At 40.7% G+C, this 144,179-nt stretch overlaps 3 protein-coding genes and 1 pseudogene across 3 annotated transcripts in view; 2 read left to right on the forward strand and 2 right to left on the reverse strand.

Annotated features, from left to right (window-relative positions):
• Positions 1 to 22,108: 22,108 nt before the first annotated feature.
• Epdr1 (ependymin related 1) lies at positions 22,109 to 52,727 on the reverse strand. The gene is made up of 3 exons (XM_041645687.1): positions 52,220 to 52,727; positions 24,888 to 25,096; positions 22,109 to 23,796 (listed from the first exon to the last, which is right to left on the reverse strand). Exons 1-3 carry the CDS (start codon positions 52,495 to 52,497, stop codon positions 23,600 to 23,602), a joined length of 684 nt encoding a protein of 227 aa, XP_041501621.1. The 5' UTR covers positions 52,498 to 52,727; the 3' UTR covers positions 22,109 to 23,599.
• Positions 52,728 to 56,162: 3,435 nt separating this feature from the next.
• Sfrp4 (secreted frizzled related protein 4) lies at positions 56,163 to 67,007 on the forward strand. The gene is made up of 6 exons (XM_041645686.1): positions 56,163 to 56,976; positions 58,172 to 58,252; positions 58,338 to 58,403; positions 60,300 to 60,498; positions 63,370 to 63,433; positions 65,524 to 67,007. The coding sequence occupies exons 1-6, from the start codon at positions 56,532 to 56,534 to the stop codon at positions 65,713 to 65,715; spliced, it is 1,047 nt and encodes a 348-aa protein (XP_041501620.1). The 5' UTR covers positions 56,163 to 56,531; the 3' UTR covers positions 65,716 to 67,007.
• A 30,631-nt stretch (positions 67,008 to 97,638) lies between these two features.
• The window catches only part of Nme8 (NME/NM23 family member 8), a 48,730-nt gene continuing 2,189 nt past the window's right edge, over positions 97,639 to 144,179 (reverse strand). The window contains exons 4-15 of the mRNA XM_041645714.1: positions 143,797 to 143,868; positions 140,691 to 140,807; positions 140,012 to 140,078; positions 139,402 to 139,475; positions 136,201 to 136,293; positions 134,078 to 134,277; positions 132,578 to 132,753; positions 104,769 to 104,913; positions 103,944 to 104,051; positions 103,059 to 103,210; positions 98,825 to 98,969; positions 97,639 to 97,864 (exon numbers count right to left, since the gene is read on the reverse strand). Coding sequence (XP_041501648.1) covers positions 97,639 to 97,864; positions 98,825 to 98,969; positions 103,059 to 103,210; positions 103,944 to 104,051; positions 104,769 to 104,913; positions 132,578 to 132,753; positions 134,078 to 134,277; positions 136,201 to 136,293; positions 139,402 to 139,475; positions 140,012 to 140,078; positions 140,691 to 140,807; positions 143,797 to 143,868 — 1,575 coding nt within the window. The remainder of the gene's footprint in view (positions 97,865 to 98,824; positions 98,970 to 103,058; positions 103,211 to 103,943; positions 104,052 to 104,768; positions 104,914 to 132,577; positions 132,754 to 134,077; positions 134,278 to 136,200; positions 136,294 to 139,401; positions 139,476 to 140,011; positions 140,079 to 140,690; positions 140,808 to 143,796; positions 143,869 to 144,179) is intronic.
• On the forward strand, positions 106,363 to 107,430 carry LOC121443955 (annotated as a pseudogene).

A 144,179-nucleotide genomic window follows, 5' to 3' on the forward strand; every position in this document is an offset into this window, starting at 1 on the left:
TCCCAGCCTCCCATTTCCCTCCCCATCCTCCCACCCTTCTCCCCCTCCCCCCACTCCTCTCCCCCTCCCTCTCCAGCCCAAAGAGCAGTCAGGGTTCCCTGCCCTGTGGTAAGTCCTAGGTCCTCCCCGCTCTGTCCATTTCTAGGAAGGTGAACATCCAAACTGGCTAGGCTCCCACAAAGCCAGCACATTACGTAGGTTCAAAACCCCGTGCCATTGTCCTTGGGTTCTCATCAGCCCTCATTGTTCGCCATGCTCAGAGAGTCCAGTTTTATGCCATGTTTTTTCAGTCACAGTCCAGCTGGCCTTGGTGAGCTCCCAATAGATCAGCTCCACTGTCTCAGTGGGTGGGTGCTCCCCTCGTGGTCCCGACTTCTTTGCTCATGTTCTCCCTCCTTCTGCTCCTCATTGGGACCTTGGGAGCTCAGTCCAGTGCTCCAGTGTGGGTCTCTGTCTCTGTCTCCATCCATCACCAGATGAAGGTTCTATGATGATATGCAAGATATTCGTCAGTATTGCTCTAGGATAGGGTCATTTCAGGATCCCTATCCTCAGCTGCAGAAGGAACTAACTGGGGACCTCGGCTTGGGCATCTGGGAGCCACTCTAGGTTCAAGTCTCTTGCCAACCCTAAGGTGGCTCCCTTAACTAAGAATTGTGCTTCCGTGCTCCCCTGTCCAACCTTCCTTTATCCCAATCCTCCTTTTTCCCCAAGTTCCCCCCATTCTCCCCTTCTCCCTTTTCTCTCCCCATCTCCCCTTACCCCCATCCCACCCCAAACCCAAGATCTCAATTTTCTCCCCGGCAATTTTGTCTACTTACCATAGCCAAGAGGACAACTATATGCTTTTCCTTTGGTTCACCTTCTTACTTAGCTTCTTTGGGATCACCAAATGTAGACTCCGTGACCCCTGTTTATGGCTAGAAACCAATTACGAGTGAGTACATCCCATATTCATCTTTTTGGGTCTGGGTTACCACACTCAGGATAGTGTTTTCTATTTCCATCCATTTGCATACAAAATTTGAGAAGTCATTGTTTTTTACCGCAGCATAGTACTCGAATGTGTAGATATTCCACACTTTCTTCATCCATTCTTCCATTGAAGGGCATCTAGGTTGTTTCCAGGTTCTGGCTATTACAAATAATACTGCTATGAACATAGTTGAACAAATGCTCTTGTCATATGATAGGGCATCTCTTGGGTATATTCCCAAGCGTGGTATTGCTGGGTCCAGGGGTAAGTTGATCCCGAATTTTCTGAGAAACCGAAACACCGATTTCCAATGTGGTTGCTCAAGATTGCATTCCCACCAGCAATGGATGAGGGTTCCCCTTCCTCCACAGCCTCTCCAGCAAAGGCTATCATTGGAGTTTTTTATTTTAGCCATTCTGACAGGTGTAAGATGATATCTCAAAGTTGTTTTGATTTGCATTTCCCTGATTGCTAAGGAGGTTGAGCATGACCTTAAGTGTCTTTTGGCCATTTGAACTTCCTCTGCTGAGAATTCTCTGTTCAGTTCAGTGCCCCATTTTTTAATTGGGTTTAATTAGCATTTTAAAGTCTAGTTTCCTGAGTTCTCTATATATTTTGGAGATCAGACCTTTGTCTGTTGCAGGGTTGGTGAAGATCTTCTCCCAGTCAGTAGGTTGCCTTTTTGTCTTGGTGACAGTGTCCTTTGCTTTACAGAAGCTTCTCAGTTTTAGTAGGTCCCATTTATTCAATGCTGCCCTTAAAGTCTGTGCTGTTGGGGTTACACATAGGAAGCGATCTCCAGTGCCCATCTCCTGTAGGGTACTTCCCACTTTCTCTTCTATCAGGTTCAATGTGTTCTGACAGATAGTGAGGTCTTTAATCCATTTGGACTTGAGTTTTGTGCATGGTGATAGATATGGGTCTATTTTCATTCTTCTACAGGTTGACATCCAGTTATGCCAGCACCATTTTTTCAAGATGCTTTCTTTCTTCCATTGTATACTTTTGGCTCCTTTATCAAAAATGAGGTGTTCATAGGTTTGTGGGTTAAAATCTGGGTCTTCTATGCGATTCCATTGGTCGACTTCTCTGTTTTTATGCCAGTACCAAGCTGTTTTCATCACTGTAGCTCTGTAATAGAGTTTGAAGTCAGGGATGGTAATGCCTCCAGACAATCCTTTATTGTATAGGATTGTTTTGGCTATCCTGGGTTTTTTGTTTTTCCATATAAAGTTGATTATTGTCCTCTCAAGATCTGTGAAGAATTTTGATGGGACCCTGATGGGGATTGCATTGAATCTATAAATAGCCTTTGGTAGAATTGCCATTTTTACTATGTTGATCCTCCCAAACCAAGAGCAAGGGAGGTCCTTCCATTTTCTGGTATACTCCTCAGTTTCTTTCTTCAATGCCTTAAAGTTCTTGTCAAATAGATCTTTCACTTCCTTGGTTAGAGTTACCCCAAGATATTTTATGCTGTTTGTGGCGATCATGAAAGGTGAAGCTTCTCTGATTTCCCTCTCTGCTTCCATATCCTTTGTGTATAAGAGGGCAACTGATTTTTTGGAGTTGATCTTGTATCCTGCCACATTACTAAAGGTGTTTATCAGCTGTAAAAGTTCTTTGGTGGAGTTTTGGGGGTCGCTTATGTACACTATCATATCATCTGCAAATAACGAAAGTTTCACTTATTCCTTTCCAATTCCAATCCCCTTGATCCCATTATGTTGTCTTATTGCTATTGCTAGAACTTCAAGTACTATATTGAAGAGGTATGGGGAGAGTGGACAGCCTTGTCGTGTTCCTGAGTTTAGTGGGATGGCTTTGAGTTTCTCTCCATTTAATTTAATGTTAGCTGTCGGCTTGCTGTATATAGCTTTTATTATATTTAGGTATGACCCTTGTATCCCTAATCTCTCCAATACTTTTATCATAAAGGGGTGTTGAATTTTGTCAAATGCTTTTTCAGCATCTAATGAAATGATCATATGGTTTTTTTCTTTCAGTTGATTTATATGATGGATTACATTGATAGATTTTCGTATGTTGAACCAGCCCTGCATCTCTGGGATGAAGCCTACTTGATCATAATCGATAATTTTCCTAATGTGATCGTGGATTCGGTTTGCCAGTATTTTGTTGAGGATTTTTGCATCGATGTTCATGAGTGAGATTGGTCTATAATTTTCTTTCTTGGTTGAGTCTTTGTGCGGTTTTGGTATCAGAGTAACTGTAGCTTCATAAAAGGAATTTGGCAATGCCTCTTCTGTTTCTATATTGTGAAATACATTAAGGAGTATAGGTATTAGGTCTTCTTGGAAGTTCTGGTAGAATTCTGCATTGAAACCATCTGGTCCTGGGCTTTTTTTGGTAGGGAGGTTTTTGATAACCTCTTCTAATTCTTCGCGACTAACAGGTTTATTTAGATTGTTCACCTGGTCCTGGTTTAACTTTGGTATATGGTATTTATCTAAAAAAGTGTCCATTTCCTTTACATTTTCCAGTTTTGTGGCATATAGGCTTTTGTAATAAGATCTGATGATTCTCTGAATTTCCTCTGTGTCTGTGGTTATGTCCCCCTTTTCATTTCTGATCTTATTAATTTGAAAATTCTCTCTCTGCCATTTGATTAGTTTGGATAGTGGTTTGTCAATCTTGTTGATTTTCTCCAGGAACCAGCTTTTTGTTTCATTGATTCTTTGAATTGTTTTTTGTGTTTCTATTTTGTTGATTTCAGCCCTCAGTTTGATTATTTCCAGTCTTCTACTCCTCCTAGGTGAGTCTGCTTCTTTTTTTTCTAGAGCTTTCAGGTGGGCTGTTAAGTCTCCAATGTGAGCTTTCTCTGTTTTCTTTAAGTGGGCACTTAGTGCTATGAACTTTCCTCTTAGGACTCCTTTCATAGTGTCCCATAAGTTTAAGCATGTTGTTTCTTTATTTTCATTGAATTCCAGGAAGACTTTAATTTCTTTCTTAATTTCTTCCTTAATCCAGGTATGGTTCAGTAGTTGACTGTTCAGTTTCCATGAATTAGTAGGCTTTCTGAGGGTAGCATTGTTGTTGAATTCTAACTTTAATCCGTGGTGATCTGATAAGACACAGGTGGTTACTAATATTTTTTTGTAACTGTGGATGTTTGCTTTGTTACCGACTATGTGGTCAATTTTTGAGAAGGTTCCATGAGCTGCAGAGAAGAAGGTATATTCTTTCCTATTTGGGTGGAATAATCTATAGATGTCTGTTAAGTCCATTTGATTCATTACCTCCATTAATTCCCTTATTTCTCTGTTAGGTTTCTGTCTGATTGACCTGTCCATTGGTGAGAGAGGAGTGTTGAAGTCTGCTACTATTAGTGTGTGCGGTTTGATGGCTGCCTTGAGTTTTAGCAATGTTTCTTTTATGTACGTGGGTGCTTTTATATTAGGGGCATAGATGTTCAGGATTGAGACTTCATCCTGCTGAACTGTTCCTGTTATGAGTATAAAATGCCCCTCTCCATCTCTTCTGATTGATTTAAGTTTGAAGTTAACTTTGTTAGAAATTAGTATGGCCACACCTGCTTGTTTCTTAGGTCCATTTGCTTGATAAGCCTTTTCCCAGCCCTTTACTCTGAGTAGGTGCCTGTCTTTGTGGTTGAGGTGTGTTTCTTGTAAACAGCAGAATATTGGATCCTGTTTTCGTATCCAATCTCTTAGGCTGTGCCTTTTAATAGATGAGTTGAGTCCATTGACATTAAGTGATATTAATGACCAGTGGTTGTTAACTCCGGTCATTTTTTTAGTCGTAGAGTTTGTGTGTTTCCCTTCTTTGATTTGTGTTGGTGAAGGGTCTCTAGATATCTGAGTTATTGTGGTCATTGTTGGACTCCTTGGTTAGTGATTTTCCTTCTATTACTTTCTGTAAGGCTGGATTTGTGGCTGCGTATTGTTTAAATTTGTTTCTATCCTGGAAAATTTTATTTTCTCCATTTATAGTGAACGAAAGCTTGGCTGGGTATAGTAATCTGGGCTTGCATCCATGGTCTCTTAGTTTCTGAAGTACATCTATCCAGGACCTTCTGGCTTTCATGGTTTCCATGGAGAAGTCAGGTGTAAGTCTGATAGGTTTACCTTTATAAGTAATTTGGCCTTTTTCCTTTGCAGCTCTTAATATTCTTTCCTTATTCTGTATGCTTTGTGTTTTGATAATTATATGGCAAGGGGATGTTCTTTTTTGATCCAGCCTATTCGGTGTTCTGTATGCTTCTTGAACCTTCATAAGTATATCTTTCTTTAGGTTGGGAAAGTTTTCTTCTATAATTTTATTAAATATATTTTCTGGACCATTGAGCTGCACTTCTTCTCCTTCTTCTACTCCTATTATTCTTAGGTTTGGTCTTTTTGTTGTGTCCCATATTTCCTGAATATTTTGTGATGAGAGTTTGTTGCACTTGCTGTTTTCTTTGATCAGAGTGCTTATTTTCTCTATGGTATCTTCAGAATCTGAGTTTCTTTCTTCTAACTCTTGTATTCTGTTGGTTATGCTTGTTTCTGTAGACTCTGTTTGTTTACTTAAATTTTCCATGTCCAGCCCGCCCTTTGTTTGTGTTTTCTTCTTTGCCTCCATTTCAATTTTCAAGTCTTGCACCGTTTCCATTATCTGTTTGATTGTTTTTCCTTGGTTTTCTAGGGTATCATTCACTGATTTATTCAATTCTTCAAACTTTCTGTTATATTTCTCATCCATTTCTATAAGGGCGTTTTTTACATGCTGTTTAAGGGCGTCGATCACTTTCATGAAGTCAATCTTTTCTACTTCTTCTTGATTAAGGTGTTCATGTCCTCCCGTTGTGAGGTCGCTGGTTTCTGGTGGGTTCATGTTGCTTTTCAGCTTGTTGGGCGAATTCTTGCCTTGGCGTCTACCCATCTCTTCTTCCAAATGCTCCCTTATGGATCTTCTTTACCTGATCAGGTCTCCTTGCCTACCCAATGCTGGCTCTCCCCAATGTTGTCTCTCCCCAAAGCTAGGTCTCCCCAACGCTGGGTCTCCTGGTGCCGAGAGATCAGGCCTCCATGCCCAAAGCTTGGTCTCCTGGCGCCGAGAGATCAAGCCTCCGTGCTGGTGGGCAGGTCGCAAACAAAGCGCCTACCCTGCTTGGTGCAGGCAGGCCATAGAAACAAAGAGACTCCCGCCCGCTTGGGTGCCCCGAGGATTTGGAACCAGTGCCCAGACAGGCTGGGCTGGGTGATGTTATGTGCAGAAAGAGGGTGGTGGGGCAAAGTGGGGAGGGTTCTGGATGGAAGTTGGGTGGGCTAGGAAGAAAGAGGAGGTATGCAGGGAGTGGAGGCCCTGCAGAGAGCTCAAGAAGGATAGGGCCCCTTTTTTTTTCAAAATGATCCCTGAACTTATAAAATTTTTCCCCCAACCTCCCAATCCCTAAGTGATGTCCCTAAACCCAAGCGTAAACTTTACTGGGAGAGGGGACATCATCCTCTAGAATTACTTCCAGCTGTCATGGGGGCTACGTTCTTTCTGGGGGATTCTGTGAAAGTAAAATGATGGTTAAATTTCAAGATCAATGTCTTTTAAAATTGCAAATAGTCTCTGAGTATTTTGTGGAGGTCTGGCCAGAATGTTGTACAAGATGTGCACCATTTCAGCTAACCAAATTGGGATCGTCTTGTGCAGCTGGCATGAAAAACAGGTCTTGTAGTAGCGCTATCAGTATCATGACGTCATATAAACCAGGTAGAGTTGTTGTTGTGGGGCCCCATCTTCTTCCTGGAAACTTCAAATGTCACTTCAGGAAAAACTCATTGTTCATTGTGAAAAACTTAAACATTAATCATATAGACATATATAGACATACACACACACACACACACACACACATATATATATTCAATGAAAGGCATGATAGATATATTCAGTGAAAAGTATGATAGATATGAAGAAAAGCAAAGATGTTTTCTAAACTCATATTTCTTTCTGTCCCATATCATGGCTCTTGACATGAGACAGAAACTCCAGAAACTCTGGGTTTTTCTCTTACTAACAGGCTTGGAATTGGAGAGGAACTGAGTTAGAGTCCAACTTCAAAACCACCTCTACATATTTATAAAGAAATGTTTAATAAGACATATATATATATATATATATAAATTAATACTTACAAAATGTGTCCATCCATCAGTAATTAAATATTCAGGGTCCCTTAATTTCTTTGAAGATGAGTATCTTCCGGTGGAGATAAGAAAAGAACCCTGCCTCCAACCTATCTGTATTTCTTACCATCAGTATGCTCGCCATCCTAATGAAAGAATTGTTATTTATCTTTTCCAAGTGGCTTCTCTTCTTCAAACTGAACCTTTATTAATTTTGACGGTATCCACAATTTTTCCTCACCTGTGGAGATAAGAGCAAAACCCCTTCCCCAACGTAGCACATCTCCTGGCTTCCATTGTGAGGTCAGCACATCCTTGAAATAAACTGGTTGATTTAGTTCAGTAGACTTTTCCATTATCCAATGTTGTTCTGCAGCCGTTGTTCCCTTCTCATTAGTGTTGAGAAAATTCAAGGTTAACAAAGCATTATGTAACCTATTTCTGGGGGTGTTTTCCACCCCTTTCTGTTTGTTCAACATAACCTTTATAGTTCGATTTGATCTTTCTATAACTGCTTGACCTGTAGGATTGTATGGTATACCTGTAACATGCTTGATATTGTAATAATCAAAAAACCATTTCATTTTCCTAGAAACATAAGCAGGACCATTATCCGTCTTTATTTGTGTAGGTATACCCATGATAGCCATGACTTCTAATAAATGAGTGATTACTGAATCAGCTTTTTCTGAACTTAAAGCAGTTGCCCACTGAAAGCCTGAATAAGTGTCAATGGTGTGATGAACATATTTTAATTTGCCAAATTCTGCAAAGTGGAACACATCCATCTGCCAGATTTCATTCCTTTGGGTGCCCTTTGGATTAGCCCCTGCAGGCAGTGGCATTTGGTTATAGAAAGAGCAAATAGGGCATTTCTTTACAATCTCCTTAGCTTGTTGCCATGTAATTGAAAACTCTTTCTTCAAACCTTTGCTATTAACATGATGTTTTTTTATGAAATTCAGAGGCTTGTAGCACAATACCAATCAATAATTGATCAATTTCTGCATTACCTTGTGCTAGAGGACCTGGCAGACCCGTATGGGGTCGGATGTGTGTTATGTACATAGGGCAAATCCTGTTCCTGATCAAATCTTGAACCTGGAGAAACAATGAGGTTAGTTCTGTATCATCAGGTATAAATTCAGCAGTTTCAATATGTAAAATAACTCTTTCTGCGTATTGTGAATCAGTGACTATATTAATAGGTTCTTTAAAAGCCCTTAGCACCGTAAGAATGGCATATAATTCCGCCTTCTGGACAGAATTATAAGGACTTTGTTCCACCTTACCCAAGTCTTCTGATTTGTAACCTGCCTTCCCTGATTTATTGGCATCAGTATAGAATGTACGGGCTCCAGTTATTGGAGCATCACGGACAATTCGAGGAAGAATCTAAGAAGTTCTCTTTATGAAGTTAAGCCTCTTGCGTTTTGGATAGTTGTTATTAATATCTCCCAAAAAATTAGCACAAGCTCTTTGCCATGGTTCATTATCTTCCCATAATTTCTTTAGTTCATCAGCAGTGAAAGGCACTATAATTTCTGCTGGGTCTATGCCTGCTAGTTGACGAAGTCTCAGCTTGCCTTTTATAATTAACTCAGAGACTTTTTCCACATAAGTTTTCAGTTTCTTACTTGGTGTATGTGGTAAAAAGATCCATTCCAAAATAATATCATCTTTCTGCATTAAAATTCCTGTAGGAGAAATTTTTGATGGTAGTATGACAGGAATACAATTGAGCTCTGGATTCACCCTGTCCACATGTGCCTGTTGTAATTTTTCCTCAATCATTGTCAGTTCCTTTTCTGCTTCAGCTGTTAATTCTCTGGGACTGTTTAAATCTTTATCACCATCCAAGGTTTTGTTCAAATGAATTATTAGATCAGGTGTTATTCCAATACCTGGTCGTAGACTGGAAATGTCTCCTAACAGTCTTTGAAAGTCATTAAGAGTCCGTAGGCGATCTCTCCTAATTTGTGCTTTTTGTGTCTTAATTTTTTGCAAACCTATTTTATAACCTAAATAATTAACAGAATCTCCCTTCTGAATCTTTTCAGGAGCGATTTGCAATCCCCATTTAGGTAAAAGTATCTTTATTTCATCAAACAGTCTGTTCAAGGTATCCATGTTTGAATCTGATAACAAAATGTCATCCATGTAATGGTATACTATAGATTTGGGAAATTTTTTTTGCGTATTATTTGCAATGGTTGGTTCACAAAATATTGGCACAGGGAGGGGCTATTTAACATACCCTGGGGGAGGACGGTCCAGTGGTACCTCCTCGAAGGTTGAGAATTGTTATAAGTAGACACTGTGAAGGCAAATTTTTCTCTATCTTCTTTTTGCAAAGGTATAGTGAAAAAACAATCCTTTAAATCAATAACTATGAGAGGCCATCCTTTTGGTAATAAAGAGGGCAAAGGAATTCCAGATTGCAGAGGGCCCATAGGTTGAATAACCTTGTTGATGGCCCTGAGATCTGTCACCATTCTCCATTTACCTGATTCTTTCTTAACCACAAATACAGGAGAATTCCAAGGGCTGGTAGATTCTTCTATATGTCCAGCATCTAATTGTTCTTGTACCAGCTGTTCTAAAGCCTGTAATTTTTCCTCAGCTAAAGGTCATTGCTTTGTCCATTCTTCTACATAAACCTGAAGGCTGAGTCCTCCTATTCCTGTTATTTCTATAAGATGCGTTATTATTATTATCATTTCTGAAAGATGCATTATTATTATTATTTCTGAAAATCCATTGTCTACAATTCCTTTTTATATGACCCATTTTGCCACAATTAAAACATTTGGTATTCTGGTGTCTCCTTTTACCATTGGAAATTGCTTCTTCTACCCATGCTTCAGGGCCATAATCAAATGTATCAACATTGAGTGTATGCAAGACCCATTTTTCCAAGGGCACTGATATGAGCTTTAAAGGGCCCAAAATCCTTTTGCATTCCACATTTGCATTTTAAAAAGCCAAAGACTCAATCATTATACGCCTTGCTTCTGGGTCAGATATCCCTATTTGTACAGCCTTAGTTAATCTTTGTAAAAAGTCACTAAAGGGTTCTCTCTGACCCTGTTTAACTGTGACAAATGATTCCATTCTCTGTCCTGGGTCTTGTACCCTGTCCCAAGCCCTTAAGGCTGCTGTAGTACACATGGAGTGTGTGTTTTCATCCAAATTAGCTTGTTCCTGAGGGTCGGAAAAGAGTCCTTCACCTAGAATTTGATCTAGGGAAATGTCAATTCCCTTCGCTTTTTCCTGCTGTTCTAAGAGTCTAGCCTCTTGCCTGAATAAGCATTTCCATTTCAATTGTGGTCCACTCTCAAGTACCGCAGAGCTCAGCTGGAGCCAGTCCGAGGGGGTTGCTCTGTTTGTCGTGGCCCAAGTTCTTAGCATCTCTTTAACAAAAGAGGCTTGCATCCCAAAAGTCATGACAGCCTGTTTTATTTCCTTGAGATCATTCATACGGACAGGCTCCCATGTATCCTCCTTGATGACCCTAGGGTTTTTGGAACCAATCACCTTCTCTGTTGTTATTACTGGAAAGGCAGGTTGAGCTGTAGGTAGAGCTTTGTGGAAATTGTCCCAGAGAGATTTACCCACAGATGTAGTTAAAATTTGCCTTTCTACCCTTTGCTCTTCTTCATCAGAATTTAGAAATTCCTCAATCTTTTCAATTCTATTCACCATTGCCTTCTGCAATGTCTGAATCTCCTGTCCAGAATTATGTTCCAAAGCCTTCATTGAGGATTCTAAAGTATGAAGTTTGTCCGTTAGAGATAACATCTCATCTTTGGACATAATTTTTATGACATAAACCGTGCCTTCTTGTATTGACAATCTTTCCGTCAATCTGTCATAAGCTTTAGACAAAATGCGATTGTCACATTCAGCAGTTTTGATTCTCTCAGTTAATGTTTCATTTCCTACAGAAAGGGACTGAAGCTTATGATCCAAATCAGCTGTTCCCTCTTCCATAGTAATGAATTTCTCCTTAATATCAGCCACTAATGTTTCAGCTCCTACAGAAACGGACTGCAGCTTATGATCCAAATCAGCTGTTCCTTCTTCCATAGTAATGAATTTCTCCTTAACATCAGCCTGGAGAACTTCAAACTGATTCTTGAGAAGATTGTTGTCATTCTCAATTGTTTTTAAGCATTCAATCTCTGCCTTAAGAATCCTGGATTCATCTCGTAAAGACTTTACCATATTTCTATTATCAAACCATTTAGTGCCAATGAAAACTATGAATCCCAGAAGGATCCATAGATGTGGGGTGGTAGACACCTCTTGTAAAATCTCCCACATGGTACAATTAAAAAAACTGTTAAATTCTTGAACAGTAACATGCTCAGACATTTTATTTATAAAAGAAAAATATTTTACCTGCAATGATCGGTTCCTGCCAGTGGTGGTCTCTGTGTTTTTGGAGCCTGTCCTAGAACTAGCTCTTGTAGACCAGGCTGGCCTCAAACTCACAGAGATCCGCCTGCCTCTGCCTCCCAAGTGCTGGTATCAAAGGCGTGTGCCACCACCGCCCCGCCAAGTCACTTTGTATCAGACCAGATCTGCTGCTGTGGCAGCTTTTGTTGCAAAACCTCAGGTACTTGAGTTTCTGCTAATTCAGGCAGTGGGGTTCCACTTCAAACTTAGCCAAGGCAGGCAGGGAGGGGTTAATTGCTCTGGCCAGCAGGCAGGGCAGAATGGGCCTGTGTGGCCGAGTGTGTCTGGGACTCGGCACTGGGGCCCGAATGATGAACTAAAAAACAGAACCCAGGAGGGTGCTGTGTTAGCTAGAGGGTTACCCGCTTGAGTCGGGGGCAAAATAGCCCGACGTTGGATGCCAAAATGTAATGGCGTAAACGAATGCAGACAGATTGTAAAAATATATATACAGCTTTAATGACGAAATAGACTTACAGAACCACCGTTCCCACGGAGACCAGGAAAGCAGAAGGGACGGCTGGGAGCATGATCACCAAATTTATAGGCAAACATTAGCCCGAGGCGAACACGCCCTCCAAGGGGCGGGACTTATCCCTACAAGTGGGGTTTCTGGGTTCAGCTGGTGCCTCATGCATAGACCTGGTGTCTGACCAACCCATCCCAGAGATCAAGCAGAGTCTCCTTCAGGATGGCTGATTCCATATCACTCCAGGTTCCGGTGGATTCTCCAAATCAATATCTAAGACTTTCTGGAACATTTGAAAGGATAGAAAATAGAAAAGGAAAATTGACTTTGATCTTGTCTAATGAATTATTGCTATTCTTTTTTTTTTTTTTTAGTTTCAGGAGATCCTTTTTTTTTTCTACACAAATTGAGATTAAAAAAAAAATACCCCTGTCATCAGGCTGAGTGTGAGGGTGCCGTAGTTAGGGTTACTATTGCTATGGTGAAATATCATGAACAAAGCAATTTGAGGAGAAAGGGGTTTATTTCATCTTACATTTCTACATTACAGTTCATCTTCAAAAAAAAATCAGTACAGGAACTCAAACAGGGCAGGAACCTGGAAGCATGCTACTTCCTGGCTTGTTCCTTGTGGCTTACTTACTCATCCTGCTTTCTTATGGAATCCAGGTCCACCAGCCCAGGGATTGAATCACCCAGGGATTGATTCTCCTCATCAATTACTAATTAAGAAAATATTCTACAGCTGCTTCTTATGGGAGAATTTTCTCAATTGAGGTTCCCTCCTTTCAGATGACTCTAGCTCATGTCAAGTCGACAAAACACGAGCCAGCACCAAGGGCAAAATAAACCACAACTATATGTAAAATGTAGCGCTACAGTCAGGATTTGCCACCATGATGGATTCTTTCTTCCTCTCTCATTTTCTGGTACCTTCTTCCTTCTTTATTTTAATTCTACACAGCTACACAGAAATCAGAAAATCAGACCTACCACGGCCTTCAAGGAAGTTATATTTTCAGAGCTCAGGTCGACCTTACCACAGTGGCCTTCAGATACACTAAATTTCTGACTTCTTCCTACAGTATCTCAGGAAGGGTGATGCCTGCTGCCCACAAGGACGTAAGCCTGAGTCAGGGTCCCTTGGGGAAGATGAGTGGAAACCTCATAAAACAAACTCAAAGCATGTGTTTTACATAATAGTGGCAATCACAAGGCCAGACAGCCAGCTGTTTCCACAGTTGTCTGGACCTTTACCCCACCATTGTTCAAGACCTTTCACAGATGACTCATTCTCCCTCTCCTCTATAGAAAATCTGTGTCAATCACCAAGATGATATGGATTTGCAACAACCTCTTCAACAGTCTGGGAGGTTCATGTAGATCATGTGACCAAAGCCATGTATAATTTATTTTACAAGCAAACAGAAAAGGCAGCCACAGCGCAAGGGTAAGGGTGGTAGCTGAAACCACACAGAAAGATGAGTGTGAAAACGGCAATAGATTGGAAATCTGAAAAGAAAATCACTTAAAGAGAGAACAGAAAGCAGCAGGAAAAGAGAAAATGGCATTAAAAGAGTGGAGGCAGTGGAACAGGAATGAGGGGAAAGAAGTGACGTCAACAGGGGTGAGATAGAGAAGACTCCCGGGATTTCCATTTCTCCAACCCTAAGATTAAATCTGCCATGGTGCCAAGTGGCTTGCAGCCTCACCTCACACTGGTTTGTGTTGTTGTCTAACATGTCGCTCTGGCTTTCTTTAAGTTCCTCTAACACTGTGGTATTTATTTCTCCTATCACAGGGCCTTTGTGTCTGTGTTCCTCTGTTTGGAATACTCTTTACCCTAAGTTCACTTTATCCATCTTTCCAGTTGTAGGTAAAGCACCACATGCCCAAGCCACACTTCACTATCTAGACCAGATCAGCATGCCTCTGTGTGTGTGTGTGTGCACGCTTTTATACAACTTTATTCTGTCTTAATACTAATCTGTTAGTTTTTACTCTTCAAAAATTTATTTTATCCTAAATTTTTTTATGATGGCAAAGCAATCTGATTCACAATCTTCTATCCCAGAGCCTTCATTGTGCCCCCTATAAAACACTAAGGTGCCTTCCATGTCCACTGCTGCCACAGGAGCCCTGGAAATTCAGCATGAGGAATGCTCTTTGTATAAAGCTTGCAAAGTACATTCAAGTCAAGGGGACCCATGGTACCTTTGTTTAAAGGTTAACAATTTGGACTTTAAAAAGCCATCCAAACATTTCAAGCTTTATTTAAAAATTTAGAGAATTTTAGAGCAATCAATAAATAGAATTTGCCCTATCCAAATCATTTGTGTTATCTGATAAGAATGTTTCAGTCACCAAAATGTAAAATTTATGAGAGTGGGACTCAAGTACTCTTTAATATAGCTGTCTGGATTTTAACTTTAGTGTGTGACAAACTGACAGAAAACTAATCATCACGCAAACCTTGAATGATGCTTTCCAATTTCACTTTTTTGTTTGTTTTCTTGAGACAGCATCTCACATAGATCAAGATGGCCTTGAACTCCTAATCCTCTCGCTACCACCATTCAAGCACTGGGATTGCACAAACACTGAACCTGGATTCATGAGGGGTTCTCTAACCACAGAAACATGGAAATTCAGCATGTTTATTAGGTGTTGCACAAAGGGAGGCGTTGGCCACTTTTGGTTGGAGATCTCTGCACGTGAGCAGTCTCAAGATGCAACTGTTCTTGAGAAGGAAGTTGCAGTGATGAGTCTGCACACAATGATCAATTGTTCATAAACACTCATGCTGAAACTCCCAATAAAAGCTTTGTCGTCCCTCATGAGCCTGGCCCATGTGGGTAACAGCTTTGCCAATTTACCGTGGGCCAATTGATCTAGCACTTCTCAACAGGCCTTTTCTCATGTCAAAATATACGTCACTCAGGATTTCACCACCTCAGCAATTCCTCTGCTCCCTACAGATATTTGCAATAGATTCCAGCCATAAATGACCAATCAATATAACCAGTCCATTCAAAAGTAACTTTGTTTAAAAACTTAGAAACAGGAACCTTTTCATTTGTCTCTAGAAGAATATTCAATGTTACTTAGCAAACTCAGAAGTGAATGGTGCAAATTAAGATGGCTCACATTTTGAAATAATACTAAAATCTTTTATTGAAAGCATAAGATCTATATCTACTGAATGAATAATTTAGATCAGGAAGCCATAGAACAAAAAGATCTAGCAGTCCAGGGCTAACAACCCAGAACAGCATAAAGCAGGATTCCCTCTCGAGCGTGATCTCTTGGAGATGCAGGCAGATGGGGGCTGATGTGGAGGAAGCCTGAAGTGGCATCACTTTGCCTGAAGACGGGAGAGTTTAAGCAGTTGGAGACTGATTTATATAGGGTTTAGTTAAGAAATCTGAAACCAAGGATTTGGCATTGTTGATCTATCTGTATCCAGGAGAGAGAAATATGGAGTCTGGCAGCCATAGAGAGGACATTGGAGGCATTAAAGTCATATTTTGTTATTTTGGTCACAATTCAAAGAATATCTAGATTTTACTTCATTCTCTCCGTCAAAGATACATAGAGAAATAAGGCTCATAATGTCAAGCCAAGCAACACATTTCCATTGCTTACTAGAGCTCTGGTTCCAGATATTTCTGTAGAACACTGGGACTAGACCAAGTATGGGAGGGAGGGGCCAAAGTAGCTGCCTGCCAGAGCAGGCTAAATTACCAAGTCTGTCCATTTTACCCTGCAACTCAAGTGACTCATCTCAATAGTCTCCTCCCAAGGCTAAGTAGATACACAGACAGCTGAGGAAAAAGAGATGGGATAGTTGAGAAAGTTTTTGACGTGGTGCCTAATGCTGCATTCCCCAGATCCTGGCTAATCAGAGCAACAACCACCTGCAGGAAGAGGAACACCCCAAACAGAAAAGATTTGGCAAGGCTTATGAGTTAGGCAGAATTCAATAACCTCAGATTTATTCCTCTAGTCTACTGACACCCAGCAAGGCAGGAATATCCATGGGCTCACTTCCGTCTGCCAGCTGGCAGTCTCCGAGGACCTCAGCCTGTCCTTCATTGCTCCGATCCACATCCATAAAAGTGCATCCTTTCCTAGTCACATGCGGGCACCTTCACTCTCATGGGTCCTGCTACATTTTCACAAGATATAATAAAGACAGAGAAAATAAATTACTTTCAGCTTCAATCTTGGTGGCCGTCAATGAGCACTTGCTTGTGTGAGTTCCTATACTCTTGTTTTATGATAGCTATTCCATTTAATTTCGACAACTACCTATAAGACAGATAAAATTGTTATCATGCCCATCTCATGGGTTTGAAGATTAAAATATGCATAAAATGCTCCTGATTTGGGATAATTGAAAATTTTTAACTATGATTTTATATACTGGGTATATAATATTAGTGTATATTTTAGAAATTACATGTACCAGATGAAGAAAACGCTAAAATGAACACATCAAAATATGATTATCTGCAGCTGATTTTAAATGAGTTGAAAATGGAACTGTGGTCTTCAGCTTCACCTCTGATTGTCACTTGTGCCAGGAGATTTCCGTTACAGTAACATTTTTCTATACTTCCCAATCTTCAGAGTCAAATATCCATTCAATAACAAAAGTATAAAATCACTAGGACATGGTCCTTAGGTCCATCAGAAATAGAATTTTCTGAAGTACCCTTCAGCCATTTACCATCTGTACAAGAGTTATCTCTAGGTAGAACCAAGGAGCCAAACTCAGCCAAGTAATACTCATTTTACTTTCTGTCTTTGCAAAGAAACAACACACGCAGGCCAAAGGTAGGGAGATATTTCCTTTCTACTATTACCACTTCCACCAGAGCCAGCAATTGTCTTCCATACTGGGAGACAGCTGCATATGGGGCAATGTGAAATATTCCTTCATCCTCCTTTTCATCCCTCAATAGTACCTATCTTTCTGAATCAACTCAAGGAAGACAATGTCTAGCAGCATCTGAGAGTAAAATAGGACACCTTCTGGGCCACTGACAAAAGTATATGAAGTCTCCAAATGAGGATAGTTTTCAGGCCAAATAAGTATTCATTCACTAAGCATTACAGGCCCCTCTGAATTCAGCCATTTTGTGTTTCTATGAAAACAATAACTGAGGCTAACATTATGGAGGTTTAGGAGTATATTGCCTGTCTCTGATAAACACATTACTGGATAGTAATTTCCCTCTGCAGATTATTATTGGTTTCCCCCGCTCTCCAAAGGACATCAGTGTCTAACAGAGACTGAGCATCTAACTGATGCTTCTACCCTTTCATGCCTGTTAGTAGCTTGAGCAGAATGGTGCTTATATCTTCAAAGGGGATGCACTCTGTTGCCTTAGAAACCTGCCATGCATTCCCTGCTTGAATCTCCTTTCCCACTTCCCATTCAGGGCAGTCACTACTCAGAATTCGGTTCCTCCTGAGGAGCAATGACCACCACCCCATCATCTGTTTTTACAGTACACAGCTCAGTACACAGCTCTCAGATTGTTTGTTTTATTTAAAGTCTCCTCCAGGGAAGCACTTGGTCTCACCCTCTACACTGGAAGTCCCATGCTCCTAACTGCCTACAGAGCATGGGAGATGGCTCTAGCTGGGTGGTCAACAGTGCTCCAGGGGGAATGAGAGGTTCAATTTTCTTTTACTTATTTTCCCATTCTCGTACCTATTCCCATTTTAAGCCTGAAAATTCTGACGTTTCTGCTCATGACACATCAGTCTGATTTAGTTTTATTTAACTAATGCAGTTTTGATCTCTAACCTAGCAAGGAAGGAAATGCCTGTGTATTAAAACCCTTGGTGATTACAAGATTCCATGCTGCCATGGAATGAAAGAAGAAGCAGAGAAGACAAGGGGATGATCTCTATATGATCCTTCTGAATTTTATTCTACAGTCCTCCTGTTCACTCAGAAGCAGCCGAAACGTCTTTAAACACTGCCCCTCTTTAGTCCCTCTGCCTGGGAGTCACACATCATGTGCCAGGGATCTGAAAGATTGCACATGCTCTGAGCGCTTTCAAAAACCGAGAAGGATTGCCATCAGAGGAAAGCAAACACAGTCCCGCCCCCAGCCCAGCTATGCACTAGAGAAGGGCATCTGCGAACGGCACTAAGTCTTGTAAGAGTCTAAATGAGGATGCATCATTGTTCATATAGATTATTATTGCTTATGAAGATTTGATCAAGAAACAAATGTTAAGTGCATAGCCAAGGTGATTGGTGGCAGGCAGTCGCTGCTGCCAGGTCTCTTCTTCCCTTGCCATTATCATGGGAGCTTTTGAAATAGGCAGGCTTCGGAGCTCCTTCAACCCCTGAAAATTACATCTAAGTTGGTTATATGCACGAGGGATCTTATTTTTAGAGAAAGTATGTGTATGTATTTCCCCGGGTTGTCTTAACCAAGCACCATATGTCTAACCAAGAGAAACATATTACCTTACAGAACTTCTAACATAAAGGTATTGGCAGGGCTGGGTTCTTTTATGTGCTCAGATGGAGAAGCTATTTTAAGCTTCTATCATAGGACCTAGTGGGAGTCTAGCTGGGATTCTCCGTGTGACTTGTCTGCACGTGTACACCTTCATTTTCCCTTTACATAAGAACACTAATTTTCCTGCATCAGGGTCCGCCATGAGGACTTCATTTGATTGCTTAAAAACACTCTATTTCTAAATAAGTTCTCATTCACACAGTTCTGGGGTTAACCCTTTCCTCCCCAGGTTGTTTTTGGCCGTGGTGCTTACAGCAGCAGTAGAAGAAAAATAGGACAATTTGATTCACACACATTGAACACACTATAAAGCCAAACTTGAGTGCTTACTATGGGTAACATAAAAGTCATTTAAAAATTACCGGTCTGAAAATGGCTTTTTTCTTAAAGCCTTTTTCTTCTTCATTGAAGAACAATCTATACTGTGATATATACGGGTACTCAGACAATGGAAATGATTCCGAACAGCTAGCAAAAGAAGCCAGTGGGTTGTGGTTTAGGAAAGATCTTTCAATTTGACCTACTCCATGACACGATACCTTAAAGGGGAGGTACCTGAATCGAAATTTTCTAAGATACTGCTTTTGTAATATCCATGCTATCCTTATGTCTGTCCATCACTGTGCACAACTCCTCTGGACTGAGAATTTATGACGACAAACAGAATGCCCCCTTCTTCATCTCTTTTAGATGTCTTTGCTCTTTGGGACTTAGGTAGTTTGAGTTGTAATCAAAGACTTAAGTTCCACATCAGGACTTCTATAACCATACTGCTGTCATTGATAAGCTAAGCAAAGCCACTGATGCAACTGATATCGGAAGTGTTGGAATCTATCTTAATTCCTCTGCAGAGCTATTGTTTACTTGTCATGTGGTATGAGTTACAGTGTCAGGAGTCTATTTGTGGTAGGCATGTCCTGGATAGTTTTATGTCTACTTGATCCAACCTAGAGTCATTTTGGAACAGAGAATCTCAGCTGAGAAAATCCTCTCCAAGACTGGTTTATAGATAAGACTGTGATTTATTTTTTTGATTGATAGTTGATGTTGGAAGGCTTAGCTCACTTTGGGTAATAGAAAACAGACTGAGCAAGCCATGAGAAGCAAGCCAAGAAGCACTCCTCCACGGCCTTTTTATCAGCTGCTGCCTCCAGGTTCATGCCTTGAGTTTCTGTCCTGAATTCTCTCAATGATACACTGTGATATAGAACTGTAATCTGAAGTCAACTCTTTCCTCCCCAAGTTGCTTCCAATCATGGTGTTTTATCACAGCAACAGAAACACTAACTAATGCACGGTAGGTGAATGCGGAGGAGACAGTGGAATCTGGCAAATGGACATTTTTCGTGTAAGAAACTTAATAAAGTATATATCTATGTTGGACTTGAGTTAGTTTTCTGATTGCTTCCACAATGTTAATGTGTACAGTCACTGACATCTCCAATAATCACATAAATCAAAAAAAGGACACATGCATAAGTAGGTGCCTTGTCTTTTACCACTCCATGCTCTATGCCACCTCAGGACTCTGCCAGAAAGACCATTACCACTCAGGACCTCTTATTTCTGCTCTTCTAGAACTGTGAACAAACAAAAACCCCTTTCTTTCTAAGCAGCCTGCCTTGGTTACTTCATCCTACTAATGTAGAAAAAAACAAAACAAAACAACAGACCAATACACCAAATACCACTGAGAGGTTATTCATTAATGCTTCTTGAGTTTGAAAAATGATTTTGCATAGTAGCAAATCTTAGATCTAACATTTGCTTGGAGGGGTGGTTTTCTGAATGAAAACTATAGAAATCATGTTTTAGCAAAAAGAAAATGTTTTCCTATCATATATTACCATAACTGTTGGAGGAAATGAAGACTTAGCTATGCAATCGAGCAACTATGAATTAAAATAAATATACAGTAAATCACCAGCAATTACACAACTGAAGTCACAGCACAGAATACAGGTGCTTATACTCAGATGGCTTGAATGCTACGTGTTCTGCACTCACTGCAAATTATTCTTTAGTTGATGGTACTAATCTATGTCTTACAACATTAAATATGAAACAAATTGAAAGGCATGTGTCAATGTTTGCTCAAATAAAAACAACGTGTATTTAAAATTAAAAATATTATAGAGACAAGCATCATTCTTCATGCATGAAATATACAATGAGTTCTGGGCCCAGTATTTTTCTGCATATGTTAACTGAGTTTGTAATTCTACCCTAAAGCAAATAAAAATGTATTTCTAATATTACTATCCTAGCAATGTTTGTAAAAGAGATGGTTATTGATGACAGGATATCTATAAAATTTAATTTGCTTTTAAAGTGGCATCTAAAAATTATTCACAAATCCTGGACTGAAGGGACTCATTCTCATCCAGCTGAAATTGTGGAATTATTTAGACTGGAAATAAATAACAGATGCATTGTTTCTTCAGCTGAGGTACTTTTGTGGCTAAAGAAAAGCTAGATCTATGCATCTGGAGAAGTTGAAAACACCATGGGTAGTATGGGCAATGTACGGGCACAGTGCCTGAAAGGAATCGTGGGAATGCTGAGGGTAGAGGCGGTAGAAGAATCCAGCAAGAGTTAAGTGGGGGCTTTTGAGTGGTGTGATCTTAGTGTAGTAGGAATTGTCTGTGCCTCACAGAACATTTCCACTGAGATACAACTTTTGATCCTCTTTAAATATTTGAATAGCTTTTAGGTGTGTCCCAGATTCCAATTTTAAGAAGCTACATGTGGCAAAGCTTCCAATAAGAAAGTCATCTTCATCATAAGAGAATGACTGGAACCAGAATGTCCAGGCAGGCACCAGAATCTCCAGGCAGGCACCTTGACTCCCATAGCTGTAGAAAGCAGGTGATAGCTCTAAGTTATGGCTTTTCATTTGTTTTTGTGAAGGGGTTTAATCACTAGAATGGGTCAAATGCAAAAGGAAAACACACTCACTTTCTGTGTCCATGAGTAAGATAGGTTTTACTTCCTGCTTTGATTGTGAATATGGCCAGGGATGTGCCCAGAGTCTTAAGACTGAGCAAAGATCAGTGGTTTGGATGGGGATATAGGAAGCAGGCAGATACTGTCACAAATTCTTCGTAGGCTGGAACTCTTGGAATGCAGCAGTACCATTCTTGGTCTTTGGCTGGCCTCCACTTCTCCTTTGTGATTCCAGGAATCAGAATAGCTACTGTAGAGGGCAGGTGCTTGGTGATGGTTTATAATTATGAATGTATTACAGATAATGAGAACAGGGCAGTCCCTAGAAAATAGACCAGAGGGATGCTAGCGGGTGAAAATCCCAACACCAAGGATGGCAAGAACGCAGATCTCAGGATAACCGAGGAGATGGATGCAAATGTCAGCTGTATGAACTACATTCTCACATTAGCTGGGGTCCCGATCAGCGGTGAAGACTGAGGGAGAAAAACAGATCAAGACTGGTTTTGAAACTTCCTTCTGAGCCAGGCAACTGAAGAATGGACGTTAGAGAAGATGAGACTTAGTAGGCTCTAAAGAGAGGATAACCAATCTGGTTTTTATCATGGGAAGTATTTTATTTACTAATTACAGAAGAGTTTTCACTTCCTTATAATTGAGTTCATCCATATTTATTACAGAAATGAACACTTGAAAGAACAATTTGTTAGATGTCGTTAAACTTGTTTAAGTGTATAATAAATTACAATGTAGATTGTTTTCAGCATAAAGCAAGCATCACACATTTCTCTTGATAACTAAAGATGATACATGGCCAAATGAAACACAGTTATAGAAGAATCTCGAATAATAAGTCTTCCTAGCAATCAGAGAACCCAACCCTGATTAACAGATGAGGAAACGGAGCACCAACAGTTGGTGAGCTCCTCTACAAACGCTGAGGGCACTGACTACGTGCCAGGCACTTGCTTGGTGCTGGAGATATTAAAGTAAACAGAAAGAACATGGTACCCGTACTCAAGGAGCTCTTAGCCAGGATAGTGGAGAGCATTTTCCAGTCATCAGGAAATCCTCACACAGCATAATGAATATTGTGACAAGGCATGCCAAACTGCAAGGTGCAATGAATGCAGGCGTGGGAGCAGCTTGTACAGGTCACTTGTGAGCTGACCTTAGAAGCATGAGCAGAGGTCATACTGAAACAGCTTTAGTGAAAGAGAGTTCCAGGAGAGTCCAGGCAAGAGCAGGCATAGTGCATTTAGTACTTAAAGGAGTTAAGCGTAAAAGAGAATTCTAGTCCCGACTTCGGGGGCCTCCCAGCTCAGTGCTGTTTTAGGAGCCTGTCTCCCACTAGAAAATATATGAAGCTTCATCTCACTAATCAGTACTCTAGCAAAGCAGCCCACCCGTCTCTCACTTCATCTCACGTGGGAATACTAAGATTGCCTAAGCCTCCTGCGTAAAGCTTGCTTTTCCTTTCAGAGCAATCATTACTCTCTATTATAAACTTCTGCTTCCTTACAGAGCATCTACATTCATTGGGTCATGCCATAAAATTCAAGTCTGGAAGGAATCTTAAAGGATCATTTTGCAGTAGCCAGAGGTAGGGGTGGGGTCAGTGGGAACTGTTGCCATTCTGGGGCAAGCAAGGGACTTCCTTTATAAGGAGAGAATTGAACTAAATCATTCTATACGTTATTATCACCTTCAGTTCTTCGTAGCAGTAATAAAGCATTCATCCCTGCAGAGGCAAACTCCTTGTACCCACTCCCATCCCTTCCTTCTCTACTGCATGAACTACACACCTGCACAGAGAAAGAGTGGCTCCAGATAGCCCCAGAAGTGTGCAAAGTGTCGTTGTCAGGCAGTTGAGGCTAACACGAGTTCTCCACTGAAAATGGAGCTGAGCAATTGCATCAGACGTACAAGAAACCCCACGTCTGTGTTTATCCTCCTAAAATGATCTATTTCCATTGAAGAGTTGCATCCAAACCAGTCTCTAATCCATTTCCAGACAGACTCACTAAGGTCCGAGGTGGTTGCTTCTGTCCCAGCAAGTTCACCAGGAGCAGTCCTCCCTCATCTTCTCTGGCTGTGCTGTCCGGCACGTACTCGGTGGGATGAACACAGAGGGGTCCTTAATTCCTAGCTGCACATCAAAAAACCGAGTGGACAGGACCACAGTGTAATTCCTGATGAAAGTCTCCTGGACAGGATAACAATCCTTGGCTGTGTAAACGCCAATCCAGGTTTCATCTAAAGAGGAAAAAAGTTGACCTTTTCAGAGAGAAGATAGGCAACATTCCTGTACATTTCTTTTTGTGATACAATACAACTAACATAAGAGGCATCTTTTAGCTTTGTAAGGATGCATTTTGGACGCATTCACATTGCTTTACAATTATCACCGCTTACTTTGCAACTTTCCCAAACTGAAACTTGTTCAATGGTTTCCCATCTTCCTCTCCTCCAATCCTTTTCAACCGGCATGCTACTGACTGACTAATACTGATTTAGGTACTTCTTGTACCCAGTATTTATCACTTGTGACTGGCTTATTTCTCTTGACATAATATCCTCAAAATTCATTAATTTATTACACATGCCAGAAGTCATATCCCTTCTTTTCAAAGGATGAACACTAGTCTACCAAAGACATCATCACATTTTGGTTATCCACTTATCTGATGATGGTATCTGGGTTGTTTCCAACAGTTGGATACCAGGAATGAGCCCACTATAAACAGAGCTGTACAAATAACTCTATGAGTCTTTGTAATCATTCTTTTGACTCTATCTTCAGAGCTGGATGCTCTGGACCATATGACAATGTGGTTAATGTTTTGGTTAAATTTCACACTATTTCTCACAGACTGAATGTCTACTCTTTGTGTTTCAAAACAACTTCAGAATTAAAAGGAATTGCTTTGTCTTAAAGCAGGCCTGTTTGTATTCAGAATAGTGGAGCAGGTCTGGACACTGCAGCTTTAAGAAGGGATGGTGGGGAAGGAAATGTTGGTATCTAGTTCAGGGGTATTCTTGGAAAGAATTCCTTTCAGGTCACAGTCCTCATGGAGATCATGAAAAGTCTACAGCAAAGGGTGAGGCCATAAATTTCAAAGTGCAGGAGATATGAAAGTAACACTAGAAGATAGAGGTGTTCCAATAACCCACTAAGAAAGCAGTTGCACATAGCTGCAAACTACACAAGTAGACTTACGTGGGCTTTAAAACTCATCTAAGTATGCAAGTTCTCTAACAACTACCTTGCTGAAGGGACTTAGAAGAAGGCAATATGCCCCCAACATACACCCTAAAATGAAGTACACGAATTCTTCCATCCTTACAGGATCTGGCCGTCTTTCTGTCAGACCACTCCTGGACTGTGATCTGCTCCTGTGGCCCCCCAATGGAGTACTGATCTTCAAAGGTAGAATTCTGGGGAATGTCGAGAGGGTCCCAGGGTTCTGTCAAGGAGATCTTTGCACACTGTTTGGTGGCTTGTTCAATCTGAAACATCACTCCATCCTTATAGAGCAAAATGTATTCAAACAATCTGAAATGTGGATTCAAAGAAAAACAGTTAAGGACTTTTATGTTAAAACCATCGCGACTTTCATCAACACAGATCCCAAACGATTTTGATATAAATTATTATATAAATTACTTTAAAATGATAGCAAATCATTTGTTCTCTATTGACTTTATTCGCATCAAACACCCAACTGTGGCAAAAAAAAATAAAATAAAATTTAGAAGTTAAACTTGACAGTTCATGAGGTGACTTCTTGTCAGTGAACAATTACATGCTAAACCTCAGGCTTAGGCTACCAACATGAGGAAGATATGTGGGTTTCACAGCTGCTTATGATAATTTGTTTAGTTGGACAAAGAATGACTTCTCTTTGGTTGGTGTCCTGGAGCATTAAATCAAGGAATTAAAGAAATATCCCATAAGACAGCACTTGCTGCAAACATGTAGACCAAGCACCTACACTCACTGCCTGGAAAACCTTCACAGTTATTTGTTCTGTTGACAGAAGGCCTGTGTGTAGCCTGAGGAGCCTGGGGCAGTAAGGACAGGGGTCAAGGAACCTCCAGAGTAAAGGACTCATAAAGCAAGCTTGCTTCCCTGCTTTCTGTCTCCTCTAGGGACTTCATGCACTAAAGGTGCATGGTGAGAGGAAGGTATCCTGAGTCTTACAACTATATCTGAGCCAGAAGTCTCTAGGTATGCTGTGTTGTATCTCTTAATGCTAAGCAGTCTTGGTATTTTGTAAAGCCTCTGGGCCATGGTCAGTTCAAAACTCAGGACACTAGTGGTGCTTGAGCAGAATAAGAACTGAGAACACGACCTTAGAAAATGTATTTCAAAAGTAAGCAGAGGACCCTCCTGGCATGGGTTCAATCCCAGCACCACAAGGAAAATGGGTGGCCAACTAATGATCTCTACTGAATGAACCTTAGGCTCCAGAAAACATGCTCATTTAGGATGCGTGCTCTTTATGCAAATTCTGTATATAAAATTATTTGCTTCACAATAAGGCATTATCAATAATGATACCTATTTTGTCAAAACAGTATCACTATTAGCATTACACTTGGAGTTTCTATGAGGTGGTATAGAAATACAATTATGACCTCATATTATATATTTACCTATATCCTGCCTATGTCAGGATACATATATTCCAGAAAAGTTATGAACCAGCTTACAAGGGTAAAACAAACAATGAACGAGAAGATTACATGCATTTAAAGGTAGGAGGGGCTATGGAAAGAAAAAAAATACACGTTTGTAAGATACTTTATAAAGGGAGTTAACGTGGGGCTAGAGAGGTGGCTCAGTGGTCAAAGAGCTTGTGGTATGAGCATGGACTTGAGTTTGGATCCCCAGCATCCAAATAAAACTGGACATAAAAAAGGATTCCTGCAACTCCAGCACTGGGTGATGCAGACAAGAGACAGGTCTCTGAACTAATTGGCTAACCAGCATAGCCAAGTCAACGAATTTCAGGTTCAGTGACAGACCTGGTCTCAAAATAATGTGAAGAGTGGCTAAAGAAAGTTACCCAGGGTCCACTTCTGGCCTCCACATGTATGAACACACCCACCCACATGCACGCATGCATACGCTTACACTAACAAATGCATACACACATATACAAAACCACTACACATTTACCACACACATAAACATTGCTTTGAATGGAGCCAGTCTCTTCTGATATGCATGTAGGGTCCACATAGAATGGTCAGCATTTTGCAGCGTGGGGTTGGAATGCCAATACTATCTCCCAGTCAGTTAAGTCTCCAACACAACAGAACCTAAACATTCATTGACTACATTTAGACATGTTAACAACAGATTTAAGAGCACAGTCCATGACTAAACACAAGAACCTCTGCCTGTAAGCCAATCACAATCTGTGGTGCTTTTAACGACCAGGTGGCCACCCAAGAAGCACTCTGCTGTGCACCCTCAGAGACACAGCTGAATTGCTTCCCCCCACTGTTAGCCTTGTTCTATGTTCTGCGAAGCCTGTAGTGTGCAAGCAGTGATAACTGTCTCCTGAAGGACTCATCATGGTATGTATGGGGATGCCTTCTTAAGACCACTGCCATCAACCCCTAGCATTCACCTTTCCCGTAGAGACCTTGCCACCCATGCTAGGGCTTACTGCATCTTTTCTGGATTTCCTGGACAGCTTCCTTGGACATCATCAAATTTGTGCCTCTAGTTTCTGTCACCCCCACAAATGACTTTGTGTCTAAGGCTTGATGAGAGTTTGGCTCAAGAGGTTAGGAAGGAACATGTGAGTGGTGAGGCGTGTGCTTCCAGCATTAACACGTCAGGAAATAAGTGATCCAGTTTCTCACTGTTCAGTTGCCGACTTTGATCACCAAGATAGGTGATCACACAGATGTCTCCATGAGAAATTAGCCACCAATGTTGGATTATACTTTGTGATGCTGAGAATGTCCTTGTCTGGTGTTGGTTTTAAACTTCATTGCCCATTAGGTGCTTTAACAATTTTTAGATGTATTTATCTTATGTATTGCTCAGGTGCAGCATGCATGTGTGCACGTATGTGTGTGAGAGAGACACACATATACACACAGACGGAGGGAGGGAGGGAGAGAGAGAGAGAGAGAGGGAGAGAGAGAGAGAGAGAGGGAGAAAGGGAGAAGGAGGGCTAGCTAGGTAGTTTGTACGTACAAGTCCATGTTTTTACTGAGGTCAGAGGACAACTTGCTGGAGTTGGCACTCTGTGAGAAGCTTCCAGTGAGAAAAAGCAAGTGATCAGGCTTGGTGGTAAATAAATGCCTTTAGCTGCTTTAATACCTTGGTAGCCTTCACCTAGAAATTTTAGGTACAAATCATTTCCCAGATCAGTTATTTCATGAGAAGTTGGTATAGTAAGACCAAGGGCAGAATAAATGATGGTTGCCTATGCCTTCTGATCCCTGCAGGATAACATTACTCTCAAGGCTCCGTATGTTAGGTGTATGAAGCACCATCTGCTGAGAAGTCCATCCAGGCAGTGTCTGCTCACACTGACCCTGCTGACCTTGGAACGCTTGATGACGTTCTGAGATAGCAGGTATCCCAGGCTCGCTGTGGAAATTCTGGTCAGACTTGATGTGAAGCAACCTAGAAATCAGCGTGAGGCAACAGACATCATTGCTGGCGTGGCCTTTCAGCTATCAGAGCTTCTTATGCTGACAAAATCATAAATACATATTGCTATTTCCAGTTGAAACTTAATATTGTAGATTTTCATTACTGCTTTTACATTTATCTTTTCCACTAAAAATGTTTCCAGAATTAGTAGCAAATCAATGTATGTGCTTTATGCTATAATCAAACTATTATAAAAACAAAAAATGTGGAATAGAGTTGGAATTTTCATCACAGGAATTTTGTCCTTAGACTGGAATTTTGGGGGTCTTGAAATCGATACTGTGCTAAAATGTTCAAGCAGAATAAGTCAACTCCCTGTGTGATTATGCTTCCAGATTAATAATCGTTAGCTTCCTTTGTTTCAGTTTCTTCTACATTTAGGGACTCTATACTAGTCTCTTTTGGTTTAATTTTATTATTTAAACATGATAAAATGTCATGTTTTGAAACTCAAACTGCTCTAGAGAAGCCCTCTGAAGGAAATCTCTCTTCTATTTCAATCTCTCTCCTTCACATCCCTACGGATAACACTTTTCATCAGCTTCCATCTTATTTTCTGTTTCTTTCCCATCCTTACAGAGACAAAAGCACCACTTGGCTCTCTGCTGTTTGGGAGATGCAACGTCATCTGAAACAGAACACCCGGGTCAGAAGGTAAGACCATGAGTGGCTGTTTTAAACATTACCAGATTTCTCTCCTGAGTGCCTGCTTTCTTTACAGTCCTGCCAAAAGAGGATGCTGCCAAACTTGTATTTGTGCCCATCTGATAAGTCAGGGAATCAGAATCCCAAGGCTAATTTTTAGACCTTAAAAATATATAATGTCCTTACAAAAGATGACACAAACCTAAAGGATAATGCTTCAGAAAACTTACACAGTGCATAGTCTAGGAGCTCAGACCCGGATCAAGGCAACACAGCACAGAGTCAGGCTTCTCATCTTCCCAGGCTCTGCTCTTCTGATGAGCGGGATGGTTTTTACTCATACAGAGCAGCTGAACAAACTTACACCTGTCAAAACATCGCCCTTTGTTTTCTTGTGAAAAGCAAGTCTGCTATCAAGTTTGGGGACTTTTTAATCTCCAGTTTTCTGTTTGTCTGTCTGTTTATTACTTTGACTTTTATGCATAAATTATAGATATTCTTGGCTATAGTTTTACAATGGAAAGAATTTTTACAATTTAAGTAAGTTTTTTTTATTGTTTCTGAATTCTTTTCACTCCTAAGAAACTATCCCTGACTTCATGTTTATGAAGAGATGACTCCATGCTCTTTGGGTTTTTTTCCCTTATATTTATAACTTTAAACCTAATTGCAGCTTATTCTTATATATGGTGTAATATCTAAGAACTAAGCTTATTATGTTACAGTTGCTCCAACAGCATCGTTGAACAGTCTATCTTTCCTTGGCGATGGGAGATGGACCAACATGGACTCGTTCTCCAGCTGTACCTGGATCTACTTCAGGGCTTTTCCTTCCAGCCTGCTGGATTGAATGTCTGTTCACCAGAGCTACATTGGTTTATTTAGAAAACTCAAAGTAGGCATCAGCTATTGCTTTCCTCTTTGTCAGAGTTTTGATGGCTATGTGGATCTAACGCTTTTCCAAACGAGGTGAGAATGAACTGTTTAGCTCGAATCAACCAACCCTCAGCTGCTGGCATTTCTGTCTTGATTGACTTAAACATACAGATTGTTGTTAAAAGAATAACACCTTACCATGTAAATTTATCATAGCCTTTCCAAGTATATATGCCCTCTTTTGATATTTATGATTTAGTAATTAAAAAATTTTCCCTAACAAGTCATTCATTTTTCCTTTAATTCCTTTTTATCTGTTGCTAGAATAAATGGAACTTTCCCTTGCCTGTTAGTTTATAACATACCATTGTGTGTGTGTGTGTGTGTGTGTGTGTGTGTGTATACAAACATACATTACGGAATTGTGTTTGTTTGAGATAGGGTTTCTCTGTGTATCAGCTCTGGCTATCCTAAAACTTGCTTTGTAGACCAGGCTGGCCTCGAACTCACAGAGATCCACCTGACTCTGCCTCCTGAGTGCAGGAGATTAAAGGCATGGGCAACCACCATCCAGCTAAGATTACAGGTTTTTATTGTTAAATCTATACTCAACCATCTTACTGAATTATCTTATTGCTTAAATTCAGTTTTGATTTTTATTTTGAAAGCTGACTACAAGAATTTCTTTGATAAATATGTCTCTTCATTTCTCTTTCCTAATTCTCATCCTCTAAACATTTTTTTCTGGCTATGCTATCTATAAAACCAACATTATTAAGCAAAGTAGAAGTGATGGGTGTCCTTCCTTGTCCTTAGCTAAGTGGGAGAAAGACTATGACCCCAATACTAAAATACATGGGTTTTATTTGTCATGATAAGAAACTGTCATTATTTCCTACAAAATACTTTCTACCAATCATGTTTATTGAATTTGATCAGTTGCTTTTCCATCAGACTAAGAATATTTTTATGTATACCTTGTCTTAAATGTGTTTCCTTCAAAAAAGAAACTATTATTTCATCCCTCTGATAAATGTCTCTTGATTATATTTTTAATGTACTATGGGACTCTATTAGCTAGTTAGGAATTTTGATCAACAGCAATACTATCTATCTATCTATCTATATATATATATATATATATATATATATATATATATATATATGGAAATTGTAATACTTTTAATAGATTCCCATTTATCTTGAATATAATCCATGAACTGGTTCTTAATTCACTGTCATTTAAATGATTCCCACAGTTCTGTTGATATCAATAGTGCTAACTACACTTTGGAGATTATAATTTGTTTTACCTTCTTGTTTTAAATACCTCTAATGAGAATACAGAAAGATCACTGGATCATAAGAACATCCTCTTTTATAAAATGTTACTGCTTCTCCCAAATGGGTCTTAGAGTTTTGAATTGGATGTAGAGGCTTATTCATGTCTCTGCACCCAAGTGTGTCTTAGAAGGTTATCCTATCATGAGGAGAGAGAAAACTCGCTAATGTTTTCCTTTGGTGTAAAGCTTTTGAACAAAGTGAAAGGCCTTGCAGAAAGCTTAGGCATGGAGCCAAGAAACACCATTTACTAACCCTTGGTTGTCTGGTTACAATTTTAGCTTCCTCATTTCTAATATCTGAGTGTTCCAAAAATTTGAATCTCAACATGCTTTAATGAAGATTATGGAAACAATGAACATTCAATGGTTGTACAAGTGTCAGTCATCATTGCTCTGTGGAAAAAATACGAGATTTGTGTATACTGTCACTAGCTAACATCCAACAAAGAAATCATTCTTCTAACATGCACAGGTAAATCATTTACAATGTGGCAAAGGGGGTTAATTGGTGTGGGTCGGATTGAGGGATGGAGGAAAAATTCCTGACTGCTATGGCATATATCTTCATAAGAAGTACAACAGGCATTTCTGCTCCTTCCTCTCATCTTTTCTCAAACTGGAAGCAGAGGGAATTGTATAATTTATTCTTTGTTGCCTTTTGGGCTCTGGCCAAAGACCTTAGGGAAAACCTATAAAGAAAGAAATACTGACTCTTTCTCTCAGAAAAAAAGAGAGTGCCTGTCAAATTCTACTTTATGTACTTCTTGTCTTTGAATGTAGTTGGATACAGACATGGGGCTTGTAAGTCAGTGTGCCAGCTGGCAACTCTGAGACAACATTCTGGAAAGGGCATAACAACAGACAGGAAAGCTTAGGGTTTAAAAGAAGTTTTTACGTGAAACTTAGGAACATGTGTCATAACCATGGGTTCTTAACTGCAAATCTCTCCTGGTGTCAGCTTTTCTGACACCAGTCGATCATCACTATTGGGGCAGTTAATAACCCTACATCACAAACACTGTGTATGGACCCTTATGAAAACTGCATGAGAGTCTTCCCTTGTAGAATGAGCAAGGTTCAAGTACTTGGCTAATCTTAGAATCTAAAACATTGAAGTCTAGCCTGAGAGTGAGTTGGCATAACTAGCTACTACTTAAAGAGATAAAGAGGGAAGTATCCTCTCGCTTGAATTGGGGTACTCAGGAGAAAGGGAAATGACCTGAGGTGGAGCCTACAGATTGACAGATTCAGCTGGCTGACTGTCACTAGCAATTTTATCTTTATAAATGTATTAAAATATGTGTATTTCTGTATCTGCTCCCATCAGCTGCTGGAGGAAGCCTCTCTGATGATGACTGGGTTAGGCACTGATGCTATGAATGTAGCAGAATATCATTAGGAATCATTTCACTGACTTTTTTGTGAGTGTCTTTAGTTCTACCTCAGCTATCTGAGCCATCCCGCCTCTGGATTCTGGTCATTTAGGTAGTGTCGGCATGGGCTACTTCTTGTGGTGTGGGCCTCAGGTGAGATCAGTTGGGCACTCCCACCAGGTCTGAGTCACCAGCACATCTATCAGGCAGAGCAGGTTGTGGGTCACAGATTTTGTGGCTGGGTTAGTGTTCCAGTACCGTCACTGGAAGTCTCGTCTGGTCACAGAAGCCTGGTTCAGGTTCCTTTTCTCCATTAGTAGGAGTCCTTGCTAGTGTCAATCTCCTAAGTCCTAGGATGCTTTCACTACACTAGGTTTCCACATTGCCTCCTAAATGCCCACCTATTTCATTTAACTCTCCCTGTCCTATCTTGTTCATACTTCCCTCCCCTACCGGATACTTCCTGTTCTCACGTCCCCTGTCCCAAGTCCATCTACAAAACCTATTTTGTTTCCCCTTCCTGGGAAGATATATACATCCTACCTAAACCCTTCCTCTTCATCTAACTTCTCTGGATCCACAGTCAAACATTCGGTGACATGAACGGATCCTTACAGAAGATGGAGAGGATAGATTATAGAAGTCAGAGGTTTTACAAGAAGATAGCCCATTGAGTCAACTAAGGAGGGTTCATAGGGTCACAGAGACTAAAGTGACAACCACAGAGCCCGAATGGGTATGCACTAGGTCCTGTTGTGGATATTTTCACACCGTGTGAAGATATATAGCTGTGGTTGTTTTAATAAAGAGTTGTACGGCCAATAATTGGGCCTTTAAATTTTTATGTGTTTTCAAAAAAAGAGAACTAGACACCAATAAAGACAAAGAGCCCAGGTGATTCAGCCTCAGAATGCCTCTGTTGCAGTTTCCTCAAAATTCTGCATCCAGAGCAACTTCAGAGCTGCTAGCTGAGATGGTCCAGCCTCACAGACTATTCAGCCAAGACTCCAGATAAACTCTCCACGTTCTCATCACACGCAGACCAAACAAAAAATAATAAAGCTACCTCTTTCAGTACTTAACCATTATCTCAATGTTCTCAGGGTCCCCTAAAGGTGATGATGCTGCCACACAATAGGAAGCAGTCTGGAGAACATGATGTTCTCATTCCCAAGAGGTGGGGTGGTTTATGGTTTATCATTGTTTAGAGAGGTTCGTTACAAGTTGTTATCAGTTGTGGCCAGAAAAAAAAAAGCTGAAAAATGGAGATTAGATTCAGGGACCTCTTTCTGAAGGAAAAAAGGGGCGGATATAGTATAGAAATGGTGGAATAAAGGGATGGATCATTGAGTCTACTTTTGAACAACTACTAGTCTCAAATATTTTACATTGGAATGGATTTTTGTAGTAGCTTTGAAGTTGTTCTGGATGCAGAATTTTGAGAAAACTGGTACATATTGATACAAATTTAAGGTAATTTTTGTTTGAACATACTCTATATTGTTTTCTACTCTTATTTAAGAAATTTTTGTTTACTGATACAAATTTAAAGTTATTTTTGTTATATTGCATGTATGTTTCTATTTTTTGTTTAAGGTATTATACCTATGCAGCTCATTTAACAATGCAAATTTCTAGTCCTTGAAAGTTATTATTACAAACTATTTAAGATAATTAAGAAATAAAGATAAGTAGTTAGTCATCTATAATAATCAAACTTATAGTCATGCTAGGTATGTTTTTAAGATCAAACAGAGATATGTTTTAAATAGATGATAGTCTCCAAATCTTTCAAAGACCCATAGAATATGACATTTAAAATGCTTAAATAACATAAAACTTTTGATGACAGTGAGATATGTCTGCTTCTCACAGCACTAATTTATCTTAAGAAGGATGATGGAAATCACAGAATATCCATATGGAGTCTTCTTTATTATGGCAAAGTTAGCCACTGGGCAAGAAACCACCCTTGCTCAACTATTGAGAGTATACCTGCAATCTGGAAAAGAAGGACACAAAGAAGGCAACTGTCAAACTTTGCCAAGAAAAGGGAGGACAGTCCTTCAAAATTCCTGCTTTACAGAAAAGTCTATCAGATATTCTAGGCCCATAAGTCAAAGATTAATTCCTCTATGTTACAGAGGAACCCTAGGTGATTGTTCAGGCAGCCAGATGTCTCTGTTGTTTCTATAATTTTGAAAGTTGTTTGCTCTGCACTTCCTGTTTACTCAGGTAATATTATATCCTTCTCAGATCTCTGATGGAGTTGAAAATGAGATAGTTATAGTTACAGTTTTCCTTGTTACGAAATTTTAAAAAACTTACATAAGAGATGTAAAGTTTAAAAGATTGAAAAACATAAAAGTTTAAGGTGTTTATCTAAGAAGATGTTTTTAGGTCCAAAAAGATACTTTTAGAATGGTAATACAAGTTATGCTAAAAATGGTTTAGGTATAAAACTTTGTACTCATTAAGATAAGATAGATCAGATATATTCTCTGAATGTGCCAAATACACATGGACTAGGCATTGTGGGTATAATTTTCACCTGAAATTTGCTCTTATTGTATATAGCTTTATGATGTTAGAGTTAAAACCTTTCCTTTTTATTTAGACACAAAGGAGGAAATGTTGTGGAATAATTATACACTGTGTGAAGATCTATTGCTGTGATTGGTTTAATAAAGAGCTTAAACAGCCAACAGTTAGGAAGGAGGTATAGGTGGGACTTCTGGGCAGAGAAAGTAAGTAGGAGAAGATAAGAGAGATGCAGGAGAGACACCAATGAAACAGAGAAGTTGGACATACCCAATGAAAGATGGATAACAAGTTACAGGGTAAAATGTAAATTAAGAGAAATGGGTTAATTTAAGTTATAAGAGCTAGTTAGGAACAAACCCAAGCTATGGGCTAAGATTTCTTAATTAATAAAATGTCTCCATGTCATTATTTGGGAACTGAATGACAGGGCAGAAAAAGACTCATTACAAGGTCCTCTGCATAAGTATTGTGGTTTGGCTTGGGGTTTTTAGCTGGACTCCTAACAATGGGAGTGGTAGTATCTCTGACTTTTTTGCCTATTTGTGGAACCGTTTTCCTCCTCCTGGATTGCCTCATTGAGCCTTAATATGAGGGTCTGTTCCTATTCTTATTGTATCTTGTTATGCCAAGGTTGGTTGATATCACTGGGAGGTCTGCTCCTTTGTGAAGGGAAATGAGGGAGTTGTGGATCTTGGGGAGAGGCAAGGTCAGAGGGACTGAGAGAAGGGAAGGCTGTAGTCAGGAAGTATTATATGAGAAAATTAAATAAATAAGTAAATAAAATAAATAAATAAATAAATAAATAAATAAATAAAATTTAAAGTGTGCATTTTACATTAAAACTTAGTAGTGAATACCAGAGTCAGGATTAGACTCAAAGTCTGCTCATCTGTCAAATTTATTCCCATTCTCTAATGCTATGTCCTATTCTAGTCTCCATAATGAAAGCAGTGATTCCTCATCTACTCAGAAGTATGTGACCATCTCAGACACACTAAATTACAGACAAGGGAGTGCACTGATATTATATTTTGATTACAAAAGATCTTTGGCTTTTATGGAAGATATTGGTCAAATTTTGGATTGTTTAACCTGCAATATAATAGATTAGTAATCTTCTGACTCTCAGGAGGAAAATCTGAGCTACAGCCACTTGTATTCTGGCATACACGAAGTGTGAGTTACACCCTACAGTAATTACTAGACACAAAAGAGAAAAACACTTGCAAAATTCACTGTGGACTTTCTGCCAATCATATACGACTAAAAGAAAACTAGATTACTTAAGAATGCAGTCTGAGCTAAAGTTAAATGAAAGTGTAATTTATGTGTGTAATGTAAGAAGTCACAGGTGACAGACCTTCAGTACTTGGACACTAGTTCAAAAGAGAAAAAAAAAGCTCAAGAAATTGAAGTGCTTTCTCTTCCAAAATTTTAGCTTGATGGATACTGGCAACATGTACAAATATTCTTTCATCTGATGGGAGACAAAGCATTTTTTCCTTGAGGCAACAGTTCAAGCTAGTTACAGATACTCAAAGGAATGGACCTCATTATTATTGAGAGCCCATGTTGCCATGAGGCATGGTGTTTTCTATAGTTATATGATATGGGGGGGAGAGTAGGAAGGAGTTTGAGGCTGGGCTAGCAGTCAACCTTTCTCTTTTAAGTAGGTAAGTATCCTTTCCCATCAGGCTGAAGTAGAAATTCACACACTTTAAGAGAACATTTAATGAAATACTTAAAAAGAAAGTCAAGGTAAAAATGCAGTAGTGTTAGTGTAAGCCAATCCAGAGAAGAGGAAGAGGAAGCAAAAGATGACGAGGAGAAGATTTAAAAGGGATTATTTAGATAACAGAAATTTAAAAACGAATAAGTGGATGAAAATGTTAAAGACAAAATAATAAACTTTAAAAATGCATGCAAGAGAACCAAAATATAAGTAAAGAGACTATTCAAAGAACAAGGAAATGAGATTAAACTTCTAGAAATAGAAGATACAGAGACAGGGGGGATAACTCAAAGGTAGAGCAGTTGCCTGGCATACTCAAGCCCTTAGGGTCAATCCAGAAAACTGAAAAAAATTTAATTTGGAAGAGAAATGAGATTTAAATTTTTTATAGTGGTAGACATAACCCAGACATCAAATTCAAGAATAAGGTGGGGGAAAAGCTTCAAAATCTGGGCCAGAGAAAAACTAAACTCGGGGCTGGAGAGATGGTTCAGGTGGTGAAATGTTTGCTGTACAAGAACGAGGACCTGGGTTTAATTCCCAGCACCTGCCCTAAAGAGCTGAGCCCAACAGAGTGTTTGTAATCTCAAAGATGGGGAACACAGACAGGAGGATCCTGTTGAAACTGTCTGGGTAGGTAATCTAGGCAAATTGGCGAGATCCAGGTACAATGGCATATAGATATTCTTTCAAAAATAGAAAGGAAGGAAAGAAGGAAGGAAGGAAGGAAGGAAGGAAGGAAGGAAGGAGAGAGATCGAGGAAGAACCCCAGTGTTGACCTCTACCTAGCCTCTCAGAGCACACACATTCACATACACACCAAAAAACTAAACTAAAGTTAGTTGTGTGTAAGACTTTGGTTCTAGAGCTGTGGATGCCATAAAAATATTTAAACAAAAAAAGACTTTTACCCTCTGACTTTTATGTACCTATAACACTACCAATATGCAACAGCAACAAATAAATACTCTCAGACATTGGCAATCTCTGACGTAAGAAAACAACCACAGCTCTCTCTATGAAAAAAGTAACAGTAAATTCTTTAGCTGACTGAAACATTAATCAAAGCAGAGTTCAGATCCAGGGGAAACAGAGATGGAAGACATTTCAGTGAACAAAAGAGAAGTAACATGGTTCATGCTTCTCCAGAAGACAACGTGACCAAGCAAGCTCCTTAGACCTGAGAGCACTCATAACACTACAAAAATACCTCTGTGCTATGCTGAATGAAGGAGCTGACCTTTCCAAAGCTGGATTCGTGATGGTGAAAGAGTAAAGATAACAAAGTACCAAAGCACTTTAAATTCTTTCCAACACACTAAGTGGGACTTAACTAAATGCCTGCCTTGTGCAATAGGAACCGTTCTGATGTTAGGAAGGCAGGACCCCAAACTTCCATTTCAAACTCCTGAAGGAGAGTTAAGATCTCATAATGATGGATTCTCTGGGACCTCAAGAGTCCACAGACCAGACCTGGAGTGGGCAGAAGCACCACTATTCATAATCATTGAGTGTGTGACAGAGTGAACAGATGGATGACATGGTTCTGAAATGGAAGAGCTCCCATGGCCACCAATTATACAGCTTAGAAGAGCCCAGCACCTAACAGGGCATCTCTATGAATGTTAAGGTTGGGGGTAGGTTCTTTCTTCGGAACTCTTTGATCCCAAGGATGTGAGTCTGTATGATCATTCCTGGTTCACTGTGATCTTTCTTCTGAAATGGAACTCCCCTCTTCTCACGCTGGACTCCACACTTCCACCAGGACGGATAGCGCTAGTGAGGCCCAATTCTTCCTCAGAAGGCAAATTTGCCTTTCTCCACCTGAACACCATGATTGATCAGCATCTTGTTTAGGCACTCCAGGCAATAATACTTGAGATTCCAGGAGATCCAAGAGGCATCTCATCAAGACATGAAGTGAATGGTTCAGATGCTGTGGAGTCCACACAGATCACAACCAGTCCTACAAGTATGTGCAAGTTTGGGCACATTGTTAAAAAGAAGTATGCATCATCATCCATCCAAAGTCACTTCAGGAAAATAAAGGTGATGTCATGTTAGGTGATCTGTTATACGAATCACTAAGTTGGCCATGTTTTATCCACAGATTAGAATACTTTTCTTTATAAGATCAGTGAATTACTCACTGAAATGACCAATATCCTTTTTAAACCAGCAGCCTGCCAGAGACAATAGTGAGTTATGACCCTACTCTCCCTAGACACCATCACATCACAAAAGTGTGACATCACCCATCTATTTTTTCTTTATAGTATTACAAAGCACTACACTTAATTAATTTACTTAGAGATATAATGTGACAAGTTGGATGCTCATATTCTTCTGGCGGGAATAACTTTCCTGAAAATCTTGTTGAAAACTCTAAAAATGTGCAAGTTCATTTCTATTATTTTCATAAATAGGAACTTAATACAAAATTTAAAATATTTAATATACATTGCATGAAATATAAGGTTACATATTTTACTGTCAATTATAATAGTTAAAAACAGAGAATATGGAAATGTTGTGGTCCTACGATAAGGGATGAGCTGAATAAATTATGTTCTGTCTTTAGCTAGTGGTTGATTATCATTTGGTAGCATGATAAAAATGAACAGTGACTTTTTAAATTTAAAAACTGCATTGCATACTTCCGTTTTACATTTTTGTAACAAAGCTGGGGATTGAATACGTGTAATATAGGTTTTCTAAACTGAACTAGACCTTAGCCCTACATTTTCACTTTTAAAATGTAAACACAGAAATAGAAAAAACACTGGCAAACACATGTGTCAGGGCTGTGAATTCTGGTTGAAGTACTATGGATGAGTGAGCCTCCTTTCACTTGCTTTCACTGTTGTCTAGATTTTGCTGTCATGAATATGCATAATGCCAATAATACAAAAGTCATTGTGAGGGGGCCGCTAGTTAGTTCCCAGCTGCTTAGCCCCAAAATAATAACACAGAAACTATATTATTTAAATCACTGCTTGGCCCATTACCTCTAGCTTATTATTGGCTAACTCTTACATATTAATTTAACCCATCTCCATTAATCTGTGTGTCGCCACGTGGCTGTGGCTTACCAGCTACAGTTCCAGCATCAGTCTCTGGCAAGGCTACATGGCTTCTCCCTCATTCCTCTCTCTGTCTCCAAGCATTCCGTTTAGTTTTCCCTGCCTACCTCTATTCTCTGAGCGGGCCCAAGACAATTTCTTTATTAACCAATGGTATTCACAGCATACAGAGGGGAATCCCACATCAAAAAGTCATCAAACAATATAGATCATGTTTGTATTTATTATCACATTTGCACTTGACAAATATTTATTGAAACTTACTGTTTGCCTAGAACTTCTTAGTTCAGGGATCCAATAGTATGTCATAGTAAACACAGATTCTCTCACTTCGGAAAATAGAGTTATCATGAAGGCCAGGCCACTTAACTGACAATGACAGACCACAACAGTAGCCTGAGGAAAGAAGCACATGATGGAGAGGGCCTCGCGGGGAGAGTTGTGCTGGGTGGTTACAGAAGGTCTCTGTAAGGCTATGGTGGGCTGAATTCTGAAACAAAGGAGCCAGGACCTCTAAGACGACATAATTGGACTAGTAAGCTTGGGTGAGCGTGCACATGTATCGCATCTGAAAAGCAGCCAATGACGACTGGAAATGGGATGCATTCAGTATGCATTGTAAAAATCTCCTCATGTAGTTCAGGGGGCATGGTAGTAAATGTGCTATGTGGGAAATATTGGACAGTTTTCATTATTGTCTTTCTGTTTGTCTGTTTTAGATCCTTCTATCATGAGGATATAGCGTCACTAGCACTCATTTCCTTACTGACTGGTTCAAACGATTTTAGTCCGGTTCTACTTAAGATGCTGAAGTGAGAGCCAGACCATGCAGAAATCCCTGACCTTTGGATGAGACAAGGCTGATACAAGAACAACAAAAATAACAAACAATACCTTGACTGTTTAAAGCAGTGAGGTGGATATATGAGGATGCTGAGCGGGGAAGCAGTTGAGAGTGGAGTGGTTCTGGAGGGAAAAGACTTTCTAGGGAAGTGGGAATGGCCAATACAAGTTCCAAACTGATTAGCACACTGAGGCCATGGGCTGGCGATGAAAGCAAAGAGATAGGCTGTGGAGGGGCCAGGGAGCAGATCCCACATGGACATCTGTGAATAGGGGCATTGACGATAAGGCAGATGGAGTTGCATGACACAGCATTTATTTGAACACAATCACATAGGTTACCATGCTGGAAAACAGACTAAAGGAGGCCAGAGCAAAAGTATGGGTATAACGGGAGGACACAAAATCAGGTAAGAGACAGTGATGGTTGAGACTAGGAAAATAGAGAAGGTGTGATCAGATTCTGGGTGTCTTTTGAAATTATAATCAGTTGGAACCAGGCAGTGGTGGTGCATTCCTTTAATCCCAGCACTTGGGAGGCACAGATTGGTGGATCTTTATGAGTTCGAGGCCTAGTCTACAGAGCAAGTTCCAGGAAAGCTAGGGCTGTTATACAGAGAAACTGTGTCTTAAAAAAACAAGAAAAAAAATTTAGCCGAGCAGTAGTGGCACACATCTTTAATCCCAACACTTGGGATGCAGAGGCAGGTAGATCTCTGTGTGTTCAAGGACAGCCTGGTCTACAAGAGATAGTTCTAAAACCGGCTCCAAAGCTACAGAGAAACCCTGACTCAAAAAAAAAAATAAAATAAAAATAAAAACTAAAAAAAAAATATAATCAGTTGGATTTACATCATGTTCCTTTGGCAAGTGTACAAGAGAGAAGAGAAGGGTGACGTCATGGGTTTATGCTGACCAACCAGAGATGCTGAACTTAAGATAAAGGAGGACCTTTAGTTTATATGTGTTTGTTTCTTTGGTTTGGATTTGGTTTTGGTTAGTTTGATTATATGCAGAAGAAACACTCATTTTAGAGATGTTGAGTTCAGAATGACCATACATTCCAGTAGAAGACATCAACTAGGCAATTAGATCTATGAGTGGAGATGTAGATTTCTGAACAGGAAGTAAAAACATGATGGGCAACTCTCATGAAGAAGTGACATTTAAAACCATGGCTTACATGACATCACCAAGACAGAGGGTCTAGACAAAAAGTAAAGGGATGGGATGCCCAGCCTTCCATCACTAACAGTACAGACAGCAAGAAGAGCAAAGCAAACTAAGGTCATGAAATGAGGCAGAGGAGGAGGCAGGGTCTAGGGAGACAGCTGGAGTGGAAAAGTATTTACTCTGTGTGTATGAGGACCTCGATTTGGATCTCAGCACTTACAAAAAACCTGGCCACGGTGCCACACTAAAAAGGCAGTGTGTTGAAAGTCAAGTAGAAGAAGTACATCTAGGTGGAGGGTAGGTACTGAGAAGGAGAATCAGGGAGGATGAAAGAGGAGCCAAGAGGGGTTTGGAGCTCCTCGTCCTGCCCAGAACATTCCCCATGGAGCTGTGTGACAACAGTTTGATTTGAAAGGGTTTGAGAGAGCCTTGCAGGACAGAGATTGGAATTAGTGTAAGCAACGCTTTAAAGAGAAGGGGCAAATGAGTTTTCAACTGTTATTCTTCAAGAGATTTTTTTCCTTAAAGATGGATAAAATATGGGACTGAAGAGATGGCTCAGAGGTTAAGAGCATTGCCTGCTCTCCCAAAGGTCCTGAGTTCAATTCCCAGCAATTACATGGTGGCTCACAACCATCTGTAATGAGGTCTGGTGCCCTCTTCTGGCCTGCAGGCATACACACAGACAGAATGTTGTATGCATAATAAATATATATATATATATATTAAAAGATGGATAAAATAAAAATTGTGAAGGGAGGAAACAGGAGTTTTTACTGGGATCAGGAAATATAAGACTATCACATTTTTTTCCAGGAAGAATAAACTGCTAATTAACATATTTTCAGATCTTTGGGCATGTGGTTTTTGACCACCTTCATTAAGGTCAGAACTATGAAGAAATAGCTCAAGGTTGTTGGAAAGACATTTTCAGAACAGTATGGTGATTGCCTCTGCTTCCCATTCATAAGTGAGTCCTGACTCTTTTTGGCTTTGCTTGGCTATTCCTTTTTCTCATTGCCCATTTCTATTTCCCCATCCTTGAACTCCAAGGCCTCTATACTCTCTTGAAGAAAACTCCACTTCTTCCAGGAAAATATATTTTTTTGAGAAAACATTAACATTGCAAATCAACATGGTTTATCCTGTGAGGCTCCAGATGCTACAGTCAATTTTACTGAGTCAATAAAATAAAACACTATCTCTGTTCATCAGAGATGAAGAAATGGAGCACAGATCCAGGGAGGACTCAGGCTCAAGCCTTAAAGCCAAGTTGTGACTTCTTAAAATAAAGTCAATACATGCAGAACAGGGCTTATGCCAATCTACCTCCCTAAGACTTACAGACACTCTCTGTGGGCTTGCAATGATTCCAGGTTCATAAATTCAAGAGAAACCAAATATCCAGGGAAAATGTAACTTCTCTTCTTCCTCTGCTTGGACAATACAAACCAATGCCTTTACAGATGAGGCCTAAAAGTAGATTTCTGCAAGGCTTCTCTGGGGGACTGAGCCTCACTGTGGGTCGGGAACACCCCAGCTGCACAATTGGTCTTCAGTGTATCTGAGGATGAGGTCTTCTTCATTTAATAAGTGAGCAGGGAACCACAAACTCGACAAGGCCAAGAGGAGAATGCACTATGTGGTGTGGAACTGGAAATGGAAAGGAGCCATTGGCATACCTTCATGGATAAAGATAAAAATTTAGAGCAAAAGATTGAAATGTGTGCAAATCTGTGGAAGAGTGCATGAGAGTGTGCCTGTGCATGCGTGTGCATATGTGAGGTGTGCATGTATGTGTGATTGTGTTAAGATCCTTTGTCCTTTCCACAGAGTCCGACTGGTAACAGTGCTACCTGAGAGCAACGAGCACAACTAACTTGAGGAAAGTTTATTCCAGAGGAAATACAGATGGCTGCGGAATATCTAACTGTGCCTCAAAAGAATAAGAAATGTTCTAAAGAATATCAAAGCCAACTGGAAGAGGTTCCTCTGGCAAACTGGGAAAGCAAAACAAACAGGGAATACAACGATATCCTTGAGTCTTACTGAAACAAATACTAAGTTTATAGTTTGATGAAGAATTGGAATGAAAAGGATGCAAAAATATCTTCCCATAAAGTTACTTGTTAATTGTAAAGCAAAAAGAGGTCACTTTCTATGAAGCAATGTGACAGACAACATTATATGACTATAGTAATCATACAGGTACAGTATAAACAGTTTTGAGACACCTCAGGCTGAGTAACATGAACGTGACTACGAGGCAACAGAGGAACAGTGAACAAAACACCAGGACAGTAATCTTTAAACATAGCAGCTTCGAGAAAGACCTGAGGAATTGTTCTAGACAGAAAGAAATCAAAGATTCTGTACCTCAATGTCATACTTAAACTATATTCTTTTTGCCGTAAACATCACATAAAAGTTAGCCAACAAAACCTGAAGATACCTGGGTTTCAGATGGCAAAAATGAACCAGTGTTGATGGTCTGATTTATGGCTGTATTGAAGGAATAGGGAAAGTCCTTGATTGTAGGAAACACACAATGGAGTATCTGAAGATCATGAGCATATCTGATTGCCCACGAACTCCACAATAAGAGAAAAACTTTATACAATATGTATAAGTAGGAGATAATTTCAAAATAAAATGAGATAATGTGCTTGGGAAATAATCATCATCTTCATTTGCAAACATACGAGAATTGATTTTGAAGGAGCTTTCTTGTGAGACCATTTAGCAGGTAAGAGAAGTGGCTTCTGAGCTCAGAGTCGAAGCACTGATGGCTACTCTTTCTTTTGTTCAAGCTTAAAAGAAAAGAAGAAGGAGAGATAGAAGTTTAAATTTACATTAAAGGGCAGGGTGGGAAAATCTTTAGAATCTGTGCCCAGTTTGCCAAAACATGGTAGGAGCAATCAGCTCAATGTAACAGACATACCAATATGTTCTCATGATAGCAGCAATCCTGTGTCTCCTAAAGAAAAATACTTAGAAACTAACCATTATTGAAATTAAATGATTTATACCTCATGGCTGCCTAACATCATTTCCCTACAGTTTCTAATATATCCAGTTAGTTTGATTTTAAAACAGAGATGATAAATGCTATTCTCTTCTCTGGGAACAACCAAGACAGATACGAATCAATCACAACTTGATTGAGAATCCATTTGATACTCCATCTGTGACATGCACATCATCACTTATAAATAAATAAAAATTTCTGATGGCATATGTTAGATCAGTTCCTGAGGAGTCTATTAAAACAATATATCCATGCAAGTTCATCCAATGCCTCTCTGGCCTCCATGTGTGCAGCTTTATTAACCCCAACACCGAAACCACTGTTTGCAAGCTACAGTGTGTTATCGAGACCCTGCAGGGTTCGTTTCTGTCTACTTTGCTATCCCCCACATAAAGATCACCATATTGACTGAATTATAAAAATAGCCTTTTTTTCCTTAAACCTTTCCAAATATAATCCCCATGAGTTTAATCCAATAATCAGAAGAAAAAGTTGGAAGCAGAAAACAAAATAATATCAATTACTAATATTTCCCGTTCTTGGTTCAAGCTTCTCTTATCTGAAGCTTATAAAGTATTTTAATTTATTCCATCATCTCAGGGAACAGAGATCCTGGAAAATCCTAGTCATTCCCTGGTAACTATCATTGGGATTTTCCGTAACTGTCTAGATGTGGAAGAAGACTCTTAAGAAGTTGATCCAATTCTAAACTTACGTCTCAACCTATTAGTAAATTCAAAAAGAGAAGCATCCCTATTTTCTTCAAATAACATCTGGTTGCTTGGCCATACTGCTGTTATATGAAACCATTTTGAATTTTTACCAACAAATCTACATTTAATGAATCTAACGTACATTTATGCACTAAACATTCTTTTCTACACCTGACTTAGGGAAAGAGAGATCTGTGAGAGAGAATCTGGCCAAAAACTTAAAAACTTAGGAAGAAATAGAATGCAACTGCCTCCTACAAGCTGTACTGTGAAACCATCACATGATGGCATAAAGACAGAGAGATGGGAATGCACCATGAGGACATGAAATCTAGGTCAGCAAGATTGGACTGTGGCTTTCAAGTACAGTGTCAATGTTTGAAACCCACTAATTAGTTATGAACTTATGAAGGAAAGAGACTTCCTGACTCAGGTTTGAATGGTGCCAACCTGTGTTCTGTTCAGAGTGGGAGGAGTCTAGACCAGCAGATGGAGTAACGGGGAGACCCAGAGGCACCACAACTGTAAAAAGAAACGCTTTCCTCTTCAACTCCACTGGTATCTTAGCTGGAATTGCGTCGCTGTAACAAAACACGGTGGACAAAGGCAACATGAGCAGGGAAGGGTTTCTTTCAGCTTACAATTTGAATCATTCAGGGAAGTCAGCGCAGGAACTGAGGGCAGGAACCTAGAAGCAAGAAGTGGAGCAGAGGCCATGTGTTTTGCTCCCTCGCCCACTTTCTTGTTCCACTGAGAACTGCCTGCTCAGGTGTTGCTCAGCCTCTAGTGGTCTGAGCCCTCCTATATCAATAATTAAATCGAGAGAATGTCCCATAGACTTCCCCACAGGCCAGTTTGGTGTGGGGGGAGGCATTTTTATCAACTGAGGTTCCCTCTTCTAGAATGACTTTTTCTTGTGTTAAGTTGAGAAAACCTAGCTAGCACAATTGACACTTGTCAACAACGCACAACACACCACTATTCAATTATGACTTTTCTCATTTGTCCCCAAGATGTCATGTTAATGTTAACATTATAATATAAAACATCCCACTTTTACAAGTCCCACAATTCAAAAATTCACACAATAGAGAAAGTTGGTTGTTTTTAAAATATTCAAAAACCCTAAGTTCAAAGCCTTTCTAAAATATCCTGTCTCTAAAATTCCAAAGTCAGTAAAACTCCAAACTTCGAGCTAAAAACAAAAACAAAACAAAAAACAACAAAAACAAACAAATGAACAAAACGCCACCGTATTTCAGACAGGGGAAGCTAGACCCCACCGTATTTCAGACAGGGGAAGCTAGACCCCACCGTATTTCAGACAGGGGAAGCTAGGCCCCACCGTATTTCAGACAGGGGAAGCTAGACCCCACCGTATTTCAGACAGGGGAAGCTAGACCCCACCGTATTTCAGACAGGGGAAGCTAGGCCCCACCGTATTTCAGACAGGGGAAGCTAGGCCCCACCGTATTTCAGACAGGGGAAGCTAGGCCCCACCGTATTTCAGACAGGGGAAGCTAGGCCCCACCGTATTTCAGACAGGGGAAGCTAGGCCCCACCGTATTTCAGACAGGGGAAGCTAGGCCCCACCGTATTTCAGACAGGGGAAGCTAGGCCCCACCGTATTTCAGACAGGGGAAGCTAGGCCCCACCGTATTTCAGACAGGGGAAGCTAGACCCCACCGTATTTCAGACAGGGGAAGCTAGGCCCCACCGTATTTCAGACAGGGGAAGCTAGGCCCCACCGTATTTCAGACAGGGGAAGCTAGGCCCCACCGTATTTCAGACAGGGGAAGCTAGGCCCCACCGTATTTCAGACAGGGGAAGCTAGGCCCCACCGTATTTCAGACAGGGGAAGCTAGGGCACAGCCACAACAGATTAAAGCAAGACTGGAGTCTAACGGCGTGAAAAGCTCGGTGTGAACACGATTGTCAGGGTTTCCCGGGCTCCTCCAAGGGCTACACATCACTACCTCTACCATGGGCAGCACACACAATGTCTCATAGGTTCCAGGCTGCCTCCACTCAACAGCTGCAGCTGTTCTTGGCATCCTCCCCCAGGGTACTGATAGCTCCAAAATACTGCTGCAAGTGGGCATTTCACCAACCCTTCAAGGACTCTGACTGCCACATGCTGCCAAGTCTCAGCTTTTCTCCATGGTCTCTTTAATCCTGGAGCTTCTACTGTAACTGGACCCAAACCCTCACCAGTGGTCTCTCCTGGCCTCTCACAGGGCCAAATCTTAACTTCTCCCCATGACCTCTTCATGCCTTCACAACCAGTAAAGCCTGAGAAACTTTATCCATCACCAGTTAAGCAGCCAGCATGGGGTAAAACCTTGGCCCCTCTGGACCACTGCTTCTGTGTGCTGAACTTGAGGAAACACTTCCCAGAAAATTTTGTCTCAAAGATGCTGGTCTCTTCCTAATCACAGCTGATTCTTCAGCCTCAGCTGCTCAGCATCAATTGTACCAACAAAGCAAAGGCTCCACGTTAGTTGCTATTAATTCAAAATACTGAACAGCCTTAGAGTCTTTAAGGGACTCTCAAACTGTCCTCTAAAAACATCACAAGCCAGGCCTTCATTGTTTACACTGCTCCGAACATTGTGGTCTCGGGTTCCACGTCAGCTCATTAAGCTCTGAGTACCCAATAGCTCTTCCAACCCAAAGTCCAAATGCTACCACAATCCTCCCAAAAACATATGGTCAGGTCGGTCTCAGCAATACTCTCCTCGTTGTATAAATTTCTTAGTTAAGATTTCTCTGGCTATGATAAAACAGCATGACCGAAAGCAACTTGAGGAGAAAAGGATTGTTTGATCTCACATTTTCATAACACAGCTCATCATCAAAGTAAGGACAGGAACTCAAGGAAGGAGCCCAAAACCAGGAACTCAAGCAGTAGCCGTGGAAGAAACTGATTACTAGCTTGCTTCCCATGGTTTTCTCAGTCCAACATTTTATCACCCAAGATCACCTGCCCAGGCATGGTGCTGCCCCCAGTGCGCTGGGCCCTCCCACATCAATCATCAATCAAGGAAACGCCTCACCAGTCAGTCAGTTAAGTTTTCCTCTTCCCAAATGAGATCAGCTTGTTTAAAGTAGACAAAAAACTAGCCCACACAGCAAGATAATTGGTAAATATTATTCTGTGATGAAACATTTATTTGTAGTGAAAATCTCACTGTTGTACATGAAAACTGAGCCTAAAACAACCACCAGGCTTTTGTTCATGTGTTTGCTCCAACTCTTTGCTCATCATCTCCTGTTTGTAATTTGGCTCCTCACATAGTTTTGAATAAAAGGAGAGAATGATCTAGTCTATCTCTGTGGATTTGAAATGACTGCTCTTTGTGCCAGCTATAAAACTTTTTTGAAATATAGTTTAGCATTTGAGTCTGTGTACTGAGTCAGTTCCCAGAGGAAGGGTACTTTGGTGTGTTGCTAAATCACGTGTATAAGTTCAGAGGGATCTTTAGCATACTGAAAACTAGATTCACAAAGATGATGATGGTGGATGGTAAGCAAACCACTCACTGCACACCTCTGTGCTATGAGATGAGACAATGTACTATGTGCTTTATATACTTCAGCTTACCGAGGGACTCATCACAGCCTTCTGATAAATTAGTTCCTATAAGATCCCTATTCTATAAAAAAAAAAAAATAAGCCAAGTCCCATAAAACTACATTAATTTGCAAAAGCCCACTTTCAGGAACTAGAATCCGGCCTAGGTCTATGTGATTATATAGGCAAATCTCTTAAATAGTTAAAAAATACTCCTTGGGTAAGAATGAGCCCTCATCTTTTCCTGGTCACACTGCTTAGCATCAGCAGTGAACTCTGGTCATTCCAGCCCATGTTCTTCATGTCTACTCACCAACAGATAACCACTGTACAGTCTTCACGAATGCAGTTAAGGACTAGTGTCCCACCCTCACTCTAAGTGGAGAGAGCAATCACTGTTCCGTGCCACCAGTACAGTTTGTTTTAGGTGCCAGTAGTGGCAACTGGCTTGACACCTGCCTTTCTCTTCACATCCTGCTACCTCTGACCACTCAGACTTCATTACCTCTTCAACACTTCCACAATTCAGCCCCGTGTCCAGTGTCCCTACATCAGAAACCACCAGAAATCCCTTGGGTTTTAGCTTCTCCACTCACTCCACGCTGCTCTGTTTTTTTAAACCTCTTCAGGATGAAATCTCATTCATGTTATCTGGCGATCTTTGTTCACCTAATGAAGTCCCATTGTCCAAACTCCTTCAGCGTGACCTCTCTCCATACCCTGGACCTTCGTCTCTCAGACTGACTTGGCTGCTGTTCTCAAAATATACTTGACCCTGCTTGAAAACTCCCAGATGACAACATACTGAGCCTAGAGTACACATATACTGATGTCTTGCTTACAAATAGTTTCTGCATGTCACCCTGGTGGATTCACTTAGGTTTTAGGGGACCATTAAACTGGGACATCGCCTTCTCTGAAAGCTCTGGTTACGTGCCATCATAGCTGTCTTCATCACACGTCTCTTAATCAATCCTTCATCTTACCACACAATGATAACAAATTTTTGAGACTAATAGCTCCCTCGGACTAATTAGCTCCCTTAAAATCAAGGCCCACTCCATTGATAATTGAAATGGTGTCTGCTATGAACAAAAGCTTCCTGGATGAAGAGTAGATGAAGGACTGTGAACTTAGTATATCACAGATGTCAGAATCTGTACCGCTTTCATAAGCCTCAGTTGTGTGATAGAAGGGAAGTCTGCCAAGCTCCCTAGGAAATTAGAAAATCTACCCTGTGATGTGTGGACAGTTAAACAAAATTATATAAAACAGATCAAGTTTCAGCACTACTATACTATATAACACACTCAAATGATGGATATTATTATGTCTGTCAAGACCCAATGAAAAACATTCATTGTTCTTGAAAGTCTTTGCGCACATTCTAATTCTTTCATAAAGACACTGCTGTGTCATGCCTTCCAGACACGGAAGTAAAGCTGTCCCTTTATATCCAAGGAAGATTGGAACCAGGGTCTCTGTAGATAGCAAAATCTATGGATGCTCATTTCCTTGATCTAAGAATGACAAAAAATTGCACGCATCTTAAAAATACCCTTCCATATATTCTCAGTTGCTTCCAATAACAAATATAATATGCTATGCAAGTCAGTTTTATATTGTCTAAAGAACAAAGATAAAAAATAGCATGAAAAAAAATAGCATGTATGTGCTCAGTACATACAAAGTGATTTCACATATGTTCTGTCCATGATTGACTGAATTCTCAAAAGTAGAGATCAAGAGTAAGGTGGGTCTCCTGACTTGGTAATGTGTGGTCTTGTACTCTGAGTAGATGGTTTGGGAGGTTCTGACTTTTCCCTATTTATAGCCAAGAAGCCCAACAAGCACTTCAGTGACAAATGATTCTAGGTGAAATGGTTTTCCCAAGCTTTGCTTTGTGCTAGAAATTAATGGTTCCCATTTACCACCAGTCGTACTGCCCACTGCAGCCTTCCACCGTGGTCATGTGTCTTATCTCCCCGTGGCATAAATGCCATGAGGAGACGCCAGCATGGCCACATGAAGCATGCTGGAAGACAGCAGAGAGTGCGGGCAGGGAGACAGGTGGTGATCTTAAATTAGAATCTGGGCCTTAAAGGGGCCAGAAAGAAGGTGACGCCCCAGGAAAAGTGTGTCGTCTGTCATCACAAAATGGAAAGATACACTGTCAAGCGCGTCTTTGCGTGCATGTGCACATGTGTGTATATGAGCATGTGTATGAACATGTGTATGATAACATGCCCTCCCATTTTGCAGTTGGCGTGGTCATTAAAAACAGGGAACAACTAAAAAATTGACAAGAGGATAGGCGAAAGGAGGATTCAGATGCTAGTACTTGTGTCTAGTTGGAATTTAAGGGGGCACCGAGTACATATGCTCTAGCGGAAGTTTTAAGGTGGCAGTTAGCACATATACTCTAATGAGAGGTTTAGCACCCCAATTAACATGTATTAATACATGTATCTAATGGTAGTTTTAAAGTGACATTACCTTGCTCTAATGGGAGTTTTAACTAGTTTTTCCAAAAGATAAAATCCTCAAGGTTTAAACAAAAATGTTAATATTGTAATGGGGTAAGGAGTTTGTATACGACTTTTAGAAATCATTTCCCTTCTCTTTTAACAGTGCTGGCCTATGAGCCACATGGTGGAAGGAGGGAGAAAACTGACTTGGTAAGTTGTCCCTTGGCCTCCACATGGACACACACACACACACACACACACACACAAGTTTTATAATTGTAAACAAAATTGTTAAGAGTATATTTTGTGTCTTCCTTGAAGGCGACTTCTAGAAAAAACACGCCCTAGGCTGCAGGGGGTTCCAGGTGCCAGGAGCCTGACTCAGCAGTGAAGACTTGGGGCTACGTTGGGTGTCTGGCTGTTCCATCCTGCCCTTGGTGAATCCTTTCTTTGCCTGCCTCTGCATCGCCGCCCCCAAGAGTCCCTGTAAAGTTCTTGGGGGTCGGGAGGAGCCAGTCGCGGCTGGAGATCTAGCTGGGGTGCCAAGCGCTTTGACCTGGCTTCCCCTGGCCGCCGCCATGCCCTTCCACGCTGCCTACCTCTTGCAGGGGATCAGCGCCTTCCTCTCGTCCAGCACCCGCACGCGCTGGTTGAGCCCATCGTAGGACAGCAGGGCGCGGCTGTTGTGCCCGCTGCTCTGCTGGTACAGAACCTGGCGTCCCTCCCACTGCTGGGGCGCCTGACAAGGCTGAGGGGTCCCCGGTGAACTTGCTGTCCCCAGGCCGCACAGGCCGCACAGCGCCCAGACCCAAAGGCCACCCAGCAGCCAGGTGCTCCGAGGCCCCCGGACCACCCGGCGGGGAGCGTGTGCGTGCATCACGATCAGCCGCCCCGGGATCAGCCGAGCCCAAGAGAGCGCGGAGACCGGGCTTGGGTGCGCTGCGCGTTCTCTCCGCGCTGGGCGGAAGGTGAGCTCCAGGACGCCGGGCTCGGGAGCGGTGGCCTCTCCCGCTTTTCCGTTCCAGAGGCTCAGAAAGCCGGCCTGGGAAAGCCGCGTGAATCACCCAGGAGCTCTTTCTGCCCTGGCGGCTGCTTACTAAAGCTTGTTTTCACTGCTCTCTGCTGCCAACAGGAAACGCAGCGGCAGTGTTGCCACTAGCATCCTGAAGGGCATTGAGATTTAAAATGTTTGGGGCGGAGAAGCGGGAACGAGCTGAGCAGGGACACATTTCTCCAAGAGGTGCAGCATTGGACCCCCAAAGCCTCAGTGGGGCGATCTTACCGGGTCCAGGAGAAAAGCAGAGGTGTAGCACTTTCTCTGGCCTCTGTAATTTGTTTATGGCAAAACTGCAACCTGTTTTTTGTTGTTGTTTCGTTTTTTAAAACAAATTTTAAGTGTCGTGATGGGTCCTGAAGAAATGACACTAGTGGTCGCGGGGGCAGTTCCCAGTCTCGAGGCCTTTACATTGCCTCAAAGTCACAATTCAGTGAGACTGTTCTCTTCCTGCATGGCAAAGCTTCGAGTCTAGAGGTTTGTGTATCTTAGGGTCTAAATCTGTGTGAACAAATTGGGTTTGTGTTTAAGTAATGTTAGGATTAATACTATATAATCAAGTCGTGAGGAGACCGTTTTCTTTTAAAGGCCCTTGCTTTACAGTTTGATTTACATTTGCACTGAATAGTAAATATGTTGAGGAGTGAGCAAGTAGGAAGTGGTTGAGGGTGTTCCTGAGTGAGGGCTGCCTAAGAGTGAGCTCTCCCGAGATGGGCCCCCCAGCAGGTGAGGCAAGCCAGGCTGGCAAACCAGGAGCATGATCCCCGGTAAACGTGGACACTTTCCCACGTGGGCGCCAGATAAAGCAAATGGGGGGGGGGTGCGAATTAAATAATCCCACATTAGCTCCAAATAGAGAATACTAAGGTTTTTCTCTATTAAAAAGGAAAGTCACAAAACAGGAAAGGGTGTCCTACATCCAGGTGTGGAGAGAGGGGAGAGAGGGTTAAGAGAGCGGGACCTTGCTTTTTGGTATCCAAAGTCAAACCTCAATCTGGTCCAGACTTTCAAAGGCCATTGGCTGAAAGATGTTCCCCATCAGAGGGCTTCCTATGACTTGAGGTGGGTGGGTAGATGGTTCCAGCCTCCCCCTCTCCAGGGGACATTTGCCAAAGAACTCTACAGTCCTGAGATTCAGAAGTACCACGGTTGAGGAAACCTGGTAGAGTGGAGAGTTAGGAGTGAGAAAGGGTCCTGGAGAGCAGCAGGCATTTAGGAGGGAAGAGAAGGGAACCCAGAGGGACCAGCAGAGAGTCACCCCAGAGAATAACTCAGTTGGAAAACAATGGCTTTAGTGCTAGAACTAGAATCACAGCCTTTTTGGAAGGCAGGAAAACAGAAAGAACATTTGACAGTTTCCTGAGTCCCTTCACTCTATTACACAGTCTAAAAAACACAAGGGACCGACTGTCAGTTGGCCTGATAGGGTTGCAGGCAGCATTGACAACAGCTTCCCCCAGGCTGAGGGTAAACTAGGGGCCAGCTCATCAATAAGATCTGTCTCTATCCCTCTGCCCCAAATGCTTGTCTTAACATCTCTTCTTGTTCTTTCCGGGTTGGGAAGAACCTGGGGCCTAACCCATGCTCCGTAAGTATTCTACCACTGAACTACATTCCCAGTCTCTCTTTATTAAAGAATAGGCAATCAGATAACATCAGGGAAGCCCATGAAACCTTGAGGTGAGGTGGTGAGAGCCTGCATAGTTAATATGTAACAAGTTCCAATTGGCTGCCTAAGAGTGAGCCCTCCCCAAGGGGGCTGTCCCCAGACAGCTCATGGGAAAGTGGTGGGGAGTCCTGATGAAAACTTGGTAGCTCAGTGAAGGGTTTAAACTTGGGATTTCACCACTGAAAAAGTCTTGAGATATTGTTTGGGCCACCCCCTGTGCTTGATATTTTCCTGGCATGGTTTGGCATCTCTGGAACTAGAGACCCATTCTGTAGGAAACCAGAATACCTCTTTCTTTCTTTCTTTCTTTCTTTCTTTCTTTCTTTCTTAAAGATTTCTGCCTCCTCTCTGCCACCGCCTCCTATTTCCCTCTCCCTCCCCCGATCAAGTCCCCCTCCCTCATCAGCCCGAAGAGCAATCAGGGTTCCCTGCCCTGTGGTAAGTCCAAGGACCGCCCACCTCCATCCAGGTCTAGTAAGGTGAGCATCCAAACTGCCTAGGCTCCCACAAAGCCAGTACGTGCAGTAGGATCAGAAACCCATTGCCATTGTTCTTGAGTTCTCAGTAGTCCTCATTGTCCACCATGTTCAGCAAGTCCGGTTTTATCCCATGTTTTTTCAGAATACCTATTTCGATTGGCCTGAAGGAATGCTGCGGCAGCATCCAAACAGTGTCAGAACGCTTAGGCGAATTAATGGCTTGAAAGTACTTGTCCCCACACCTTACCCAATAAGGAGGACAAAGTGGTTGTGTTCTGTTTTGCTCCATTTTGTTCAGCTGCTTTAATCCTCAGCCAGATTTAAGATGGCTAAGCTAACTTGATGAGTCTCAGCTTTGAAGAGGCAAAAGAACGTCCTTAAGTCTGGATTTCAAGTTCAACCACAGCTTTAAAGATTAAGATCCAGGAACCATGTTTTCTTCTTGTTCGTGGAGATAGCAAATTTACACCAGAAGCCTCGCTGTCTGACTGGCAGACATTTGCTTGAAGCTTACATAAGTAACACCTCTTTTCTGGGAATAGTGAGACCAGTGTTGACTTTGCTGCCTTTCTCATGCAAATAAGAGAGAAAGTAAACCCAACCCGTACACTTGCTTTCCAAAGCTAGTGGATTCTTACTCAAGGAAAATAGTCTATAGTTTATAAAAGACCAGACTGTTGGATTGGGAAAATGTGGTGTCTCTAGTTGGCTCTGTTTTCTCCTGGCTTCCACTCCTGTTGGGCTCAAGAATTAGTATTTAGAGAAAGGAAGCAAGCAGAGAAACGTCTCCAACCCAAGGATGCTCTTGCATCCCTGGGTAGTTCTAAGATCCTGGAGCACGCACAAACCAAATGGCTGGTAAAACTTGAGCCAGAACTAAGTCCAGAGGCCACAGAAGAACTTCAGTAGCAACAACAGCAACAAGAAACCCCACACAACCGGGGGCGGGCTCGGGGAGGCTTATATAAACTGTCCCTTGGTGCTGGTTCCAACACCTACTTAGCTGGGCTTTCTAAGGTCCACACTGCTCTCACTACTCTCGCCCCCTACCGGAAAGGAAAAGCAAAAGTTTCTAAATTAAAGGGCGATAGCAGGGTCACGTGGCTCCAGTTCTATACTTAGGGAAACTTTAAGGCCGACTGAGCCTTTTCTTTAAAGAGAGGGTTTTTTTTTCTCTCTTTAAAGTCTTTCCTGCAGTGTCTTGTACCGAGTGTCCCAAATGACTGAATACAAGATGTTCATTTTCTTGATCTGAAGAAAAAGGGACTAGCCACTCTAAAAAGGGAGGGACTTTGGGGGAATGGCTGCCCAGCGGCAGAGATGATGTCACCGCTTCTGCAGGAGAGACAGGGGGTGGAGCAGCGAAGTTGGGAGCCGACTCTGCGCTCACAGCTGCCAAGGCAGCTGAGCCCACGTCAGGGGACGAGTCTGGATAAATAGGGTCCCGCAATGGCCGTGGCCGGCTGCGCTCTGAGCTGCGGGGTCCGAGACTGGAGCTTCCGGCGCGGGTCGGTGCTCTGGAGGTTGAACGCTGGCGCTACTGGTGCTCTCTGCGCCCAGGGGCTATCGGCAGCCAAACCCCAGAACTATCCATTAGTGGGGACCTGCAGGAAAGCTCACCCGCTGCTCCTAGGTAAAGAGATAGGGAGATCAGGGGGACTGGAAGAGAAGGGCCCTTCTTGCCAGCAGCAGCGTGGGGGGACAGTGCCATGCTCCTCTCCATCCTGGGGGCTTTGTGCCTGTGGCTGCGCCTGGCGCTGGGCGTGCGGGGCGCGCCCTGCGAGGCTGTGCGCATTCCCATGTGCCGGCACATGCCCTGGAACATCACCCGAATGCCCAACCACCTGCACCACAGCACGCAGGAGAACGCCATCCTGGCCATCGAGCAGTACGAGGAGCTGGTGGATGTGAACTGCAGCTCTGTGCTGCGCTTCTTCCTCTGCGCCATGTATGCACCCATCTGTACCCTGGAGTTCCTGCACGACCCCATTAAGCCCTGCAAGTCTGTGTGCCAGCGCGCACGCGATGACTGTGAACCTCTCATGAAAATGTACAACCACAGCTGGCCAGAGAGCCTGGCCTGCGACGAGCTACCCGTCTATGACCGCGGAGTGTGCATCTCTCCCGAGGCTATAGTCACGGACCTTCCAGAAGGTAAGGCAAGAGGAGGTACCCCCGGAGGCCAAGAGAGTCCAGGGGTCGACACAATCAAGTGAGAACTAGGCGGCCTCACGTACAGCTGACCTGTTCTTGTCACTGTTCACTGAGCCTTGAGGACTGTGGAAGGTAGGGAAGATTACTTTGCAGAGATTCCACAAGGCAGGGAGATGTGCCCGAGCTCCCTGAAGGACACAGGGAATAAGACTGCTTGGGGGTAAACCATTTAGGCGTTTTTATTTAAGGGAGATGCAGAAACAATTGTCAGGCAAACAGATGGTGTTAAACCCTTGTCCTTCATCTTACCTAAGGCTTGAATCAGTCCCACCATGTGGTGGTTAACACACTCAGTTAGTGCTGGGTGGAAGTTCTTTTTCAAAGAGCAATAATAGTTCACAGTCCCCGTGAGAAGTAAAGTTTGTAAATGTAGTCGCCCTGTAAATTGGATAAACTCCACTCTGCTTCTATGTTGTGGTCACTGAGCCCAGCACGGCAGCACATTGACAAATCTGACAACTGTGTCACTTCCTGCTCTTCCCACCCCTGCTGTTTTACTGGTTTTGTTGGAAGGAGCACTCGGAATTCACATCTTGAATGAAACCTGAGAACAGTGTTGCATTATTTTACAGAGGCTTCTCCTGAGTCAGACCGGAGCTATTAAAAGAGACCCGGTCCAGAATGTGAATCAAGGGGGCTGGCGTGGTTTATGAGCCTTGCTTTAAACTCCTGTCTTACTGAGAATATGAGAAAAAAATTTAAATTAGATAACTGCTTAAATCTCATAAATGCCTGGGAGTTATGTTTAGTTTGGGCAATGCAACTTCGGATTGTTTCTGCATGGCAGTTAGAGGTGGCAACGCGGGAATAGTCTGGTTGTTCTGCTAGGAGAACGGCCAACTTGCCAAATTGGAGCAACAGTATTGGATGGCTCGGGTGGGTGAGATTGATACAGGTCGGTGTCATGGATGTTCATTCACATCAAGTTCTGCTTGAGTCAGCAAATTCTTGACTCACAGACTTCTTTCTTAAGCCTGAGTGTCAGGAGCAAAGTAGGTGACAATCACAGTATTTTTTACAGTGGTAACATTGTGTTGGACGTTTGTGTTGGCTTATAGCCTCTGAGGATCCCTTATGCAATCTGGATTAGGGGACACAGTCGTTGACTACACCCCGAGCCCTGTTTGTGTTTCAGATGTGAAGTGGATAGACATCACACCAGACATGATGATGCAGGAGAGGCCTTTTGATGCTGATTGTAAACGTCTGAGCCCTGGTGAGTCCCCACCTCAGGCACCCCCTGCTTTCTTCCCTGAGTGATGTCTCTTCCCCACTTCCCATATATTTTATGTCTCTTTTAGATCGGTGCAAGTGCAAAAAGGTGAAGCCGACTTTGGCAACATACCTGAGCAAAAACTACAGCTATGGTAAGTCTTCTGATAACGCCATTTGCTCTGGGGACTTGGCACACCAAGGCACTGAAATCACATCAGGCTGAATCAATGTACTAGTCGAGGAAAGAGAAACGATGGGTTTTCTTGCTGTTGTGGTTGTTAATTATATGGCTTCTGGAACTCTCAACAACAACTATAAAGCTTCTTGCTCTTCTGGGTACATCAAAGGAAAAAAACAAAATAAATCACTCACATAAAAATGGTCTCAGTGACCGTGTCTGCTGTGCAGAAAGTGGCAGGGAGGGGCCCCTCTTCTCTTTCTCAGCTGTGTCACTATAGGAAGGGTGAGCGTGCCCAGCAGGGTTTGATTATCTTAAGGTCAGAGGACCAAGAGCTAACTCTGTGGCTTTTTCCTCATCCATAACGACAGACACTTAACACTCCTCTCTTTTACTTGAACAAACAATTTAGTACTTCCTCCAAAGGAAAAACAAATCAATCATGGTATTTTAAAAGTTTTAAGTATTTTTAATTCTACTCTCATCACTTGCAATTAAATTTAGTTCTTTTAAGATATGTACTTGAGATCTGAGGCAATTCAATTGTTTGCACCAGCACGTACATGCACTCACCTACATGTCACACACACACACACACACACACACACACACACACAAAAAGAAGAAAAAATAAAAACAAATCGAGTGTCTACTTGGGTTATTTAATCTTTTGTTGCAATTCTTAAATTATTTCTCCTAAAATAACAAGAACAAAGAAATAACAGGTAAAGTAGTTTCTTTGTCATCTTGGTTTTCATATTTTAAATGAAATTGTGTCTCAGTAAGAAGCTTTCAATTATTTACCATGTAAGAAAGTAGGGAGGTACAAAACTCTGAAAAATAACCCGTAGTTCAGCTGTCCGATTTGAGAGTCACAAATAACAATATGGACAACTCAGCAACAGAAAATTTCTTTTTTTTTTCCGAGTAGCTTTTTTTTTCTTCTTGAAATGTGTTCCATGAAGATGTTGTCTTAATCTTGTCTGCTTTGTTCCTTGTCTGGGTCTACCCAGAGCTATCTAACCTCTGCTATCATTATCTCTGGGGTGCCACATTTTAGTTCCCCCTTGGCAACGAACTGCTCAGTTGATAGACGTTTGGATCCTCCTTAGGCCAGCTTCCTAGAGTGGAATTCAAAACAGACTTGTGTTGGGCTGATCAGCGACTCCGCTAGAATACTAAGTAGCAAGGATCCAACGAATCTGAAACTTAAAACTCGACCAAGGGGATGACCTGAACGTCCACCTGTAATAACAATCTTATGTCCATTCGCCCTGGGCCTTCACCGTCAGTTTGTGACATGGATGAGCGGAGAACCGCAGCTTTCAGAGATGCCTTACAGTTGGACACTGTTCACGTTAGGTCGCAGACTGTCTAAATATTCAGAAATGAGTTCAACCTAGATGGTAGGAGGGTTTTTTGGTGGTTAGAGAAAAGCCAGCATTCTGTGGGGACCTGGAAGTTATGACTAATGTTTTTCTGTAAAAAGAAAGTCAAATATAAGATGAGTGACTGAAGGAACACAAGCTTTATCTTGCCTTCCAAATCAGGTCATATGGTCATCCTCCAACTCATAAGAGGGAAAGTAGAAACATGCAAGTTTGGGTAACCTGTGAGTCCAGGCTAATACTGGCCTTCTGATGTCCACTTTCATTTTGTGATGTGATTCACAAATTTCAAGAGAATGCTGGCAAAATAGGATGCTTTGCATCTTAGCAGTGTGGGCTTTCTGAATGCACCGGGGCTGCTCGGACATGACCATAATTACAGGAGTAGCGCTTTAAGAGAGGCTCTGGATTCGACCCTAAAGCACTGTCTGGCTTCCCCCAAAGACTTCGATAACAACAGTTACTTGAGTTTTAAATTGCAGTTATTCATGCCAAAATAAAAGCCATCCAGAGGAGTGGTTGCAATGAAGTAACAACCGTGGTGGATGTGAAAGAGATCTTCAAGTCTTCCTCACCCATACCTCGAACCCAAGTCCCCCTCATCACGAATTCCTCCTGCCAGTGTCCACACATCCTGCCCCATCAAGATGTCCTCATCATGTGCTATGAGTGGCGTTCAAGGTAGGTTCCAGGGAGCAGGGGAACTGCACATGGAGCGTGAATCTTACTTAGTTGTCATGGTTGTAAAGAACGAAACAATGCCAGTTGTCTTTTAAAGAACATTTTAGTAGATGTCTCTTTTGAGATGCTGTTTCCTAAATATAATTTTATTCAATATCTGAATATTTTAAATTTCCAGGTAATAGAATGAGAGAAATCTAGAAAAATATTTAAATAGAACCTTTAAAAGCCTATTTCAGAATCCATTAGGTGATTTAAAATACATCAACAAGTAAATTATTCTCAGTAAGAGCATGAAGAGGTCTGAATTTTAAAGTTGTGTCCAGTGCTTAGAGGCTAAAGTTCTACGTGTTTCCTACTGTACACTTTCAAGTCCCTTTCATAGAACATTGCACACACACATGCACACATAGAAACTTTAAGATTATTTCTGAATCTGAAAAAATACATATGTCAAATTCAGTCATTACAAAGCAAAGCACAGTTGAATACACACACACACACACACACACACATCTCTACTGGGAAGTGCTCATCTGCTCAGTTCTCTCCCTAGTCATTTTTTCATACATCAGTACATTTCCTAGAATACAGAGGTGAACTTTTCAGTTCTTGTCCCATGCATGACAGACCTGTAACTTACAGTAATTTTATCTAGGAAAAGCACACCTTTTTATATAACAAGCCCCTCCCCCCCAACTTTTCACTCTCTGGCATTCATGCTTATATGTTGCTTTTTGATTAAGCCCAGGACTCCATTCCTCTAAACTTAAAAAGCAAATGCATCCTTTGAAAATGTCATAATTTCAGTTCACAGTGTGTATTCCATCAGTTGTTGATTCCCCCGTCATAGGACTGTGCGTTCTCAGCTTTCAAGCTGTCTTTCTCCTTACAGTTGTTTCTCTCAAGCAGTGGCCAGTGCTTCGACTCTGCATTATGTTTCTATGTGCCATAGCAAAGCAGGGTTCATTTGAGGACTTGCTGTTTTATTAGTCATTCAGTTCTTTCTGAGCACATGAGCGGACTGTAGACTCATCCAGTGCAACTGTTTTCAGATGGCTGGGATTTTTGTAAAGAAGATTTTAAAAGTAATTAGAGATCTACCTTATGAAGCGATACAGAGCTGGCATAAAACTACTCTTTTTGAAACCATGTAGTTTAAAGACAGACATACAAATAAAGCAAAGGAAAATATTTTATTTATCTTCAGTGCTGAGGAGTGTACCTAGGGCCTTGAGTGCTCAGTGAGCCAAGTTCTCTATTACATAGTTAAGCCTTCAACTCCCAGTTTGCTTTATATTTTAAGACACTGTCATATAGGCTGACCTTGAGATCATTCTATAGCCCAGGCAGACCTCAGACTTACAACCTTCCTCCATCAGTCTCAGTTCCAAATAGCAGGAGTTATGACCTGTGAGAAACAGACCCAGCTAATAGAGATATTCTTGAAAACAATTATAACAAATACAAGAATATTTTATGATGGAAATGTTATAAAACAGTAGCATATGAATGCATTAGTTAAAAAATATATTTATTTAGAAAAATAGTCTGTTTTTCACTGTATTAAGAAGCATGTTGACTGGAGAGATGGCTCAGTGGTTAAGAGCTTTGCCTGCTCTTCCAAAGGTCCTGAGTTCAATTCCCAGCAACCACATATGCTCACAACCATCTGTAATGAGATTTGGTGCCCTCTTATGGCCTGCAGGGATACATGCAAGCAGAACACGGAATATGTAATTAATAAATCTTTAAAAAAGAAGCACGTTTAAAATGCATTAAATCGGTGAACATTTTAAAACCCATGGTCAAAAGGACAAAATTGGTTGATACAGCAAATAAAATGCAAGATAAGCACAACACCAGTGCAAGGAATTGCATGGGAAAATGTCAGTGCACATTGTGACTGGATGAAATGTTGTGCACAATCGTCACAAATGCAAGCAGAAAAGGGCATGCCTCTGTAACGGATATGATGAAAATGGAGATATTATTCCCTAAAATTACCAGTTAAAGTGTTAAGAACACAAGGCATAAATGTGTGCATAAACCTACGAAGAAAATTTCTAAGTATAAACAGTAAATAAACATTAAAATTTACCTTTGTATTTTCCAAGTTCAAATAAGCAGAAGATTCTACTTTTAATTAGTATTTTAATGTTAGTGAATTAGATGAAAAAGAGGCCACATTTTAAATAATTGGTACTCTATTGAAAACCCTTTTTTAAAAGATTTGCTTATTTTTACTTTGTGTGTGTGGCTGTTCTGCTGCATGCATGTCTGTGCTTCATATGTGTACCATTCCCATGGGGAGCAGAAGAGGGCGTTGCATCCTTTGGAACTGGAGTCAGCGGCTGATTGTTGGCCTCTGTGTTGTGCTAGGAACTGAACTCAGATCCTCTGCAAGAGAAGCTGGTTCTATTAACAATTGTACCACCTCTAAAAACATAATAAAAGGCCCGTTTGGCCCAGCAGAACCCGTCTAATGGAAGCGGTGAGCCAGTGCACAGTATTCTGTACAAGCATATTCAACACAGTAAGAGTGAGTGATGTGATATAAACAAATGGAAGCAGAGAATAGCTAAGTAGGTATCCATAGTTGTACTATATATAAATTATAGTTTATTTTACGTTTTCTAATCATCCCAGGGAACAACTATAACAATGAAAAGAAATGTAAAGAATGGTTCACATATGCAGTGTGTTCAGAAAAACATATAGGAACAAGGAAAATCCATCAATTATTAATAGTAGACACACAGGTTATGGGGATAAGAGTTATGTGAAAACAAGTATGATTTTATGCCTTGGTAAGTGTTTTACTTTTATAAAAATAAATTTAATTGCCAAGAAATTTACTTTTTTCCCCAGGATGATGCTTCTTGAAAATTGTTTAGTTGAAAAATGGAGAGATCAACTTAGCAGAAGGTCCATAGTAAGTATAATTAAGAACATGGTGGGCATGGGTAGAAACAACTGTAAGAAAATTCTATAGACCGGGTATTTTTCTACAATGTCTTCTCCCCAAGAGCCAGTAATGGCAAAAGCACCTGTGTTTTGAATCTGCAGTTGAGAATCACACCTAATTTACTCAGAATTGTTATCAGCAACTATTATCCAACTTCACTGTTGATGCAGTGTGCTCTAATATAAGGCACCAATATAAGGCACTGGTTATTTCCAGGTTTAATTAGGTATTTTCCTTTTTTTTTTCCAAGGCAGGGTTTCTCTGTAGCTTTGGAGCCTGTCCTGGAACTAGCTCTTGTAGACCAGGCTGGCCTCAGAATCACAGAGATCCGCCTGCCTCTGCCTCCTGAGTGCTGAGATTAAAGGCGTGCACTACCACTGCCTGGCTGCACTTTTCTTTTTTTATTGTATTACAACTTCGTTACTAAAGTAAACAGAATAAAAATTCAGTATTCACTGGTGTTGAAATGAACATATATGTGTAGATATGCAAATACTTCTAAAATTTATACACAACTAATCATAATATACTGCATTTAAAATAATGTAAGCTATGTCTCTAAATAATCATAAGCAAAAGCAATTCATTTATGGTAAATGCATAATTTTAATGGTAGTATCACCCCCATATTGATAGTTACGTTAGAGTTAGAATATTCTCCCCACCCCAGATGAAAATCATCTACAATTAAAAGTGGCAACTGGTTTGGAATTTTTAAATCTACCTTGGTCCTCAAAATAAATAGAATTTATACTTTAGTTTCAAAAATGAAATCATTCCTGTCTAGTTTCAGTTTGGATATTTAAAAAATTCTAAGCAAGTTAGAAATAACTTAGGGAGAAAACAGCTTAACACTGAGTATGTCTGTAAAATAGAACTAAACATCATTGTGTTAGACTTGGACTAAAACTCTATCAGAGACTCGGGAGTTACTCAGCAGGTATGTGCACAGTAATGAGAGGGAATATTCTAACAGAATTGCATTTCCAGTTTCCAAGACAAAAATATAATTGAAAAATCAATGAAGAAAAAAATTGAACCTCTGGACTCTGTGCTTCACACATGTGTGTACATACACACCAAAATAATACATACATACATACATGCATGCATGCATGCATGCACATACCTGCCACAACTTTTACTCTCAGGGAAACTGAATTATCCATAAGATGACGAATTCCCCAGTGGTCTGGGCATTTTAGTGAGTTACTATAGCTCTCCTTTATCTGCCTCTCTGTGTCTCATGTTTTAGTTTTTGTTTGTTTGTTTGTTTGTCTTCCTGCAGGCCATTGCAGTTCAAAAATACAAAACAATACAATACAAAAGAATACATGCTGAGAGAGACCACTTTTATTATAGTAAATGGCTGCAACAATTTTATTCTTGATATCATTATCTTTTACTGTGCCTAACATATTAGTTAAACTTTACCATAGGGGCATATATACAACAAAAGTTGCAGCATCTATCTAGAGAGCACAGTGCTGTGCATGGTCAGCATTGTGTACATGGGGGCTTGGAAGATCCAGGGAAAAGGGGGAATCACTAATTTTGTTTTCTTTTGGATATAGTAATTCCTACAATGCAGTAAATAACCGGCTTTGCCGGGAAGCTACATAAATTTCTGCTTTTTCGTGACAGCAGCACTATTTTAGAATGCTTTGTTGTATAGAGAGTCTTTATTCTGAGGCTGGCCATTAGAAGCACACAGGTAGGGGCATGAGCTATAGAAACAGTTGGAGGACTTTGAATTCTGGCAAGGACTTTAGCGGCTACGGACCTCTGCAAATATTATCTACGTACTTGTTTACTGGTTGTGACAATGATGCCGAGAAGACCTGTGTGAGTTTCAAAGAAATGGGTTGAGTATTTGCATACGGAGCTCTTTCCAGTCATGGAAGCCTAAGTGCCCAACCGAGGGAATGCACAGTAATGGCCGCAATATTACAGTGTAACCGCGCTAATGCAAAACCTCCTGGGCCCGTTCTTGTATCAGTTACGCGCATAAAAGGGTGACGTGTATTTGATAGTTACATCTACAAATTGCCTCCCAGCAGTGGGAAGAGAGACTCCGTGAACAGCAGAGGACAGTTCAGGACAAGAAGCGAACAGCCAGCCGCACCAGTCGCAGTAATCCCCCCAAGCCGAAGGGAAAGCCACCCGTTCCCAAAGCTGCCAGTCCTAAGAAGAACGTCAAAGCTAGAAGCGCCCCCAAAAAACCAAACCCGAAGAAAAGTGCAAGTTAAGTACTTTCCCAGATGGAGCCACGCGTACAGGATTCGGCGGTGCTGCCCGGGACAGCCTACAGACGGTCACACGCCACTTGCCTTAAGGACTCACTCCAGTTCTCCGCATAGACGCATCTTGTAGCACTTTTTAAAATGATAGCTTCCATTTTTCTCTTTAAGCCACACAGCCCCGTGGTTGGTTGGTCCTCTGGAATGGAAGGAGCGAGAGGGAAGGCTGGTGCACGGGTTTGCCCTCAGGGTAGCCTGCGAACGTACTCTGTGACCTTCATGAGATAGGAAAGGCACTTCTGTTTTGAGAGTTTGACCTCATATATAATATACATTTTAAAGTTCACATAATATGTCAAACAAAACAGTATTTTGGACAAAAAAAATATTTTATTTCCTTTGACTTCTGTTAGGAAGTTAGTGATTAAATGTGATTAAAAATATGCTTTTGACGAAGGCAGGAGAATGATACTTAACAGATCTTCATGTGTTTGTTGTCTGCAAACCAACAGATATTTCTCTGATGAATGGGGTTTTGAAAAATTAGAGATACAGGAAATCGTCAGACTTTCAATTCTGTCTTTAGCCAGAAACTTTGAAAACTAAGCTAACAATGACAAATAAAAAGGAGAGGCAGACTGGCAAGGCCTACGTTCTTATTGTGTGGATGTCATACCATGCTGAAGATGCTCTGATCATTTTAAAATGCTTCTCACCAGTGTCCTGTGAGCCGCACCGTGAAACGTATGCTTTTTTCCCCTTTATAAGCCAGGCACCAAGGAGCCAGTTAACCTGATAGGAGAGCTGGGGCACTTATCTCATGCTCGGGACATCTTAGTACTCCCCACTCACAAATAGGACAGGATATTCTCTGTGCGCTTGCAGGTCCTCACATTCATATCTGTGGAGCTGTGGTGCCTGCAGTGCCCAACCTGGTTCATACTGTGCTATGCCGTGGGCACTGCACTCACTGTTCTCTTGGTCCAGGGTGCAGAGGCCATTTAGCTACTCACTACACGTGGAATTAACAGAACAATATGAAAACTTAAGACTTAGATTTACCATTGGCCCTGCTAGTCAAAGGAAAGGTAAGTGATATGTCACACCCGTAGTCATTAGACACTGAAATGATCACAGCAGGGGCAAGAGGAAAAACGGTTCTATCGAGAAGTATCAAGTATACACTGATTGCCTCCTGAAGTCTAAACTTTGTTTGCATTGTGACCCTAAGCTGATAGCTGAAGAAACACAAGAGCATCAATAAAACACAAAGTATGTGATCCTGCTGAATAAAATCTGACCCATTGACTCCTAGGAAATCCGGATAGGTATTTCATATAGCATCTAAACTCTAAGATCTCTGGACAAATCATTAAGCACTGTTGATAGCCCATGCAGCCTGTTAGCACAAAGAGAATTGATTGACAGAACAGTTAGAAATAGAACTCAGCACACTCAACAGAAAAGGAGGGAAAATAATTCAATAAAAATATTTTAAGTATAGTATCTCTCTGCTGGGCTTCATATTCCATCCCACACCTCTGGCTCCTTTACCAGAGGCCAGAAGTGGCCCTAGCAACCCCAGGTAAGACATCACCTGTCCACTAACATTTATTAAAGCCTGCTCAACAATTGCAGACTGCAGCACCTCCCCCTGGGCTCCATATTCTGGCAAACACCTTAAACAGAAGATTTCTGCTTAATCCAAGGTGAAACACTGCCCACAGCCAGCTCACACTCCCTAAAGCTGGCTCAACAGCCTCCGATAGCACCTTACCCCTGAACTCCATATCCCAGGCCACAACTTTGCTGGAAATCTTCTGCAGTGTGGCAGCCATACTGTACTAGGAATCCCCAAGACCTAGAACCTAGAGACCACAGAGATACTTGGAACCACAGAGGCAATATTGGTACCCAAAATTCAGAGGTCCCTTAGGCCACGAAATCCCCACTGGAGACACCCTGTTGAAGCTGAAGAGTTGCTAGTCATTAGAACTCCTGGAGACTTCAGGCAGAGGACCAGAGAGGGAACAGAAACCAAGGAACAAAGCACCCATCCAAAACAAAGACAAACTCAGGAATCAGCACCAAGACCAATAATCATTCCAAACCAAGATGACTAAATGCCAGTGTAAAAACAAAATCAACAACAGGGTCACCACCAGAGCGCAGCCTATCCTACAACAAACAGTAAGACCTGAACAATCCAGTGCAGGTGAACCGCCAAGGAAACACCCTTAAAACAAACTTTACAAAGATGACAGAGGTCCTTAAAGAGGAAATGAAAGAAAATCCCTTAAACAAAAAACCAGAAAGTCAAGGGGAAAAAATGAACAGGTGAAGGAAACTGTTCAAGACCCCAAATTCCTGAAAATGGGACTAGAAGCAAAAAGAAAAATCCACAAGCAGAGGGAAATCTGGAAATGGAAAAATCTAGATAAGCAAACAGGAACTACAGACATTAAAGACATGACAAAAAAATAAATTCGTTGGTCAAAGAAAATGTTTAATCTAAAAATTTCCTAACACAAAATCCCAGGAAAACTGGGACACTATGAGAAGACCCAACCTAAGAATAGTAGGAACAGAAGAAAGAGAAGAATCCTAACTCAAAGGCCCAGAAATATATAGTCAACAATATCATCAAAGAAAGTTTTACTAACCTAAAGAAGGACATCCCTAAAAAGATATAAGAAGCTTACTTAGAGAACACAAATTAAATTGGACCAGAAAAAAAGTTCCTATACATATAATAAAGCACTAAACACACAGAACAAAGAAAGAATATTAAAAGCTGCAGAGAAAAAAGGCCAAGTAACATAAAAAAGTTACACCTGGCTTCTCAATGGAGACTCTAAAAGTCAGAAGGCCCTGGATGGATATCTTGCAAACTCTAAAAGACCACAGATGCCAGCCCAGACTACTATACTCAGCATAATTTTCAATCACAATAGATAAAAAAAAACAAGATATTTTATGACAAAGTCAAATTTAAACAATATCTGTCCAAAAATCTAGCCCTACAAAAGATACTAGAAGGAAATCTCTAACCCAAGAATATTAATTACACACACAAAAACACAGGCAATAAATAACCTCACACAAAACTCAAAGAAAAGAAACACACATATGTATGCATGTGTGCATACATGCTTACAAGTGCGCGTGCACACACATGCACGAGTACCCACCGCCACTACCACCAAGATAACAGGAATTAAAAATCATTATTCATTAATATTTCTCAACATCATTGGATCCAATTCTCCAATAAAAAGATACAGGCTAACAGAATAACAGGAAAATATGATCTCTTCCTTTTGCTGCATGCAAGAAACACACTTCAGCACAAAAGATAGACATTACCATACAGTAAAGGGTTGGAAAAAGGTTTTCCAGTCAAATGTACCCAAGAAGCAAGCTGATGCAGCTATTCCAATATCAAACAGAATAGACTTCAAACTAAAATTAATCAAAAGAGATAGAGAAGGATATTTCATATTTAAAAAAATTCACCAAGAGGGCACTGTAATATTTAATATCTATGCACCAAATGCAAGGGCACCAATATTTGTACAAGAAACATTACTAAAGCATAAATCATTTATCGACCCTCACACATTTATTGTGGGTGACTTCAATACCCCACTCTCACCAATCGACAGGTCATCCAGACAACAGCTAAACAGAAATAATGGAGCTAACAGATGTTAGTACTCAAATGGACCTACCAGACATCTACAGAACATTTCACCAAACACAAAAGAATTACTTTCTTCTCAGCACTTCTTGAAACATTCTCCAAAACTTCACAAATACTCAGTCACAAAGCAAGTTTCAACAGATGCAAGGAAATTGACATAACTTCCTGTATTTTATCAGACCACTGTAGATTAAAACTGGATTTCAAGAACAACAGAAAGTCTACAAACTCATGGAAACTGAATAATTCGCTTCTGAATCAATACTGGGTCAAGGAAGAAATAAAAAAAAACTTTGCAGAATTCAATGAAAATGAATGCACAACATACTCAAACATATGGGACAAAATGGAAGTAGTTCTAAGAGGAAAGTTCAGAGCATTAAGAGCCTTCATAAAGAAACTAGAGAGATCTCACACTAGTGATCTAACAACACAAACGAAAGCTCTAGAACAAAAAGAAGCAAACATGCCCAAGACGAGGAGAAGGCAGGAAACAATCAAATTGAGGACTGAAATCCTAAAATCACTAAAATAAAAACAAAATTGGAAACTCTAGAAGATATGAACAATTTTCTCAATAGAATCACTTAACAAAGTTAAATCAATATCAGAAGAACAACTTAGCGGTCATTAAAAGTCTCCCAGCCCCCAGATGGTTTCAGCCAAGAATTCTACCACACTTTCAAAGAAGAGCTAATATCAACACTCAAATGGTTCCACAAAATAGAAACAGAAGAAACATTGCCAAAGTCTTTTTATGAGGCCACAGTCACCCTGATATGCAAACCACATAAATACTCAACAAAGAAAGAAAATTACAGACCAATTTTCCTCATGAACACTGATGCCCCAGCTGGATGTGCAGTGTCAGTTTGATGAATTTCATCTGTATGTGCTTTGACCTGCTCCTAAACTCACCTGCGTTCCTTGGGAAGTATGTTGTTAGATAAAATTGGGGAAAGCAAGGAAAAAGAACCTGAATGGTGTGAATGTGGGTGGAGAGTGAGCTTGCTCTACTTCCTAAAACAGATCCAGGAAGTCTAAAGCCCATGAGAGATGGGATTGGTGGGATACATTTTCAAGACCCAAAAGAACAACAGGCACAATAATCCTTGTTACCATGTAGTTAAATTGGTAACAGTAGACAGCCAAGGCCAGGGCTGCCAGATGACTTTGTAGTGTTTTGGTTGAATTTCCTAGTCAATGGTCCCAAGGTGATCACTGCTCACCAGTGCTTCAGAATCCCTAACTGAAAACAACTCACTGCAGAAGAGAGTAATTCAATGACTGGATCCCAAATCTATCAAACTATTTGGCAGTTAGGATACCCCAACTTTCCTCCTAAGGTATAGCCAGCCACTAATAAGCTTTTCACTGAGGCATTTTCTTTTCTTATCTACACAGAAACCCGTAGCATCATTGGATCAGACACTTGGGATTTGAGGACTAGTATTAAGTGAGGTCACGAAAAGAATTTACCCTCCTGGCAACCCAACACAGCGAACATCTGGTGCAGACAGCTCCTAAAAGGCTTATTTTGAAAGGATAGACAAAGGCCCAGACATAAGTCTCTGGGCCTATGCTGATTGAGCATCATAGCGGGCAGTGGTTAAGAGCCATCTCCATGCAAACACCAAGTTGGCAAGAGATATTCGAGTCCAACCCATGGCTTTGATCCTTAAGTTATGGATTTCCCCTAAAGAGATCTTCAGTTCCACTCCTTGATCCAAGAGAAGTTGGGCCCAGAAAGAAATACAGAATAGCTTGGTCTCTTGTTTCAGGTGAAGTTCTGTTCTCATCCCAGGTACAGCCTGGTAACTTCAACCCATCAAACAAAGAGAGATTGAAGACAAAACCTCTAGGCATAAGGCAACTGTGTAGCCTCAGAAATGAAGGAGTTCTCCATCGTTCAAGAACAAAGAGTGGCAGGTCTGGAGGCCAGGCATCCTCTACACCATCAGCACCAGTGTCTCCTCCATCAGCACTAGTGTCAGACACAAATGGGGAAGAGCCACAGCCTGCCACCGCTGCTCTGGAGAATAAGCACCCAGCTGCTGGGAAGAGTCCTTCCCACTCTACTGACAAGGAGATAGTGATGGGGTGGCATGTGAAGGCCACTTTCCCAGTTTTCACCCAAGGATTCTTACAAACAAATAGATAAAACCAAAGAAAATGACTAAGAAGTCTGTGTTCAGCAGTCTGGGGTAGAGGTCAGTTCTATAAGCAGAAATGCCTTGCCTTAAGGCAAATTTCTTCTAAGAGCCAATCTGGGTCTGCTTACTAGGCCTTGCCCACAACCTATTCTCAGTGCTTACATTCCTCCCACACCAGCTAAGATTGGACCTCACTGCCTTCACTGCTAGTCGCTTGTTTCCTTGGGACTATATTCCAGTGTATACACTGTATGGTAAAAGAACCAGCCAAAGAAATACACCCTGACCCTGAAACCAGACCCAAAGAAACATACTGTGGCCCTGTAATCAGAGCAAAAGAAATTCCCATTGACCCTGACCAACTCATCATGAAAACCAACCAATCCCTGAGCATGAAACCAACCAATCCCTGAGCATGAAATCCAGCCAATCTCTGAGCTTGTCCAAGCTTAGAGATTGAAATCCAACAAATTCCCACCCTGAAAATCTTCGCCCTGGAAAAACTCTGACCCTAAGAAGTACTATATAAGCCTTGTACCTATTCAGTTGTGGGCTACTTTTTTCCACCCTGGCTGAGGCAGCTACTCTCCTGGATTCCTCCCGCCCAATAAATGTCTTGAATGGGGTTTAGGGGATGATTTTCTTTTGCAGGAGTGGAGCTGGACAGAGAAGTAACAACTTTTGCTAGGGCAGGAGCAGAACTGCTATAGTCCTACGTGAAACCCCCTTAGTAGAGTGGAGCAGAGAAGTAAGGACTCTCTCAGAGAGGAGTAGAACATTCCTGCAGGGAAACCATTCCTCACCAGAACAGAGCTATAGGTATCTCCTGGCTTCCAATGACCAGGATACCTTTCTCTTCAGAGCTATAACATTTACATACACAGCACCATCAGTAATACTATGCTCCAAAGAGAACTGAAGGCTGAATGTCCTGCTTTGGTCTTAACAAGGTTTTCTATACTCTCTACAATCAAATTAATATCTCTTCTTTTCAGTCTCACATGAGCTGACCAAGATCAGGCCTTCTCTCCAAGCTCCATGCCTCTAACTCTCCTTGAATCACACCTACCCTACCAAGTACTGTATTCAATGCAGACCAGCCACTAAGCTACATTCAGAGCCTCTTGCTAAAAGGACAAAGACAAGCAGCAAGGCTCCAAACCACCAAACCACCAGTTCAGTAGAGACTGCACAAAAGGTAGGGTTAAGCAAAGGAGCAAAAGTGGAAAATCCATTGGATACCACCCCACTCAATCTCTGCCTTTGACTCCATTCTCCTACTCCCAAGTCCCTGCAGTGCCTTCCAAAATGTCTTTACAAGCAAGTACAGGGCATTAGCTTTGATTCCTAGAGTTCTCTACATAGCAATAAAATGTTCTTTTATCTACAATTCTCCCAGCGCACCCTAAGTCTATAAAAGGATTTTACTACCAAAATCAGAAGAAATAGCTACACACACACACACACACACACACACACACACACCTCAGGACCAGATTCAAATCCTGGGCATTAACAAAGATGCCCTAATACTCCTGTTGTCTATGTCTTTCCTGAAACTAGTGTATTAATCTTGTTATGAGAAAACAAAGGAATCCCACATTTCAACTTGTCCTGGTTTCCTCTGCTTGGAAATGATAGAAAAATGAACAATTAAAATCTGCTCAAAGCCAGGTGGTGGTGGCGCATGCCTTCAATCCCAGCACTTGGGAGGCAGAGGCAGGCGGATCTCTGTGAGTTCGAGACCAGCCTGATCTACAAGAGCTAGTTCCAGGACAGGCTCCAAAACCACAGAGAAACCCTGTCTTGAAAAACCAAAAAAAAAAAAAAAATCTGCTCAAGCTCAAATATTTAGGCCACTATGCAAAAAATAAATAAAGAGCACAGTGGGAAAATTATTAGTCAATAAACATTTTCTCTAATCTGTGCTGCTAAAACCTCTCCCAAATACATAATGTAGACTCCTGAAGAAGTGTAGTGCTCACCTTTTGTGATAGGGCATAAATCCTTTGAGGAATAATCTCAGAAAACCTCTCTTCTCCTGTCTTCGTCCCTCCAAGATAACTGTGAAAGAGAAAGGTTGGCCACCAGGTGTGGACTAGCACCATATGTTGGGCCAGCAGCCACCAGTGACCTCCCATGCACAGAATCCATGCAGAACCATGATGTCAGAAAACAATTCATTTCTCCTTCCTGTTCATCTTCTTTCCCTAACTGCAGCAGATTTTCTGACTTCTTAGAAAACTTTATTACCTCTTCCTGGTTGGTGGCTTAAACACTGAGAGAGCCACCACTTCCATTCAAGATGCAGAGGGATATGGTAGAGAAAATTCTGAGCACAGGAGTAGGTTTGGAACTGTGTTCCTTCTGCAAGGCTACCAGATCCAAAGCAGGGCATTTGGAAGACATGATCTTTCATAACAAGAAAGAAGGGTGAACGTTCATTGTTGGTAAAAGTTCAGAGGTGAGGTACAAATGTCATTGGCCCCTAGAAGTGGATGTACCCCAACAGACACACATTCCTAACCAGGCTGTTAAACCTGCCCACACCCAGCACTTATGCGGCAGGATCACGTTACTGACCTTGTGGGTTGTATCCCACCAGTTTCCATTGTAGTCGTCGAAGGAAGAGCTGAAGCAGTTCCCAGAAGTACGGGAATGCTGCTGGCCTCCAAGAAAAGCCACGAGGGGGGAGATCTCTCAGAACAGACTGAGACTACTTTGCAATAAATGGACATTGTGTGCTTTCTGCGCCCTGGAGACATTGCAGCACAGCTGCCACCTAGTGGCCATCCAAAAGTTGTTTCCAGCATCTGGTAAATAGTATTAGCATCAGGATTCCCTGTAGTATCCTTAAGAGCAATTAGCCAAATTCACCAGCCCTGGCATCTCACTTTTACACTCCATCCCATCACTGGGTGCAGGAATCGCCTGCTGTGAGAGCTCTATTGAAGACCACACACTAGTTTCCCTCCAAATACTACCCCAGTATTTCAGGCAGATTTGCCCCCAGTATCCCCAGTATCCCCAGGAGATGCTTAAGCAAGTGGCCCATTGTGGCATGTAGTAGAGATGTGGTCTACTTCTGAAAAAGAATGTGAGTCTCCAAACTCTCCTCTCCTCTTTTGTCAGAGCTGTAGTCCAGAGGTCAAATTTTTACTCCAGCACCTCAGAGAGTCACATCAGTTGAAGGGTACAACACACAGAGTCTAATCCCATAGCAAAAGAAATTCTGCCCTTAGTCCCTCTTTAAGCCATGTCCAGAAAGAAGCTGTGATAGTATGGCTCTCATGGTGAAGACTCAAGTGTGGAGTCCACGTGGCTCTCATGGTGAAGACTCAAGTGTGGAGTCCACGTGGCTCTCATGGTGAAGACTCAAGTGTGGAGTCCACATGGTTCTCATGGTGAAGACTCAAGCGTGGAGTCCACGTGGCTCTCATGGTGAAGACTCAAGTGTGGAGTCCACGTGGTTCTCATGGTGAAGACTCAAGCGTGGAGTCCATGTGGCTCTCATGGTGAAGACTCAAGCATGGAGTCCACGTGGCTCTCATGGTGAAGACTCAAGTGTGGAGTCCACGTGGCTCTCATGGTGAAGACTCAAGCATGGAGTCCACGTGGCTCTCATGGTGAAGACTCAAGCGTGGAGTCCACGTGGCTCTCATGGTGAAGACTCAAGCATGGAGTCCACGTGGCTCTCATGGTGAAGACTCAAGTGTGGAGTCCACGTGGCTCTCATGGTGAAGACTCAAGTGTGGAGTCCACGTGGTTCTCATGGTGAAGACTCAAGCGTGGAGTCCACGTGGCTCTCATGGTGAAAACTCAAGCATGGAGTCCACGTGGCTCTCATGGTGAAGACTCAAGTGTGGAGTCCACGTGGCTCTCATGGTGAAGACTCAAGTGTGGAGTCCACGTGGTTCTCATGGTGAAGACTCAAGCGTGGAGTCCACGTGGCTCTCATGGTGAAGACTCAAGCGTGGAGTCCACGTGGTTCTCATGGTGAAGACTCAAGCATGGAGTCCACGTGGCTCTCATGGTGAAGACTCAAGCATGGAGTCCACGTGGCTCTCATGGTGAAGACTCAAGCATGGAGTCCACGTGGCTCTCATGGTGAAGACTCAAGCATGGAGTCCACGTGGCTCTCATGGTGAAGACTCAAGTGTGGATACATCCCTAGATCACCAGGAGAAGGGAAGCACTAAGATCTGGCTGCAGAGATACAGAAATTTTCCTAGGATGGAAGCCCTGATAGAGGACAGCTCCCTAACACTCAAAAGAATGAGGCAGTAGGATTACAAGTTTGAGGCTAGGGTGGGCTAAATAGTGAGACCCTGTCTTTAAAAACAAAAGAAGAGCAAACACAATGTGCTCTAGAGCGGGAAAAATAACTAGAGTGATGGGGACTTTAAAGCCTATTCTTGTTGTAAGGAAATTGGGTGAGGGAGTGTGAACACATGTGTGAAACAGAGGGCTGTAAAATTTCTATAGTTGGTTCTGGCTCCTGTCCCAGAGGCCAAACTGTGGAAACAAGAGGAATAAAAGTTCAAGGCCAGGCTGGGCCTAATAATGAGTTTCAGTGTAGCCTGGGCTGCATATCAAGATCTTGTCTCGAAACAACAGAATGATTGTATTTTCTCTGCCTCAGTATTCCCATTCACACATTCAGAGGAAACACGATGTACTCAAAGTCTAAGTGGTCACTGAGTGACCTCCATCTCCCTGGGGCTCAGGACTTGATCTCTATGGACACTATAGGAGTACAGAGGGGGTCAGAGGAGCTGCTGCAAGCACTGTACCAGTCCAGTCATGACAGAAAGGGACTGGAATTTCCAATAAAGACACTCAAAGAAGACCTGATTGTAGGTTCATTACAAAGGCGCAGTCAACAGATCTTCCCAAATGGATTGGTTGTGAGCCAGGAGGGCAAAAGGGGACTCTGGAAGATGCTGCCTGAGATGCTGAGTGTGACACAGCTCTATTTACATAGCTGGAGAGAAGCGAAGAGGGCAACCAAAAACATTGTGAAGGTTATAAAAATTCAAGTCAAAATCCGATGGTGAGCTGGCAGCATGAGACTTGTACTCATATAGAAGACACGGGGGCTACAGACCTGAGAGCTGATAACACCGAGCGGGCACACACAGCCTATGTGGCCTATTTTACAAAAACCAGATGGATTTTTTTCTTAAAATTTACATTCATGTATTACATAACACTATTTTAACCAAAGAGATGTTGTATATCCATGACGGTCCCATAACATTTCATTGCATAGTGACTGTTCCAACTAGAATAAGCATACTCTGAAGAGACTGTCACAGTACCTAAACCATCTAATCAATGGGGCTTTCAGCCTGTTGCCAACTGAACTTCCTTCCCCCTAGCAGGAGTCCTCCCAAGGTCCTTTCCCAAGATCAGGACCCAAGGCCAGCATTGATATTACAGGGATCCCCAAAGCAATGTGGTTCCAAAGACAAGCTCACATTTCAGTCCTGCACCAACCTTGGTGGGGCTACAGAATGCAAGAAGCCCTATTAGAAAGTAAGCAAGCTAGATGCCAGCTGACCCTGTGGACCCAGATGGATGTGAAAGGGGACTTGTATCATTAAGATCCTAGGAAGGATGGAAAAATTCCCAGAAAGAGTAAAGGACAAGTAGTTTCAGGAAGAGATCTGAGTCCTGGGGGAGATGTTTGCAGGAAGGACACTATCTGTAGGGCTACTACAGAAAGCATGGCAGGGAATGTGAGGGTCCTGGATCCCAGTATGGACTCAAGCAGGTCCCTGAAGTAGAGATGCAGCGTGGGTCAAGGACGTTCTTGGTTCCTTGGGGCTCATGCAGGGTTATGGGACTGCCATAGATGTCTCAGACATTGGCAGCAGGATGGCAAGGGTCTGAGCAAGAACAACTGCAGAGTTTTCAGGTAAGAGTAGGTTTGGGATTAGCAGGCAGCTGAAGTAGTAGAGCGGTTCAGTGTGGGGAATCAAGCTCTTAGAACCCAGGGGCAGCAGCTGCCTCCTGAGGAAATGAGGTGATATGGTTTGAATCCCCTGTTACAGAAGCAATGGTCTTTAAGAAGCTCTATCTCTCTGCCAGTCCCACCTCACTCCATTCTCATCCTTTACCTGTTGAGCTGAAGAGAGGTTTGTCTCCACAACAGTGCCAGACTGCCAAGATAACAGAAACAATGGAGTTACAAACACCTGCCCTGCTTGGGAGGATAGCTAAGGGAAGAGCAGGGAAAGCCAGAGAACCAGATGTCAACCCAATGGAGCAGAACCTGTGAGCAGGTTATACAGTGCTCAGCCAGGACATGAGGACAGTAGCTTCTGTGGACAGAGCAGGCAGCCTAGCAACCTCTCCAGTTCCCGCACTGCCTGCCTACAAGAGCACCTGCCTTGGCACCGAGATGGGCTTGTGGTTTCCAGGTGCCAGGACTGTGGAAGGGAGTGCGCTGGGATCCCTTCCCTCCATCTACATCCTACCCCACCCTCAAACAGGCCAGCCTCGTCTGGAACTCTCTTCTTCTTTGCAGGCCACTATATCATTAAGAGAGCTCAAAGTACTGAACTAAAGAGCAGGGGGAGGGAGACAGAAAGAAGTGGAGAGGGGATGGGAAGGAGGCAGGGTGGGCACTACAGGGTCGTGAGAGGCTCTTCTGAGCAAGCTGAGTCAACTGTAAGGTGTTGCACAAGGAAAAGACGACAGGCTGACTTGAAAAGGAACAAAGGACAGGAGGAAGGGAGGAGTCTAGGACATTAGGTGCACAGACATGTGTCCTGGCAGTTGGTCCCTGGAACACCAGCTGCTAAATCTCAGAAGCTCCTCTCAGTCTCTCTGTAGCTTCCTGTGAGGCACACAGGTAGGCAGGATATGGCTCCTCACTCCCCACTCTGAGCTTGTCCTCAGCCTCGAGGGGTACCTTCTTAGAGAGGCTAAGGACAGCCTGTTGAGGGGCAGGAATTTGAGCACACGTCTGCCTAGGGAGGCTGGGTCCTGCATTGTTACTGTGAACAATGCTCATTAGAAGAACTACAAATCCTTGTTTCACTCACCTGCAAATCTCCATGTCCTTGATCCACTTTGAGGCAGGGGTGGGGTAAGAAGGGCAAACGAGAGTGGGGGAGGTGCTGGTACTGGGGAGAGTCAGGAAAACCACAAGGCCTCTGCAAAAAAACAGTAGCCCATGGCTTCGAGGATGGAGTCCTCATCTCTACTGGTTTAGCATCCTCCTGAAGGCTAATGATCCCTGGTGGCCTGCTTACTCTTGCATCATTGCCATCTTCTGGTTCAGGTGGTACTGCCTGCATCCAGCAGAGGGAGAGGCACACCTGCAAGGTGAAGCAGCCTCTTCCTCAAGCCCTTCCTCTCTAGCACTGTGCAAGTGCATCCAGTCTCTTGCTTTCCCTTCTTGAGGTCTAGGAGGAAATACCCAGTGTCCAGGACTTCTAGTCGGAGAGTCTAGAATTTGCACCACAGTATGCTACAAGCCTTGCTAAGTTGGTGAGTTTCCAGCAGCACAGGAAAACAGGCCTTTTCTTCTAGCAGTCATTCTACTGACGTGGGGAAATGATGTGAGCACATCATGAGGGGCGGTAGTGGGGGAGGGGCACGGCAGATCCAAATGAGCTCCTCTACCATAACCCAGCCTGGTCAACAGCAGACCTGTGTGGCCGTCAAGGGGGATCTCCCAGAGCTACCAACTACTCCTCCATCTTCTGCTAAACGGCTGACCTAAGTCAGGTGTCTCCACCCTGCTACATTGCTCACACCTGACATGTCATTTTCCTGGGTGTATGCAATTCCCCCATTCCAGCCTTCTAATGGTGGAGGTCTGTCACCTACAGCAAAAACCTGCAGCCCATGTTGTCTGAGTGACACGGCCATCCATGAATCACAAGGATGTCATTAATCTTGATTACCTAGCTCCCCATCTCACTATCTCACAATGTCCTGATAGCTAGGGGTGGAAAAGCGGCTCAAGGCACTCAAGTATTAAAGACTACTGAGTGGGTTTGGCTGAACGGCAGCTCGTTCACTTGGATCTCACAGCCCCAGAGCAGTGGGCTGGGGAAGCCATGAGGAGCCAGGTATGAAAGCAGACCACATTGTCCAGAAAGGCCTATGTCCACACGTGGAAAACTAACCCTGCTCCCTCCCTCAGACACCCAGGAAAATGTGCCCAGTAGCAACCAGTTAGAGATCCAGGTGTGACCAGTACTCATGAGAATGGCATCCATTCTAAAGCAAATGTTCAAAGTTAAGGTCTATATATCCTTGAGCATGACTTAGGCTCAAATCAAAAAATCAACTGATGTTCAATGACACACAACCCACAGAAGATGTCTGCTCCTACCAGTCTGTGCTATTGGCCAGACTGGTCATGGCCTCCTCTGGAACCATCCCTACTCCTCCCTCAGGTATTCTTCTATTCCTCAGAAACATCGGGAAATGTGTGTCTTTGGCTCTAACTCTAATTAGTTCAGCTTGAACCTGCTGGGATGCCCAGGGCCCTCTCCCTCTCCTCTATCCACACTGCACAGTCGGGTATGCTGAGGCCGATGGGGGAGCACCTAGGCTGTTGCTAGTGACACAAGTGTCCTGCTCGGCATCCTCTGGGCTCACTCTGAAGGTGATAAGTGTCCTGTCAATCAGAGTCTGCACAGTAAGTTCTAGTCACTGCATAACAGAAAGGTAAAGTGAAATCAAGCCTGCCATGGGACTCCTTCAAATCCTTGACCACTGCTAAAATTGAAGCTGCACCTTCACCGTGCCCTCTCTGCAGGGACTCCAATCCTGGCACACCGTTCTTTAGCTCATCTCCATGACTCCTTCAATTCTGGGCTCTTCACTGTTCCTGGAGCTGCATGCTCACTAAGGGTCACTCTTGTCCCCTCACCGCTCTGCAGGCTCCGCCATCGAAACACACACACGACCAAGTCTGGCTGCCAGCTTGAGATGCAGCATTGATCGGCCCCCTCTAGATGACAGTTCTGTGCTGACCCTGAGGAAATACTTCCAGAAGATTTCAGCTCAGTGATTCCGGTCTCTTGTTAATCCCACTGGATTTACCATCCCCAGGGAACCAGCAACAATCGTCCCTGGAAAACAGAGGTGTCGCTCCAGGGGTGCTGGCCTCTTGCTAGTTAACTGATTCTTCAGTCCCAGCGGATCAGAAACTGTTGAACCCACACACAAAATGGGAGAATGCTCCTCAGTGAAGTCAAGTCCTTCATGTGTCATCAGTGGAGAGCAAGCTCATGCCAGAAATGACTCTCCACCCAAGAGAAAGGCAGAGTCTGGTTTATAGAACTATAACTATGTCATAGCAGGGGCAGGCCAGGGAGACAGGAGTTTCAAAAGTTTCCGTTAACAAAGATTTTTAAAACTTTGATGAGCTGAAACGAGTTTTATATCATAAAATAATGGATCCTTCAAAACTGCAAGTAAACTGCAGGAGAATGTTCTGTTCAGCGAGGTGTGGTTGGAAGGGATGGGGAGGTGTGGGGAGGAGAAGGAGGAACTAATGCAGAGGCCAGAGAGGAATGCTGCTTGCTATATTCCTCTTCCATGGGTTACTCAGCTTGAATTTTTATGCAGTCTATGACTACCTGCCCACAGTGACTGGGCCCTCTCACATCAATCATTACAATCAGTAATCAAGACAAAGTCTCACATACTTGCCTACAGGCCAATATGATGGAAGGCTCTTCTCCATTAGGGACCCCTCATTTCAGGTAACTCTCAGTTTATTTAAAGTAGAAAAACAAAACAAACAACAATAAAACAAAAGCAAACCATGCAAAAATCTCACACTAACAGCCCAAGAAGAAATGGTCTTTCTATGTGCTGCATATGAAATCTTTGTACAGACAGAGCCATGTATATATGCAACTGGGCTTAGCTTGCCATCTGCTGGCAAAGTGTGATAGTAGTTTTAGGGGAGCTCTCATACTTTCGAAGTTCTGGACCACCTTTCAGGCAATTACAGTATGCTATATAGCAGGATCATGTAATAACACCTGAACATATCCAGGCTGTAAAACAGAGGCCAGCGGTGCCACATGTGATGGGGTGCATAAAGGAAGTGGTGAAGATGAGATTATTCTTTTTTTTTCTCAGCACAATCCATAGACAGTAAATGTTTGATTTGCATTTTTTAAAAAAAAATGTACTCGGTGATCCAGAGGGTTGGTTCTGCAGTTAAGATCATTTGTTGCTCATTGCAGAAGAAATGAGTTCTGTTTCTGACGCTTGTGTTGGAAGACTCACAGTGACCTGTCACACTACCTTGAGAGCATCTAACACTCTCTGGGAACTCATTTGAGCCTTGTTGGAAACCTGTGTACATTCACATACACGTTAATAAAACAAATCATTTACTTATATTTACCTCTTTCAAGAGAAGGGTTCTCTGTGCAGCCCTGACTGTCCTGAAACTTGCTAGGTTAGGTTGGCCTTGAACTCAGAGACCTGCCTGCCTCTGCCTCCTGAGTGCGGGGATTAAAGGGAGGCACCACCATAGCTGGCTAAAACAAATTGTTTAAAGTGCACATAGGGCGTTTTAACCATTTGAAGTTTATTTTTCTTCAGGGCAATAAATAAGAGTTTAATTGCATTTTTATACATGGAGACATCAAGTTTTCCAGCACAACTTGTGGAAGATGCATTCTTCTGTCCAGTGAGCATTTTTAGCATCTTTGTCAGACATCACATAGCTGTAGTGGTGTGCACTCACTCTTGGGTTACGTTGATCTAGATTTCTGATTCCAGTTCACTTTGTCATCTTGCTTAACCACCAACTCTGCATCCTTGAAAAGGTTGATTAAAATGCTGTGCTTGCATGTTCGCATTTCTCACCATGTCACAAAAATTTAGTCATTAACTTGTTCCATTAAAAACATTTATCAATTGCCTATCTGTTGAAAACAAGCAATCCAATTAAAAAACAAGCTATATTCAGCTGGGTATGATGATAAATGCTTTTAATCCCAGCATTTGGGAGGCAAAGATAGGCAGATCTCTGAGTTCAAGGTCATTTTGGTCCAGGACAGCCAGGACCGTTACTTAGGATATAAAAGCCAAATAAACCCTTTCATCCCCAAGTTGCTTTTTGCCATGATGTTTCGGCACAGTAATAGTAGCCCTAACTGCCAGACGGTAGTGGCGCACACCTTTAATCCCAGCACTTGGGAGGCAGAGGCAGGCGGATCTCTGTGAGTTCGAGGCCAGCCTGGTCTACAAGAGCTAGTTCCAGGACAGGAACCAAAAGCTATGGAGAAACCCTGTCTCGAAAAATTCAAAAAAAAAAAAATAGTAGCCCTAACTAAGACACCGGTTCTGAATAGATGTGAGTATAGAACCTGGAGTAATTGCAGAAATCAGAAAAGTAAAAAAGGACCAGGAGATAGTAGAGCACAGGTGATTGGGGAAAAGGAAAAGGGGCATTTTAACTGGATGAGGGGAGGGAGAGAGTGGAAATGAATAACACTGAGGGTGTTTGGAAAAGCCATAGGGTTAATTATTTTATGTTTACTTGGAAATACATACCTGTAAATTAGTGTGTGTGTGTGTGTGTGTGTGTGTGTGTGTGTATACATATACACAAAGTTATAACACTTGGAGTGATAATGCTTCCCCCAAAAGTTGTTGACCATCTAATAAAAAACCTCATACCAGACAGAGAAAATACCCCTTCCAGTTGTGATCAGAGAAGTCTAAGAGACTCCTAGACAATAATTGTTATTATCCTTGGTTACTTCCCAGAATTAGGTAAGACACTAATGCTGAAGAAGCTACAAACCTCAGACATAGGCCTTGAAGGAATAGAGCTGGAACTGACCTGAAAGTCTCTTCCCTGAGGAAAGACCTATAGGTGCTGTATAAGCTGCCGCGGGCAAAAACTAATCAATAGACCCATATATAAAGTCTATGAACCAAAACATATGCCCAAGCATGTGATACTGGCACTTATATTTTTGGGGTAGTCAATAGCCCACTAGTTAAACTTAAATCCCACTCAATAGGTGGAAATGTATGCCTGCTACTATAAACCAAGTTAGGAACTTGTAGATGGACAGGTCACAGCCCCTAGAGGAGAAATTAAATATTGTCACTCTCCTAAGTCAGTACACTTCCTAACTGCATTCTAATATTCAATATTCAATAACTTATACTTGTGGACATAGATAAGTGAATTTGTTACTACTCACTAATCAATGAATCTTCTTTTTGCAGAAGATGGAGATCATTACAGAAAGCCACAAGTGGTCAGTATTCGAAGAACAAGTAATGATGGGTGTCCAACACCCACTGATACATCTGAAACACAATCCCTACACCTAAGACTCCAGGAACATCTAATCTAGTAAGTGGGGGCAAAATACTTGTTAAGGGCCAAAGGACCCCCAAGCGTTCTAGAAGATTGTATCTTCTAGATACGACAGAGAATCTGTATCCATAAAATTACAACAATATGGTCACCTAAACTAGACCTGAGAAATGACACCAACTGACATGCCAACATATATGTGGGGGGGGGGGGATATCACAAGCCCTACCCTACTCCAGGGACCAGCACCCTGGTAAGTTATCCAACCTCCATTGGTCAGCCCCAAACACTTATACATTGAAGCAATATCAAATGGAACCAGTAGGTTTTATATTTATAATATTTATAAATTTACAAGTATACTTGTATACTTACTATATATATATATATATATATATATATATATATATAGTGTGTGTGTGTGTGTGTGTGTGTGTGTGTGTGTGTGTGTATAATCCTGATTGTCTTGGAACTAGCTCTGTAGACCAGGCTGGCCTTGAACTCACAGAGACCTGCCTGCCTCTACCTCCCAAATGCTGGGATTAAAGGTGTGTGCCACCATTGCCCAGCATATTATGTACAAAAATTAATGAAGTGGTCATGACTTTGAGGTGGAGCTGGCCTATCATGAGAGGAGTTGGAGGCAGAAGAGGGAGTAGTAAGAATGATGTAAATACAACACTCACGTGAAAATCTAAAAAATAAGTTAAAATTCACTTGAAATTTAAAAACGAGAAACGTGTTCCTTAACCATTCTCACGTCACTCGATTTTACATAACGAAGTACCGCTCAGTAATATCAAGCAGTGCTGGAGCACCAGTTCTCCAGCGAGTCATCTACTACTAACATCAGATGGAACGGGTCATAGAACCTGCTGGCTCACTTGCCACGGCACTCTTGAGTGGACTGAGAAGGGGGTACACCTAGTGGCTGGGTGTGAGCTCAGGAGCCATTCACTGAAAGAAATATAAGGCTGTTTCACCTGAGAGAGGAAAAGATAAGATGAAAACTTTTATTTACTTCTGTTCCTTTCTCTGCTGATAGTGTCAGCATCATACCTTCAGGGAGCTAGGGACACTGTCTGCACAGTCCCCTAGGGACATTGCAAATTAGATAAGTCTCTGGCACTGGGGAGATGGCGCAGGAGTTACATGCACTAATTGCTCTCGCAGATGACCTGGGTTTGAATCCCAGCACCCACAGACAACCATTTATAACTCAAGTTCTAGGGAACCTGATATCCTTTTCTGAACTCTGCAGGCACCAGGCATATACATGGTTCACATGCAAGCAGGCAGGCAGAATGCTCACGCACACAAAATAAAACAAATCTTTTAAAAATTGGAGGGGGGGGAGCTTTTTTGTACACATTCCAGCTTCTTAGACTTTCTGGCTGCAAAGTTATTGTCAAACCTATGGGCACCTTGTAAGTGTTAGAAGTTTCCAGCATTCTGTCTCAAGTTTCTCTTCTTTAGATTGCATCCACACTAGACTTCTTTCTAGCTCGTGTTTCTCCTTACCTTTTGTCATATCTAGCCATCCATCTTTATAAAATCCATCTTATGTCCTTGCTGAAAAAAATAAACACTGAACTTGTTTTGGGGGAGGGTTTACAGTTTTATTGTTACCAGGCATAGCCATGCAAATTTTCATCATGACATGTCTCTTTCTTGGAGGAATTTTGGTAATTAGTTTTCATAGAAAGCTGTGCTTCGTGGTTTTATGTTGATGAAAACTGCATTTACCTTCTCAAACTTCTGTGAAAAGAAAAACATACTTAATAATATATATGCCAATGTTCTAGACTAATTTTTGAGCAGTTTGTAGGTCTTTCTGGCCCCTTCATTTTGGTTGGCTCTCCTTCCCATTCCATCTCACTATCCTTCCATCCTCTCAACTTAAAATTTGCCAACCCCAGTTTTATCTCCTCTGCACATTACCTAGGATCTGATCTACTATCCTATCTTTCTTAAGGTTCCCCTCCCAGAGGCCTTTCCCCAGCTTCCGTCATCCGCAGGAACTCTAAACTGAACACACAAAATAATGCTATAAAGCTGCAAACCACGAATGGGAGAGAACATGCGCTTGTTTCTCTCTTCCTGGGTTCCCTCACTCAGTGTAACTTTTTTCCAGCTTCACCATTTGTCTTCAGTTTTTATATTTGATTACAGCTGGACAGAAACCCTACTGTGTATACATACCACATTTTCGTTATTCATTCACCAGTCGGTGGGAATCTAGACTGATTCCATTTCCTGGCTACTTTGAATAAAGCAGCAATAAGTGTGAGCAAGTACGTATCCTGGCAGTAGGATGTACAGTCCTTTGGGATATGCTCAGAAGTGGAGTAATTGCATCTTATGGTAACTCTGCTTCTACCTTTTTGAGGAATCTCTACACTGTGTTCCCGTGGTGGCTGGATCAGTTTGTATACCTATCAAGAGTGAATGAGGGCTCCTCTTTTCCCACTTCATTGCCAACATTTTTTAAGATTTAATTTGTTGATGATAACCTTTCTGACCGGGGTGAAATTAAATTTTAAAGTAGATTTAATTTAAAAATGGTTACATCTGTTGAACATTTTAAAAAGGGCTAGTTAGCCATTCATATTTCTTCTTTAGAGAATTCATTGAAAAAAATCTGTAGCTTGTCTTCTAATTAAAGTAGTTCATTTACTCCAGTGTGTATTTTTGTCAAAAATAATGTTGTTGTGATTGCTTGGGCTTAGGTCTGGATCTACTATTCAAGTGATGTATATATGTCTGTTTTTCTGTGCAAGTACCATGCAATTTCTCCTTTTATTAATACAGCTCTGTGGAGGAACTTAAGACCAGATATAGTAATAATGTCTAAAACATTGTTCTTTTGGCTCAAGATTGCTTTGGCTATTGGATCTTTTGCATTTCCATGTGAGTTTAAGATTGTTATTTATATTCTATGATAACTGGCATGGAGACTTTTATTGGGATTTCATTGATTACATAAATTGTTTGGGGCAGAATGACACTTTTTCCCAGTATGGTTTGTAACAATCCATGAGCAAGAGAGGTCCTTCCATCTTTTAGTGTCTTCCACAATTTCCTCTTTCTCAGTTTTAAAGTTTTCATCATAGAGGTGTTTTACTAACTTGATTAGATTTAGCATAAGGTATTTTTTGTCTATTATAAATGAGACTGTTTCCCTGATCTCCTTCTCACTGAGTTTACCACTGGAATAAGAAAAGCCTTTTGAGGGTGGGAGGAGGGGGCGAAGAGTGGGAGGAGGGGGAGGGAAATGGGAGGCTGGGAGGAGGTGGAAACTTGTTTTTTTTTCTCCTTTTCTCAATAAAAAAAAAGAAAAGCCTTTTGTATACTGCAATTTTGCAGCAAGTCTTTATCAATTCTAGGAGTTTTCTTTATCTCTGAGATGAAGTCAACCTGACCATGGTTTGATCTTTTTTTTTTATTTGTTCTGTATTTTGTTTCCATGTACAGTCTTGTGGATTCTTGCATTTATGTTTATTGGAGACATTGATCTGTAGTTCTCCTTTCTTGTGTCTTCACATGGTTTGTGCACTACAATTAAGACTGGCTTTGTGAAGGGAGTTTAGAAGTTTTCTTTCTATTTTTATTTTTGAAATTTTTTTGAGGATGATTGGCTGTAGTTCTGATTTTTCTGAATTTCTTCATTTTTTTGAACTCTTTGTATTTGTAATTGTTCTTTCGAGTTTCATGTCTTGAGTTTTGTATGAGTCATGCTTGTTAGAGACCACTACTATAAGAATGGTTGTTTGTTGAGGGATATATTATCTAATATTTTCATATTGCTTGTGTTTTTGCCATGGGATCTAGGCATCCGGAATTAGGTTGTTGGTTGTATCAATGATGTTTTTAATCCCACTGGACCTGCAATGGGGTGATTGTGGGTCTCTGCACCCAGTGGAGGAATTTGTTAGGATTATTTTTAATCTGTAGATCACTTTGGTTACTTAGTTTCATCCTAATAGGAGTTATAGTACTTTTTGGAATTAGTGACCTTAGGATACCTTCCCATTTTTGTTTGGATTGGTAAAAATTTACTTTGTATTTATCACTTTGTCAGTGTTTCCTACAATTCAGCTTCAACAAGAGCAACACAATCCTCTCTGTGTCTCCAACTTACTTTTGCGCTTAAACTCAAATATTTTTCAAGCCATTGACACTTTTGCTTCTGTAAGCCAAGACACTTATACTTCCTGCTTAAAATGAGTGCACATATCAGCAAGGGGTGAAAATTTAGGATATCCATGCCTTTGTCATGCATATATACTGCACTGGGTATCTGTAAAAAGTTCTAAATTTCCTAATATATGCTAGCACGTTTGCATGCTTTGATTTCCTAAAGACACTTTCCTTTAACCCTTCTCTGGCTCCAGAGTGTTTATTATTTGCATTTCAGCCCTAAACTTTAGCTGCAAACAATTGCAGTTAGGGAGCAACATTTCAAGCAATGCTCCTGCTTTTCCAGCAGACTGGTTTTCAGCTTAGGTGAAATATACATACAATTATTATTCCGATGGCATCTAGAAAAGCAAATGCAGGTGAACAGAATAATTTGCAGATTCTGCTCTTTTCTCTGTGGAAACAGAGACTAGGGGCTGACACTGGGAATTCAGTATCTTCCCATTGGCATCCTCTTGAGAAGTCAAGATAAGCGAAGATGTTATAGCATTCTAGAGCATCATAGGTTGCTTTTATATTGAATCAATTTTCCAGGTTCCTGCAAATCTTTACTTTCAAGATTCATAAAAAAACTTTTTCTGGTGGTTTCTAGTTATGTTCTTATGTCCCACCAGCAGGATAGACACATGCTCCAACATTTTGTTGACTACACTGCATTGGGAGTCCTCTCAACCTCTCTCGTCCCTGTAACCTGATTTATCTTCAGTTATGGATATCATTTACCCAATACGACCAACACAGAATCCATGGTGCTTTTTTAGAAGGACTTCCCTCTTCGGAACCTTCTGTCTGAGAATTATGAACTTCCTTTTGCAGTGGCTGAAGACAGAAGAATATCTTTTCTCATTTCTTTGGTACTACAGCAGCCAATTATCAAATCCCACAGGTGCACTGCAGCCTTCTCAGGATCATCTTATCATCCGCCCTTCCTTAACCCGCTGTTCCCAAGTTAGTTCAGGCTTCTGTAATACTTCCCACTGATGATTGCCAAGAGTCCTGCCTGGATAATTTGGGCCTCATTTCTTCCCGCTCCACTTCTTTTTTTTTTTTTTTTTAAATTTATTTATTTATTAAGGATTTCTGCCTCGTCCCCACAACCGCTTCCCATTTCCCTCCCCCTCCCCCGATCAATTCCCCCTCCCTCATCTGCTCGAAGAGCAATCAGGGTTCCCTGACCTGTGGGAAGCCCAAGGACTGCCCACCTCTATCCAGGTCTCGTAAGGTGAGCATCCAAACTGCCTAGGCTCCCCCAAAGCCAGTACATGCAGTAGGATCAAAAACCCACTGCAATTGTTCTTGAATTCTCAGTATTCCTCATTGTCCGCTATGTTCAGCTAGTCCGGATTTATCCCATGTTTTTTCAGACCTAGGCCAGCTGGCCTTGGTGAGATCCCAATAGAACATCCCCATTGTCTTAGTGTGTGGGTGCACCCCTCGTGGTCCTGAGTTCCTTGCTCGTGCTCCGTCTCCTTCTGCTCCTGATTTATAAGCATCCGCTGAAATCACTCTTGCTCATTTCAACAGACCTAGGACACATGCCATTCCCTATCTTCTGTTCTTACCATCATGAACTCATTGCACTTAGAGAACTGTGTATACCTAGCTCTGCAGCACACAGCAAGAGCTGAAAAAAATGAATCTTAAATGTCTGAAAGAGGTCTTAATATCTTAATACTACCGCCATAGTAATATTACATAGCACAGAAGGCACGGAAATGCAGCATCCAACAGAGGATATCGACACACAAGCACCAAGTGTGTGTGTGTGTGTATGTGTGTGTGCGCGCACGCGTGCATGTGTCTACTTAGAAACTTAAAAAAAAAAACCCGAAATTCTCTTTTTCACCTCCATATTTCCAGGTATATTTCAATATTATCTTGTCTGATTCCTACCCATGAGACCTATACACCTCACAGTTCTGCCCTGAATTACACACTAGATGGAGATATCCAAATCAGTGATAATGCTGCTCCTGGCACAAAAGGAAGGCAATACAGATGTTAGAAGAAAGACTAACTCTCAACAGAAGCTTTAAGTAGAGTGTTGGTCTTCTGAGAAACCTCCTGCTATTCACTCATTCACACAAGCTAAAATCATTTGAGAGGAACCTCAATTTAAAAAATGCCTCCATAAGATCAGGCTGTAAGCATGTCTGTAGGGTATTTTCTTAATTAGTGACTGATGGAGGAGGGCCCAGGCACTGTGACTGGCGCCACGGTTGGATAGGTTCTGTAAGAAAGCAGACTGAGAAAGCTATAAGGAACAAGCTAGTAAGCAGCACCCCGTGGTAGCCTCTCCATCAACTCCTGCCTCTAGGTTGCTGCCCTGTTTGAGTTCCCATCCTGACTTCCTTTAGTGATAGCGTATGATATGAAAGTGTAAGCCAAATAAACCCTCCCCTCTCTGAGTTGCTTTGGTCGTGGTGTTTCATCACAGCAATAGAAACCCTAAGACAGTGAGTATGTTCTTCTATCCCTTGAGGGGCCTTCCTGAAAGGTTTTCTCTACCTCATGGAGTTTTCTCACTTTCTTGTGGACACTGAAACTCATCTTGGTCCAGGAATGTGAGGACAACATTCCGCACATAGATTAGTTTGCTATTGAAAAATCTACAGCCAAAGACATCATACAGTAGATACTCAAAGTCTACTTTTAAATATAAGGAGGGAGCTATCTGGGCGCTGAGTCCGAGTAGCCGGGGCTCCCGGGGGGCAGCAGTTCCTTTGTTTCTGTGGCCTGCCTGCACCAAGCGGGGTAGGCGCTTTGTCTGCGAGCTGCCCAACCAGCACGGAGGCCTGATCTTTCGGCGCCAGGAGACCCAGCATTGGGAACCTTCATCTGGTGATGGATGGAGACAGAGACAGAGACCCACACTGGAGCACTGGACTGAGCTCCCAAGGTCCCAATGAGGAGCAGAAGGAGGGAGAACATGAGCAAAGAAGTCGGGACCACGAGGCGTGCACCCACCCACTGAGACAGTGGAGCTGATCTACTGGGAGCTCACCAAGGCCAGCTGGACTGTGACCGAAAAAGCATGGGATAAAACCGGACTCTCTGAACATGGCGAACAATGAGGGCTGATGAGACGCCAAGGACAATGGCACGGGGTTTTGATCCTACTTAATGTGCTGGCTTTGTGGAAGCCTAGCCAGTTTGGATGTTCACCTTCCTAGATATGGACGGAGGGGGGAGGACCTAGGACTTACCACAGGGCAGGGAACCTGGACTGCTCTGTGGACTGGAGAGGGAGGGGGAGAGGAGTGGGGGGAGGGGTAGAAGGGTGGGAGGAGGGGGAGAAGGGTGGGAGGAGGGGGAGGGAAATGGGAGGCTGGGAGGAGGTGGAAACTTGTTTTTTGTTTATGTTTTTTTTCTTCTTTTCTTAATAAAAAAATTATTAAAAAAAAAAAAAAGAAGCCAGAGACACCCTTATTAAATGATTATTAAATATTATAATATTTAATTCTTATAGTAACTATATGCTGTAATTTGAAAGAATCATCACAGTATATTAAAATTTAATTATAATTTATATTATCAATTATTATTATTTATATAGTTACATGAAATAGTCAGGAATAAGTATCATCCCATACTTATCAGGTATGATATGGGTCTATCAGGCCCTCTGTCACAAGGTAATGATAAAATTGAGTAGTTGTTAATATGAAATGTGCTGGAGGCCTCAGAGTTTCATTAAAGTACCATTTCAATATCAAGGATTATTTATTACTTTATAAAGAATACTAGTCAAAATTCCCATTTCCTCCCCTCCTCCCACTTCCTTTCCACTACCCACCACATCTACCCCCCTCTAGTCCTAAGAAAAGCAAGGAACCCTGCCCTGCGAAAAGTCCAAGGCCCTCCCCCCTATGTTCGGGCTTAAGAAGGTGTGTATACAAAGAGAATAGGATCCGAAAAATTTAGTGCATGCGGTAGAAACACAACCCAGTGACAATATGTACATATATGATAGAAATATAAATGAAGTTATCAAATAATAATGTGAAAGAATATAGAGTTACTAACAATAATGGGCAAGAAAATGATGCAGCATGACTTATTTTGCCACAAAAGGTAACCTCCAGTCCCAGGAGTGGTTTGCAGCTTATTGAATATTTTGATACATCACTAACTATTGCTTTTGGAGACTCAAATATGGAGAAACTGATTATGACTTACAATGTACTCATTTTTTTTTTTGGTTTCTATCAATGTATCATTAGTGAGTCAAGCAAAGGAACACAAATAATTCCCAAGCCATTTTGTCGTTGGTTTTTATGGAAAAAGATAAGAGAAACCAAACACACAAAATTTTGTGTGTTTTGATATGATTCATAAGATAACAAGTAGAATATTTTGACAGTGTTATCAAGTTTCACTGTATCCTTGTTTTATTATTCTGCTTAACTGTGAGGGTTGTTTTTGTTTTTCTTTTTTTTTTTTGAGACAAGGTTTCTCTGTAGCTTTGGAGCCTGTCCTGGAACAAGCTCTTGTAGATAAGGCTGGCCTCGAGCTCACAGAGATCTGCCTGCCTCTGCCTCCCAAGTGCTGGGATTAAAGGCTTGTACCACAACCGTCTGGCTTCACTTAACAGTCTTTTAAAGATTTTAAAAGCTTAGTCAAGTATTTTATTGAGAATAAAATAAAATTTTTTTATCAGAGAATAAAAATAAAAGCGTAGTCAATGTTTCATTAAAAGTGTCATAAGAGGAGATACTTATTTTTTTATATTTTCATGTTCAGAATATGACACCATTTAAATCAGACTGTTTATTAATAACCACTGATACATTAAAACTTCCAGGTTTAGGGGATGAGAGTAGATATTAATTTGGAATTTATATTATGAAATTTTACAATCATTTTTCATTAGAGAGTACTGTGTAGATACTTAAATAAATGTATTTGTGAATTTAATTGGTGTACAGGGATCTATAAATAATTTTTTTTGGATTTTCGAGACAGGGTTTCTCCGTAGCTTTTGGTTCCTGTTCTGGAACTAGCTCAGTAGACCAGGCTGGCCTCGAACTCACAGAGATGCGCCTGCCTCTGCCTCCTGAGTGCTGGGATTAAAGGCATGTGCCACTATCGCTCAGCTATAAATGATTTTTAAATGGTATTCAGATTTCATTAATAATTTAAAGACTATACCTTTCTATACACTTACTAAATAATAGACCTCATGATAAATAATATTACAGTAGAATCTCAAATAAGACTATAAATTTGGGACTATGGAAATGGCTACTATATCAAAACCAAGTGTTAATGATAGTAAACTGTCTTTTATACTGTCTTTCACTTTAAAATCCAGCAGTTTCTTATATATAACATTCTATTTTATTAGTCATAATCAAAGAAGACATTTACCTCACAAGCAATTTCTATGATCTCAACATTCTACAACCTGAAATAAGCTTGGCATCTAACCCATTTGTATCTTGCATTTGCAACTCTATGAGCAATAATGAGAGGTCTGCCCTACCTCTATCAATTTTGGTGTCTGTTTATTTACTGTTGGGGTGGTAAGTTATCTGTACTTAAGATGATTTCTTAAGTTTTTCTACTAAGACTCATTTATCTTGTATTTGATTTTACTTTCGTTTTATCTTTATATTTTTAAGTGCCCCTTATCTTCGTTATTTTCTATTATTTGCTCATGTTTACTTATAACAAAACATATAATTCAATCACTGTTATATTTCCCATTTTCATTATTTTCTATGTTTTCATCTTTATCAAATATTTTCAGATAGCAGTCACATTAATCATCCACTCATTTACTATTTTCAGGCTATGACTCTTTCTTTTCTCTGTGTCTTTCTAGTACCTAACCCTCAAAAGCAGTGGTCAGCTTCCTTTGTCCCCAAAACTGCCACATTGTCAACACTTAACAACATCCCATGGTTACTGACCATAGATGAAACCTGCCAAGGAGTTATCCTTAATCAGTGGTGGATACTGTCCACAATCAGCTGTTTAACTAAACTGAAATATGTGAACTCTGATATTTCAAAAGTTATCAACAAAGAAGGAATTATACATGGTGACAAAATCTGCCTGCATCCCCATTTTAATCCACGTGATGGAAAATATTCTATCAAAGGAGCCATAGGAATGAGCCTCTTGGAGGTCCCAATTAAGATTAAACGAATTTTACTTCCTCAATATTACAACATCCTTAGGAAAAGTTGTTTTCCCTGTGTTTACCAACGTTGCAGTGTATACCAGTACCAGAAACACACTAAATTTGAGAACAATGTGAAGATGCTGTCAGTAAAATTCCTGGACATTTCATTCTGTCACAATCATTATAATCACAAGCCTAGAAGTAATAACCTATGTATTTGGAATCATCAAAAAGAAGATTGCTGGATACAGCAAGGTATCCCTGTCCTTTGTACCTTTGGCAGTCATTGGGAATTGGTAGGACTCATCAGTGAATCCTCAATGGCATGTGAAATTCCTATTCTTGTTATCAAGACAGCCCCATATCTACTATGGATGAGAGGGCTTATCAAGATGAATGAGAAGCTGCTGGATCCTATTTTTTCTTCACGTTTCAGTTCTTATCCTGGAGTAGAACATTATCTTAGTAATCATATAAACCGTGTTAATATTTTTTCTGATGGATTATCTCTCCAGTCATTGAGTAGATTAATTACTTCCTCACAGAACAGACAGCGAAGAAATCCTCCTACAGTATTTTTTATTTCAAATGACAGAGACTCCTTTCCAGAAATGCTTTTCAGTGAAGAACCTACCCCAATATTGCCACCTCAGTCTGATCCACAAGATAATCTTTCACTGGAACCATTATCAAAAAGGCATACAAAACTCAATATTTCCTTGTCTGAATGTCACCTGAGTATGACATGGAATGATAATCTCCAAAAACTGTGGCTCTACAAGACAGCTGTTGTTTCTCATGATACCACAGTATGTGGTGTACGCTCTGGCCTTGTTCCCCACTGTCCTGACTGTTGGGAAGCTGAAATAGGTGAATTCCCATGGATGGTTTCTATGCAGATGTCTTACTCCCACTTCTGTGCTGGTTCTATTCTTAATGAAATGTGGGTCCTCACTTCTGCCCGATGTGCCAATTTTATAAAACGGTCAGAATCTCTGGCTTTAGTCCAAGTGGGTCTGGTTGATCTTCAGGATCCTACACAAGGTGAAACTGTAGGTATCCAGCGTTCTTTGCCATACTTAGGTCCCAGGGGACCTTTAGGACCAGGACTACTCTTCCTGAAGGAGCCAATACATTTTCAATCTTTGGTGTTTCCTATTTGCCTGGAAGAAAGTCAAGAACAAGAAAAACACATACAACTATATGACTGCTGGTTACCGAGCTGGTCCCTCATGAGAGGAAGTCCTGGTATCCTGCAAAAAAGGCACTTCAGCATCATGCAAGTCAGCACCTGTGCTAAATTTTGGCCTCAACTGAATGAGTTCACTTTCTGTGTGAAGGCCAAGAAAGCTATCGGGGAATTTGGCTGTAAGGGTGATCTTGGGGCACCTTTGGTATGTCATCTAAAACAAAGAGACATATGGATGCAGGTGGGAATTTTAATTGACTATGATGAACATTGCAAAAAGCCCTATGTCTTCAGTCAAGTTAGCCCCTTCATATTCTGGCTCCAGAGAGTTACACAGCCCAGTCGTGCACCCTGGTCTCCTGAAAGACCTGTGATTACATCTCCTTTCAATTCCCTGTCAGTCTCTACCAGTAGGAAAGATTTAACTTTTACATCGTCATCTGCTGCTGTTCATCCACACTTCATCTCTCTTCCACAGCCTCAAGCTTTAACAGATCATATTTCTGTGCAATATGCTATGCCATGGCAAGCTATAATCTTCAGTTGTGGGAATCATATCTGCAGTGGCTCCGTTATTAGTAGCTACTGGGTTCTTACTGCTGCCCACTGTGTGAGAAACATGAATCCTGAAAACACTGTTGTGATATTGGGCCTTAGACATCCCAGAAAACCTCTGAGAGTTGCTAAGGTGACTACTATTTTACTGCATGAAAGATTCCGGTTAGTGAGTCAGGCTGCAAGAAATGACCTTGCTCTGGTGCTTCTTCGAGAAGGCCAGAGTTCTATTCATATAATGGCACCTTTAGGAAGCATAAAGGATTTGAACACTTCAGAATGCTGGCTTTCTGGATCCCAAATTCTTAAAGAAGGATATATATTTGAAAATCTAGATATGTTACAGATACAAGTGATGGGAGCATCCAAATGTGCCTATCTCTATCCAGACATAGGAAGTGCTACGGTTTGCTACAATGCACAAGCCGGTGTTCCTGTAATAAGCATAGAGTCAATGAGTCCTGGAAGTGCTGTGATATGCAGACCACTATATGGAAATCGCAAATGGAGACAAATAGGCTTCACTAGTCTCAAGCATCTAGCTACCATAGTTGCTCCACACTTTTCCTGGATCTTGTCCTCAACAGCAAAGTCAGGCTATCCCTTAGATCAGGCACTCATTCCTTGGGTAGAAAATTCCAAGTCTTCTAGACTTGAGAAATATCCAACCACATTGCTACTTTCCATCATAATATTATTTCAGTGAAAAGGGTTTTTATTTTGTAGTGCACTGATTACATCAATGTGTTCAAACCTGCTGAACAAATATATCAGAAAAGTTAGAAAAATGTTCTGACTTAATGCCTTATAATACCTCCCAAAATTTTGTTTTAATAAAGAGTATTTCCCTAATAAAAAAAATAAATATAAGGAGGGAAAACAGGTTTTTTTTTTTAAAAAAAAGTCACCAATTTCCTACTCTATACCCCACACGACTCATGTTCTTGAAACAAGGGGATTTAGTGCATATGAGGTAGTGTACTTCACCCTTAGGGTTATCACTCTTAAGGTTGAATTCAAGACCTGTTTGAGAGGAGGAAAACAATGCCTGGTACTGAAAACCTAGATAAATCTTCAATGCTAAGGAAATCATGGTTAGTGAAAGAGAATCAACAACATTAAATTACTAAAACAGCATAATCTCTAATAACAGTTCTATAAACATTTGTTTTTATACCCACAGATAAATGTAGTCTTTACCCCTCATTAAGAAATTTTTTTTTGCAAGAGATGGGGACCACTGCAGAAATCCATAACCATAGCCAATCAAAATGCAGAGTTATGTAGCCTAATCCCAATGGGTATGTCTACTAAAAACTCTTGAACCTAAGGCTCAGAAAACATTGTGAAAGAGGGAACAGAGGATCAGGGAATTTGCTGTGAGGTTGTGTCTCACATGAATTGGTTGTCCAGTGCCAAACGGTCAGCCCTGAAAATATATATACAAGCAATTTTATACAGCCTAAACAGCTTTAGAAATATATATGTATACACAAATAAGCATGCAATAACAATTAGTAGAAAAATATGTCATGAATTTGAAGGAGAGTGAGAAGTGGGTATATGGGAGGGTTTGGAAGTAGAAAAGAGAAGCTGCAATTATAATCTTTAAAATAACATTTAAAAAAACAAAGGTAATTAAAGTATACTCTTTATAGCACGTACTCTGGTGTTCTAGTCTTCGGGATTATCCTCTGTGAACACATTATTGATGCTGACTGCTGCTTCAGGTGCATTAGATGCCCCATGGACAGCATTTCTCAAAATGTCTAGTCCATAACTGGCTCGGAGGGAATTTGGGGAGAGCAGTTTTGCTTCTTCTGGGTCTACCGGACCCATCATTCGTCTCCATTCTGCAACAGCGTTCCACTTGGTCAGGACCATGATTATAGATGTGCCCCTGCAAACAGCAATTCTTTCAGAAGGCAGGTTCCTTTAAGGGTATGAATTGCACACAGTACTAAAGACAGAATGCTTCTGGTCCATCCAGAACAGTTTTTCCTAACAGTATAATCTTGTGCTTTCTTTGTCTTCTCCCTTTTCTACAAGTTTTGTGTCATTTTCTTTAATTCTAAAGAATGAACGTGAATGGATTTATAGTTTCACTCCTTTGGGGACCACACAAACATTGTCATGGGCCAAGGACTTTTGCTTCCTGTTCAACCTTCAGCCTCTAGTCCTTTAAGAGTTGCCTCCACTGCAGAAAGTCATCTTTCCCAGACCACCCTCATTCCCTCGATGTGCTCTATCCAGTGACTGCGTGGTACCTAAGGCAAAATGACTTAGCTCAGCTCAGTGCACGACCACTTGAATGGACAGTCTAGTTGGTCAGCAGACACGTTGGTCATCTGTAGAGCACCCTGACCTTTTCCTCCTGCCCCTCCTACCTCTCTTTCCTTCCCCTACCCCACACCATCCTCTAAATCCTTAACCTGAGTCATGAACTCTCCCCAGGTGCATACAGCAGATGCACCTGGAGCTTAACTTTCTTAGTGTTCATGGTGCAGGATCTCAGTCATCTTCACTTCCTGTGAAGTGGGCCTCATGGCTTCCTCTCCATTTTACAGGAAAGGAGATGTAAGCATAGTTCTGCACTGGATAAACAAGAACCTAAACTCTTTTACATGTAGTGTGAAGAACTAAAGAAATAGACAGAGGAAGAAATGGGAAGGAAAGAAATTGTAAAAATAAACAAACTTTGAAAGTTAACAAGGTGTCTTTCCTTGAGTCAGATTAGATAGAAAGTTGTTAAAAATACCAAAAAACCAAAAAAAATTAATAATAATTTCTGTTTCCTACAGTTTCTATAGTGTACAATTACTACTTCTACAATATGAGCAACCACATTTCAGAAACTTACGAAGCTAAGACTTCCAAGACGTTTTTATAAAACTCTCTTCCTGTTATTTTGAAATAAACTTTGTTGGCATGCTCGGGAGTCAGAAGCATTTCTTTCAGCATAGTTATCTCAAATCCTGCGTCTTTAATGGCCCTCAGGATCTCCACTGAGGAAACAAACATTGGGAAATAGTGAAGATCATTCTTTCCATGTTCATGGTAAAGATCAAAATACCAGAGGAAAATAATAGTTCAACTTGCATCTTGTGGTTTATAAATATGCAAAATTGTATAAAATTAAAAGTACCAAATAACAGTCAGAAGATGTTCCGAGTTTTAACATGAATGTCTCACTTTAATTAATTTATGGATTATCAAAGGAAAAAGAAGAACTGTTGGCATGCTAAGCATGAAGACGTATTTTCATCTTTAGGCCCCAATGTCTACCAATGCCTCGTATGATCTGTACTGGGAAATAGCCAAGGCAAAAATTATTTCCTGAAGTAGAAAGGCGCTGCTGAGTGCATCAGTACAGTGAGTCCTACCAGAATCTCATCAGTCGCTTGAGCACCGAAGTCTGCATTCTCCCCATCAAGGGGAACCAACTTAAAGACTCCGAGCATTCTTATAAAGGAAGAAGAGTGGGGGAAGATGGGATGTGGGGGGAAGGGGACAGGGGAAGGAAGAAAGGCACAGACAAAGGAAATAAAAAGAAATGATTTTTTTTTTACTCCAAGTAAAAAATATTCAGAGGTGTTGGCCTGAGAGGAAAGGAAAGTGAGACCTAATTTATAGAAAACTTGAAGAAGGCTGGGTCTTTCCTGCTGGTAAGAAGATATCTAGGATCTACTCCAGGAGACCCTCTAAGTAACAAAATGTGAGAATACAAAAACTAAAACAGAAATGGGCCAGTCCTATAAATTTATCATGAGAAAATGACATTTTAAAGAATAATGTGTATGGTTCTTAAACCACAGTCCAGGAAACAACTATCTCTGGACTCAAGTACCTGTATTTTTAGAAATGCCGACTTTTGAGTTAGGCATGGCCAAAGCGAGATGCTGTCATAAAGCAGTGTGTCTTAGTTGGTGTTTCTACTGCTATGATAAAATACCGTGATTCAAAACAACTTGGAGAGGATAGGGATTATTTTATCTTATATTTCCATGTCACGGTTCATCACTGAAGGAAGTTAGGAAAGGAATTCAAAAAGCAGAAAATGAAACAGAAACCAAGGAGGCATGCTTCTTTCTGGCCTGCTCCCCATGACTTTCTCAGTCTCATTACAGTTCTTATAAAACTTAGAGCCATCTTTGATGTGGGATTTTCCTCTGTATGCTGTGATTACCATTGATAAATAAAGGAACTGCTTTGGGCCTATAGCAAAGCTATAGAGGAACAGAACTAGGCCAGGAAAACTAAGCTGAATTCTGGGAGAAAGAAGGAGGAGTTTAAGAGAAGCCATGTAGCCCCACTGGAGACAGATGCCAACACTTTCGCCGGTAAGCCACAGCCATGTGGCGATACACAGGATTAATAGAAATGAGTTAAATTAATATGTAAGAGTTATCCATTAAGAAGCTATAGCTAATGGGCCAAGCAGTGTTTCAATTAATACAGTTTCTATGGGATTATTTTGGGACTAAGCGGCCGGGAACAACCAAGCGACCTTCTCACTACACATCTTCCCAGGAATGGCACTTCCCATAATGAGTTAGGCCCTTTCACATCAATTATCAATCACCAATAAAGAAAATGTCCTACAGACTTGCTTGTAGTCCAACCTAGTGAGGGTGTTTTTCTCAATTGATATTCTCTTCTTTTAAATGAATCTAGCTTGTGTCTAGTTGAGGATACACATTAGTGCAATTAACCATTTGCCAACTTGACTCACAAACACAGCACTATCAAACTACAACCTTCCTGGTTTCTTCTGTCCTCCAGATGTCATGGTAACACTAATATCACAATGTCAAATATCCCAACTTTTAAAACTCCCAGTCTTCAAAAACCCAGTCTTTTAAAAGCACCCAACGTCCCAAAGTTCAAGCGTCTCTAAAGTATCTGCTCTCTCTAAAACTTTAAAGTCTCTCTAAACTCAAAAGTCTCTTTAAAAGTTCAAAGTCAACGGTGAGCGTCTGTAGAAATAAAAAATGAGGTAAATACTTTTTGACTCCAAGAGGGAAGAATCAGTTCACAGTCACAGTTAAATCAAAGCAAAAACAAAGTTTCATGGTGTAAAAGTCTCAGTGTTTGATGTCTTAAGACCTATTCACAATCCTCTGGGCTCTAAAGAGACCCTTGCCTTCAAATTTGCTGCTTGCAACACAGGACAGCTTGTTTTATAGACTCAGGCCCACGCCACTCTACACCTGCTACTGTCCTTGGTAGTTGTCCCATGGTACTGACATCTCCAGAATGCTGCGGTCTCTCCTGCAACTGAGCTTCACCTTCACGTATAGCTTCTGAGCTCTTTCAGGGACTCTTACCTTGCTGCATGATACCAAACCTCAACTTCTCTCAAGGACCCCTTCAATTATCAGCCTTCTATTGCAATTGAGGCTGCACTAGTAGGCTCTCACAATGCCATGGCTCAACTATTCTTCACGACCCCATTCATGCCGTCAAAATCAGTAACACCTGGAACACTCCTACAGCTTGTCAAGTTCAGCTGCCAATACAAATTACAGCCTTGGGCACCTCTGGACCATGGTTTCTGTGTGCTGACCCTGTGGAAACACCTCTCAGAAGATTCCACCTCGGTGATGCTGGTCTCTTCTTAATCACTGCTAATTTCTTAGCACCAGTTAACCAGCCGTGAGTGGTTGCCCCAATAAAGCAAAGGTCTTACTTTAGTGTTATTGGTCTCTAGTCAATTACAGATGATTCCTCAGCTACAGCTGACCACATGCCACTGATTCTTAACACAAAATACCATACAAACAACTACAGCAGGGTCTTTGCTTCCTTCTGACGTTTCACAGGCCAGACCTCCATCATCTGCATTGCTCTCAACATTCTTATATGCCAAGATACCACAGAAAGGATCACTAAACTCTGGGCTCTCGATGTTTCTCCGGACCTTTCACAATCCCTTCTGTCAAAGCAATGGTCCATTCTTTGGTACTGATTTCCGTCTTAGTTAGGGTTGGATTTTACTGTAATAAAAACACAGTGATTGAAAATAAGATGGGAACGAAAAGATTTCTTTCATCATATACTTCTGGATCACAGTCCTTCATTGAAGGAAGTTAGGGCAGGGGCTCCAGAGGCAGAAACTGAAGCCCTAAAAGAGCACTGTTTTCTCACTTGCTCCCTATGGCTAACTCATCCTGCTTTCTTATACAATTCATAACCATCTGCCTAGGGGTAGTAATACCCACAGTTATGTCATCTCACTTCCCTCAATAATTAATCGGGAGAATGGGTTCTTTTGCATTAGCATCTTTCCTGGCCTAGTTATAGACCCACGTCCCAAGAGCCACCTTTTCTAGTTAGGTTCTTGAACCCTCTTTATGCCAGGACCACCTTTACAGGGAAAATCAATTTTTCCCATTGGCATGCCTTGCCAAAAACCTCTGCCATCTGCCAACCACCAATCCTAGTTCTAGACCTGTGTCTTTGAACCCTTTTTATATGAAAAACCCATTTTCTGGCATAGTTCTACACCCATGGTTCAGGAGTCAGCTTCTCTGGTCCAGTTAAAGAGCTCATCAATCGACTTTACTAGGCCTAACTCGGGCCACACAGCTCTTGCACTTGCCCAATCTAAGGAAAGCTAGACTATCATATGAGACATACAACCAAAGGAAAAAATTCCACAACCAAAGAAAAAAATTCCACATGCCTGAGATGGATCACAATAGCAAAGGCAAAAAAAAAAAAAACCATGAATGGCCAAAACAGTATATTCCCCCATGAAACCCACTATTCCTGCAGAAGAACCCAGGAGGCAGAATTTAAAATAATGATAATAAACTTTACCAAATTTCTCAATAAATTTAAGGCCATGTTGATAAAGATAATTATTTGAATAATGTCTAGGAAAATATAAATATACAACTGAGTGAAAGAATAGAGATAAGTCAGGATTTGAAGACTGAATTCAATAAAGAGAAACATTGAAGGGACCACAAGCCAAAATAAGGATAAAAACTGAAAATCAATATCTCAATTAGAAAATTCAGGGGGAAAAGCTTCTTGGAGAATGAATCAAGCAGAAGATGTCAGGACTTGGTGATGTAGTAGCTGCTTACGTCGTTGTTCCTGAGTCACGTGGGGCTTGATCAGTGCCAGCGTGCTCTGAGGAGGGAAGAAGTACTCTATTTCCTTCTCAGCCACTGCCCTGGAACTGCTTCCATAGAACTGGTTGATAGGGAAATTTCCTGTGGCAAACTGTGCACATAAACTTTGGAAAGAGGTCAAGTCAAAAATCAAATGTAATGTAGCAATCTAATGCAACGCAACACTACTTATTCAATTTGTTTTTAAAACACCATGCAACAGCATTCATTCCATCTCTAGGTATTGTGCAAAAGGAAGTAATTAGCCAGTGACTTGGATATACTATATCTTTTTGTGAGGTAGCAGAGATTAGAAAAGAAATATGTGAACATTTAAATCTTATTGTTAATGGATATTACCAAGGAAAACTAAAATAGGGACCCACTGCATTGAAAAGGCTGGGGCTAGGATCCTGGCTAACTACATGACCTCACTTGTCAAATTAAAGTTCTCTGTATAGTGGTGTTAAGTTTAATCTTGATTTTTCTCAAGAATTTTAAAGCTCCTATGGTCAATTAAAGATGTTGCAGCTATGATTACAACTTTAATTGGGGTTATTTGTCAGAAACTATGGTTATGGTAGATGTTTCTTTCAGTAAGTAGAGATGAACCATTAGTTTGGTTCTTAATTTCTAGGCCAAAGTCAAGCATCCCACCTTTTCTTGCAAAACCATGGTCATCTTCAAGAGGTATGTAGACCATATCTCTACAATAAGCAGTCAATAATGCCACCAGAAACAGGAGCTTTCCTGAGAAGCCCTCTCAGACTAAAAACTGTACTTCCTGTATCTTAGACTTAAGAAGAAATTAAACTGCATTACATGAGAAAGGGTAGGGAGCCATGCTGTAAGCAATACCTCTCTGGATCAGATGCAAATGCTTCCTCAACAGTTTTTGGTCCCATTAACTCTTTCCAATATTCCAAAGCATTTGCCCTCAATAGAACAAGGACGTAAGATGGACTGCTGTTAGAAAGAGCAAAACCAAAGGTTAATGAAAGAATGTCTTAGTAGCTAATGACATACACAGAACACAAGTGCGTTTGTTGTTAAACTGACTACAGTATGTCAAACGATTTAAAAGGAGTCCAACATTAATATATGTTAGCATCCACTCAAGAGCAATACTGCCATGAGCTAGGAAGAAAGACAGAAAGGGAAGGGCAGGGTCCCGGTTCTTTAGAGTGGTCTCTTCTGGCTGTCATGATCTGGTTGGATTATGTAACCTTGGAGGACTTTTGCTTCAGCTGCATTTCAGTTGCTCCTCTAGGTAAGTGGCAACTTCTCAGCATCTCATTTCTTCTTCAGGATCCATGTTATTCAAGGTTATCAAAGTCCCCCAAAGAATAATCAGACTGCTCAAAGGGTCAAACAGTCCTCAGTTTGGACTTGGTAATGTTGCCCACTTTAGAATTCTGCATTCAACTCAACTGGAAACTGGTGTGTGTCTGTGTCCATGGGACCTATCATTTGTTCTAACAATATTCCAGGAATGGAGAGGGATACAGATATTTGAGCAGAGAATGAGGACAGTAACAAGGTTGACAAAGACATAGGCCAGGAACGATTTATAGAATTTAGAAGTTTGCCAAGCCAAAAAAAAAAAAAAAGGAAAGCTTAAGAAAAGACTAAAATGAGTGGACAATAGATCACAATTCTTTCAAACTTGGAACACTGCTTTACCTGGACATGTATGCTAAAAGTTTACTAAAGTACTCTTCATTCTCATAGTTCTTGCACACTGTTCTGGCTTCTTCCTCTGATAATAATATTTGCCTCTGCATCAGTATGGTGAACCCTTCCTTCTGAATAATGTGCAAGACGTCATCTAAATAAAAACAGTCATGACAAAGTAAGTTTCCAACATGCAGATCCCAGCCATAAACACAAAACAGCATTATGATGTACCTTATGTGACTAATTATTTTGGTAAGTGTAAAAGTTCACAAAACAGCTTCTTAGGCTTCAATACGGATGAAACTTCTTGATTTATAAATTATAATTTGCTTCAAATTTTCCTATCACATAGCAATTACTCACAAACACTTGCACAAAGGTGCCTCAGGGAGTAATTTCTTTTGCCTCCCATGTGCCATAGGTATGCAGATATGTGGTGACTCGGATGAAGATGGCCCCCATAGGTTCACATGTTTGAATGCTTGGTCCTCAAAGGTGGAACTGTTTGTGAAGGGTTAGGAGGTGTTCCTTGTTGGAGGAGGTGTGTCGCTGGGCGTGTGTTCTGATGTTTAAACGCACATGACATTGGCAGTTAGCTCTCTCTCTCTCTCTCTCTCTCTGCTTCCAACTTTAGGATCAGATGTAAGCTAGTAGCGATTGCTTTAGCACCATATTTGCCTTCCTGTTGTCATGCTCCCTGCCATGATAGTCATAGACTCACCCTCTGAAACTCTAAGCAAGCACCCAACTAAACACTTTCTAGTATAAGTAGCCCTGGTCATCGTGTTTCTCTACAGCAATAGAAAAGTAACTAAGACAAGACGGTAGCCTAAATATTTAAATAATTCCAGCAAAAATATTTATGAATAGCAGGCTATATTTTTTTACTTGTCTATTTGGGGAGAAATAAATTGACTGAATATTCAAAAGTATTTCTCAATCACCTTCTCACTAGCCTGCTTCTCTCTGTGGAAGACCAGAAAATAAAGCATTTTCTATCCTTCCTCAAGCACTATATAGAAATGAACCCATATGCAGCATATGACGTGTAAAGAGAATATGCTGAGATGTTGCTGAAAGAGGTACCTAGGAAAATCTCTCTGCTCTACACTGGCTTTCTGCTTTGGATAGCTGAGTACATAATGCCAGGATCTGTAGGCACAATTGATACACCAAATATATACATCTTAACTTAAAGCCCAGTCAGTATTATGCCTGGCTGATAATTTTTTATAATCAGATTCAAAACATATCAAAATAAGAAATGCATACACAAGGACAACCAACCAGCACTCCAGGCAAGCATAGTTTCATTAGCTGCACCGGCACGATGGCTTGTCACTATCAACTGTCAATCATACAAACCTAAAACGATCAAAAATTGAGACTAGGAGGGCGAGCGAGAGAGCTAGCAGGCAGCAGGCGGCAGGCGGGCGGGTGGCCGGCCGGCACGGAGGGAGGGAACGAGCAAGAGGTGAGCAAGCCAGCGAGGGCGGCCGGGTCCAGAGGACAGTGGAGATTCCTCAGGTCCCTCCGGCGCCCTCCCCAGAGTCCACAGCGCCTCCAGCACCCAGCGGAGCGGACACGGCCCTGCCTGGCCATGGCCTCGTTGCTGAAGGTGGATTAGGAAGTGAAGCTCAAGGTTGATTCTTTCAGGGAGCGGATCACAAGTGAGGCAGAAGACTTGGTGGCAAATTTTTCCCAAAGAAGTTACTAGAACTTGATAGTTTTTTGAAGGAACCAATCCTAAATATCCATGACCTAACTCAGATCCACTCAGACATGAATCTCCCAGTCCCTGACCCCATTCTCCTCACCAATAGCCATGATGGACTGGATGGTCCCACTTACAAGAAGCGCAGGTTGGATGAATGTGAAGAGGCCTTCCAAGGAACCAAGGTGTTTGTGATGCCCAACGGGATGTTAAAAAGCAACCAGCAGCTGGTGGACATTATTGAGAAAGTAAAACCTGAGATTCGGCTGCTGATCGAGAAATGTAACACGGTCAAAATGTGGGTACAGCTCTTGATTCCCAGAATAGAAGATGGGAACAACTTTGGGGTGTCTATTCAGGAGGAGACAGTTGCAGAACTAAAAACTGTCGAGAGTGAAGCTGCATCTTATCTGGACCAGATTTCTAGATACTATATTACAAGAGCCAAATTGGTTCCTTTTTTTTTTTTGATTTTTTTTATTTATTATTTATTTTATTTTATTTTTAATTTATTTATTAAGGATTTCTGCCTCCTCCCCACAACCGCTTCCCATTTCCCTCCCCCTCCCCCGATCAAGTCCCCCTCCCTCATCTGAATACTGAGAACTCAAGAACAATCGCAGTGGGTTTTTGCACGTACTGGCTTTGGGGGAGCCTAGGCAGTTTGGATGCTCACCTTAGGAGACCTGGATAGAGGTGGGTGGTCCTTGGGCTTCCCACAGGTCTGGGAACCCTGATTGCTCTTCGACCAAATTGGTTTCTAAAATAGCTAAATATCCCCATGTGGAGGACTATTGCCGCACTGTCACAGAGATTGACGAGAAAGAATACATCAGCCTCCGTCTCATCATTTCAGAACTAAGGAATCAGTATGTCCCTCTACATGACATGATCCTGAAGAATATTGAGAAAATCAAACGGCCCCGGAGCAGCAATGCAGAGACACTGTACTGAGGCCAGGGCCAGCGGACTCTGTGAGTCTGGCTCAAGACCGATATTGCCTTGGTTTGTTATATGACTATCGTGATGGGGAAACTGGCTGGAAATAGTAACCACACCTCTCTGTTTTTAGTTAGAGTCTAATGAAACTCTCATCTAGTTCTGTGATGTGTTTACCTCTTTTTTCAGGCCTCAGGAACTCTTCTATCTCCTTCCCCAAACCCCACACCCAGCCTGTCCTAATTTCTGGAGAACTCCAGATTTGTGCGAGATATTGGCACAAGAATTGTGGGGTTTTTGTTTTTGTTTTTTCTTCCCTTCCCTTCCTCCCCTTGTTTTAAGTTTTGTGTTAAAAGCTGGAGGAACTGTAGGGAAAATGTTAGGTGTCTTTTAGGAACTGGGGGAGTAGAGGTGGAAGGGACATCTTCCTGTCACAGGCCAGTGTCTCTTGCTTCTGTGGGACTTTGGGTCCTCCCCACTGCAGCTGCCTTGGAGATGCCCTGGGGCTCTCCACCTGTGTCTACCCCTCCTTGAACCTGACTGTGACAAGGGATACCTTAGGCCTTCAGCTGCATCCCTAGAGCTCCTCTGGATGTTTTTATAACTGGGGTTTTCACAGATACTGTGTACACTTGTACACACGCATAGGGACATGTATACATGCTTCCTGCTCCATTATAGAACGTAGCCTTCCTTCCTGCACCACTACCCCTTCAGCCCCTGTCACACACGCAACACCTCAGCAGGTGACGGTTGTCTTAGTCATCCACCCAGGCAAGTCCCAGGCCCACCCTCTCTTCTGATAATGTAGCCGTTGGTGTCCAGGGTAAGTTGAAGGAGAGCCGAGGAGCAGAGGGCTCATGAAGGCCTTTCCTCTGTGACTCAGGTTCTTTGGTGTTATGCAAAAGCTGGCCCCTCTGGCCCTCACTTGCCCTTCTCCCAGGCCAGCTTGTGCATTGGATAGGGTGTGGGCAGCTGTGAGGTCTAGAGGATGCTACTCCTCGCTGTGCTTTCCCTGTGGGAAATATTTCTCATATTTATAGTATTGTGCTTCCGAAAGGGAAAGCAGTAATTCATGTGTATATGTATCTGTGCACATACACACGTGCCTGTGTGTGTGTGTGTTCGTGTGTGTGTGTGTGTGTGTGTGTGTGTGTGTATAAATATGCTGCGAAGGTCAAACCCATAGAAGAGTTGCCTCTTTCAAATCTTCCAGAGATCTCACTTGTTACAGCTTTTGTGTTAACCCCATTAGCCCCCAGCTTTTTAAGTGAGAGTTGGTATCTGCAGTTAACCTGCCAGTGACTCTCAGTGTCGATTTGGCTTTTACTCCTCTCCGTCTTCCAACTCCAAGCATATTCCACCTGGGACGCATCATTTCACTCCCAGTATCCTACAGAAAAGGAGTCAGGATGCTCTCTTCCCATGAATAGTGCTCAGTAACAAACCAATTGCATTTCAGTTGGACAGTACTCCTACCCACCCCTCAGGTCCCTTCCAGCTAAACTCCTCCCCTCCCACCATGTGTTTCTCAGCTTCCCTTTTTGTTTGACTGTTCCACTGCCCCTCCTCACCCTACCAACCTTGGATTGTAATGTAAAATTCTTTTACCATGTCAAGAAATTATTAAAAATACAGGTACTTTGACCTCTTTCTAAAAAAAAAAATGAGACTAGAATCAAACCAAGGACCAGTAGAGCGGGATGTCTGAGAAACAGTTTCAATTTTCTTTTCCCCCTTTATCATCATCCCAGCAACTTCAAACTGCACTATAGTCCCTGAGCCATGACAGCAATCTGTTACTATCTTAGCTTCTATTAAAATTTATAAAGGAAAGTAAATAGATTTTGTTTAAGGAAAAATATTTCATAAACTCTTCAAAAGGATGAGATTTCTGGCACTGACTGGAGTATATTTGCTTTCTTTAGAAAAATGGAAAGAATGGTATGTCAAGGCATCTGGCATAGACAGAGAATCACTAAACAACACTGGATATATACATATATATATTAAGAGAGAATGGATGGATGAATGAATGAATGAATGAATGAATTTAGGGCAAATCTGCCTAGGAATTCTGATAAAAGCACACATGGGAGGAGAAAGAAGTGGGAAAGTTAAGGAGCTTTCAGACACATAATCAATCATTTGAAGAGGTGTCATTGCAGGGGAACAAAGAAGCAAAGATCAGCTAAGGGTACTGAGATCCCATGGATGTTTTTGGTTATGTGAATATACCATTGAATAATGTTTATTAATGTTGGAGTATATCCCTGTAGTCACCACAAAACTTCACTCTCAAGGGAAAAAGAAATGTTAGAAGAGAATAAGGGGCATTTACAGATGAACAGTTCTTGAGAAGCAGACATGACATACGTGAAATAAGGCATCTATTAGGTCATATAAAGCAAAGAGTTAACTCTTTCTGTCAAGGATGGTGCTTTTTCATTTATAGAGTAATGAGGCATGGATAAATGAAAACTCCTCGAGCTTTCTGCCTCTAACACTATCCTAATCTGCAGATCCTGAGGATCTCTTACTACAGAGGGGATAAGGTTTTCTTCCTGAGGCTAATTCTCACTCCTCTGCTACAGAATCATTCCTACCTGGCTCTATTCATGGTCAGTCATTCAGCTAATTAATCACAGGGTGCAATTCAAATACAAAAGACTCAGAAGTGTAACTCTAAGATGGATGATATAATGGGAAACAAGGGAACCTGGTGAAGCATGCCACCTCTCTAACTTTACAGCATTAACCTTCTCAGAATAATCCTACCACCGGGAAGAGGATTACTGGCCAAATAATCAGTGTGATCGGTCCCCAAAGGGTCAGCATCTGCAGACTCGACCAAATGCAACTTGCAAGACAGTTAGGTAGGCCTGTAGGGTTACTGGGTGTGTACTAAACGCATACATATTTTTATTGCTTTTCCCTAAGCAAACCATAAAAATAACTGACATAATGATATGGGATGTCCTTCTGTATATGTTTTGTTCTTATTGGTTAATGAATAAAGTTAATTTGACATATGCAGAGCAGAATATAGCCTGGCTGAAAGAGATAGATAGATAGATAGATAGATAGATAGATAGATAGATAGATAGATTAGGTGGAGTCAAAGAGACACCATGTAGCTGCCAACGGAGAAAGATCCTGCCAGAACCTTACCAGTAGGCCACAGCCTTGTGGTGATACACAGATTAATAGAAATGGGTTAATTCAAGATATAAGAGCTAGCTAGGAAGACACCTAGGTTTTTGGCTAAATAGTGTTGTAATTAATATAGTTTCTGTGTGATTATTTGAGTCTAGGCAGCCAGGAAACTAACTAGAAGCCTCTGCTTACAAAATGGCACTAATGTGGGCCAACTACATCCACAAAAAACCTGAGAGAGCTTGGTAAGGAATTCTAAACACAAAAGAACAGAGTTAAGCACAGCTTCTTTGTAACGGCGTAAATGAATGCAGACAGAGTGTAAAAATATATATATAGCTTTAATGTAGAAATAGACTTACAGAACCACCGTTCCCGCGGAGACCAGGAAAGCAGAAGCAGCTCGGAGCTTGCTCGCCAAATTTATAGGCAGACATTAGCCCGAGGCGAACACGCCCCTTAAGGGGCGGGACTTATCCCTACATCTCCCCTTTTTGTCTAAATAAGACAGAACTAAACCAAATACAACTACATACAATAACAACAAATAATAAATACAACAAACAATATTGAGAACAAAAGCTTTGCTAAACATTCTATCTCAAGAAGTCCAAATAATGTAAAGAGTAACTACAATTATATAATCTTCAACTCAGTCAAAGATCTGAGAAGGGAATAAACACTACTCAACAAACGAGATATATCCAAAATGTGCAACAATTGACAGAGACAACTGACTACCTGGGCAATCACCCAAAGTCTTGTTTGCAACGTGAGTCAACCAATTTTGGCTAAGGCCTAACATAACTGACATACCATTATTAAAGGCAAGGAACTTTTCAAAACTATCTTACCCTGTCTTGGCAGGATATGACAGTCCTGTTTTATCCATTGATGCACGCTCTGTGTCTGTGTCAGTGGTTGAGGTATGGGCATTTCTTTGCCCAAAGGCCAGTTCTGCCAAATAGAAAGGCTCCAGGTGGAGTGTTTTTGGTGCTCAACATTTTCTCGGGAATAGAGCGGTGTTGCCAGGAGCAATTGTGTCTCACTATCACGAAACTCTGAGTTAGATTAAAGGCCATTTTCTACAGCTCTTTGAAGAGGTTGAAGATTATCTATCTATACTGAGTATAATCTCTATATATCTAAAGAACCTGATTAGTCTAATTATAAATGACAAACTTAGATGACAATTAGTCTATATAATTCTCAATATCTATCTAACTTAAAGAATAAGACAATAAATGACTGTGAAACAAATGAGGACAATGACCTCCAAATATAAACAATGTACAAATATACATTGCAGTAGGTAAATATATATCAATACACAAATATTATATAAGTATCTTAATCAGAGGTAGAAATGTACACTGCAATATGGTAAATATATACAATATATATATCAATACAATATATGTCAATACATAAAAATGTTTTAAACAGAGGTAGAAACATGCATGCGTACAATAGTCAATATAATTTAACTTTGTATCAATATACAAGAATCTATACCAATATATTTGTCTATTATCCCATCATCCCTCTTTTTTTTTCAAAATGATCCCTGAGCTTATAAAATTCCTCCCCCAACCCTCAATCATATACTAATTATAATCAACCCCTAAATGATGTCCCTAAACCCAAGGGCAAACTTTACTGGGAGAGGGGACGTCGTTCTCTAGAATTACTTCCAGCTGTCATAGGGGCGACGTTCTTTCTGGGGGATCCTGTGAAAGTAAAATGATGGTTAAATTTCAAGATAATGTCTTTTAAAATTGCAAATAGTCTCTGAGTATTTTCGTGCAGGTCTGGCCAAAATGTTGTATAAGATGTGCACCATTTCAGCTAACCAAGTTGGAACTGTCTTGTGCAGCTGGTACCCAAAGCAGGTCTTGTAGTAGCGCTATCAGTATCATGACGTCATATCAACCAGGTGGAGTTGTTGTTATGGGGCCCCATCTTCTTCCTGGAAACTTCAAATGTCACTTCAGGAAAAACTCATTGTTCATTATGAAAAACTTAAACATTAATCATATATATATATATATTCACTGAAAGACATGATAGATATATTCAATGAAAAGTATGATAGATATGAAGAAAAGCAAAGATGTTTTCTAAACTCATATTTCTTTCTGTCCCATATCATGGCTCTTGACATGAGACAGAAACTCCAGAAACTCTGGGTTTTTCTCTTACTAACAGGCTTGGAATTGGAGAGGGACTGAGCCAGAGTCCAACTTCAAAACCAGCTTTATAAATTTAGAAATATGGTTTAATATTACTTACACAACCCATTCAGTTGTCTTGATATTTCCTATTGGGCAGGTATTTTTCCATCTGTCAGTATCCAAACATCCAGGGTCCCTTGAATTTCTCAAAGATGAGTGTTTTCCTGTGGAGATAAGAACAGAACCCTGCCCCCATTCTATATGTTTTTCTTACCACCTGTATGAATATCATCATTGTGGATGAGTTGTCATTTCTCCTTTCCAAGAGGTTTCTCCTCTTCAAATCGAAACTTTATTAATTTTGATGGTATCCACAATTTTTCTTCTCCTGTGGAAACAAGAGCAAAACCCCTTCCCCAACGTAGCACATCTCCTGGCTTCCACTGAGAGGTCAGCACATCTTTGAAATAAATCGGTTGATTTAGTTCAGCAGACTTTTTCATTATCCAATGTCTTTCTGCTGCTGTCGTTCCTTTCTCATTAGCGTTAAGAAAATTCAAGGTTAATAAAGCATTATGTAATCTATTTCTGGGGGTATTTTCAGTCCCTTTCTGTTTGTTCAGCATATCCTTTATAGTACGATTTGATCTTTCTATAACTGCCTGACCAGTAGGATTATTTGGTATACCTGTAATGTGTTTTATATTATAATAATCAAAAAAGCGTTTCATTTTCTTAGATACATATGCTGGACCATTATCTGTCTTTATTTGCGCAGGTATACCCATGATGGCCATAACTTCCAATAAATGTGTGATTACTGAATCAGCCTTTTCTGAGCTCAGGGCAGTAGCCCATTGAAAACCTGAATATGTGTCTATGGTGTGGTGTACATATTTTAATTTGCCAAATTCTGCAAAGTGGAACACATCCATCTGCCAGATTTCATTCCTTTGGGTGCCCTTTGGATTAGCCCCTGCAGGCAGTGGCGTTTGGTTATAGAAAGAGCAAGTAGGGCATTTCTTTACAATCTCCTTAGCTTGTTGCCATGTAATTGAAAACTCTTTCTTCAAACCTTTGCTATTAACATGATGTTTTTTATGAAATTCAGAGGCTTGTAGCACACTACCAATCAATAATTGATCAATTTCTGCATTACCTTGTGCTAGAGGACCTGGCAGACCCATATGGGATCGGATGTGTGTTATATACATAGGGCAAAGCCTGTTCCTGATCAAATCTTGAACCTGGAGGAACAATGATGTTAGTTCAGTATCATCAGGTATAAATTCAGCAGTTTCAATATGTAAAATAACTCTTTCTGCATATTGTGAATCTGTAACTATATTAATAGGTTCTTTAAAATCCCTTAGCACCATAAGAATGGCATATAATTCCGCCTTCTGGACAGATGTATATGGACTTTGTTCCACCTTATCCAAGTCTTCTGATTTGTAACCTGCCTTCCCTGATTTATTGGCATCAGTATAGAATGTACGGGCTCCAGTTATTGGAGCATCACGGACGATTCGAGGAAGAATCCAAGAAGTTCTCTTTATGAAGTTAAGCCGCTTGCTTTTTGGATAGTTGTTATTAATGTCTCCCAAAAAATTAGCACAAGCTCTTTGCCATGGTTCATTATCTTCCCATAATTTCTTTAGTTCATCAGCAGTGAAAGGCACTATAATTTCTGCTGGGTCTATGCCTGCTAGTTGACGAAGTCTCAGCTTGCCTTTTATAATTAACTCAGAGACTTTTTCCACATAAGTTTTCAGTTTCTTACTTGGTTTATGTGGTAAAAAGATCCATTCCAAAATAATATCATCTCTCTGCATTAAAATTCCTGTAGGAGAAATTTTTGATGGTAGTATGACGAGAATACAATCGAGCTCTGGATTCACCCTGTCCACATGTGCCTGTTGTAATTTTTCCTCAATCATTGTCAGTTCCTTTTCTGCTTCAGCTGTTAATTCTCTGGGACTGTTTAAATCCTTATCACCATCCAAGGTTTTGTTCAAATGAATTATTAGATCAGGTGTTATTCCAATAGCTGGTCGTAGACTGGAAATGTCTCCTAACAGTCTTTGAAAGTCATTAAGAGTCCGTAGGCGATCTCTCCTAATTTGTGCTTTTTGTGTCTTAATTTTTTACAAACCTATTTTATAACCTAAATAATTAACAGAATCTCCCTTCCGAATCTTTTCAGGAGCGATTTGCAATCCCCATTTAGGTAAAAGTATCTTTATTTCTTCAAAAAGTCTGTTCAAGGTATCCATGTTTGAATCGGATAACAAAATGTCGTCCATGTAATGGTATACTATAGATTTGGGAAATTTCTTGCGTATTATTTGCAATGGTTGGTTCACAAAATATTGGCACAGGGAGGGGCTATTTAACATACCCTGGGGGGAGGACGGTCCAGTGGTACCTCCTCGAAGGTTGAGAATTGTTATAAGTAGGCACTGTGAAGGCAAATTTTTCTCTATCTTCTTTTTGCAAAGGTATAGTGAAAAAACAATCCTTTAAATCAATAACTATGAGAGGCCATCCTTTTGGTAATAAAGAGGGCAAAGGAATTCCAGATTGCAGAGGGCCCATAGGTTGAATAACCTTGTTGATGGCCCTGAGATCTGTCACCATTCTCCATTTACCTGATTTTTTCTTAACCACAAATACAGGAGAATTCCAAGGGCTGGTAGATTCTTCTATATGTCCAACATCTAATTGTTCTTGTACCAGCTGTTCTAAAGCCTGTAACTTTTCCTCAGCTAAAGGCCATTGCTTTGTCCATATTGGTTTCTCAGTCAACCATTTTAGAGGCAAGGCTGTTGGTATCTCTGAAGGGACATCAATTGCTTGTTCTTGTACAGCCCGAATGGCCGGTTTTCTCCGTTTGTAATATCTTTTAATATTATTCTCAGAAATATAGGCTCTAGATTTAGCAGGAATGTTAATTTCAGTATTCCATTGTTGTAATAGGTCACGACCCCATAAATTCATTGCGATATTGGCTACATATGGCTTTAATTTTCCTATTTGTCCCTCTGGCCCTATACATTCAACCCATCTCGTGCTCTGCCTTACTCGAGATAGGGTTCCAATTCCCAGGAGCTGAACATTTACATTCTGAAGAGGCCAATACGGATGCCAAGATCCTGGGGTAATGATACTTACATCAGCACCTGTGTCCAGCAGGCCAGTAATAAAAATGCCATTTACACACACTCTCAGTTTAGGTCTTTGATCATTTATAGAAGTTTGCCAAAACACACGTAACTTATCTTTCTGATCATTATTGCTTGTAACAGTAGGCATGGGGCTTCCTAATTGTCCTGATGAGGCACGTTCTCTGCAGAAACTGGATATGACTGAACCATGTTTGCCATGGGGGCCTGTGAGGCCCCCCCTCTCACGTTTCCCGGCTGTATCAGGTTGCCTTGTCTATCTCTTGTAGACCTGCATTCATTCGTCCAATGTCTGCCCTTTCCACATCTTCTACATAAACCTGAAGGCTGAGTCCTCCTATTTCTGTTATTTCTAGAAGATGCATTATTATTATTATTTCTGAAAGATGCATTATTATTATTATTATTATTATTATTATTTCTGAAAATCCGTTGTCTACAATTCCTTTTCATATGACCCATTTTTCCACAATTAAAACATTTGGTATTCTGGTGTCTCCTTTTACCATTGGAAATTGCTTCTTCTACCCATGCTTCAGTGCCATAATCAAATGTATCAACATTGAGTGTATGCAAGACCCATTCTTCCAACGGCGCTGATCTGAACTTTAAAGGACCCAAAATCCTTTTGCATTCCACATTTGCATTTTCATAAGCCAAAGACTCAATCATTATACGTCTTGCTTCTGGGTCAGATATTCCTATTTGTACAGCCTTAGTTAATCTTTGTAAAAAGTCACTAAAGGGTTCTCTCTGACCCTGTTTAACTCTGACAAATGATTCCATTCTCTGTCCTGGGTCTTGTACCCTGTCCCAAGCCCTTAAGGCTGCTGTAGTACACATGGAGAGTGTGTTTTCATCCAAATTAGCTTGTTCCTGAGGATCGGAAAAGGGCCCTTCACCTAGAATTTGATCTAGGGAAATGTCAATTCCCTTCGCTTTTTCCTGCTGTTCTAAGAGTCTAGCCTCTTGCCTGAATAAGCATTTCCATTTCAATTGCGGTCCACTCTCGAGTACCGCGGAGCTCAGCTGGAGCCAGTCAGAGGGGGTTGCTCTGCTTGTCGTGGCCCAAGATCTTAGCATCTCTTTAACAAAAGAGGCTTGCATCCCAAAAGTCATGACAGCCTGTTTTATTTCCTTGAGATCATTCATACGGACAGGCTCCCATGTATCCTCCTTGATGACCCTAGGGTTTTTGGAACCAATCACCTTCTCTGTTGTTATTACTGGAAAGGCAGGTAGAGCTGTAGGTAGAGCTTTGTGGAAATTGTCCCGGAGAGACTTACCCACAGATGTAGTTAAAATTTTCCTTTCTACCCTTTGCTCTTCCTCATCAGAATTTAGAAATTCCTCAATCTTTTCAATTCTATTCACCATTGCCTTCTGCAATGTCTGAATCTCCTGTCCAGAATTATGTTCCAAAGCCTTCATTGAGGATTCTAAAGTATGAAGTTTGTCCGTTAGAGATAACATCTCATCTTTGGACATAATTTTTATGGCATAAACCGTGCCTTCTTGTATTGACAATCTTTCCGTCAATCTGTCATAAGTTTTAAACAAAATCCGATTGTCACATTCAGCAGTTTTGATTCTCTCAGTTAATGTTTCATTTCCTACAGAAAGGGACTGAATCTTATGGTCCAGATCAGCTGTTCCCTCTTCCATAGTAATGAATTTCTCCTTAACATCAGCCTGAAGAACTTCAACCTGATTCTTGAGAAGATTGTTATCAGCCTGGAGAACTTCAAACTGATTCTCGAAAAGATTGTTATCAGTCTGGAGAACTTCAACCTGATTCTTGAGAAGATTGTTATCAGCCTGGAGAACTTCAAACTGATTCTTGAGAAGATTGTTGTCATTCTCAATTGTTTTTAAGCGTTCAATCTCTGCCTTAAGAATCCTGGATTCATCTCGTAAAGACTTTATCATATTTCTATTATCAAACCATTTGGTGCCAATGAAAACTACGAATCCCAGAAGGATCCATATATGTGGGGTGATAGACACCTCTTGTAAAATCTCCCACATGGTACAATTAAAAAAATCATTAAATTCTTGAACAGTAATGTGTTCAGACATTTTATTTATAAAAGAAAATTTTTTTACCTGCAATGATCGGTTCCTGCCAGTGGTGGTCTCTGTGTTTTTGGAGCCTGTCCTAGAACTAGCACTTGGGAAGCAGAGGCAGGCAGAATGGGCCTGTGTAGCCGAGTGTGTCTCGGACTCGGCACTGGGGCCGGAGTCACGAACTGAAAAACAGCACCGGGGAGGGTGCTGTGTTAGCTAGCGGGCTACCCGCTTGAGTTGGGGGCAAAATAGCCCCACGTTGGGCGCCAAAATCCCTACACTTATCCCTACACTTCTTGGTAGCAGCAATGTCTCAGGTAGGCTCTGTTTGCTCAAGGCAAGTAAAAGCATGATTTCTTTAAGAGAATGCTTCCTGACTCAGCATTAACAGCAAAAACTGCAAGACTCCTATAAGAGAGCCTACTGGTTTGTGCTGGTGCATTAAGGAGCACTTAAATAGGGTCTGTGAATAGTGTAACAAATTGCTTAATAGCAACATAGACCACCTGTGTCCCTGGAGCTGGAGTGGTCTTACAGAGGTGGTAAACATACCTCCACCATGTTGGACCAGTTGGAACAAACAGGCAGGGCCATAGAGTTGGTCCTAGCTACTTCTGCTTAGCATTTTTTTAAAAAAAGGAACTTCTGGTCAGAAAATCACTAAGAGACATACAATAAAGACATATTTAGATGAAAAAGTCCTCTAAATGGGTCATAGTGTTAGATAAATATATATGGGGTTTTGAGAGAGAAGAAAGAGTACAGAAAGTCATAGATTAAAGTAGTAAAGATAACTATTAAAAAGTAATGGAATAAAAAAATAAGCCACATAAAGATGGAAAATACACAGAGAGTCTGGATTATGTGTATTATCGTGTTTTCTTTGAATTTTTTGACTGCAGAGTGACATTTGATTCTGGGGGCTGCTAAGTTAAACCAACATAGAACTATCTTGACTTCAAAATTTGAGTCTAAGGATATGTTACTTTGGAAAAGAGGTTCTGTTTTTGTTTCCCCAGAAGATGAGAACCTGTGGATTCCTTCCAGGATAATGTGGTTTGATGGAATAAGACCCCCCTCCCTGAAAGGTCTCCATGAACCCTAAAAATACTTCACCCAACAAAAAGCAGGAAGCAGTTTGGAGAAAACAACACAGAAATTTCCAAAATGACTGTTTACAAATTTTTTTTTCTTAAAGGGGGATATGATAAAGATGAATACTTTGCATTGGTATGGATCTTGGTCTATCAAAACAAATTTAAGGTCAATTTTGTTATACTGTATATATGCATTTCTGCTCTTATTTAAATTAAGGTGTTGTGTTTGTACAGCTCATTTGAAAATGTAACATAATAGATATTCATCTATAATAGTCTAGATATACAGGGATATATTTCAGTTAGATAGATAATCTTCAACACCTCAAAGACCTACAGAATATGGCATTTAAAATGTTTTAAGAACTTAGATTTTCCTTGACAATGACACATGTCTGCTCTGGCAGCACCAATTACTTCAGAGAGGTTGATTGAAGAAACTCATTATGGAATTTGCCCTCAATGTGACAAGACTAGCCATTTGAGCAAGAAACTGCTCTTGCCTGTACTGCTTTATTGTATGTTGTATGAACTGGATATGCAGGACCCACAGAAAAGTAACTGTTGAACTTTCCAAAAGATGGATGGTCCTTCAGGGTTCCTGTTTCACAAAAGAAACTGCCAGACATTCTGCAGGACACAGAAGAAAACAACTGATGAACTTAGCCATTATAAGGCAAAAAAGATCTTCAAATTTCCTGTTTCATGGGAAAAGTCTGCTGGATACTATGGGTCTACAGGTTGAAGATGGATACCCCAACATTACAGAAGAACTTTGGGTGATATACAGGCAGCAAGATATATCTGTCAATTCTAGAACTTTAGAAGTTGCTTACAATGCATTTCCTGTTTACTTAGGTAATAGTATATCATTCTGCAGTCTTTGATAGATTTGAAGACAGATAGTTATAGTTTTCCTTAGTTATGATAAAAGATAAATTAGATATGACACTTCTAGATATAAATAAACTAAATATTGTAAGTGTAATTCTTTTTTGATACCTGTTTTTACATGTAATTTTACTATGTTAAACCTTCCTTTTTATTCAGACATAAAAGGGGAGATGTTGTGAGATACCCTCTGTATAAGTTTTTTCTTATTGGTTAATGAATAAAGCTGCTTTGGCCTATGGCAGGGTATAATATAGCCAGGCTGGTAGAAATATATATAGAGAGAGTAGACATCGTTGTCAAAGGAGAAAGACCCTGCCAGAACCTTACCAGTAGGCCACAGACTTCTAGTGATATACAGATTAATAGAAATGGGTTAATTTAAGATAGAGGAGCTAGCAACATAGACACCTAAGTTGTTTACCAAATAGTGTTGTAATTAATATAGTTTCTGTGTGATTATTTGGGTCTGGGCTGCTGAGAAATGAATGAGCAATCCCCACTTACAGCATTTACTTTGCCTTACATATTGCATATATTGATCATATGATATACACAGTGGCATGGATGTATGTCACAAGCAAAAGGTATATCACTTATGTATGGAATTAAGTATCCTGAGATTTAGCATTCAGAAAAACTCTGTAGTCAACTCCTGAGATACTAAAGGAGGAGTGACCTCAGGAAATAACATTTAACCACTGCCTAAGCAAAACAAACAAGCAAATAAATGAGGTGAGATTCTGAAGGATGAATTGTGTGGTAAGAAGTTCATATCAAGCCGGGTGGTGGTGGCACACGCCTTTAATCCCAGCACTCGGGAGGCAGAGGCAGGTGGATCTCTGTGAGTTCGATGCCAGCCTGGTCTACAAGAGCTAGTTCCAGGACAGGAACCAAAAGCTACGGAGAAACCCTGTCTCGAAAAAAAATAAAAAAAAAAGAAGAAGAAGTTCATATCATATCTTTAAAAAGATGATCTAAAGTGTATTTATGTATTTAGGAATGTATATATTCAAGACATGTAGAAACAACTATAATTTCTAGAATTTTCTGTGAGTCGCCCTCCCCACTATTTCCCCAAGCCTCCAGTAGTCACTATTCTCCTCTCAGTTTCTAAAAGATCAGCCATTTAAGACTCCACATACAAATGACAACCTTCAGCACTTGCCTTTCTATGCTTGGCTTGTTTTACCTAAAATAATGATCTCTACCTTCTTCTATATTCTTGAAATGGCACACTTTTAGTCTTTGAATGGATAAGTACTATTCCACTGTGTGTGTCACATTTTTTATCCATCCATCATTTTACTGACAGCTGTTTACTCTTCTTGTTTCTTGTGGGCAGTTCTATAATAACATAAGAGTATGCCTGTCTCTTTGACATACTGTTTTCATTTCTCCTGTCTGCCTTTACATTCAAGAGGGGAATTCTGCATCATAAGGTAGTTCTTCCCATTTTTTTTAAATTTAAAAACATGCAATTCTTACTTTTAATCATGTTTCTGTGTGTATGTGTGTATGGGTTTGTGCACATGAGTTCCAGTGGCAGAAGAGGCCAGTGGTGAAGGATCCCTCCAGAGCTGGAGTTACAGAGAGTTGTGAACTGCCTGATGTTTATTGTAGGAAGTGAATCTGGGTCATCGGCAGACACAGCACACACTCTTAACCACTAAGTGATTTCTCCAGCCCTTATTTTCAAATTTGAAAAGCACCTCGGAACCCCCTATTCCATGATGGCAACATTAGATCACATTTCCAACAAGAGTGCCAGGGTCTTCCCCACTTCCTCAACAGCAGTTGTAACTATTTTTTTAGGCTCAATGTCCTTTATTTATGGCTAGAAACCAATTATGAGTGAGTACATCCCATGTTCATCTTTTTGGGTCTGGGTTACCATCAAAAACACCAATGATATCCTTTGCTGGAGAGGTTGTGGAGTAAGGGGTACATTCATCCATTGCTGGTGGGAATGCAAACTTGTGCAACCACTTTGGAAATCAGTGTGGTGGTTTCTCAGGAAATTCGAGATCAACCTACCCCAGGACCCAGCAATACCACTCTTGGGAATATACCCAAGAGATGCCCTATCATATGACAAAAGCATTTGTTCAACTATGTTCATAGCAGTATTATTTGTAATAGCCAGAACCTGGAAACAACCTAGATGCCCTTCAATGGAAGAATGTATGAAGAAAGTTGTAACTATTTTTAATCAGAAAAAAATCCCACTCTTTATTTCAAAAATTAGTTTACAGGGAAGATACTAAATACACTTTTACTAGTTTTACCTAAAACATACCCAGAATGCTTATAGCAACCTTCTGAGGACACTAGAAATTAAACAATTGCAGATGGTTTGGGGAAAAATCAACAAAGCAGGGTTCTCCAATGAAGTGACACTGTGTATATCACATACACTTCAGAGGGGACTCCATGCTCAGGAGGAGTTGGCCATTGCAAAGCAGACTCCATGCTTTTTGTTATTATTTTATTGGGGGTTTGGGGGGGAGGTATTTTTGGTTGGTTGGGTATTTTGATTTGTTGTTGTTTGTAGAAAAAGCAAAAGAAAATGAAGTTGAATGAGGTAGAGAGGATCTAGGAAGGGTTGGAAGATAGAAAAGCACACGATCAAAATATATGTATGAAAAGAAAAATAAAAAAAACTCAAAGAAAATGAAATGCTTAGGTGAGTTTTCTGGGATTATTTTGTCTTCTGTCTTTCAGACGAAATCTAAAAATTTAGCATCAAAAGTCAAGACAAAAACAAAACCAAAAGCACTGGAGACAGTACTGACTGCTGGCCAGTCAGGACCAAAGTAAGGTCTACGGAGTCTTTGGGGGTAGACCACTATTTCCTCGCAAATTCTGTCAAATAAAAAGTCAATATTATGCTATGTTTCAGTGAAGTGTTCAATATCCATACAGGTAACACATGTGAGAACAAATGAAAAGCCTTTGAAAACAACATGCTTGCATTATTTCATCTCAAGTAAGAAAATATAAACTTTGATCATTTTAATATTGTTTTATATGTAATCTGTAGGCCACTCTTTAAAAGAAGTATATAAATTATACATACTTGCTTACAGTTAAATTAAAATGAGGCACTTAAAAATCATGCAAATTTTTTTTTTGTTTGTAAATATTTATTTTCATTTCAAAAGGGTTAGTTTAAATGATTAATGGTCAAAATCAATTTTTAAAACAATATGGGGATGTACTATAGAGATGAATACTTTGCATTGGTATGGATTTTGGTCTATTGATACAAATTTAAGATCAATTTTGTTGTATATGTATTTCTGTTCTTGTTTAAGGTATTGTGTTTGTGCATCTCATTTAAAAATGTATAATTAAGAAATACAGATTAATAGCCATTTCTAATAGTCAAACTTGTAGTCATGTTAGGTTTTCTAGATAAACAGAGATATAGTTCAGTTAGAAAGACAATCTTCAACACTTCAAAGATCTACAGAATATAGCATTTAAAATGTTTTAAAACTTAGACTTTTCTTTTTTTTTTAATAATTTTTTTTATTAAGAAAAGAAGAAAAAAAACATAAACAAAAAACAAGTTTCCACCTCCTCCCAGCCTCCCATTTCCCTCCCCCTCCTCCCACCCTTCTCCCCCTCCTCCCACCCTTCTACCCCTCCCCCCACTCCTCTCCCCCTCCCTCTCCAGTCCACAGAGCAGTCCAGGTTCCCTGCCCTGTGGTAAGTCCTAGGTCCTCCCCCCTCCGTCCATATCTAGGAAGGTGAACATCCAAACTGGCTAGGCTTCCACAAAGCCAGCACATTAAGTAGGATCAAAACCCCGTGCCATTGTCCTTGGCGTCTCATCAGCCCTCATTGTTCGCCATGTTCAGAGAGTCCGGTTTTATCCCATGCTTTTTCGGTCACAGTCCAGCTGGCCTTGGTGAGCTCCCAGTAGATCAGCTCCACTGTCTCAGTGGGTGGGTGCACGCCTCGTGGTCCCGACTTCTTTGCTCATGTTCTCCCTCCTTCTGCTCCTCATTGGGACCTTGGGAGCTCAGTCCAGTGCTCCAGTGTGGGTCTCTGTCTCTGTCTCCATCCATCACCAGATGAAGGTTCTATGATGATATGCAAGATATTCGTCAGTATTGCTCTAGGATAGGGTCATTTCAGGTTCCCAATCCTCAGCTACCCAAGGAACTAACTGGGAACCTCATGTTGGGCACTTGGGAGCCCCTCTAGGGTCAAATCTCTTGCTCACCCTAAAGTGGTTCCCTTAACTAAGAATTGTGGTTCCGTGCTCCCCTATCCACCTTTCCTTTATCCCAATTCTCCTGATTCCCCAAGTCCCCCCTCCTTCCCTTCTACCTTTTCTCTCCCCATCTCCCCTTACCCCCATCCCACCCCACCCCCAAGATCCTCATTTTCTCCCCGGCAATTGGGTCTACTTCCCTTAGCCAAGAGGATAACTATATGTTTTTCCTTGGGTTCACCTTCTTACTTAGCTTCTTTAGGTTCACCTATTGTAGACTCCGTGGCCCTAATTTATGGCTAGAAACCAATTATGAGCGAGTACATCCCATGTTCATCTTTTTGGGTCTGGGACACCTCACTCAGGATAGTGTTTTCTATTTCCATCCATTTGCCTGCAAAATTCGAGAAGTCATTGTTTTTTACCGCAGCGTAGTACTCTAGCGTGTATATATTCCATACTTTCTTCATCCATTCTTCCATTGAAGGGCATCTAGGTTGTTTCCAGGTTCTGGCTATTACAAATAATACTGCTATGAACATAGTTGAACAAATGCTTTTGCCATATGATAGAGCATCTCTTGGGTATATTCCCAGGAGTGGTATTGCTGGGTCCAGGGGTAAGTTGATCCCGAATTTCCTGAGAAACCGAAACACTGACTTCCACAGTGGTTGCACAAGATGGCATTCCCACCAGCAATGGATGAGGGTACCCGTTCCTCCACAGCCTCTCCAACAAAGGTTATCCTTGGTGTTTTTGACTTTAGCCATTCTGACAGGTGTAAGATGATATCTCAAAGTTGTTTTGATTTGCATTTCCCTGATTGCTAAGGAAGTTGAGCACGACTTTAAGTGTCTTTTGGCCATTTGAACTTCCTCTGCTGAGAATTCTCTGTTCAATTCAGTGCCCCATTTTTTAATTGGGTTAATTAGCATTTTAAAGTCTAGTTTCTTGAGTTCTCTATATATTTTGGAGATCAGACCTTTGTCTGTTGTGGGGTTGGTGAAGATCTTCTCCCAATCAGTAGGTTGCCTTTGTGTCTTATTGACTATGTCCTTTGCTTTACAGAAGCTTCTCAGTTTAAGTAGGTCCCATTTATTCAATGTTGCCCTTAATGTCTGTGCTTCTGGGGTTATACATAGGAAGCGATCTCCTGTGCCCAGCTCCTGTAGGGTACTTCCCACTTTCTCTTCTATCAGGTTCAGTGTGTTCGGGCTGATATTGAGGTCTTTAATCCATTTGGACTTGAGTTTTGTGCACGGTGATAGATAAGGGTCTATTTTCATTCTTCTACAAGATGACTTCCAGTTGTGCCAGCACCATTTGTTGAAGATGCTTTCTTTCTTCCATTTTATACTTTTAGCTCCTTTATCGAAAATCAGGTGTTCATAGGTTTGTGGGATAAAATCCGGGTCTTCTATACGATTCCATTGGTCGACTTCTCTGTTTTTATGCCAGTACCACACTGTTTTCATTACTGTAACTCTGTAATAGAGTTTGAAGTCAGGGATGGTAATGCCTCCAGAAGATCCTTTATTGTATAGGATTGTTTTGGCTATCCTGGGTTTTTTGTTTTTCCATATAAAGTTGATTATTGTTCTCTCCAGATCTGTGAAGAATTTTGATGGGATCTTGATGGGGATTGCATTGAATCTATAAATAGTCTTTGGTAGAATTGCCATTTTTACTATGTTGATCCTCCCAATCCAAGAGCAAGGGAGGTCCATCCATTTTTTGGTATCCTCTTCAATTTCTTTCTTCAATGCCTTAAAGTTCTTGTCAAATAGATCTTTCACTTCCTTGGTTAGATGTACCCCAAGATATTTTATGCTGTTTTTGGCTATTGTGAATGGTGAAGCTTCTCTGATTTCCCTCTCTGCTTCCATATCCTTTGTGTATAAGAGGGCGACTGATTTTTTGGAGTTGATCTTGTATCCTGCCACATTACTAAAGCTGTTTATCAGCTGTAGGAGTTCTTTGGTGGAGTTTTTGGGGTCGCTTATGTACACTATCATATCATCTGCAAATAACGAAAGTTTAACTTCTTCCTTTCCAATTCGAATCCCCTTGATCCCATTATGTTGTCTTATTGCTATTGCTAGAACTTCAAGCACTATATTGAAGAGGTATGGGGAGAGTGGACAGCCTTGTCGTGTTCCTGAGTTAAGTGGGATGGCTTTGAGTTTCTCTCCGTTTAATTTGATGTTAGCTGTCGGCTTGCTGTATATAGCTTTTATTATATTTAGGTATGACCCTTGTATCCCTAATCTCTCACAGGCACCTACTCAGAGTAAAGGGCTGGGAAAAGGCCTATCAAGCAAATGGTCCTAAGAAACAGGCAGGTGTGGCCATACTAATCTCTAACAAAGTTGACTTTAAACTTAAATCAATCAGAAGAGATGGAGAGGGGCATTTTATACTCATAACAGGAACAGTTCATCAGGATGAAGTCTCAATCCTGAACATCTATGCCCCTAATATAAAAGCACCCACGTACATAAAAGAAACATTGCTAAAATTCAAGGCAGACATCAAACCGCACACACTAATAGTAGGAGACTTCAACACTCCTCTCTCACCAATGGACAGGTCAATCAGACAGGAACCTAACAGAGAAATAAGAGAATTAGTGGAGGTAATGAATCAAATGGACTTAACAGACATCTATAGAACATTCCATCCAAATAGGAAAGAATATACCTTCTTCTCTGCAGCTCATGGAACCTTCTCGAAAATCGACCACATAGTCGGTAACAAAGCAAACATCCACAGTTACAAAAAAATATTAGTAACCACCTGTGTCTTATCAGATCACCATGGATTAAAGTTAGAATTCAACAATAATGCTACCCCCAGAAAGCATACAAAGTCATGGAAACTGAACAGTCAACTATTGAACCATAGCTGGATTAAGGAAGAAATAAAGAAAGAAATTAAAGTCTTCCTGGAATTCAATGAAAATAAAGAAACAACATACTCAAACTTATGGGACACTATGAAAGCAGTCCTAAGAGGAAAGTTCATAGCACTAAGTGCCCACTTAAAGAAAACAGAGAAAGCTCACATTGGAGACTTAACAGCCCACCTGAAAGCTCTAGAAAAAAAAGAAGCAGACTCACCTAGGAGGAGTAGAAGACTGGAAATAATCAAACTGAGGGCTGAAATCAACAAAATAGAAACACAGAAAACAATACAAAAAATCAATGAAACAAAAAGCTGGTTCCTGGAGAAAATCAACAAGATTGACAAACCACTATCCAAGCTAATCAAACGGCAGAGAGAGAATTTGCAAATTAATAAGATCAGAAATGAAAAGGGGGACATAACCACAGACACAGAGGAAATTCAGAGAATCATTAGATCTTACTACAAAAGCCTATATGCCACAAAATTGGAAAATGTAAAGGAAATGGATACTTTTTTAGATAAATATCATATACCAAAGTTAAATCAGGACCTGGTGAACAATCTAAATAGACCTGTTAGTCGCGAAGAATTAGAAGAGGTTATCAAAAACCTCCCTACCAAAAAAAGCCCAGGACCAGATGGTTTCAATGCGGAATTCTACCAGATCTTCCAAGAAGATCTAATACCTATACTCCTTAATGTATTCCACAAGATAGAAACAGAAGGGTCATTACCAAACTCCTTTTATGAAGCCACAATTACTCTGATACCAAAACCACTCAAAGACTCAACCAGGAAAGAGAACTACAGGCCAATCTCACTCATGAATATCGACGCAAAAATCCTCAACAAAATACTGGCAAATCGAATCCAAGAACACATCCGAAAAATTATCCATTATGATCAAGTAGGCTTCATTCCTGAGATGCAGGGCTGGTTCAACATACGAAAATCTATCAATGTAATCCAGCATATAAATAAACTGAAAGAAAAAAACCATATGATCATTTCATTAGATGCTGAAAAAGCATTTGACAAAATTCAACATCCATTTATGTTAAAAATCATGCAAATTTTAAAAAAGAAAGAGGAAACACAGTTACAAATTGATAGTGAGATTTAATTTAAATGCCATAAACACAGCAATTAAAAGATGCTCAGGCTTAATCTGGTTCTAAGACTATATTCTGTGCTAATTACTGGTGAAGAGAGCAAATGATAACGGAAATAGTTGACAAGCTGAGGTACAAAATGTAGAGAAGGAGCTGTGATGCCTCTGAGGAAATAAAAAGAAGCAACAAACAAAAATGCTTTCCATTCATGTGACTGCACTTGCCCCCTGCCACCCCCATCCTTGGTGGACTCTTCCTAGGAGCTCAGTTGTGTCACTCTCCTCCAAGCATGACGTGGCCATTGCTGTCTCAGGATTGGAGCACTGTGGTCACCAGCACAAGACCTTCATTAAGACTGGATCGCTAATATTTCCTTGTGGAATGGGGAAGTCGCATAAAGCTCAGGAGGCCCATGGGGTCCACAAGATACATGAGACCCGCCCCCTTCTAAAAGATTCTATTACAAGTAGTTAACAAATTCAGGGAAGGGAGACTCTCCCTTGGTATAGAAGAGGCACATGAGTTGCCCATTCTCCTGTAATTAACACCAATAAAAGCTAGTGATACAACAAGTTAGACTTGGTTGTAACCATTTATTCTGTCTATAATTGGTCTCTCTACCAGGCACAAAGGGAAACAGAATGCTTAGGAGAAGTTTTGAAACACCAGGGGATATCTGAAACCTTGGGTCCAGCTGGGCTCTGTGTATTATTTTCTACATGTAAACACATGTCATTTAGTGTCTACTAGTTCAGAGGAAAATCAACAGTACAAAGTCTAACAAGAACACAGGCTAAGAAGAGCTCTTATCCCTTGACAGCGGAGTAGAACATAATATAGTTACATTGAAATGCACTCTGGCAGTTTTTTTGCACAGTTAAAATACAACTTTACACATGATCCAGGAATCAGGGTCCCAGTTATTTATCTAGTTAAACTAAAAGCTTATGTCAACACAGGAACCTTTGTAAGAATATCTATGGCCATTCATTCATGAAAGTGAGAGAAAGTGAAACTGGGGAAAATGTCCTTCAATAAGTCACCTGCTGAGCTTCATGGCATTCTTACAACTGAATAATATTCAGCAATAAAAAGCAATGAGCTATGAAACTTCAAAGGCATGTGGAACCCTAGTGGACACTGACAAGAGGAAGAGATCAGTCTGAAAGGGATGTATGCTGTGCGATTTCAATGGCATCATTCTGGAAAGACAAACTTAAAAGACAGCAAAGAGCTCAGATATCGTAGAGCATACACAAGAAAGAGGAGCACAGGGACATTCAGACCTGAGATTCCACGCTGACCTAATCTGCAATAGGATCAATGCTATCATGTGTTTCTCTCCACACCTGAATTATTTAAAACTAAGAGTGAACCTCCATACACACTATGAACTTAGTTTAGGTATAGCACTAGTATTATGGCATTAATCACAATATATCATAATAATACAAGATGGTTAAAACAAGAAAAGTGAAATGGGAGCACAACTGTGCACACGGAAGTTGTGAAGTAGGTTCTTGTTTGATAAAAGCATTTTTTTTTTTTTTGATTTTCGAGACAGGGTTTCTCCGTAGCTTTTGGCTCCTGTCCTGGAACTAGCTCTTGTAGACCAGGCTAGCCTCGAACTCACAGAGATCTGCCTGCCTCTGCCTCCCGAGTGCTGGGATAAAAGGCGTGCACCACCACCACCAGGCCTGATAAAAGCATTTTAAAGCATAAAGCCTACTTATTTAAAAAAGCAGCATGTCCATGATAAAAAAAATTCAAAAGGATAAAATACAAAAACCAGTAAAACCCCTCAAACAGAAAATTCCAGGACCAGATGACTTCTCTAACAAATCCCAGAAAACATTTAGGAAACATCAAATATGAAAGACTACACAGTTGTAATAGAAAGACAACATTTTTTTAAGAAAAAGAAAGTCAAGTATTTTTATTTAACTAAGATATAGTATAACAAATTAAAGACCCAAAATACTTCAGTAGAAAATGTATACATCACAAAAACATGTTCAACACTATAGTGGGATACAAAATAAGAATAAAATATCCATATCCTTTCTTTAGTGAATTACAATCATATGTACAAAAAGTCAGGGAAATAATACTATTCGTGATAGCTTGATAAAACAAGTTGGAATAAACTTAACCTAGGTGACATTAAGACAGTGAAAAGGAATTTGAAGAAGTTACCAGATGGGAAGAGCTCATGAAATGGTTGGATAAGTATTGTAAAAATGACCATTTTTGTTTGTCATTTTAAAAAATTATTTTGTGTTAGCTTTAATAATTCAAATTTTTAGAGAATTTCTGGCTAATTAATTCCAAGTTTATTGTCAAGAAAGCTATATTTTCATATGGCCCTTCCACAGTTTAACATCTTTCTCTGCTTTACCTATGTGTATTCTGAGTGATATTGTCTTCTTATTGATTGCTTTGAATCGAGTTTTCTTTGTTGTTTCGTTTTTTAAAGGGACCACACCAGCAGACCTCAGAAAAGACTATCAACATGCAGTTTTGTTGAACAGTGAGATAACAGAGACAATTTTAAGGAGAATAATCTCTTTTGATCATCCTCCTGGGTTTTTAGGCTGTATCTTCCCTCCACTTGGGGCAAATCACTCAATGTCAGCCCTAAATTTCTGGGATAATTCTCTCAGAGAATTCTGACTACTAAATACTTCAGACTGCAATATAACAATAGACATTTATTTCTAGTTCTAGTAGAAAGAAAAGACAAGATTATGTTCTTATACACTTAATTTCTATTAAAGAGCTTTTTCCTTATTTAAGGCAAAGGTCAGAGGTCAACAAAAAATCAGAACGGTTGGGTTACATTAAAAGCCAAATAAATCCTAGCTCGCATCATGAAGTGAAACAAAGGTCATTCTTCTATGTAATAAGCAAACATTCTACAGTATAGATAATCAAACAATTATGTATATGTCCTGAGATTTTAAATCATGGCTAATTACAATTTTAAGTAACTTCATGAAATTAGAAATAAAAAGAAATATATTAATTTAATAAATTCACAGAAATTAAGCAAGACACTGTTCAATAGTCAGAGATTGAAAGAAAATCACAGAAAAGTGTTACAAAATAAATAGAGATAAAAAATAATAATAGCGTAGCATGAGAACCCAGATAAATTTACCCCTCTCCCCATCATAATAGAAACATTACTCTCAAAGTGGTCCCTTTAAAAAAACAAGACAACATTTATTTACAATAAGATATGCTATCAACTCAGTCCCTAGCAGTGCAAAATAAAATCATTAACCACAAAAAAGAAAATTCACCCTAAGTCACTTAAAATGTGGAAATTTCCTTAATCAATAGCCAAAAATGCACTAAATGTTACAAAAATGAAATTTTTGCTTTAAGATATGGTGCCTCACTACTCCTGTTCAACATCAGCTCCTATTTAGCATCACACAGACACTTTAGCTCATACAAGCAGAAAAAGCAAAAGAAACCAAAGTACATGGATGGAAAGGGAGAATGTACATGTCCCCCAAGGCAGATACATAACAGCTTTCTCAATGATTCTCAGTCCTGTTCAGGGCATTTGACAATCAATGTCTAGAGACATTCATGTTGTTACAGTTTAGCTTGGGAGGGATATCCCTGACACCTAGAGGCCAAAAGTGAGGGTAAGCATTTGACAATGTAGCATGTGATGAACTGTGCACTTATACACTTAAAAAATAAAATTAGCAGGCCCAAATCTAAATAGATCTATGGTTATAATACAGTTTTCTTTGATGATATCTCTGACACTGCCAATGGTGTTTCCAGATACCAGGCATTAAAAAATGAATGACTGAGTGACGGAATGGTTGGATGGTATTATCTGGGACCTATATTCTCACTTTGTGGATGGGATGGGTTTTAAATTGTCCAACACTTAGAAATAGGACTGTAGTTCAGTGTTAGATAGCTTAGCTCTAAGTATGAGAGCCCAAGAGCTATCCTCTGCACTGAAAAACAAAGGAGCCAATAAAGACCAACATTCAGACACTCTGTGTATGCTTTCTCATTTTAGTCTTCTGATTTTTACAAATAAAATAGACCTGGTACAATATGTTACTCAGGTCACACTACTGATCAACCGCTCCCAGTACTCTGCGCTGAGGTAGTACCAACATGAGATTGTTGTCCTGGCTCCTTGTGCCCTTTAATATGTACTGACAATGGTGAGGCAGACTCTAACAAGTCACAGATTAGAAAATAATTTGTAAATTCTTCAGCTAAAGAATTTGTATCCACTATTATTGAAAAAGTAATAACTCAACATTCCAATCCTACCTCCCAAGTTTGTATTTTGTGCTTCCCTTCCTACCTTTCCTGTCCTCATAGACTTCTGGCTGCAGTAATGCCAGGGTCCTTTGTATATTCATGCTTTTCATGGTTTTGAAATCAGGGAATAAGATGTCAATGAATTTAGAAACCTTAGGTGGATCATCCTCAACATCACAAAACTCAGCTATATGTTGTCTTTCCAAATACTCTTGCAAACTGTTGAAATCCAAAATATAACATAAGATTATTATAAATTAAGGTATAAACTTGTATGAAAACTTGAATATTAATGGTTCGATCTTAATAATACAATACAGAACTTCCTTCACCCCACATATTATCACTCTGAAAGTAACTCCCACTGTTTCCAAAACCCTTTAGCATCCACTGAATCCCCTTTCTTTTGTTCTATCCTGCTTAAAACTTAAAACTAAATGGCATCATAACCTTGCTCAGGGGTAGAGCATTTGGGTAGCATGCAGAAGGGTTTACATGCTAGGCCCAGAAATACAATATGAAGTGACCAGAAACCACAAGAAAAACTCACAGTTTATAAAGCAAAATGTTACCGGAAATTCTCTTGTACACTACAAAGATTTATCACTCATATTGGTTTAATAAAATTCTGATTGGCTAGTAGCCAGTCAGGAAGTATAGGCAGGATAACCAGACTAAGAGAATTCTGGGAAGAGAAAAGGCAGAGTCAGTCATTAGCCAGACACAGAGGAAGCAAGAGGAAAATGTCTCACTGATAAAAGGCTATACATAGATAAGAATTTTGGGTTAAGTTGTAAGAGTTAGTTAATAATAATCCTGACCTAATAGGTCAAACAGCTTATAATTAATAAAAGCTTCTGTGTGTTTCTTTAGCACTGAATGGCTACATGCCTGGGAGGGACAGAAACTTCTGTTTACAGCAAGGAGGAATCATCCTGTGATTCTCTGACAGTAAATGGAGTAGTGCTGGGACACAGAGCATCAGGGGACCAAGCTACAAAGCCTTCTGCTCACATTACTCGTTTGGGTGCATCCTGCAAAATTGTGGTATTCCGCCAGTCTTTAGCGGAATAAAAGTCACAGACAACAACACCTAAAACCGACAATCTGAAAATTGTTTTCTCATTTTGAAATATTTAGAAATTTGCTACCAAAATGTGCATATGTTTTGCCACCATCAATTTTATACCAGTAACTGTCTTGAATAAAACACAGAGCCTAGATGATGTTTGAAAACATGCAATGCTGGGAATGGACAGGGTTGACTGGGGCCATGCATGGTTCTGATATACCCTCAAGGCTTGAGAAAATGAGGCCAGATGGTGGAACAGGCTTAGAAAAGTCAACAGGAAAAGCTGTTCTCTTTCCAGTTTTCTTAGCATAAACATTCATAAAAATTCCCCATTTCCTGAATGTATAATATTCTAGATTAAAAGGAAAACTTGCAGTATCTACATAAAAACATTAGGTTTTGAGACATTTGAGCATTATGCTCTGTCACCTAGTGACACATTATAAGTGATAAAGTTCTAGCCTTAGCTACCTGTCCCGTTTCTTTTTCATCACCACCATGGATGCAAATTTAACGTGAGGCTCATCTGGATGCTCAGATAATTCTTCTTCTTCTTCCTCAGACTGAGATTGAGTTTCTTCCTGGATAATCTCTTCTTCTTCTCCTTGAGATGTAAGGAGCACACAGCTTAGGCCGCTTATTACAAAAGCTACAAACTCTTCAAAGTCGGGCTACAAAAGAAGATGAGAAACTGTTTCCCTCAGGCTCCTAATTCAGGGGCATGAAAATGGTGGCCACTGTAAAATCTTCCCTTTTATGGACACTAGCAATGCTATGGCACCCTTATAAACCTGCTTTCAGGAATGTTTTGGCACAACAGACATTTACAGTCAACAGAACATAATTTTAAAGATATATAGACAACTACTTCCTGACACTAGCATGTTGTAATTCATCTGCAGGGCTAGTTAAATATACCTTCAGCTGCTTATATACTCTTGGAAGTCTTTTACTGGAGCATGGTCCAAAGGCCATGTTCAAAGCAAACCAAATCTTTCCCAATAGCTGTCGTTGGTAATAATTACTTCTTAGCTAAGGGTGGGACTTCATGTTCACCTCCCATCTCCATCCTGGGATTTTGTTTGGTTTCAGCTTGAACAACTCTTATACATGGTGTAACAAACAAACTCGATGACTTTTTGTTTTCTTTTGTCTTGTTAATGAGGACACAAAGTTGGGTAGGTAGGAAAGGGGAGGCAAATCTAGAAGTTGGGAGAAAGGCGGAAAAGGAATAAATACATTGTACAAAAATTCCTTAAAGAACGAGAGAGAGAGAGAGAGAGAGAGAGAGAGAGAGAGAGACAGAGAGAGAGAGACAGAGAGAGAGACAGAGAGAGAGAGACAGAGAGAGAGAGAGAGAGAGAGAGAGAGAGAGAGAGAGAGAGAGAGATCTTTTTGTGCTCAATACCCAGAGTGTCTAATTCGGTAACTATAACAGTTGAATCCAAAATGTCCCCCGGTGGCCATGTGCTAAGTAAAGGCCTGGTCATCAACAAGTGACTGCTATTAAGAGCGATGAGACACTCGTTGGAAGACTTTTCAGTTACTGGGTATTTCCTTGAAGCAGTTATCAGGGTTCTGATATGTCCTCTCAATCACTCTGTTTCATGACTTCATGAAGTGAGTAGTTTAGTTTACCACAATCTCCTGAATATGATAATCTGCCTCACCACTGACAACAAAGTTACAGGTCCAGGCCACTATAGAATAAAATGTCTTAAGTCATTGCCCAAAACTAAATTGTCTTTTCTTTCAGTTGAATTTCTCGGATACATTGATCACAGTGATAGAAATCTGAGTGACATTCCTAAATGTTTTTTTCTTAAAAGTACACAGGTATTGGGAACACAGCTGGCAAAAATCTTTATTTTCTATGTGTGGAAACTAGGACCAAGAGGGATAGCTAGAATGGCACATCAGTTATCAAAGTGTTGATTAGTAGAGCTTTCTGTATGAGAAATTAACTCAGCACTCCCTAACAATATTCCTGGATATGGCTGTTGAGCTCCTAAAATGTGGGTAGTATAAGTAAGACTCCAATTTCTAAATGTTATTTAGTTTGAATGAATTTAAATTCAAATAGCCACAGGGATTTACTGCCCATCACATTGACAGAGTGTTTTTTAGAAGCTAGATCTCCCTTTTAAAGTCACACCTCCATTTTAAAGGTTTTTTTTTTTATAAACACTGCCTTTACCACATTCTTCTAGGAAGAAGACAAGTTGCTGGAGTATAACCTTAGAGAAAGGATGGAGACAAAAAGTGGGCTATAGCACCTCTACATACCAGGTGGAAATGAGTACTTTCAGCCAAGTCTAAAAATTGATGGAAGAGAACTGGTTATTTACTTCCAGAGAACATGGTATAAAGAAGTCTTCAACAGAACAAACCATTTTATTTTGCCTGGGTGCTACTGCTTTCATTGCATCACCCAATTGTGGACATCATCAAGGCACCAAAAGTTTATTCAGTTAGTTAGATTTATTGATTTTATACTCTATAATAAAAATCTATTCTCTGTAATTGAATGTGTGTGTTTATGTGTGTGTAAACATGTAAATGAATGCATGGTGAATTTTTAATGGCCTCCTTACCTGGTCTGTTAAATGAATATAGAATTCCCTCACTAGCTCTTCAGGGAGAAACATGGTGTCCTTTGCTTCTATGATAAATCCTTCTTTGATAATCTTCAATTCGGATAAGGTCAGAAGCAAACATGACACAGGGAAACACATAAAACAAATTAGGGCTATTTACTTCAGAATTCAATAACAACCTAGTTTTAATCTTCTCAGGTTAAGTATACAAGTAAATCCACAGAGTTTGAAATGGTTCATAAATGCATAAACAGTTTCCTTTGATAATCTCTAGAAATCCATGTTTTTAAAACTTCAATAAAAGATTTCAAAATATTTTTATTACAATTTGAAATGCTAACATAAAAGGATGGGGAAAAATAGAAACATAATTCCAAGAAAATACACACACACATACACACACACACACACACACACATACACACACACACATAAACTGTCTGAATTATTTGTAATATTGAACCTTAAAAGTACTTCTCAACTATGCTCAAAATTAATTTGGCTTCTTTTGTTCCCATGTTTCCATTTTTGAAAGATAACTCAACTGAAACACTAGATCCCACGATGTGTTATCTCCAGGAAACACATCTCACTAGTAAAGACATCGACAGATTGAGAGTCAAATGATTAGAAACAATTTATTAAGCAAGCAGAAACTGACAACAGCCTGACATAGCAATCCTGATATATGATAAGGTATATAAAAGTTAGTAAGAATAGATTTCTTAAAGGCATTTAAGAAGGGGATTATTCAGCAGGAATAAATGTCAATAACAAATATGCATGCACCAAAAGTTCAGCCACAAATTTTACGAAACAAGCACTAATGGAGTTCAAAAGTTAGTTAGGTGATTTTAGCACCCCACTTTCAATTTCAGATTCATCATTCAAACTGAAAATCAACAATGCAACCTCAGAGCAAACACATATGCAACAGACAGATCCAGAATATTCCATTTGACAGATATAGAACATGTTATTCTGAGTAGGCCAAGGAACTGTATCTAAATAGACCACATCCTAGGTCTTAAATAAAAACTCACAAAATACATAAAAGCAGCTTTCTGTATTTTATAAGGTCATGGTCTCATTAAACTAGAAACCCATAGTAAGAAAAAGGTGGTAACTACATAAACTTGTTCAGACTAAACAATATGCCCTTGAATGTAAATGAGTTATTGAATCAACCAAACAGGAAATTTGAGAAGCTCCTGGAAATGCATGATGGTGAAAGCACAAGGTACCAACATCTTTGGGATGTAGTTAGGACAGGTGTAGGAGAAAACTTCAGAGCTATGGATGTTTCCAATGCAAGTATCTAGGGAAGGGAAAGAAAGAAATACCTGAGAATTCTTAAGAAAATAACTTACAGTTGGGCCTTAAGCACAATATAAATGATAGCCAGGAATAATAAGGATCAGGATAGATAAAACTAACTTAGAGACTAAACAAAAATATACAGAATCCATTAAACAAAGACTCAGTTCTCTGATCATATAAGATGAGTAACATCTTACCAAGATAGCTAAAAGAGAGAGAAAACATAGGAATAGATAGAAAAGGGGAAATTACCACAGATTCCACTGAAATACAGAGATGCATTAGTGAGTTGTTTGAAAATTTTATATTTCAAAAAAAGTGGAAGAGCTAGAAGAAATGAATAACTTCTTAGATATGTATTACCTACAAAAATTCAATCAAGAAAATACAAGCAACTTAGATGGATCCATAAATCAGCAAGATTGAAGCAATAACACAAAAACAAACATAAATTCAGGTCCAGATGATTTTTGCTAAACCTTTAAAGAAGAGCAAATATTGATGCTCCTTAAACTGTCTTATAAAATAGAAATGGAAGGAATATTATTATTAAAGTCACTCTCTAATGCCAGTATTGCTCTAATACCAAAGCAGGATAAGGACACAACAAAGAAACAAACCTAGAGATCAGCTTCCCCAGGGAACATAAACACAAAAATTCTCAAAGTCTTGTAAACTATATTGAAAAATACATTCAGAAGATCCTACATCATGACCAAGCTGATTTCACTGCAGGATGCAAGGTTTATTCTACAGACACAAATCATTAAGTGTAATTAAGCATATAAATAGAATAAAGTGCAGAAACAACATGATCATTTCAACCAGAGTAGATATTTACTTTGACAAGTAAAATATTCTTTTATAAGAAAATCCTTGAAGAGACTAGAGATAGAAGTAGCACATCCAAACATAATAAGGGCTTTCTATGGAGAACCTACAGCCAACATTATGGTACCCCCACAGACACAGTGAGAGAATTGCCTCTAAACTACTATCTACTATCTCTACTCTTATTCAATGTAATGCTAGACATCTATAGCTTGGAATATTAGATAAAGCAAGAAGGCATGAGAAAGAAACAATTCAAATAGGAATGAAGGCATGTCATCACCATTTGTAAATGACATGACCTTATGGTTATAACAACCCTGCAGACTCTACTAGAGAAATTAGAGCTAACAAACTCCAGCAAAGTAGCAGGACACAAAAATCAACATAAAAAAAATCACTAGCATTTCTATACACTGATAACAAACCTGCCAATGCCCGAAAACCAGAGAAAACCTTATTAAAACAAAAAGAAAATACCTAGAGATAAAACCAAACCAAACAGGTGGGACACTGTCGGTACAAGGAACACTTTAAGATACTAAATAAAAAACTAGAAAGAAGACAATAGTCACTTTGATGTTTTACAGAAAGTGTTAGGATCAATTTCACATATATGTAAGGAACGGTGAAAAGTATATCTTATAAATATTTCTATATGGTGCATATTACATATATAAAAATATATTGGTTCAAAAAGAAAGCACTGAACGACTTCTTAAACTATTATGTATTGAAAAGTGACATTATTTATAATATACAAAAAAAGCAAGCTAATGTGAGTTTATAACAATATTACATCACTTATAGCTAAATAAAAAGAACATTTATAACACTCTCATATAATATCTAAAATCCTGGAAGTTTCTGTGCAGTGGTGGTAAAGCAATTAATTAAAGGATGATACAGGAGGAGACGGGGTCTTTGTAAGACAGAATAAGCAAACTCCTTTAGAGGGAGCTAGGAACATCAATTTAGTGTGTTCTATTTTATAATAAGGTATTATTTTGTAATTAATTTAAATAAATTTTGGTAAGCATAACTTACTTTTTCCTTAACTTCTATATGTTTTCTCCTGAGTACAGCATCAGGTTTCAAAATAGTCATGCTGTAGGATTCGCCTAAAAGAAAAACCAAAAATTAATTTTATTAACTCAGAATCAGGATGATGAAAGGACTAACAATTCAAAATATGAATTGATTATGCCTGGGTTATTAAGGAGACATAATATACAGTCTTGACACAATTCTCATGCACTTGAGTTACACAGATGCTTGCTACCAGTCGGTATTAATAGGGAGTGAAGTTTCAGTCATGTGCTTTGTAAGTCCAACTCATAAACCAAGAGCTACCACATATCAAAATGCACTCTTACCTCCAACTTGAAGTAGCCATTGTCTTTGTTACCTTTCCAGTTACTATGATAAATTACCTGACAAGAGGGACTTTCAGCGGAAAGGTTTATTCTGTGTACACAAAGACTGCTTTTCCTGTGCCCTACCACCTAGACCCAAATAATCACATAGAAACGATACTAATTGCAATGCAGGTAGTGACTGTCACCAATAGAGCAGCTCTCCACTGCCGCAACAGCGTCGTAAAGAGGCACACCTGCAGAAACAGTTGTTGGACCCCACCTTACTTTGTGTTACTTACCAATACTGTCATACTGTGAATCCCCCAGCTCTTCTTCAGATTGGTCAACTAGTGTGATTTCCTCATACTGTGAAAGTAGAACAGTTCCTTTAGTGTGATAGCCAAAGAACGCCTAGACATTTTGTTTATAGTAAATAAAGGCAGCAGGGGGTAGAAGGTAATACACCAAAGCCCCTTTCATTTGCGGTGGCAACATGCTTCCCGAGGAAGCTGCATCATGTCAGTACCCAGCTAGACATAGAGCACTCATTCACATAAAGTGCCCCAAAGGCCCTTGTGTCAGCCCAAGTCTGTGATGCTAGTGAGCGATTGAGGACAACTTTAAAGTAGAGCCTGGTTGCAATGACATAATCTGTTTGGGACACGTCTGTGGGACACTGGTCTCCTCCTCTCCTCTTTCTTTTCCACTTCTCAGCACCTATGAGTTGAGCTGCTTGGTTCACTACAAACTACTTGCCGTGCTGTGCTGCTTTGTCCCAGCCCTAAAGCAACAGGAAGGAGAGACAATGGAGTGGCACCTGAGAAACAGGACACCTCTTCTCTTTATAGGCCAACTGCCTTGGCCATTTGATCACAGTGACAAGAAGCGGCCTGACACAAATAGTTAGGGAGACGCTTTAGAAATACATAAAATACGATGCATTTCCAAAGTCATAATAGACATTTATCATCGTATTACCTGAGGACGAGCCATTTCACCTGCTGCAATCTTCTTCTCTTCATCTATCAAGGTAATGACCTTTCTATTGATAAGTGGTGCATTTGCACCCTGGATCTTCGCAATAATTCTACCATTCTACAAGAGATAGGAAAGTATAGAGACTTTCATTTTCGTATGAAATCAATAATTAACATTTACTCTGGACTAAGTTCCCTCTCCTTGATCCCACATCCCATCAGCCGTCTTTCAGATACTGTAATCAGCCATTTGAAAGTAGTAGTGGTGGGACAGTTCACTCCGATTCGGTAGCATCAGCAATTAGAGTCTCACACATTGGCTGTCCTCTATATAAGTATGGCTGCATCCCCATCTTCTTACAGCATCCTTATGCTACTACCTAGATCTGGCTGTACCCTCATCACCTACAGCACATCATCACCCTACAGGAGCACTCACGGGACACCTGCCTCATTCATCCTTCTTTAAATGTGAGGGACTCTAGACGGGGCCTTTAATTTGATCTAATAGTATTCTGATTCCCTTTCTGTTGTTTTGCACACTGACTAAAGGCAATTTGGGAACTAGAATATTCATCTGGGCTGTACTTCTCTAGCACAATCCATCATTAAAGGAAATTGGGGCAAAAACTTGAAGTAGAACCCATAGAAAAACATTGCTTGCTGGCTTGCCCCCAAGCTTTCTTATACAGCCTAGGACTGCATGCCTAAGGGTGGTGCCACTCACAGGGATATGGGCCCTTCTACATCAACTAATAATCAAGCCGAGCATCCACAAACATGCACAATATGATTCAGGAAATTCCTTAGTTAAGACCCTCCTGCTAGATGACTGTTGTTTCAAGCTGACAATGAAAACCAGTATAGATGCCACACCCCTTTTGTCTGTCTTTTAGCTTATATGCACTAATCATCTGTTTATGGACACAGAACCAGGCATGATGGCATGGAATGGAAGACCTTGTATCTAACCCTATTAAATAACAAAAAGCCAAAAGACCCGCAAAAGTGCAGATGCTTGTGGAATAGCAACTCCATAGGTACCATTAAGAAAGGCTTGGAGCACCCAAAGAGATCCATAAGAACTTGCCCTATCAGGGAGGTCAGCTGGGGTATTACTCACTATCAGGAAATGTTTCTTACTTTAAGATTTGAAAGATGATAAGAGAACATGAATGTGGAAAGAGAAAATATACTATGCAGAAGGAGTAACAGGCACAAGGTCATAGGGCCTGTAGGAGACACGGCAAGTGAAGAGGCCTGGGAAAGTGGGGTTGAACCCAGTGTGCATGGCTTCAGTACCCACAGAAATTCACAGGATATGGAGCCTTGTGCATCTTTGAAGGAGAAAATCTCCCTCCCTCAGCCAAAACCACTAAAAGGCTAGAATATAACATAGACTGTAGACATGATTAACATTCTATTTTATGTGTGCATGAGCATGCGTGTGTGTATGTGTGTGTGTGTGTGTGTTGTATACATGGATTCAGCCTTGTGGGTGATGTGCATTTAACTGCTAAGTCATCCCTCTGGCTCCACAATTAAAATTCCAGTTGTGAAAGTTACTTTTCCTACTTTGTTGAAAGAGTCAGAGGGAGCAAGAGAATACGTCTGCCTGAAATTCAGTTGTAGGTCTAAAATTTCTCAGTCTGACACCAGGCTGGCAATTCTCCTTAGCAGGAAGAGCTGTCCCCACTGAAACTTGCTAGGATGCTCTTTTGGTCAGCTGAGAACCCTGACCAGTAAAAGAAGTGGAGATTAGCTGGAGGGTGGTTTTGTTAAGTTAGGGAATATTATTCTTCCATAAGCAGCTGTTGATATGGTGTGCTTCAGAATAAAGCGCCAGTGCTTAGTGGATGAGGTACGCTGGGAAGGAAAATCCTTGAAGAAAAGGAGACTAAGAGTTCACAATCCAGGGCAGAGTGAAGTGTCATTGTAGACAAGGAAACCCCGAGGGGACGGGAGAACTTGGGTTTGAAAAGCAAACTTTGAACCACATGCCAAACTGTGATGTTAGAGGCAGAATTTTCTTGAAGATCTGAGGTGACAGGAGTGGAGTGGGAAAAAAATAAGAAAATTCACCAAAACTAGTGGATTCTAACAAAGGAGAACAAAGCAGTTAAAGTATGAGCAATAGGAAGTAAGAGAGACGTCTGCTTTGTTTGTGGTGTGACAAAAATCTGAATAAAAAAATCGGCACTTCTAGGCTCCTGGCAGAATGTTCCAGAGCAGCCAATCCTCTCCTTTGTGGAGATTTTCATTCTGGTTCCTTACACTACAGATAGGCTAGGTGGCATCAAAACTGTCACTCTAAACAAAGACCATATTGCTTCAAAAGCTGAAAATACTATACATCTGAGTGCTATACATTCAATATAATTCAAGAACATAATATATTTTTATTCAACTGAGCCAATATTCATTTTCTTGAGGCAGTTGCAAGAGTGCCTGCCATTAATGAAACTGAGAGCCTATACAGAAGAAGCGAAGTGAATAATTATTTCTGCTCTTGAAAACTAAGTACCCTGCGCCAGAAGATGGACCAAGTGGTATTTACCTCCACTGATGCTTCTCTTGACTACCACAGGGTTGAGGACTTTGTGGACTGGTTTTAGGAAACAATATTTATTATATTGTTTTCTGACTATTGTAGTTGTGTGTTCAATGCAAAATATAGGTGACGTATAGACAGGTGTAAAGAGGAACTGAGATCACCCCCCGCCCCCATGTAGAAAACAATGAGAGCAAGTAGGGAATAGACTTTCTAAGCTATTTCTGAACATTTGTAAATGTAGAGATGGGAGCAAAAGGCATTAGAGGGAGTGATCAGGTAGAAACTTTCACCCAAATCTGTGAATACTTAGAACCGTGTCTCTCCTGCAGCTCATCTGAGAATGGTTCCTCACTCCAGGCTTTTCTCCAATCAGTTCAGTATGTGCTTTCTTAACAAGTCCCCAAAGGCAAATTATTAAATTTCTTGTCAGATAGATAGAGATAAGGCAAACACTATGCAATTGCTACCAGTGGCAAGCAGCCCCATGGCAATTCTCAGTGCTACCTGCTACTTCAAAAGAATCTGATAATGAGACCACAAATGCTATACTTACGAGACTAAAGAGGAACACGGGCTCACATTTATCTCTAAATGACTGCAGAGTCACAATGTTGTCCGCTTCAGCCTGAAGGATATTGTCAATATTTGACACAATAATTGAGAAAGCAATATCCACCTTATTCTGTATCCTATGTTTAAATGTTATAGAGATAGGCACAATTTTTCTGGGATGGCAACATTTCTGGGTTTGTAACGGTTGTATTAAGGATCAAACTGCATGCATTAGCAACTCAAGCCCTGTGTTATTTGGTGCCTGTGGCCAAACTCACCCCTGTGTTTCTACCTTCCTTGCTGCCTGGTCCTGCCATTACTCCTCCACTCCAGCCCAAGAGTCCCTGATCCAAAGAATGTTTCTTATTCCTTCTGGACAGGTGA

The sequence above is a fragment of the Microtus oregoni genome, unplaced genomic scaffold (genome assembly GCF_018167655.1).
Source record: "Microtus oregoni isolate MIOR12 unplaced genomic scaffold, Mior012 000115F_ref0000277, whole genome shotgun sequence".
Taxonomy (NCBI): domain Eukaryota; kingdom Metazoa; phylum Chordata; class Mammalia; order Rodentia; family Cricetidae; genus Microtus; species Microtus oregoni.

Bases quoted from the DNA above. Each gene is read 5' to 3' on its own strand.
- Epdr1 (XM_041645687.1), bottom strand. From the start codon at position 52,497: ATGCACGCACACGCTCCCCGCCGGGTGGTCCGGGGGCCTCGGAGCACC. The intron at 25,097-52,219 runs GTAGGCAGCGTG...TCCACATTTCAG, and splicing joins GCGCTGATCCCCTGCAAGAG to ATTGTTTGAATACATTTTGC. The intron at 23,797-24,887 runs GTAAGGATGGAA...TTTCCTCTTTAG, and splicing joins CAGAAAGACGGCCAGATCCT to ATGAAACCTGGATTGGCGTT.
- Sfrp4 (XM_041645686.1), top strand. From the start codon at position 56,532: ATGCTCCTCTCCATCCTGGGGGCTTTGTGCCTGTGGCTGCGCCTGGCG. The intron at 58,253-58,337 runs GTGAGTCCCCAC...TGTCTCTTTTAG, and splicing joins TTGTAAACGTCTGAGCCCTG to ATCGGTGCAAGTGCAAAAAG. The intron at 58,404-60,299 runs GTAAGTCTTCTG...TTTAAATTGCAG, and splicing joins GAGCAAAAACTACAGCTATG to TTATTCATGCCAAAATAAAA.